Genomic DNA, 136,560 nt, shown 5'->3' with positions numbered 1-136,560 from the left:
CTAGATATTGAGCATTTAAATTGTGATATAAGAGGACGTAAGTTATCTGTTCCCTGAAAATATATGGCTGGGGTCCTGTGGGGGATGCAGGCTGGTGGGCTTCCCTCCCAGTGCAGAGATAAGCGTGCCATCTAGAGGAAATCCCTTTTATTGCCAGCGCTGGCAGCTGAAAATTATCCAATAAAGCATAATTAACCTCTGGCTTCAGAGAAAATCCTCCACCCGTGCCCTGCTGCTTTGAGCTGCTGCACAGGCACGTTGTGGCAGGCTGGCAATGCACTGAGGCATCGGGGTGGTTTGGGAAGGTCCTGAGCGCTTGAGGGACATCCCAGCCCACACTGGCACCAGCTGGCCTGACCCTTCCCCAGAGGCGATGTCAGCTCCCCACCCCGTATGGGCGGAAAGGAGGAAAAGGCAATGTGGGTGTTTCCATAGCATGTGTCCATGCCTGGGAAAGGCAGGGAGGCTGCACACACGGCCCGATAGGAAGGCTGTATGGATCACATAATGCCCTCCAGTGGCTGCCAGCAGCAGTCCTGGACCCATGGGCGCCGATGCCCAAGCCACAGCTGAGGTCCCAGGTGCACTAACGGAGGCAGTGGTGGGGCCACCTCCTCCACCAGCAGCTCCCACCCTGTGGAGCACATCCTTGTAGGGCCCCTGGGGGGCTGATAGGGGTGTGCAGAGTACAGCCAAGAGTGGGGAGGGGGGCCTGACCTCCTGTGGGGCAGATCCACATATCCACTCATTTTTCCTAAGGCAAAACCTCCTCCACAGCTAACTCCCCAGGCTGGACTGCTCACACGCCGCTGCTGGCATGGGCACCCTCATCCAAACCTTCAGGCACAGTTGTAGGTCTGGGACATGGGACATCCATGGGATGGCAGGTACCACAGCTCCTGTGGTCAGCCAGCCCACTGAAGCTCACAGCATCCCTATCCCACACCTTCCACTTTTTCTACCACCACCACCACCACTTTAGCACATCTGCAGTCACCAGAACAAGGCTGCTGTCCCACTAACAAAACCAAATCCTTCTAGCCCCAAAGACAATTGAAAAACAGTGACCTAAGCTCAAGCAGAGGGACAAGTGCTACTGCCCAGCAGGTAGCCGTCGTGTAAAAATGGGAAGATTTGCAAAAAGCAAAACCTTCAGAGATGGAGAAAGAGCAGGGAAGATCTCACACGAGAGAAACCCTATTCTGCAGAAAAAGCAGGTGCATGCCTAAGCAGGGATTATTTGGAGAGGAGCTGCTATTGCACTCATCTGCTCATATTCTCTGGGAATTTTTTAATATTTTCACCACTTTTTTTGAAAAACTATTCTCATTTTCCACACCACCTCAGAAGCTCTCCAAGGCATTGCTTTCTGGTGCTCTCAAGCAAGGCTGAACTCCAGCTACACCCACAGCACTTTTTAGGTTTTAATGGTGATCTTTTTTCCATTTTGCAATCTCCTCACCTTCTCACCCACACCTGTGGACTCTGAGGCTCCACTCATGACTTGGAGATGCTGCTCTCACCACTGCACAGTTGTTGTTCTCCGCCCCAGCTCCATGGCAGGGAGGGAAGGTGTGGATGTTGCCGTGGCTCACAGCAGGTTCTTGTCACTCACATGGAGCAAAGGGCTTCATGGCACTGCCCGGGGAGCTTGTGCACTTTATACATCGCTTATTTCCTGTCATTACTGAGAAGAGCCTAGTTGCAATAAAAATCTGGGCTCCAATCCTACAAACACTTATGCCTGAGCTTAACTCTAAGCACGTGAGCCGTCAAAGGGGACTATTCATGTGCTTAAAATTTAAGCATGTTCTTAAGCGCCTGTAGGCCTGGAGTCTGTCAGTGGAGGGATTTGTGCCTTAAGCCCATATTCTGGGTCATTATCCTTTTCATGTCTTCTCTGCCATCTCAGAAGATGCTTCAACGGGGAATTTTCGAGTTCTTCAATAAACTTTGTCTTCCAGAGCAGGCTGGATTCTTGCCTATTCTATGGGGCAATTCTCCTCTGTTGCCTCCCCTCCCCCTGTGAGCGATAATCCTGTGCTATTTCATGCTTGGCCAGACAATTAAGCCCTCTTGCTGCTTGGCTCTGTCTTTGTTATGTATAATTGTTCCAAATAATTAGCCACTATTGCACGCTATTCTGAAACTACTTTGTATTGCAATTATACTTAGAGGGTGAGCATCAGCTCAGGGAGAATCCAAGCAGCAGACAGCCTGGAAAGAAAGGGCTTCAAGCCGGGGGAGGATGGATACGTGCTTAAACCAACACTGTGGAAAACCTAACAATAAGTAACCAGGGAGAGGAAAATGCTGCTTGGAGAGGGTCTGCGGCTGGTGGGGTCCGGGAAGGAGAGATGAGGATGGGTCACAGGGCCTGGCCAGGGTGTCACCTGGCTGCCACCTCGTGGGTGCTGCCTACAGTGCAGGAGGCAAAACCATACCCCACTTCCATTGCTTCCATGGTCACCCGAAGCGAGCATCTTGACCAAGTGGCCACTTTTGCCATCTCTAGGGAACACAAAGTTCTGCTGGGATGCATTTGAGGTCTGGCAAGAAAATGTTCCCTAACTGTGTCTTTGGGATAGCAAAACTTGTGATTTCTTGAGGGTGAAGGCTCCAAAAGATGAGATTGGTTTGGCAGCCTCCTGTTTTCCCATGGGTAAACACATCTCTGTTACAGAGGAGTGCTTGATGGGATGTTCTCGGGAGGGAGTTACAGCTCCATATAAGCATCTTTCTGAAACTGAAAATACTGAGGCACAGCAGAGTCCCCTCAGCTTTACTCAGTCTCCTGTCTTTCAAGCAGAGAACATCTGAAAAAGGTAGAACCAAGACCTGGGTTGGCCTGACCTGCACAGGTGGACTAATTCCTCTGCTGGAACCCATGGCCAGCTCTGAGCGCAGAGCCAGGGTGGCCGGTGAGCTTGGACAATTTTGTGCTTTTTGAGGTCCATTTGCTCCAGCCAGATTAGGTCACTCGAAACGCCCTGAAAATGGGTCTACAGATTTGATTTGGTCTCCAACACCTGATTAGCAGGGGAGTTTTAAAACCAAGCTGAGATGACTCTGGTGCAGATAGAAAGCACCCAAAACATCTGAGACCATCGGGCCCATTCTCTGCAGAGGTCATACCCTGCTGCCTTTGGCTCAGCAGCGCTGATGCAAATGGAAAATGGAAAATGAACTCTTCCCAGGCACACGTGTAAGTGGCTCAGGTGCACCTTTTCTCCATGCAGCACCCTGAGCTGCCACAAGCCAGAGCTGCCTGCTGGTGTTGGGATGGCACAGTTCATTCGTTACATTCATAAACCCAGCGGCTGCAGAGTAACCCCTTCAGCAAGCATGGTACAAAGGCTGTGAAACAACTGCAGCCCGGATCTCTCCCAAGAGCTCGTAGGTGTTGTGCTGCCAATGCTCAGGCTCTGCTGCTTTGCCTGGCACTTTGGGTGCTGTTAAGAGCCAGACCAGCCCCCAGCTCTGTAGCACATTTCAAACACAAAGTCAGGCTGCCAATGAGACTGGCTGCTGCAGAGGAGTGATCTGTCAACACCGGCCCCTCCCCTTCCATCAAGGGCGCAGATTCTCACTGTGCTTCCACTCGTTTCCCCACTTTCACTCTAGCGAGAAGAGCTGCAGGGGACACCCAACACAGCCCAATCCTGTATCCTGTGCCCAGCAATGGCTTAGGAAAAGGGTAAAAGAAGGTAAAGCCTAAAGGTCCCCTCGGAAACCTCCCCAGAGTGAGTAACTGGTGTTTTAAGCCCGGAGGTTGTATCCAGCCCGCTGTGTTTCATAAAGACCCTCCCTGAACAAACCTCACTGTGTCTCATCCTGACCGTACCCCAGAACTCCCCGATGTCCTGATCCCCCGCAGCTGCCAACAGGACCCCAAAGACCGGGATGCTGCCGGTACACGCTGAGCACCCCCCCGGGAGCCGGGAGCGGCTTCCCAGGGCTTTCCACTGGAGGTCAGTGTTGGCCCGAGCACGCCGCCTGTCACTCCGGGCCACCTCGCCCCTCGCCGCGGCGTTACACCCCTGAGTAAAGCGGCAGAAGGCATCGCAGCGTTGCTCTGGCCCTGTACAAACACAGCAGCTGCACCACCATACCCGTCCTTATAGGAACTTTCGAACATAAAGGATCTAAACATAACATAGCAGAAGTGGGGATGGATCTCCCATAATCCGAGATGTAGCTCAGAGCTGGGGCAGTGCTGACTGCCAGGTGCTAATTTGTTAAAAACTCATTATTACCTGGCAAAGCTGATCTCAGCCAGCCCCACTGCACCCACTGCCCATCTCCCCATCACTGTCTGACTTTACTGACTCAATCTTGGCCTCCAAGAAACACCACTGAATGTCTGTGTATTTGCAAAGGGCAAAGCACTGCATAGAATAACCGTGAGTTATGGTGTAACATTGCCAGCATTGAGACTGTCAGTGAACAGCTGGCAGCATCCAGACAAAACCTAACACTACCAGAGGAACTGGTAAGTTCTTCAGGAAATGTGTTTCAATCAAAATTTCAGCTAGCGCCGTGTTTGTTTGTAACAGGATGGAAAACACTATTTATAGTCTGGGAATATAATCTGGAAAAGTTATTTCTTACTGCTTGTTTGAACCTGTTGGAAGCAGCAGGAAGGTGGTACAAGCACAAAACGTGCAGAATGCTGTTGTACGCAGGCAGACACTGCAACTCAGTCGGTCCTCTGTGGGTAGCCAGTGTTTCCCAGTGGAAAACAAACACCTTTTCAAAGTGACGGCTCATTTTGGCTGTGTGTTTCTGAACGTGCAGCCTGCGTTACCTGAAATCAGCCTTTTGTGCAAAGAGTTGCTCCCTGAGGAGTCAGAGAAGATAGCCCAGACCACCACTAAATCTCTTTGGTGCTCGGAATCAATTCCACCTCCCCCGGTGGCACCTCACGGGCTCGGGACAGGGCTCTCCCCACCACGGGAAGTCCAGAGTACCTCTCGCCATCACCCTGAGGTATGACATTCCTTCCGCAATCTCAGCACAGAAAGTTTGGCCTCTGTCTTTTGTATGAGCTCAAGATTGTTACAACTGTCATTACATAATATCCCTAAACTCCCTAAATAAAGAGGGGAGGATTTCAAAGGAGACTTGGTTTCACAGCTGCAATCCGAGTGATAATTACTCCTGTTTCGTTCAAATCCCTCTTATTCACCAAAGAGGGACATCGAAAAGACACTAAAACAGATGAAGGGCTCAGGTATAAACCTTACAAAGCTTAAAACTACTCTGTCCCAGCAAGGCTCATGCTTTACATGACACCTTAATCCTACTCATTTGCTAGATTCACCCCAACTGTAAACAAAGCTTTGAAATGGAAGCTTAAAAGCCTCGTTGGGATACATTAACTTAACCAAGAAGACACTCTTAAGGCATTACTTTAATGACAATCACAATACAAGTTGCCAGAGTTTCTTGCATGTGAGGATTAATATCTACAGGAAAAAGAAGAAAAGGGGTTTGTTCCCCCTGTTTTCCAGCTGTTTGGCAGTGTAAGGCCCGCGGTGAGGGTGGTTTATTGATGCTTGCAGGGGGCTCTGGGCTGCAGCTGTCTGGCAGACAGGGATATATAGGGTCCTGGGAAGATGTGCAGCCCAGTGCTGCACACTAGTGACTGTCCCAACACACCAGGATAGGGTTATCTGCTCTCCCCAAGCGAGGTTTTCAGGGATTCAGTCCACTGTGGTGACTCCTGCTTCACACCAGAGCGACCTTAGCTGAAGAGATCTCCTCTTGCACAGGCACAGGGGTGGGATGGGTCTCTTGCAGACACATTCCTAAATCTGGAGCTGGATGCCACTCTCCAGAGAGCCCCATAGCAGGAGGACGCAGGCGGCTGGGGAACAGCAGCAAGACACAGCCCAGACCCCCTTCAGCCCAGCCCCCATGGCTCCACCAGCACCTGAGTTAACACACAGAGACACCAGGAACTTGGCAAACCCTTTGCAACACCAACTCCCTGCTGCTGCAGGTCTCCAGGGTGACTGGGGACGAGCCAGCTCAGCTTGGAGTTGTCATGGTTTGGCCAACCCTTCCCGGTGCATCCCACCCAGGCAGAACCACAGCATCTCCTGCCCACCCCCTCCACCCAATATTGTTTTTATTTCAAGTCAGTACCTGGCTCTTCCCGCCTCAGCAGCCCTCCTGCTCAGGGTGCAAACCCAGAGGGGTCACAGCCCCATCAGCTGGCAGACCCAGTGCTTCCGGCACATGTCTGGCTCTGACACCCTGGGTACTTAAGCAAGATTTCAAAAGTTCTTTTGTTAGCAAAACATTGCAGGATCGGGCCCTGGGAATGAATGTGAGCTATGACAAATGTCCTTTCTGCTGACTGTTCCTGCAAGTGATTATTTCAGCACCCCCCCAAGCAATCTCTGCAGGCCGTATGTCACAGGCAGGCGTGGCACGTTGCAAATTTCCATTAGACAGAAAATGTCTGCCTATAGATATTGGAGAGAGCCAAAGTATTTCGAGGGATAATTTTTTTCACAATGCCCATTCTGAGCAGGGTTATTGCCAGGGGAAAAGCACAGAAGCTGCTGCTGAGGCCAGTGTGATAGCTGAAAGGGTGAAGCTGGGAGGACCAGAGAGGAGACTTGGCACCCAGTAACTCAGCTGAAGGCAGCAGACCACAGCTAGGCCAGTTTTTAGAGACAGATGGAGGACAAATTTTAAGGAAGCCAAGAAGAAAAAAGCATTTTCTTCCCTCCACTCTCATATTAACGCCACTCTCCATTTCTGTGGAGCACATAGAATGAAAGAATGTAAAGACACAAGGTCCCAATATGTGGACAAAAGCGGACTCTGTGGGTACCTGCCTGCATATCAACTTTTGCTCATGTCCAGCAGCTGAGGAATGAGATGCTGTTTTACACCAAAGCTCAGATGACTTCTAACTCCTTAGAGAGAAAAATTAAACAGGGACTAGAGAAAACTGCTCTGCTTCAGAAGAGAAATCCTAGCTTGGCACTTTTACCCAAAGGATGTTTAAATTTTAAAAAATCTAAATCTGGGGAAGGGGAATTCTCCCTTCAAACCTTGTCAGGTGGTCTGGCTGGGAGTCCTGTAAATAAATAGCAGCAGTCCAGCCAGTGAACAGGTTAGAACTTTAATTGATTTTGTTGCTAGGAAGAAAAACTATGATCTCTTAATTTGATGTGCTAAATCAGAATTTCACCTGTGAGGGATTCCTTGGAGGGAAGACGCATTCTCTCTATGCAAATGGAAACTATTAATTCCAGTAAGGGCTGCATGGGCAAGCCTTGCAGGAGTTACCATTTGGTTTTAAGAAAATCAAAATAAAATAGAGAGCTTTAGGAAGCGTCACTAAAAATCTAAGATGTGGCAGTGTCACAACAGCAGCCCGAATCCATCTCCCACCAGTTACAAGACTATAATTTCCTCTTGCCAAGATCCATCTGGAGCCAGAGGAACAGCAGCATTGGTCTTGGTGGAAGAAAAAGCTTTATTTTAAAAATGTCCTTTCTAACAATAAAAGTAAACTTTAAAAATAGTAAAAAGAAGAAGTCAAGTTGGGGTTTCTTTTCCTACAGGGAGAGGAAATGATAAATCTTAAATATTCATTTAAAATCCAGTGAACTTGTTTAGTGGTTCAGGGGTTTTTTTGATAACTTTCATTCCAGTTACATGGGAGGGAAAAGAGGAGAAAGCCCGTTTGAGAGAGAGTTCCTGCATGTTACACCATGCACCCACCTCCCGTGTGTGTTACTCCTCGCCCTGGGAGTACCCCGGGGTGCCCTGCTGCAGGTGGCATCCCCGGGGCCAGGCTGGGCACAAGGGCGAGCGTAGGAAGCCCTGCCTGGCAGATGCAGCCAGGGCTTTTCCAGGAAGGAATGGAGCAGATAAACAGATCACCTTGCTTCCACTTCAAAATAAGCTGAGAAAGAGAGGAATTGAGTCCTCCCACACGCACGTGTCCGCACAGAGACAGGGGCCGGGGACCCCTGACTCCACCCCCGCTGACCCCCACAGGAGGGAGAAGTCCGCTTGTCCAGAGCCGCTCGGGGGAGCCTGGGGATGTCCAGCCAAGCCCCCTCAGCCCCATCACATGTACCGCTCCAGGCCGGCGGGGAAGTTGGGCTGCCTCATGTAGGTGTTGCTGGAGCCGAACTGGCCGAGGGGTGAGGCGGAGAGCCCCAGGAGCTGCTCGCCGTGCTCGGCACAGGCCGGAGGCCGCATGGCCGGCAGGGCCAGTCTGTTGGGAGCCCCGTAGAGCTGCGGGCTGCTGGGCGAGTAGCTGCCCTGAGCCACGGGCAGGTGCGGGGGCGAGGCGGCATAGGGGTACGCCAGGGAGTTGGGGCCGGCCCGGCTCAACAAGCCAGGGCTGACGGGCTGTGCCTGGAAGCAGGGAGGCTCGGAGCTGCCGGCAGAGCAGGCAGGAGCCAGCTCGGCTCCGGGCAAGCCCAGCGATGGGTGGCCCAGCTCGGAGGGCGGTGAGGGTTGCAGGGCCTGCTGCCCGCTGATGAGGCTGTCGATGCTGAACATCCTGGGATGCTGTGCCGGCGGTGCTGCCCCGGCTGCATAGGGGTGGAAGACGGTGCTGGAGAGCTGGGGGCCGTAGCCAGGCGAGCAGAGGGCATTGGGGTAAGGCGCTGTGGGCGCCGCGGGGCGGCCGGCGGGCGGGGGCGCGAAGGCGCTGGAGTTCTGCATGTAGCCGGGGTAGGTGGTGATGTCGGTGCGCTTGAAGCGCTTCCTCCGGCGCAGGAAGCTCCCGTTGTCAAACATGTCCTCTGCAGCCGGATCCAGTGTCCAGTAGTTGCCCTTGCCGGGATGCCCAGGCTCCCGGGGGATCTTGACGAAGCAGTCGTTGAGGGTGAGGTTGTGGCGGATACTGTTCTGCCACTTCTTTGGGTTCTCCCGGTAGAAGGGGAAGCGCTCGGTGATGAACTTGTAGATGCCCCCCAAGGTGAGTTTCCTCTCGGCGGCGTTGGCGATGGCCATGGCGATGAGGGCGATGTAGGAGTACGGGGGCTTGCCCCGCTGCACCGGCCGCTTCCTCCGGCGGCCCCCGGCGGGGGGCAGCGGCTCCTCGGGGGGCGGCGGCGGCGGGGCCGGGCTGCTCCCAGCGCCCCGCGGCTCCGGCTTCACCGGCGGTGCTTGCGGAGACCCCCGCGGCGGCCCGGGGGAGCCGGGGCTGGCCGCGGCCGCGGGGCTGGGCGCCGGCAGCGTGCACATGCCTCGCAGGCAGGGGAAGCCGGCCGCGTTCATATACGGCCCTCGCCTGCCTCCTCCTCGGAGGATGGGGGGGAGCGGCGGGAGAAAAAGCCCCCCCGAGGGGAGGGGAAGGGGAGAGGGAGGGGAAGGGGAAGGGGCAGGCTCGGCGGCAGCTCCCTGCGATGGGGAGGTCGGTCCCGAGCCGCTTGGCAATATATAGGGCGGTCGCCCCCCCGGAGGGGCGTGCGGTGCCGGCCCGCCCGGCCCCTCTCCCCCGGCGGGAGGAGGAGGCCCCCGGGGAGGGGTCCTGACTCTCACGACTAAATCCCCTGGCCTCTCCTGGGGTTCCTTCCACAGCCATGCCCCCGAGCGGTCCCTCCCCCGGGGGTCCCGGGGCCAGCGCTGCGGCCGGCTCTCCTCCCGGCCGTTCTCCGCGGCGCTTCGCTTTGCTCGGAACTGGCGCTTCCTCCCAGGAGAAAAAACAAACAAAACGAGTCCCGACGGCCAGCCCGGGGCGAGTTTGGTGCCGCCGCCAGCCCGCAGCAGTAGAGCAGGTAACCTCTCGCCGGGACGACTTCTGCGCTTGGATTTCGTTGTCTTTTTCCCTGTGAAAAGCGCTCAGAGATGGTCCCAACTCAGCACCGGCGAGAGCCGGGGGGTGTCCCCGAAATCAAGCCCGTCGGTTTAGTTACGTTGCAGCTTGGTAAGACCTCCTAGGTAAGGAAGGTAAGGAAACCCTGGGAAAAGGCTTTTTTCTTTTTCCCAGGAGAAAGGGAAATGGTCCGAAGAGCTCAGGGCTGCCCGGAGGTAGCTCCCGCAGTGTGGGCCAGGGATGTGGGACAGGGCTGGCACTTTGGAGACGGATAGAGAAAATGAAGGTCTCTTTATCACTGCAGAGAGCATGAAGCTGAAGGAAGACACCAGTCTCAGAATTCCCTACTGGGTTTCAGGAAAACCTCTTCAGTTCTCCAGAGCAAGGTGGCTGGGCAGAACTGCAGCCTCCCAGCCCCAGCACACACCAAGACTGGAGCTGATGGGGGCTTGCTGGCTGCTTTAGCAGCACCAAAAAATCTTGGAGCTTTCACACTGCCCTTACCCGCTGCTCCTGAAAATCTCCTCTAAGCCAAATGCCTACCCAAGGAGACCCCAGCCTGGAGCAAGGAAGGGAGCCTCTGCTTAAGGGTGGGCTGGACAAGCCAGGAGGAACTTTTATAACCAGACCACAGCTTTAGGCATAGCTACACATCTCTGTCCTGGGGAGACAGATGGAAAAGTCTACCATGAATGCAGTGGCAGATCCTTTCATATGTCCCGCTGGAGTAAAACTTGAAGCCTTCAAGTTTGTAACTTGCTGGAAAGTATTTCCAATAGCAAAGCACAATGAAAGGCTTTTTCCACTGAGGCAAGCAGATGAGCTTGACCGGGTCCTATCATCCCCCTCCCTTCTTTTTTAAACTAAAAAGCCACCCACCTTTTGGAGAAGAGGCTTCAGCCCTTTCCTTTAAGCATTTGCTAGTGGTTTTAAATTCACCATCCAGGTTATCTCCCACCAACGCTCATTCCTCTTCTTGTGCCTGCATGTGGTTTTGTTCGTGCTTTATTTTTCCTGCAGATATTTGTGGCTCTTCTTCCACTCTCCAGGGCTCAGGCAATCATGGGTCTAGTCCTGGTCTGACACAGACCAGTGCTGTTGCAGTTAACTGCTTCAGTTTCCATTCTGCCAAATGAGGATAACAGGAATATAGGTGCTGGCTGGAGGACAGAGAACAGGTGAAAAAGGGTGAAACACAGCCTTGGAGAAAGGTGCCTTTCTCCAGACACAGATCTTCAGGGAAGAAAGCAAATGAAAGGCACGGCTGGGATCATTCATTCACCTTGTAAAAGCCAAGGGAAAAAAGAACAGAAAATTCATATTTCTCGTGAAGCATGCATTTAAATCAAGCAAGTATCTGAATGGAGGTGGTTAATTTCAGCCAGAGGATCTGACTTTTCCACTCACTGGAGAGGGCGGCAGGACAGATAGCCAAGAAGGGAGTCACTAAAGATCACTCCAGACTGCACAAAGAAAGTTACCCACCTGGGGGAGATGGAAACCTTTAGCTTTGCAAACATTAGCTGGTGAGATTTTCATGTCGATGCAAGGATTTTAATGTATTCTGATCTAGCAAGAATGGGTTTGGAAGGGAAAAGGGTTATGGAGTGCAAAAGAGGAGCAGCTTTTCTCAATCATAGCAAACGGCCCTTACTTATCACTCACTTTCTCCTTTTTTTTTTTTTTTTTTTTTTTAATTAGCCTTAACAACTGAAAATGAGTTGAAAAAGAAAACCCAGCAGTATGGCTGAATCTGGAGCTGCCTGCACCTGAGGTCAGATCTAGCAAAGGAAGAGACATCGCATCTGGACAATGGGCTGTGAAGACCCAACTGCTTTACGTGTTTATAGTCCCAGGCCCTGATCTCATGCCATTTTACACACAGAGGGAGAAGCCCTGGCCCTGTCTGGGGCTGTGGGCTGGCTCCAACTCCAGCTGGTGAGTAGTCACTTTAAAGCTGATGGGACCATTCAAACTGCTCTCAACTTCAGTGGGTTAAGACCCAGATGTCAAAATAGCTCTGACAGACGGATAAAACAGCAAGACAGAGGTGGGCAGGAGCACAGACAGGAAACTGTGCTTTACCGTGGAATAAGGAAGGCCAGAACACACAGACTCTGATTCCCACATATGCTTTCTCACTCAGGGTGCTCTTTGGCCCTGATCTATTATTAAAAAGTGGAAGACAGTAATAAAGGTGGCTACCAAACAAATGCGATCCGGAACTCTCTTTAAAATGAGGCGACGATAAGGGAATAAATCACATTTACTGAGCATGTGTAAGGTTTGCCAGCATCTGTTGCCTTCTGCCTCAGTTCATCCTGAGTACACAGAGTGATTGCAGCCTCCAGCTCCTGAACCGTTTTGCACTGAAGCTGCAGCCTCCTCTAGAAAGGTTGTACACACAAATCATTTTACAGCACAGGTGAACTTGCTTCACTGCCGAGGAATGGGGCTGTGCACCCTCAGCCAGCTTGTGGTTTAGGCCTGGAACCAAACAAACAATCTTCTGTTAAACCACATGCAGTATGAGGGTAACCAGGCAGGAGGTTCATTATCTTTAATGCAGCCATGCTGAGAGACCAGTCTTTGTCCTGAGTAAAACAGTAGCCTGGATGTCTGCACTGGGCACAGTTGCTTTTGGATCATCCCTGTTTCCAGAGCCCTCTGATTACCTATGAAGCAGTCATCTGTTCCTTGGTCCCCCTGAGACGTGCAAGGAAAAAAGAAAGGGTGGGAGCCCTGAGAGCAAGGGCTTCTCCTATTTCTCTCCCTAGAAATTCCACAGTGAGCAGTGCAAGGCACCCTCCAGCCTCAGAGCCAGCAGTGGCCCCTGGGGGATGCTTCAATGACACAAAACCTGCTGAGGGTGCTCTTAGGAAGGCCCTGAATTACCCCATCACTTACCAACAACCAAATGTTCAGGTACTTCCTTGGCTGAAAGCTGCAAGTGCACCACTGCCCTGACATAACACTTGAGCCCATTCCCACCCTCTGTGTATCCATGTCTGAATCCATCCATGCTCCAAACTCCCAGATGGAGACCCTCAGAAGAGTCTTGGGAGAGCCTCCCACCACAGCTGCCCTGTGCAGTGGCGAAGGCTTTGCCACCAGAAAGTGAATCACATTGCCCACAGAACCACGGAATGGGTCAGGCCAGAAGGGACCACAGTGGTCATCTGGTCCCACCTCCCTGCCCAAGTAGAATCATTCCAAAGCACAGGATTGCATCCAGACAGTGCTTCAACATCTGCAGTGAGGGAGACTCCACCTCTGGGCAACCTGTTCCAGTGCCCAGTTGCTCACACAGTAAAGAAGTTCTTCCTCATGGTCAGGTGGAACTCCCTGTGCATCATTTTCTGCTCATTGCCTCTTCTCCTGTTGCTTGGCAGCACCAAGGAGAGCCACGTAAGAGCTCAGCACATTTGAATGAGGTGACTACAGCTTGAGGGGGTGTGAGAAATCCTTTCCTCCTGGGACATTTCCCTCACGGGGTGCCACTCTCAGGGGAGGAGCTTCTGATGGACAACAGCAATGAGAGCAAGCAGCAGACCTGGAGGGTTCACTCTGTGGCTTGTGACCACAGCCAGCACACGTGCAGGAGTGGGGCCACCACACTTCTCAGGACCAGCAGCCATGCAAAAACCAGCCCAGGACACCAGGCAATGGCTGGGGTCAAAGGAGCCATGATTAAACAGCCTTCCTGAGCTATTCCATTTCTTCAAGATGCAGAAAACTGATAACCAAAGCAAATAAATTGTTCCTGAGAACTAACTCTTTGAGTCACTTACGTATTTGTAGGCAACTGTGCAGTAAGGTCCAGACAAAATCACTTCTTCACAAAAAGTATAGGCAAAGTCATGTAGAAAAACTGTGGAGCAGCAGGGAAAAAATTCTAGAGAAAGGAACTTTTGAACTATTCTTCACCTTTGTGGGCAAGTTTTGGGTTTTTCCCCACTACAACCAGTCCAGATTTTCTTCCCCATATTAATTTTGATATAATATTTTTAAAGTTTACTTTTATTCCTGTAGAAAAAAACAGGATGGGAGGAAAAAAAATTATTTTTGTCTGCTTATCAAAAATAATATTCCTAACAGAAGCATGTTTTTGTTTAAATTTGAAAGAAAACAAAAGATTCCAAGGGACTTGAGCTGTTGAAAGCCATGGGGGACAAAGTTTGGTATGGAGTTTGGAAGACTTAGCTTCTACAAACTTCATTGGTTTTTTCTTTGCTCAAGACAAACCTCAATATTTGGGGTGAATAAATATTTCATTTTCCCTCTTTCTGGAACAAAATACTCCTCAAATGTCTGCCCCAGATCCATACCTCGTGGCCAGAACCCAAGCCTAAGAAAAGGCCAAGCACAAGGGCCAGGCTGAGCTGGTCCCTCTCACTGGTTTCTCAGCCATCCTGCCTGGTGGCTTCAACACACTGAGAGAAGAGCAAACTGTGGGTCATGCATGAGATTAGTAAATAATATTTAATTATTTGGCTTCATAAAGCAATATAAACCCATGGTCTCCTGCTTTCCAGCTACCTCCAATTCTCCTAAAAATATGTCCTTTCCCAACAAAATGCTGATGCCCACTGACCAAGTTTCCCAGGTTTTGTTTAGAGGATGCCAGGTAGGTGGTTAAAGCTCTATGCCGTGCAGAGGTCATTCTAAAGGGCTGGTTCTGACCCTTCCCCAGAAATTTTCACTATAGAAATAGGCAGCCAGGTCCACGGGAGAAGCTGGCACACTAGGTGTGCCTGAAGCCACTACAAATCCACCTGAGGATCACAAGAACGGACAGAAATTGGCAGGAAAACCTAGCCTGGACAGGGCCACTGCAACAGGGGTGTTTTGTGCATTGCCATACTATTTCCCTCCCCTTGATCCCATACATTATTCCAAGCCTTTCCCACACTGGGAAGTTCTGCCTCTTCCCAGTGCTTCCTAGCTGCCATGTGAAAGGCTTTCCTGCCGCCCAAACCCTGTCTCCAGCCAGCTCCCAAAGCCTGCTGGGGCTCAGGTTTGCCAATGAAATCAAGGAACTGATGCCCAGATGCCCCAGATGCTGCACTACAGGGTTCCCAGGCAAGGACTTCGGTGCAAAACTTTCCCTTTTCCTTGTGGATTTGGTACTCCCTTAAAACCACCAGAACAATTACCTGCAAGCCTGGGCAGGTGGTTAAAATCCCCACCTTGCTGCCTCACTACCTGCTCTCTTTTTCCTCTGTTTAATGCTTCTGCCAGCAGTCTTTTCATTGACTCAACCATAACAGCCTTTTCCCTCCCTTCTGGCCAGGAGCACACCTCTGTCATGAAGATTTCCCTCCTCTCTTGTACCTTCAGCCTGATCTGCCCTGCAGCCCGAGCTGCATGTTGCTTTTCTTCTCACCACTTAAAATGCTTTTGAAACAAAGGCTCCCTAGAATCCCCCCAGCCCAGCCACGCACCTCTGAGAAGGAACACTAACCTCAGCAGGAGGTACAGGGCACCCCATAAGCGGGTGGGACCAGGTGAATGGATGCTGCATAGGATTTAGGGTCTCATGAGGTGGTGGGGATGGAGTGGGACACAGAGGTGAAGCCATGAGATGCTGATCTGGGAGGAAGAAGAACCATTTAGTCCCAAATGGAAAGAGCTCACCACATGTGTGTGTTGCTGGAGAAGCTAGCTGAGGTTGTGACAACCTCATCTGCCTTTGAGACTACTCCACAGATGACCAAAATCTAAGATTCTGTGCAATGACTTCAAAGTGCATGTGGTGCAGGAAAAGGGTCTCCAGCCATGACAAGCTGGTGTTCATCACATCATTTCCTAGTGAGAAGGGGAGAGAGATGATTCAGACTCAAATCAGACTGAGCAGGTATGAATCCCACCATTTGCCACACATTCCTTCCAGCCAAAACCATCCCTGCCTGGTGCTACTTGGGGCTGGGAGAATCAATACAGAATCAATAAATTCCTTTAATTTGGGGGTCCACAGAGATTCAGTGAATTCATTTCCATCTGCCACTGCTGAAAAGCTGTGGGCACTGGAGTTCTCCAGATGAGACGGGAATCTCCATCTCACAGGCAGTATTTGATGCAGGGAGGCAGCAGCATCCAGGTGATGGTCTCAGGGTCCATTTGGAAGGTTAGCAACAAGGCCAACTCTATCTGCTAGTGCCACCTTGAGTATAAACGATGAGGGAGATGGATTTGGGTTTGAGACCTGGCTTGGATCCTGGTTACCCAAGAGGATAGGTGCAAAACCAGATACTGACCTCCCTTATCAGCAGAGTAGCTCTGCCTTCACATCATCTCAGCCTCAAGGAGGGCCCATGAGCAAGGACTGGATACCTCACAGTATCAGAAAAAAGAATGCTTCTTTAAAAATGTCCCATACAGTACACCCTTGGGGAAAGCTCAGAAATCATTTTGCCCATTTCTAAATGCAAGTAGAGCATGAAGGACTGACTCATCTGGAGCAAAGCAGCAAGGCAGTGACACCATCACAACCACCATCCAAATACTCTCTGATGGAACCAAAAATCTTACATTTACTTTGCAGATGCATCTAATTGGCGTCTCTGGAAGCTTTTTCCCCATGCATAGTGTTATATATTGCATACATTTTTGTTTGTATGAAAAAGATTTTTGTGATTCTGTAGGATAGAGCTGGCGGCTTAACCTTCATAATTTAGCTTTTGAATAGGAATGGGTGAACGACAGCCTGTTGTTAAGTGTTCTGAATGAAAAACCTGTGGTAAATGAGCAGAAGGTCTCTATTTTTCCACTACAGCCAGAACTTCAGCATTTGTCTCACCTTTTTCTCTGCCTGCTCCATTTCATGGGCTTAAGCAGAAGGGTCAGAATTGAGGAGGCCATCTGTGATGTATGACTGAGACCTGAGATGCTGGCATGTCAGGGGAAGGGAGGGATTTCTCTCCCAAAGATAAGCAAGAGAACGCTTTGTCCTTGCAGAATAAGTGCTGAATTAAATCCTTGAGCAGAGCTTCGTGGTGAGGGCCAGGCTGGGAGGGAGGTGCCATCCCTTAGTGCTATGGGAAGAAATCCTCTTCAAAATAACATGAAATAGTCAACTAGAAAACAACACCTGGAGGTCTCCACAACATAACAGAGCAGATAAAGATGCTGATACAGATTTATGCAGGCCCAGGACAAGCCAGGAGACAAAATTTAGCACCAACTGCTTCCTTTCCCTCTCTCAGTCAGTTTGCTGCACTACACACTCTTCTTTGGAAGATTATCAGAGGATTGAATATTATCTATTTTCTTTACACCAAACTTGGCGTGTACAAGCTTTGCACAAATTTTCTTGCCTTGTGTTTTTCTCAGCAGGTATGGCAAAACTTTGTTGACCTAAAAGATGAATAAGGGGCAGCTTGCCCCCCCCACCACACAGGGAAGGAAACTGAGGCAGAGGGAGACACAAGAAACCTGGGCCAAATCTGGGACTGGGTCAAAAGAAGAAAAAAAAATAGAATCTGGTCATCATTTTCCCAGCCTAAAGGGTTTGGGAGAGGTTTGTGAAAGCAGGTTTGGAATCCAGCTTCCATCCAAACCAGAGGTACAACAGAGGCACATCAACACAGAGGTACTTGAGATATGGACTTATCCACAGGGATGGAGGAGTTATGGGGTGCCAGGGTGGGCAGCCAGCACCATGGCAGATCCCACCAGAGGATTCAGCAGCTTCCACCACAGAAATAACTGGTGTCAAACAGGTCCTAATGGCTTTGCCTTGTAGATCCGCAAAATCCAGAGGCTGCTGCCTGCCATGGGCTTGTTCTTTCCACTATGGAAAAGGGACTCAGATGCAGCCTTCAGCCATCAACACAATCCCAGAGGATAAAAGATGAGTAGAGAACTGAAGGCTGCTCCAACAGTGGGGTGTCGGTGCTGTAAACGTCCTGTGGGACCAAGGTTGGCCTCCTTCCCAGGGCTGCCAACCCTTGTATTTTCATCACAGATTTCTCAGAGTGGGAAGGATTTGCTCCCATTTAATTGTTTTGGTTTCTATACGCCTTACACAACTGAGGAATCCAGATTGCAAAGTACAACATGAGAACTGTGGTCTTTTGTGCACCCCCCAGAGAGCAAAGGAAGATCCTCCCTTGCTGATGATAGCAAGAGCTGGCAGATGGGTTAAAATGGTCTTTTACCTTTTAACCCAGTCTCCAGAATTTGGCTGGCCTAAGAGCTAAGCCTGAAGTGCCCTGGGTCCCCCATCATCAGCTGTGCCATCAACACATCCCAGAGCTGAGCAGACCCCACAGAAGGGATGTCAGCACTGGCTGGATCACGGTCCTTGGCCTCTGGAGACAGGAAGTCACTTTTCCCTCACAGACCATCAAGAAGCTCCCCAGGGAGCAAATCAGAGCACGCGCCCTCTGTCAGCAGGAGCCACTGCCAGCTGCTGTCATGGGGCCACCAGCCAAGAGCTGGGCTTGGGCTTACTGCACCAAAATCCATTAACCTAATTACTGCTTGTGTTCCTGGGTGGGTGGACAGGGACAGCAGCAAGAACAAACATGCCACAACAGCAGGAGGTACCTCTGCACAGCCGGTGCCAGAACCCGCAAGGAGGCTCTGCCTCTTCTCTTTTTCCCCAGCACACACTCAAGTTACAAACCTGCCAACCCCCTGCTCGGCAAATGCCTCGTTCTGCAAACAGAAACTCGATGCCCCAGAGGGTCTCGCAGGCCTCATTCAGGTTGATGTTTGTGAAGAAACTCCCCCATCCCTACACATTCCAGGGAAAAACAGTGGCAACAACGTTTGCAGGTTAAGCCTGCTGTGGGATGCTCTGTTCAGGATCCAGACCTCAGCCCCGCACAGCACATATTCCAAGGGGGCAGGAACAGAGCAGCCTGGTGTCCTTGACCACCTTCAGAGCATCACTGCACAGGAGGATATGACAGGAATTTCTCCCTGATGGCCTTCACTGGATGTCCCCACAGCAGATACTGGGGTCGTCACAGCCAGGGCGATTCCCATGGGCTCAATGAGAGAGAGCAGGCTACATCTCACCTCTCTTCTGATTCAGACCAAATGTCTTCCAGATACTCCAGAGAGCAACCAAAATCCCAAACAAAGGCAGGACATGCTAGAAGGACCAGAACACTCAGTTTACACATATGTGGCAATGGTATAACAGGCTAGTTTCAACTTTCTGGCTGAGGTAAGGGAGATTTGAGGTGGACTGAACATATCTCAGCAGCACTTTGGTCTGTTGGCTTGAACAGGAGAAGAATCATACCAGTGCTGAGCATCTCCCACACCCTTCTTCCCAGGGTACGACCCAACATGGACACAAAGTCATCATTCCCCTTATGGATCTGGGGAGCTCCCCCCATCAGACCATTTAAGCAACAGGGCAGAAAAGACTCTTGGGATGTAGGAAATCAACGGAAAGTCATTACTCCTATGGGACATCTTTACATAATTGCACCTAAAAAACCACACTACCAGCAGATAGCTGCAGGCCATGGCTCAGCAGTTACCTTGAGATGAGGAGTCAGTAACACCAAAGGATGGATTTAGCCCTGTGGAACAATGTGTCTGCTCCCACCATCCCACTGCAGTTTCCCCATACTGAAAACAGAGATAATGTCCATCACCTCAGAGGTGTGTACAAGGGTTCTCTCATTAACCTGTCCATCTAAAACAGCACGTGAAGATGCCTGATGTCAGCACTTTTAACTGAATCACACCCAAACTCCCAGGCCAGGACTCTGGGAAGCAACAGGAAAACACAGCAAGGTAGCACTGCCAGCCTATACCAACAGCAGCAGAGCAGGGAGCAGTGGTCACATCCCCACTGGCCCTGGGCTTCACGTGTCACTGATTGACTCAAGTTTTAATTATGCCCCAATATCTCCATGTCTCCCAAAACACAAAGCTTTCAGCCAGGCAGTTCCTGCCAGCCGAAATTTCATAAAGAGCAGAGAGTGACTAAGACAGCCCAACCTTCAAGTCAGATGCTAACAGCTTTGGACAAGTGTGGGATTTTTACACCCCTATCTGCAGGAAAATCTGATGTTTAGTGCCCTGACTGTGAGTAGGTCACTCTTAAACCCCTGAACATCCCAGGCAAAAAAAAAAAAAAAAAAAAAAAAAAAGGCAGAAAAAGAAAAAAAAAGCGCCGGAGGGGAATTGTACTGGCTCTAATCCCTTCTGCCATTCTGCATATTCATGGAACATTGTCATAACACATCAGCAGGACAAAAGGTCTGTCGGCACCTCCTCCTCATTCCTTTGATAAACCACGAGACAAATGCTGAGTAAACACTTGGAATCCATTCACTGCACTATTCTCATCGGGATGAGAAAGGGCTCCTCTTTCTTGCAGGCCCAGAGCTGCTCAGCCTAATAAAGTACGGCCCACGGCCCGTGAAAAGAGAGGCCTATGGATGATGAAAACATGGATTATCTCATTTCACCCTCCTTGTATCAGACCCTGCTCACATTGAGTGCACTTGGTCTGACACGCAATTACACACATAAAAAAATAATAATAAAATAAAAAATAAAATGCTGAGTGAAGGGGTGTTTAACAAGTGGGGGGGACTGTTCATGAAATTTCACAGACGACCTTTTCCTAGTGGGAAAGTAATTTGTTTCTGTCCCAGCCATCACCAAGAGTTTTCTCATTGATATCATCATCACTCCCCTGAATATTGCAGTTGGTGGGAGAAGAGATAGTACTTAGGACAAGACTTTGCAGGTCACTATGGCCTGATAAACGCTGCCACTGGCCACCCCAGAAATGGCTCCCTGGCTATGCTGCTGCCTCAGCTCTCTGCCTGGCAGTGGGAGCAGGCAAAGTCTCATTCTCCCCACACAACTGGAAATCAAGAGTCCTGAGGTCAGACAAGCACCTGGAGAAGGAGGATTGACTTCTGTGCCCGAGGAAGGATAAAAGCACCTGGGTGGTTCGGGATCTCCAAGGTGAAAACCACAATGCCAGCCAAGCAGGTTGGAGCATGAGATCTCCTGTGATGGAGGTCAATACTCCAGTCTGGAGTCCCTTCAGTCGGGCTTGGACCCCACCAGAGTCAAGAGCAGGCTGGGAGAAGCACAGCAACTGCAGCCTTTCTTCTCACCCCTCAGGTAGGCAGAGAGACCAGAGACACATTGCCAGATACCTGATAATGCCCTCCAAATCAGCAATAAAAGCCTCCTTACCTTTAGGCATTCAATGACTTGATGCACTTACACAGGACATCGATGACCAAAGTTGACCTCAAATGCTTTCCAACACCTACAGCTGCCTCCTCTGTTGCCCAAGTTTCTGGAGGCTGAGCTAAAAAAGCCTGCAATAAAACAAACAAAATCATGTAATAACTCAAAACAGGGCGAGGAACTGGTTCTTTTGAAAGCAATCATCTGAAATAAATATTTTCCATTTAAATATGGTCCTTTATTTAAGAATACAAGCAATTTTCAAAGGGAAAATAGATTTCAGAGATGGTACATGGGGAGCAAGCACACTTAGTGCAATTGTGCCCATAATGAAAAACAAGACATAGTTATGAATTACTGCCAAGTGATGAAGAAACAATAAATAGACTGCTGATTAACTAGGGTCTCTTTGTTAAATAAATGGCTCATAATCCTGTCCACTAACTGCAGGATGAGTATGTAAGTAGCGTATTCAACGCTTTTGTCTCTGGAAAATCCTTAAGTTCACCCTTTAAGTTTCAAACAGCTAACAAGAAGAATAAGCAGTTGTTCCTTGACTTGGCATATGAGCCGTGAACGTCGCTATTCAAATATTTGCGTTTTACAAGGTGTTTGTTACAAAACCTCCCGCAGGACTCGGCTCAGTCTCACGACAGCTCCAGGCGCTCGCTCCAGCCCCGGCCAGGCAAGCGATGCCGGCTGTTTGCTTTCCCTGAGAGGGTGACTCCTCTCCCCAAGCAACCAAGAAGCAAAAGCAAGTGTGAAAATTGCAGGGCTTCCAAGAGGCTGCTGGCTCTGCTGCCCGAAAGCAATTTCTGGGCTAAACTGCATTCGCACGTGTGACGGCCACATTTCTGTGCCCCGGGATGGGTGACGAGCAGGCTGCTCCCTGCCACCTACAAACACCTACACCTGACCTGCAGAGCAATACAGCACAGTGCTTCATTAAAACATTGGACTAATGCAGTGATTTCCTTCCTTAGATCATGATTTTATTTCCCCTGCTGCTACATTATATATATATATATAAAAAAAAATGTAAAAAAAGAAATTCAGCAACGCTGTTAAACCCAGATCCCCTGAGATTACTTAGGCACATAACTCCCATTCACATCCAAATGATCGCAGGCATCTTTGGGATATGAGCCTCAGAGAACTCATCACTTGGAATTTCTCAGACACGAGTCTCCATGCAGTTTCTCTGCCTGCCCAGCGGCGGCTCCAGCCTGCGGGGCTTTGGGGCTCTGGACTCAATCCCGTGGGATAAACATTGGTTCTGAGCACACAAAGATGCTGAGCAGTCTCCCTCTGCTCATGCAGCCACAGGTACCAGACACCCTCAGCTCTCTTCTCCACAAGTTGAGACCGAGCTGGGGGACAGGTCAGTTCTGAAGGGGAACAGAAACAACCCTCAGCCTGTTCTGGGCAGCTTTCCAAGGACTCTCCTATGCTTTGCACCACGTCCCATGGCTCCTGCACCATTTCCTAGGACTGGGATGCAGGCAGCTGTGCTGCAAACAAGGCTTATTTAAGCCCAGCCCAGTGATGCTCTGTACTTTGCAGAGTAGGAGGCTTCATACATCTTATTCCAACCCATTGTTTTTTGGGGCTGACTCTGATACCCCTGAGAACTGCTGGGCCCTGGGGAAGGGCCAGAATTGGGCCCCAAAGATTGACGGGGAGTTTTTCCACCTATTCCTGCAGAAACAGCTTTGATACCACCTATGGCATCCTGTCAGCAGCACTCAGGTTAGAGCATCCAGCCTTAAATCGACAACGTTCCTCTCCAAACCCAATAAGTAATTGTGGGATTCGCTAATAGGGCTTGTCAAAATCAATTGGGGTTAAACACCTTTAGCTACAATAACAGTCATCTGACCCCGGGCTCCAGAAACCGCCGGGCTCAGAGGAACCCCGAGGGGTTATTCTGGCTTCCCATTGCTTTGAGACAGATAAAAGAGCAGACGATGCAGAGCTGGGTAATCCGTTCAGCCCATCCCAGCCATGCACTGAAGTGACAGCTCCCAGAGTTTCTGCAGAGCTGGCTCCTCCTGGGAATTGTGTGTGCAGGGACCAATTTGTTCAACAAAACCTGGGCAACCAGAGTTTTCTTAAATTCAATTGCCTGAAGGAGAAGGCAAATAGCATTTAAGCGGAGGAAAGTGCATTAAAACCACATCTTTGATACAATGGCTGATACACCCCATGCTGCCAACGCCTGAAATGATAATATTTTTTTTCTTAAATAAATAGCTCAGCAGCAGGATCCCAGCCTCCCCCAGCACAGGGAGGCTTCACGCTGCAGCAGCCACATTTCCAGCCCTCCAGGCCAAACTGCTGCAATGCTTCCCCTCTTTGCTGGACTCATTACTGAGGGTGGACTGGTTCAGGAAGGACCCACAGTAGTTCTCATGCTGTGCTGAGGATCAACACATCCAGAGGGCACTTTCAGCTTATGTTTCCCCACCAGCTCCCAGGAGCACCGTGTAGGAACACCAGTTAGTATGGACATCCTTCCCAGGCTGGTACGAAGGGCTTTTCCTGCCCAGGTGAACTCTCTGCCTTTAGAGACCTGCCAGACCTTGATGCAGAGGAAGGCAAAGCAGGGCGGGTCAGGCAGAGAAACAAATATTCAGGATTTGGGGCATTTGCATTACCCAGTTACCTTCTTGCTCTTTCTCCAGTGTAGGATGCACCACCACATCCTACTCCTCCTTGGCATCCTTTCAACCGTGCCTTCCTCCCTTCTCCACCTGGGGACATTGGGGACCTCAGGAGAGGTTCCTTGGGGACCTGAGACCCTGGGCTGGACAGAAACAATGCAGAAGAATGGGACACAGCTCTGGTGTGGTGCACAGACAGCAGGCACCGTGGCTGGCTGCTGGCTGTCCCCTAGCAGAGCAGCAGCTAACTTTATACTTCAGCACATCATGTGATATTTGAATGAAGTCAAACCTATAATGAGGGGTTTCAAATTCTCCTATCTGGTCTCAAAATTTTTGTGGAACTATGACAGTCAAAGAAAATCATCTCTTGCCTTCACAAACTGCAAAGAAATTGGCTTTAAAGCCTTCCTCGCTGAAGATTTCAGTTTCTGCTGCTTATGAGCAATCCTGACAAGGTTGTCTTCTCTCACACTAGACAGACATTTTAACTTCTCACCTTGGCTGGGGGCCAAAAATCCAGTGCCAAGGCGGAAATATGCAATCCAGCGAGCAAACAATTATCCCAACATTCCCAAACAGGCATATGGGAGGGGAGAGGGAGGGCTGAGGTAAAACCTGAGGAGAAGAAATGCAGGAGGTGATACCAGCAGGGAAAATGGGAGAGAAATAACTAAATAAAATCTTCCTTACAACACCAGGGAATAGTTCCATCTGCAAGGGATGTCACACCATGGACATCTGTGTTGTTGCTAGATTTCCCCCAAGCCACTCTCTGCCATGAGCCCAACCCCATCCAGCAGAGACCAGACACCCACATGAGGGATGCCAGCGCATGAAACCTTCACTCTTAAAAAGTTACTATGGTAGGAGGAAAACAAACTTGTCAGAGGAATCTAAAAAGGAAGGATTGGTTGTGATTCATCATAAAAACCAGGAGAGGAAAACCTGGAGAATCTCAGCAGTGAAGGTACCTGCCTGACCCCAGGGAACAGCAACGCTCTGTGCCCCTGAGGGGCAGGACACAGCCAGGACCACCCACACACTCATTCACACATTGAGGGCTGTTAGTTGCCTAACCCAAAGAAATAACTTTAAAAAATTTAAATCCTAAGATCTCCCTGCATCAAGAGATGCTGCAGGAGGGCTGTGTCACCTGCCCAGAGCACATGTGTGCTGCTGGAAATCAAAGGCTGCAACCAATCACACAGCAGATGGAATCACTCTGCTGGGATGGCTGAGTTGCCCAGGTGACATCAGCATGGGTCAGGCTTCAGGCAGCACCCCTTGGATGCTCTCAAATGTGTAGACAGGGGCAGACAGGGCAGAGCATCATCTACAGGGTGCCTCTCTTCTGCCCAGCCTCGGGTGCAGGAGGAGGGCAGCCCCAGGGCTTGGTCCTAAGTTCTGAGTCCACACAAGCAAGGATGAAGAACTGCTGGTCCTTAGCTTTTTCCTGAGTCACTGCAGCAGGGAAAGTACATCCCCCTGCATGGGAAGGAAGGAGCTGGTAGGTACCAGATAAAGGAGATACCAACCACAGTTGGGACAGATATCAGCTCCCATGTGTCAGATTTTATAAAACAAAAGAGAGTCCCCCTGGTCCAACACACTTCTGGTAGCAGCAGCAAGACTCCTTTGCAGGAAGATCAATCTGCCCCTTCACCTGAGCTCTATTTAAGCAAAACCCCGAAAATATTAAATGTGAAGGGAAATTCAGAGCAAGTTGAAGGGCTCTGCATTGCTCCACTCAAAGGAGACTCCACTTTCTAAAGAAAGTCTAAACCAACTGTCGTCGGCCAGGGGGCACAGCATCCCTCAGAGCAGTGGCTGGTGCCACATAGGAGGCATTCAGTCTAAATTAACTCTCCCCCTAATACCCGAGCAAACATTTTCAGCTTGAGACTTAATATCCCTGGACATGTCTGCTGTCTCCCAGGTGAATCCCCAGATAAACAAGGTCAGCTCAGCCCTAATGCGACTGTAAAAAGCTGTCAGTCAGCCCAGGAGATCTGGTTGCAAGGTCAAACCAGTTCTGAAGGTTGCTAGGGCCAAACCTGGCCTGTCACTCATTTTAAGTGCAGAAAGGTTTGTTTTCAGGTATCCCAAATTTAGGATTAGCTGTCGGCCGCCTCAACATTGTTCTTTCAAAAAGAAAAATAAAATAAACACATGCACGCACACATCCCTGGCCCCAAATAAATCTGTGTGCTGAGCCTGCCTGCAGCTGGGAGGTGAAAAGAAACCTGTCCTTCAGGAAAAGAGAAAGGGGACTTTCCCACACACTGTGTGACAGTTTCTGGCACAACAGAACACCCAAAGCACAGAGCAACATCCTTCAGTTAAAATACTCAGTTGAATTAAGGCATCTTCACTGCTGAAAAGCCTCTTTGTCCAGCAGATGAGGAGAAGGACAGGGCACCCTCCATTTTAAAGGGGAACATATGGAAGCTGTCCCAGGCAGCTGCAAGCACAACAGTTTTGCATGGGATGAGTCCTCGGTGCCATGTATGAAATGAACACATCATTTCCCCAAATACTTCCAGCTATTTAAGAGTGGGGAACAGTTTGCATCTCTGCATCCTTTCTCCCAGCTATGCACCACTTGTGACCAGATGAAGCTCTGGGAACAAGATGCAAATCAAACAAGCTGCCAGAGTCCAATCCAACCCGGGCTTGTTCCTCCTACTGCCCTTGGGGTACCAGCAGCACAGCACAGGGAGAACACTCACAGTCTGGGGGATGAAAGGGAATGTACAGACCTGGTAATGAGGAAAAAAAGCCTCCCTGGTGCTCCTCTACCCACAACACTGTTTAAGAGGGCAAGTAATCTGTGTAGGGTGGATACTATGGAAATATTTCCACAGGGAAAGATACGTTAAAGAGGTTCTTAAGGCAACTTGTCCCTTTCAGAAAAACTCACTTGAGTTTTTGCCTCCTACCAAATCCTACATTAATTGGCTTCAGCCCTTCACCTTCTGATGCTTAAAGAATAAGTTGATCCATGGCCAGTTTATCCCTTGCTGGGGGAGCCAACAGGATTCCTGAACAGCCCTCCTTCTTCCCCTTGGTGTTCAGCCACGGCGTTGCTCCTGCTGGTGCTTAAACAAGTTTTTCTGCTGGTGCAGGGACTGTCCAGAACAGCCCAAGGCATGCACCAGGGACCCTGTCTGCAGCTGAAGAGGAGGGTAATTTTTCAGGCTGTGTCCTAGGAGAGGAGAGTGGGGAGCAGGGAGTTACTCCAGCCTCGCAGAAAGAAAAAGCAAAGACAAATAAACTCCGCAGAGGAGGAATTACCAGACTGTGCACAAAGAGGCAAACCTGAAGAGACTTGTGCCAGGAATGCCTGGAGTGAGACAGGCTGATGACTGACAGCAGCAGCCCCCCTCTTGAGGCAGGCTGTGGCAAAGAGCAGGAGAGGTGGGTTCATCTCAGCCCCTGGTGCCTCCACACATCAGTGGAGGTTTGATGTCTCAGTTCTCAGCTTGTGTTTTCATGCTCCAGCCATGCATGAAGACTAAGGAACCAGGTGGACTTGGATGTGACACCACAAAGAGAGATATCAACCCTCACTCCCACACCAGTCAGATGCAGCAGAGGTGCCCCAAACCCCACTGAGAACCCAACCAGCGTCCCCAGGGCAAGAGAGAGGGCAGGTAACCACTGCCTCTTTGGGGCACACATCTTTGCTCCCCAAGGCTGTCAAAAGACCCTCTTCACCTCTAGTTTTGCTAGGAAGTACCTATGTCAGCACATCCACAACTGAGGAAGCAATTGGCCATTGGGATGACTTATGGAGAGAGATCATCTGGATGATGGAATATTCACATACAACTCTGCAAAGCCTTGGCTCCCAAAGCAGAGCCAGACTGAGTAGTTACCATCCCAAATGCCTGCAGCTTCAGGCTACAGTTCACTGCCACCTCCAAAGAGAGATCAGTTTTTAACCCAGACCATTTGGATATCCAGCTAAACACTCGGCCTCATAAAACACTTAGAGCCACTCAGAATAAGGGATGGGGAGCTGGGGCATAGCTGGAAGAGCAACTGGGCCAGGAAAAGCTCATTTTCAGCCAAAGTGAGTGAATCATCTGTGACTTCAGCAAAATTGAGTTGACACCGTCTGCTGCCCATCCTGGAGCAAACTTCTAAAATGATATCTCATGGTGAAGGAAACCTCCAGAAAGCAAAGACAACAAAAGCCTGTGGAATGCCAAGGGTGATCATCCATCACCTGCAGGGCCATGGCATTTCCCCAAGAATATTCTCTTCCACGCTGCCCCTCACAGGGACATCCCAGAGCCAGTTAACAATATCCTAAATTGAAATTTTTATGTTCTTTCCATTTTCAAGGCACGTTAATTTCAAAACAAAGACACAAGACACTGTCCTTAAACATCCCCAATATTTCAAGTTCAACTTTGTTTCAACATCCCTAAAATTGCCTTTTTTCAACAATTAAACAATTCATCTTTTTCAGATCCACTCGGGACCTCATCTAGATACACATTAATCTTCCTGATCTCAAAGCCAAGGAGAAAAGAGGCATTTCTTTCCTCTGGTCCTACAAAACAGTACTGCCACAGTATTTACCGCCACTTCCAGCCCAGGTTATCAATGCATTCAGACATGAGTCACTCCTCATGTTGCAACTCAACCTAAAATACCTGATTCTCAGTCTCATCCCATTACATCATGCTCTCAACATCCTAGGGGAAAAAAAAAAGTCAAAAAACCCCAAACAAACCCAGACTCAGCCACCTAATCAAAAATCTACTTGTTGCTGAAGGCCCCAGAGAGGTTTCAGGAGCTGCTGTCTCTGTTGGAGATCAATGCATCCTCTGAAGAAGGGGAATGATCCATTCATTCACCCATTCCTCAACCTAACTCCTCACCATTTGACCTCACTCATTCCTCCAGCATCTTGCATGTAGGTGCTGTTCCTTCCTCTTCTCTCCTCACCTCTCCACTCTTCAGGGGTTGCATCTGAATCAAGATCCACTCTCCAGCAATTGCTGGAGCTGGTGCTGATATGCTGCAGTGGTAGAGAAGCTTTGGTCAAATATCAGTTCTCTTCCCTTTCCCAAAAGATGTCATTCCCACCCTGGAGCAGAGCATGACGGATGTTTTCACCGCTATCAGCGCACACAACACAACGCAAAGACTCTCACGGTTTACAAAGCATGCTCCTTCCCTCTCCTCCTGCCTTGCCTGCTTGAATTCAGAGATGGCCAACAACTATTAAACACATCAATGTAAATGTTAGTAGATTGCTTCTAATAGGAAACAAAAATGTTTTGAGCAAAGCTAATTGCCGGGAAATAAGGTCGTTCCAATATTTCAGCAGGGGGTTATAAATCTCTTGGTTCCTGCCTCCTTCCAACATTAAGGTTTTACAGATGTTGTTGTCAGAAGGAGAAGAATAGATTTCAGATGCTTGTTTCCACTGTACATTAAAAAAAAAAAAAAGGCATAAATGTGTGCAGCAAATTGCTGGGCGAGTTTTCTTTCTACAATAGAAAAACCACACAAATCTCAGACAACAAAACATAGAAAATCTGCATTGGAACTCCTAAAATCTTATAATGATACAAAATTCTCAACACACTGACAACTGGCAAAACTTTAACACGTAATTCAAGCCAGCCAGTTGCACTGACTGCCAAATTGCTTATTCCAGTCCTCTGCTGCTTTTTTACTCTTCTGCACCACCAAATATTCACTGTACATGGAGGGACCCTCTAGACCCACAAGAAGAACATCAACCACTCCAGTTTTTCCTGAGCTGGAAGAGGAGGATGAGAAGGGCCTAAGCAGCCAATAGAGAGGAGAGTTGTTCTCTTGAAAAGCTAGACCTAGATCCAAATTCAAATGCTAAGAGGGCATGGAGAAATAAGAAAGCTTATATTAAGATGATGATTGGAGAATGGAGTAAGACTTGGTGGCTGTCTCCAAGTTGTCTTGCCAGGGTAGTTCATCATTTGCATGGGAAATATCCATGAAAAGGGCTGGCTCAGCTCCTTTCCCCTGGCACAGAGTGGCTGATGAGCTCTTGGGAGCACCCAGACAACTCCAGGACTGGGGTGAAGTTCTCCACCCCAGCCCCATGCTACACCCCCGTGGTACATGCTGTACATGGACACACAGTGTGCTCTCTTAGGAAACCATTCCCCAAGCAGCAAGACCTTGATAATTAAAAAGAAAGTGAAACCTACAAAAATAAAGCTCTCAGCTGCACAACCAATTTGCTTCCTGGAAAAACAGGGGAAACAAGAAGAGGACCAAAGGCAGACCACCACAGACCAGAGGTTAGTCCCTGCAGGAAGGTGCCCATCGAGTTCCTCATCATTGTTTTAATTGGGATAATGTAGGCATTACAGAGGACAATGCTCTGGCTCCTGCTTAGTACCACCACACGATCTGGGTCACCTCCCCAGTCAAGCGGGTGTCCTCACTGCCAGCAGTGCCTGCACCCAGCATCCACACCAGGCACCAGCCGAAGGAGGACTTGACCAGGCTCTGGATGCCCACGTCCAAAAGTGCCACCACAAAAGCCAAGGTAGCTAAAATCCTGATGGGGACAAGTAGACAAAAGCACACAGCTTTGCTCAGCTTTAACTCAATGAGCCAATTTAACTTTCACAGGTGTCATTGTCACACATTGCAGTGTGCTAAAGTGACCTTTTTTTCCAGCAAAGCACAATCCACTCATTCTCCTTCAGCTTCACTTCCTTTTACTCCTCAGCACCATCCAAAGGAGGGGAGGGCTCTGCATCCCTCATGCCCAGCATCCCCAGTGATTTCCTTGGGGCTCAGTGGCTTCCCCTTCAAGGCATCAGGTTTGCTCCAAACACGCCTGACTTGAGCCAAGGGGCCAGGACCTCTCACGAGAGGCATTTGGGCTGCTTTATTTTTCCAATTCAGCAGAAACTGTGACTCTCCTGCTAAGAAGTCTGGAGCCCACTCTGAAGACTGTGAGCCTGTTCCAGATTTACACTGTTTTTCCTTAAGCTCAGAGATCACCACTGAGCTGCCTCTCATTCTGCTTTTGGCACTTCCTTTCATTTTAAACTGCAATCATACTCCCTCCCCAAAAATAAACCAACAAAACCAACATATCCAGACAAGGGACCATCCAGTTCAGCTCCTTTAACATTCCCAGGACAGCAGTACAACGTCTCCAGCCGGGGTTACACTTTGGATATTATTTCCATCAGACACAAGTGGCACCACTTAAAAAAAATAATCCAAGCCAGAAATAACCCACAGGGACAGAAGAACAGAAGTCCAACATCTCTCTTACTCAAGTAGAGGGATTCATTCTTCTCTCAGCAACCAGACAACCACCACATATGAAGAAGCAGCTACGTGTCCATGTCAAATCTCTCGAAGCTCGCACACAGCTGGATCCCAGGGACCATATTCACATTCTCATTTCCCATCTCATGGCTTCTCTGCAGGACCCATGAGTGGGGTTATATTTAGGCCAGCTGGACCTGGGACTGATACCTACAGCTGGAAAAAATAAGGATGCTGGGATGGCCCATTTCATTGTCAGCCTGTTAACTCAGAGGTCAGTGTGGCATCCCCAGGCATCCCTGCATGGCAGGTCAGTACCTCCCGAGCTGTGGGCTCAGGAAACCCAGTGAGAAGGAGACACCCCAGCACCTCCCCACAGGACACAGCCCCAGCCCCGTGCAGGGGGGTGGCACAGCTGCCAGGTGTGCACTCCAGGGTGCCCATTTCAGGAAGGCTCCTCCGCCCTGGCTGTAAATACCAGCCCTGACCGCAGGATCCCAGCGGCTCCCCGCGTTCTTGCAGCAGATGTGCCAAGACAAGCCGATGTGAGGCTCTGTAATCGAAGGTTTGTTGGTCTCCTGGGACCAGTGAAAGCCCAGACTGGGGACTGAACCGCTGACTCAAGCGCACAAGCGACCGTGGAATGATTTAGGAGATGAGACCTTGAATTTGCCAATTATTTATCTAGTTGATGACTCAGACAAGCAGTTTTACTGTCCAATCCTTAGGGGAAAACATGTGGAACTAATCAGGCTACACCAAAATAAAAAAGAAAAAGATCAAATTAACATAAAATAAATTGAACGACGCACACAATACCAAACCTGATTTTTCCTTCCAAATAGGCACTGCATCTGAGATGCTTGTTCTTGCTCATTTATTATTCTTTAGCTTTTAAAGGGCAATACATGGCAGCAGAAGTCATTTTTGCAAGCACAACAAAACATAATCTCTTCACAAAGAAAGGCAATAGCTGTTTATTCAGCAGGTCCCTCCTATTCATGATGCTACCATCTGAAAATAAGAATGTCATCGAAAATAATAATAAACCAAGACATTTTTGTGATTAACTTAGAAAGACACCAATTTCAGTACTAAACCAGCCAATATGAACAAGGTTTTGTGCTAATAGGTACCATGAGTTTGTTGCCTGTCAATACAGACTAAGGAGGAGAGAGGATGCTTTTGTGCTTTAATGTTGGCTTGGACAGTTGGAAACTTTTACCTTTTGTGCCCCAGAACTTTGGGAAAGTCACTTCAGCTCCATTTATCAGGAGCTAGATGCTTAGTTCCCACAGAGATCCACATTTTGGGATCTTGTGGGATTTGGGATCACCCTACTGCACACTGAAGTCCAGGGCCTCACTCTTGCCCAGCCAGGATCTGTGGTATGTTAATCTCTAGCTTCAAAGGTGTGCATGCAGATAAAAATTAAAACTTTTCTTTAAAATTACAGATTTTGATGAAATTTCATTTTGAGAGAGAGATTCAAGTTACCAACCACATTAAAAGAACATGCTTAGAAACAGAACTGAAAACTATTGCACCCAGCATCAGAAAGGACAGAGATAAAGTTGAGCCGGGTTAAAGCAGACTCATCCCAGCCAGCTCTGCCAAGGACTTGCATCCCTCCCCAGCACAGGTGACTCAAATCCTCTCTCCCACCAGCATCACTCCTCCCTGGGACCTCAAGGCTTGACTTTGAGCCAAAAGCTCTTGCTTGCCCACCCATTTCGCTGCCTCCTCCTCAATGCAGCCTCCCAGATAACATCAGCCCAAGGTGATTATGTCCTTCCCAGGCCAGCAAACCAGATTTTCTGAATGACCTGCCCAGATCACTTCTCATCAGCCTCATGCATTGGTCGGTGCCAGAACTCTTCCTCTACACAAGTCACCAGGTATTGTCCTGGAGCCAGACAGTTTTTCCTCCTCATGTTCACTGAAAGACTGAGCATTTCATTGCTGGAGCCATTCATTTCACCCACGCTCCAATGATTTGTGTCCCCACCCCATCATCAGGGCACTCAAAATTGCCCTTCCACTGAGCTCTTCCTGTTTGCCTTCTCTTCTCCACTGCACTTTGATTGACACCACTAAAGATGCCCCTGTCAAGCAGGCTGTGGTCTGGGGCCAAAAAGGGAAAAGACCACAGTCAGCAGGGAAAGGTACCTGCTGTGAGAGCTTATTTCATCCCTGGCAGAGGGATTGTGTTTCACCTGAGCGTCATGGTTTAACTCCAGGCAACAACTGGTTTTGATTGGTATTCAGTTATTTTTCTTCCTAGCAGCTGGTACAGTTCTGGGGTTTGTATTTAGTAATTTAGAGAATAATGTTGATAACACACGGATGTTTAATTGTTGCTAAGTGGGGCTTACTCTGAGTCAAGAACTTTTCCATCTCGCATACTCTGCCAGTGAGGGGAGGCAAGGGAAACTGGGCAGGAGCATGGCCAGAACAGCTGACCCAGACTGGCCAAAGAGATATTTTGTATCACAGAACATCATGTTCATCTCTTCCCCACCATCCTTCAACTGACTTGCTTAAAGATGTCCCTGTCAAGCAGGCTGTGGTCTGGGGCCAAAAAAGGAAAAGACCACAGTCAGCAGGGAAAGTACCTGCTGAGAGAGTTTATTTCATCCCTGTCAGAGGGATTATGTTTCACCTGGGATATATCATCTCCCCACTGAATCAGCCCAATGCTCTCAAGCCAGGGCTCAGCAGAGAACATCCCAATGCTGGTCCATCCCCAAAAGCTTCCTGGCAGCTGCTGGTGGGCTTGTTACTTATGAGGGGTATTTTGAGCAGTTTCATGGTTGTGTCTTCTATCAGGGAGCAGCAAGAGCCCAATTTCTGCCTGCCTCACCCTCATCTACCACACAGCCATGCTCTCACCCATGAGGAAAGGGGTGACCCCTAGAGTTCCTCTCACCAACAGAGCATGGGGGACCTGCAGCCACCCTGGGTGCTTGTCCTCCCTCCCCTCACTACCAACAGCTGCCCACTCCAAGAAACTACAGTGGCCTCAACAACAGGACCTGCAGGCCCTGCCATCTGCCTCACTTTCACTAAAACAAACCTTTCATCAGGAATGCACCTTCACTGGAGTCACACAGCAGAGGAGACCAGGCAAATACCAAAGAGCAAGAGAGAGCACACCTTAAAGCAGAGCCATAGCCTCATGCAGCATCCCAGACTCTTGCTTTTTAGTAAAGAGAGACAATCAGCATTCAGGCTGACTTAAAAGATTGAGCAGGATGATGACAGCTCCCATTTTGGGGAGAAAGGCAGAGGGAGAGGGGATTTGGTTACAGACTAAACCCTTGCGGCAGGCTCCTATCAACACACACCCCAAGGTCACACGTGGGAGGCAGCTCCTTTAAAATCATAGGAGAGCTTGGGCCTTTATTTACCTCCAGAAAGGCTTTTTAACTCTGCTGCTGTGATTTCACCCCCAGGGACCTCATGGGAAGCTGGTAATATCAACCCTAAAGAAGCAGGGGACCAGTGTCCGTGTGTGTAGGGATGGGATGAGCAGAGCCCAGGCGAGGGCCCTATGTCCCCATGGATGGCCACCTGGTGAACCCATTCCACAGCCATGTTTTAATGGACACCCGGTTTTAGGCACACAAAGAGCCCACTTCTTCTGCTCACACCATCACAGACTTAACAGTACCAAGGATGAAGGCTGGGAGTTTGCTGGGGAGAAGAGGGTCTGTCACTGTAGCCAGGAACAGCAGCAGCCAGCAGGTCCGCAGCAGGATCTCAGCACTGGGCAAACAGTTCTCATTTTGCTTATGCCTCTCAGGTGTTTGAAACATCCCTTTGTAGCAGAAAAGGGAGAATATAATCAGCTGTACATGAAACAGAGAACAGGGCTGGTGAGCCATGGTCATTCTGTCTCACCTCTGTCAGCTGCAGAGGAGGGGTCAGGGTTTACTCATGCAGCTCACTTGCCCATTACTTAGAGCTAGCTCTGAATTAAAACCAAGCCAAGAATAGCCCAACTCCTCAGCATCACACAAACTCATGAGCTGTGGGCAGGGCAGAGCCCTGGCAGGTGGCTCTTGCCACCAGTCTGATAAAGCAGGGCAGCTCCTCCAGCAAGCAAGCAAGGTTCACTGACTTGCTACAGCTGTGTGATAACTCATTTAACCTTCAGCATTTCTTTCACCTGTTGTCCTTTACTCATTTTCTTCATTTAAATTTAAAGCCTGCAGCACAGAGCAGGGGAAGCCTTCCCACTGAATAGAGCTAGCAATGCCTCCTTAAAGCTTTCAATACTGGAGTCAGAGGGAGTCGAGTAGGATTTTTTTTTTTCCCTTTAAATAAAGCTCCAATAGATGATACAGAAATCTGAGTCCACTTAAAAAGAGAAAAAAAACCCAAACCATCTTTCCTACTCCTTGTGGTTATTGGACAGAAACAAACCAAAAACAAGGAAACAAAGGAAGAAGAAAAGAAAGACAAAAAACAACCAAAACCAAGCTTCAGATGATTTCTAACTGGATTTCATGCTCTCTGAGTGCCTGGCAGGCTTTCCAGTCACGAAGGTTTTGGGGCACCAAAGTCCCTCCCCTTAAGTAACTCCTCAGTTATCAAACTCCTCAGCAACTTGGGAGTTTGGGGGCATTTACTGGCAGGGAAAAGGGACAGGAGTACAGAAAAGACCCGAGCTTGATGGAGACCTCTACCTAAGGGATCCCAAGGTTTTGGGCTCCAGTCCCCATTCTGCCTCCAAGAATGCCCTATGAAATACAACGGAGCTCCTCAGCCAAATGTCCTTGGGACTGGTCAAAAAAAAACCCTGGCACCTTCCCCTCATCCAGCTCAGCCCCTCTCAGACAGCCCAAAGGCTCCAGCAACTTCTCCCCTAAACAAACCAATACAGCAACAACCAAACCCAGAGCTCTCACCTCTGCTCCTTCCCTGGATCCCAAACAGAGGCTGCAGGACCAGCACTTTCTTTGCTGGGTGTGATATCCTTTCAGCAATTCCACGTTGACTTCTGGGGACCAGTAGGAGCCCAGTTAGTAAATGCCTGTCCTCACCCATCTGGGCTGGGTTCCCTGCTGGAACCAATTAGAACAATTAGCAGCACATCAGTGTTTGTGCTAAGAACTCTCACATGAGGTATTTGCCAAAGACCTGACCAATTTCCTCGCCCTTCAGAATCTCCTCTGCTGTTTGTGGGGGTTCTCATCCCCCCACTTTTACCCTTTCCCCCCAGAGCTCATATTGTTAAGGGACTATGCAGCTCAGGGAGGGAACGGCAGTGTAGATAAGGCAGGAGTTAATGAATTGTTCATGATGAAAGAATAACAACCAAGCTAATTAAGGGTCTTCATGTGCCTCCTCCAACCTTCATTAGCTGCTGTGGTGACCCTGTGCCTACTCAGGCAGCAGAAACCTACCTGCTCTCCCAAAGAGACTCAAACTCTCCCTTCTCCAGAGCAATCTCCATCACAGTGTCAGTTAAAGGAGGCATCATTTCCCCCCTAATTTTCAAAATTAAGGCTATGACTTTTAATTATTATTATTATTAATGATGTCACTTATGCCTTATCATTTTCATTAACTGACATTCTTCTTAACTTTTAAAAACACATGTTAACCAAAACATAATTATCTACTATTTTATTCTGCAGTGCAGATGAACTTTAGCAGGTTGGACATGACTGCTGAGAGATGTCACATCCTTCATGGAGGACTGGACTTCCAATCCTGTTTTGGTTCTCAGACTGTCCACATTTAACTTGTTCTTGAGGCACTTCTCTACCAGCATCAACAGGTGCCCTAAAAAATTGTATTGATGAATTTCCCTGAAAAAAAAAAAACCTCTTCTCTCAGTCCTTTAGAAAATCATCAGAATTAACATCCTAACTTAAACACCTGGACTAACTCTGGGGACAAATGACTCCTGGTTCTTTGAAGAGATGCAGTGAATTCTTGTAAACCCCAGTAAGCCTGCCCTTCCTAAGGAACCTTGTCCTACTAACTGCAGAGAGTTAGGAGCCAGTTTGGTCAAATTTGAGCAGCTGCTCTTTGCCAAAGGGTATTTCTCCTTTTGCCAGACATGTAGGATGTATTTCTGCCAAATTTGAGAGTCCCTTTGTACATTGATCTCCCCATCTGTAATACAGGCTGATTAGTAAAGGGGAACATCTCTAAGCAGAGAGGAATAGATCTGCTGCAAAGGGGCTGCAAATTCATTAGTGCTGAGCCCCCAACAGTGCTGCTCTGCTGTCTCTCTGGGAAGTGTCACAAGACCCAGATGTCAGTGGAATAGCAGAGATGCTGAGCCTACCCAGGGGATGGCTGCCAGTACCAGTCTTGCTCATGCCCCATGGTCAGAATTACTGGCCATGCCCCAGCACAAAGTGTTGTCAAAACAAAGTCTAATCCTGCTGGCACCTCCACACTTCTCATCTCTGCCCTGCACCAGCCAAGATGCCAACCCTGTTCTGTCTCTTCCCATTCCCCCACCATGAGGTCCTTTTGGGAAAGCATGGGCTTGTTCTTGCTGAAGGATACTCAGGGAGCATCTGCACTGCCATGCCTGAAGGAGTAAACTGGTCCATGCTTTTCCATCAAAGTCATTTGGAAGGAATAATAGGATGGAAGGGCAACTAGAAGATTTTGACAAAAAACATCAATCAACAGAAAAAAGCAATTAAGGTTTTGACTGTGTTGCTACAAAATTTTCTCTCTAAAATTTTCCTGTGGAAGGGAATCAGATGCAATGCACCCATGAAAGGGAATTGCGTGCTTACCACTCAGGTCTTCCCAGCAGCTTCACTTTTAGTGCTCCCTCTGCCAGTCCAGCCTAGACCTCACTTCTGAGGCACTCTGGGATGGAGAGACACCAGGAATACTTCTCTGCCATGGTACCACGTATCAAAGCCCTTCACTCATGGAGAGGTCTCACTCAAGATTATCTCAGAAAGTTACCTTTTGGTCCCTGCGGTCCATGCTGTCACGAATGTAGTTGCACAGATCAGCCACAACAATTAAGTGGGCCCCATCTAGCTGTTCTCATTAGATACAATTAAATAAACTGACAAAAAAAAAAAAAAAAAAAAGGAAGAGGCATGACAATGACTGTTGCCAACTAATTAACTTAGCAGATCGATCTCAGTGCAACAAAAAACTCATTAAAAATATTTCTTTATGTGGATTTTTTTTTTTCTGTTAAGTTACACCGTTAAAAATAGTCAGGCTTTTTAACTAAAAATCGGGTCTTTCAATATACGGGCAGTACTGTACATCCCACGAATGCCACTTCCAAGCTGCATCCTGCTCTCCGCGAGCCTTGCACCCCTCCTTGTGGTGCATCGAAGCAACTGTCGTGTGAGCAAAATCCTCTCTGCTGGGCGTTGGCTCCCAAAAAAGAGCACAGAGACATCCATCATCTCTGGCACCAAGCACCACCTTCTCCATGTTGTGAACGTCTCCGAGCTAGAGACATAAACAACTTCTGCTTCTAGAAGTCAACTCTAAGCACACGTTTCAAACATCATTAAACTGGAGGCAGTAGACATGTGTGACACATTGAAACAGTTACACTCCTCAATCTTAATGTTTGTTTAAAGGTTACTTTTGGATGAAAGCTGGTTAGAGAATAAATAACAGATGCTGAAAGCATCCATTATGTATTTTTGCAATTAGCAGAAAATCTTGGTACTTTTCTTAAAGAACATACATAATTTTGTGGGATGTTTATTGCTGGAAGCAATCTGGGCTCTCACTGGCAAGAGCAGCGTCCAAGAGCCCAGGGAAGCTTCACAAGGAGTCACACATAGTAAGCCAAAAGCAATGCTTGCTTCAGGAACAGCACTTAAAACCCTGTGCTTGCTGTCACAAGGAAGTGGTCAAATGCACTTTCTTTCCACAGAAAATTTTAAATTAGAAAGAACATGGAGAAACCATCCCTATTTCTTTTCCACGGGCATTTTGATTACCCAGCAAAAGAGTGGCTCCTGATTATACTTTCGTTTGAAAAATGCACCCAGGATGTTTCAGGCTATTGTTGTCTTCTCTGCCCAAGGGCTTCTTCCATGGTCCAGCTACCACCTCCCCTCTTGGGGTATGGAGATACTGCTCTACCTTGGGAACTCTTGTGCATCCAGCATGCATGTCCTGGAAGGGAAAATGGAAGTAAGGAAGCCACTACAGCTCCCAGAAAGTATCTCCTCTCATAAAAGTCTGTGTGCAGAATACAAGGTGGAGCAGCAGTTTAACTGTGCCAGTCCTCTCCCTGATGATTTTCATCACATCCAAACAAAGGTGGAGGGGGTGTTCAGGCAGAACAGAGGTATTTGAGTTAGAACATAATACAGACCTCAGCATACTCGGTGCTGGGAACTTCAGCTGGTTCTGGTTGAAGAAGACAACAGTAGTAATGCCCTGAATAGAAGCCTAAATAGTTGTCCTATGCTCAGTCAGGAGAGATGACCACCAGATATTATATCCTCCATATACCCTGATAGATCCTGAGAGTTCCTGAAGGCCTCCATGATAGATTAAGCTTTACTCCTAAGACTTGATCTAATTCTACCCCCAATCTCTTTTTATACCTCATGGCACTAAATGGAAATGCATGCTGAGAACAGAAGCTGTCCAAGATGCCATTTTCACGTACCATACCCAGCCCATCACACTTTGGTAGTCACACAGCAATCTTTGCCATTTCTTACCACACAGAAACAGCATTGTGCTAAAAAGCCCTCCAGAGTAAAGCAGATAATATCTTTTGGGATGGTGCCTGGTATTTTCCAAGAGTTGTCTCGCTGCAGCACTTATTACAAAAAACTAAACCAAAGCCTCCTATTTGTAAATTGGATAGAAAAAGCACAACTCAAACTGGTATTTGGTTTAGTACTGAATGGTTCACACAGTGCTTAAGAAGCATTTTAGACAAAAGCAAGCTTTCTGCCAAACATTTGAGGGGTAAGAAAATTTCTGCTTTGCTGTCTGAATGCAGTTATAAGGCAGGATGACAAAAGAGCCTGGCACTGCTGCCCACACTGAAATACACTGTGCATCTCATGCTTCACATGCAAGGCTCACATTGCCTTCACTCTGCCTAGTTTAGTTTCTATAGTGTTATCCTGAAGAAAAATTCCTCTCTCCACAACCCCTGGCATTAGAGGTGATAGATTCAACGAGGGGAGACGAGGAACTTGTAGGCAGGGATTGCTTTTGCATTAATTTCTGTACAGCACAATCATGAAATAGCTGCACCCCACAAGCATCGCTGCCCTGTGGAACAGGTATTTATCTAAAGCTGAAGTCTGAGGAGTGAAGCAGAATTGACTGAGCTTCTCCAAGGGTCTTCCCTCCTCAACCATCTCACTTGCCTCCATTCATAACTTGTCACTGCTGGTTTAACATCTAGTGACTGAGGAGGTTTTCTCATACAACTGCAGCTAAGCACTGTGTTGAAGCAAGGCAGACACAGCTGATCTGACTCCCACAGGAGAAAAGAGCAGAGGTACTACACTGAGATTTCCTGTAGCTGGGGAAAAAAAAAGCCATGTGCTTTATGTCGGTTTTGTAACAGCTTATGTACCAAGTTCATGTCAGAAACAGGTTCAGATCGCTCCAGAGGAAGGTTTAAAGGTTTTCTTTATTTAGCAAGGCACATAGAGATTGGCAAGAACACCCCCCTTCCCTATCCGAAAGAGCATCTGCAATTCAGAAAGGTAAGGAAAAGGCGTTAAAAGGCAGAAAGCAAAGACGATAGAGCATACCTCAGCTGAGCAGATTAGAAGACTCAATAAAGATGCCTATTGTTACCAACAGAAATACTCTACAAATACACAGGCTGAAACCCACCATCTTAAACTAAGCAATCCATGAAAAATAGCACAGATGCAAGATTAAATTCTTCCATGCTCCCCTATCTCTATGGAAGGCTTATAAAGGTCTGCAGATCAAGAGTGTGCACACTGCTGCTATATGAAGCCACATTTTAATATTTTTATATTATTTAACATTTACTGTCTCCTTTGTTACCTGATCAGGCAAATCCTCTTCACATTGTCTCGCAGTTTTCATTATCAGCTGTTAACCCTGGGATGTTTGGACTGTGGCAAGGGCACAGCCCCAGGTCTCCAAGTCCTGCTGCACCACGGCTTGAAGAAATAACCTGATTGTGCCAAGGAGCCAACTGTTGCCCCCCAGAGCAAAGGCCAACAGAGCTGTCACAGATTATAGCCTTCGGAGACATCTGTGCCACAACAGGGACCGAACTGGTACTGAACCTCACACCAGAGGAAGAAAGTAATCCCCTAAGCTGCAACTTTCCTAAATGCTGGCAGCCAGAAACTGCCAACCGGTAACGACAGCTGGCAGCTCCGCTCTGAACTGAGCATTTTTTCCATTTAACTCTCCCCTTCTCCCCAGTCCAGCCTGGGCAGCAGCACACAGATGTCCCCACTGTTGTAAGACACAGAATTTTCCACAAGACCTTGAAACTCCCTCATGAGCCAGCTCTTCTTATTAAGGACAAATTGTTGCTAGTGGGGGATATCTTACAATGAGGCAATCCTCAAGAGCATGCTTATGGTCATCTCTGCCTGCCCCTACTCCCACAGTGGGAGACTTAACTCAAAATCTCTGTTCAAAAGGTGCAAATTTGACGGGTAGCTTTGCCCCTGTCAGTATGTCCCTGAGGAGACACTACAACTTCAGTGTGAGGTTTCAGCAAAAGTTTGGTCTCTGCAGTTTTAGCAGCAGAAAGGTACTACCACTGCTGAAAAATCCCCTGCTTTCCCCACCCCTTTCAGACCAGCTCTGCAAATCTTTCCAGAGTAAAGTTTCAAGTTGGAAGGGTTGGATTCGCTGATCTTAGAGGTCCTTTCCAACCCAAATGATTCTATGATTCTAAGTTCAACACATTGTTTAATAGGAAGCTACATGTGACAAAACAACCTCTTTTGTAACAAACCTTTACATAAAATGGGTTATTTCAAAATGAGCCTGGCAGCCTCTCAGTTTCTTTTATAGAGAATATTATGTTGTGCCAATTTCCTTTAAGAACAGCCTGGAGTACAGCACGCAGGCATGTGCTGCAGAGCCAGCAGAACGGCAGTCAGGGATCAGCTGCTGATTGAGCAGGGAATCATGAGAAATCCCGACAAAAAGTGTCTCCAACAGCAGGTGAACAATAGGTTTGTGTTTCCTAGACCATTCCAAGTCCTTTCCTTTCACACATGTCAAATGAATTATCACTTTACTATATGAATAGAGTCATTTCACAAACTGTATAACCAAAAAAAGTAACAATTCCACAGGCAATGGCCTGATCTTATCCTGTGCCTAAAAGGATCTTCAGGACTTTACTTTTGATGGTGAAAACTGCACTTTCATACACATACCTGTGCATGTGGCCACATGAAGCATCTAACTCTAATAAATACTCACTTTATATAGATGGATATATATGAAAAATATCCCTTGTGACAGAAAACTGTAATCCAGGCACTCATTAAGCCACAGAACAAAGTTTATTGGATCTCCTCAAATTCTTTATACAGTTTTGCTGCTAAATGGACACAACACATTGGCATATTGCCTTAAATCTTTATTTCAATCATAAGTCCATCTTGAAAGAAGTGGTAACACATTTAATGGCATCTTCAATAAATAAAATGACAAAAAATCTAGTCCTTGCACATTACAATCCACTCCAAATTCAATATTGCCAAAACATTGTTGGGTGTTTTTCTAAAACTTGCTCCAGAGGTTTTTTTTTGCTCCAGCACTTAAATACACAGAAAAGTATATGATGAGAGAAAATGGATACTCTATTCTGAACAGAACTTGTAAAAAACAATAACTTAGAAACAAGAGTGAATTAAATCTCTCTGAATTAAAGAATCCAGTTTGAAGTATTTTTTGAAAAGCCCTGATTCTAACCTTCATATTAAAAGATGCAGTTTTGCTGGATCCTATCCATGTCAGCATACTTATACAGTAAGAATTAAATTCCAAGTTTTCTTTTTTTTTCTTTTTTTTTTTTTTTAAGGAGAAATTCATAAAGTGAGAGCATTGGCCTCCCACACTCACAGAAGCAGTCATGGTCCATATATGCTGCAGTAGTAAACAGCTATTTGTGGCCAGTCCATTGCCTGAACTCCTACCAGACTGGAAAAGCTACTGCAGTTTACCCTTGTTTCTGTACTCATCTCTTCCCCAGTCCAGCAGCCTCAATAACCTCAGCGAGATGAGAACTCCTGAAAATACAAATCTGACTGTAGGATGAGGACCAACACATCTGATTCTAATTAAAAGCTAAGCTTAATTTAAACTTTTTCCTAAGCAGAGAAAGTCATGACTAAAGAAAAGCTGAGCATCAAGATTTCCAAACTGCAATTCTGTGTAATTAGCATGTCACAAACCAATTATAGCGTCAGTTAATGTGGCAACAACCACTCTATCACTAAAATCAGTTAAAACTCTCATCTTCAGGCCTTCAGTAGAAGCTTAGGGCATGCAAGGAATGCATGGTTGGGCCCCCCCCAGACCTATGCATACTATACAGGGGACAGAAAAGCTTAAACAAAAGACAAAATTGTACATCTGTGCAAACCAGGTTGTTTCAACCAGCTCCCTGCTCACTCCAGCTCTTGCTGCTGACTGCACTTGTCTAATTCAAGAGAACATGGAGAAGCAGGACTCTGTTTCAGGGAATGAAACTTTTTCCTGCAGTTATCTTCCCCTCAGCTGACCATATCATAACAAAAGTGCAATAACTTACAAGCTTCTCAAACAAACAGCTATTAAAATTACACTTTTTTAGGGAAACAAATCCACTAGTTTAACCATAAAAATATTTTCCCAGGTAACAAACCTTAAAGCATTTGGTAACACAGTATTTCAATAATAATAAGGAAAAACCCTTCCACTTGTTACAAAAGACAGAACTGTTAGAAGATTTTGCTTACTGTACACTATTTAAGAGCTTTGCCATCTTGTGAAGACTATGCTGTAGTTAAGAACGTAACTATCATTCAAGATAAATGAGTATTGAAATACTAAACTGACTTTCTTAATCTTTTGCAGATGAAAACAAGGAAAAATCCAGGGCCATGTCATCCAAGAACTTGCAAGACAGTTTACATCCAGAGTCATAAGGAAGCACCACTTTTCATGAAGTACTTTGTATGTCTATTCCTGAAAAGCATATTTAATAGTTTTTTGAGAACTGCTAAAACAGATTCTCATACTAACTGTAGCTTAACCTAGAGAATTCAGGTTTGGGGATATAAGGGAATTTTGGATGAAATTATACTTTGGAAAAAAACCAAAAAACAACTTGCTAAACTTGGTCCAAGCATCTAAAAAACAAACAAGGGTACATGGGTCCTTCATTGCTTAATGCTGCTGTTCAGTTGATCCTTAAAAAAAAAGTAGGTGTATGGCAATAAGGGAGAAGAAGGACTGCCCATGACAGGCACAGAACTGTGACAGAATAAACAGTTTCTTCAGAAAGATGTATTAACTGTGATTCTGCCATGTGAGTAACTGAACTTGCACTAATGGAGAACCCTGAAACTTGTATACTATAGCCACAAGAAATTATTTCCTATTTAAAAAACAGATCCATTTCTAATCAACTGCTTTTCCAATCATCTTTAGATATGTGAAAAAAAATAAAAAAAATCTTTTAAAATAATTACAAAGAGTGGACTGCAGTAGCAGCTATTCAAGCAAGATTCAAGCACAAGTTTAAGTGACATTTCAAGCTGGGAATTAGCCTTCTTTGTCGAAAATTTGTACAACTTTTTCAAAAACCTAAAAAGATAAAGAAGAATTTTATGAAGCGTTCATCAAACAGTTACTTCAAGTTAAACCAACATAAACAGTACTTGAAAGTATTTTTAAAAATATATAGGGTTTTTTTAGAACATTCACAGTAATTCTTTAACAGTGAAATTGGCATCAATTTTGGAAAGCAGACAGAAGAGCAACACTACTTCAGAAGAGCAAAAACTCATGAAAATATAAAAGGCAAGACCCTGTTAAACACAGAAACACTGGAAATGTGTTTAGTCCAGCTCACACTCAAGCAGAATTAATCAATTTCCTCAAGATATTCATGTGGATACAATATTGCTGCTAGCAAGAATTTTCTTGCTTCTTTCTAAGCCTGTGGGATACTTTTGTCTCTCACAAAGAGATCAGCAGAAGTTCTGTAAACTATGAACACCTGCGACCTTGTAGAACTAAGCGTATGGTACAGTAGGAAAATATTTTGACAGTGGATGTTTAGGATTTCTAGCCAATCCACCCAGGGGGTGGCTGATCCTTTGTCCAATTAGACTATGAAGAAAAAAGTCTATAAAAGAGTTTGTAAAACTATTAAATAAATCAATCTTGCTGCACAATTCCTGCCTGTTGGACCTCTCCTCTCCTCCCTACAGCTGCGGGATACAGTAATATATTCACATCTTACTCGGTCCTTCAAGAGTCAAATCAAGAGTTCCACAACCTCCCTCAGTACTAACATCAGTGCTTAAGTAGCAGACTAACCACACACACACACATCTCAGGAGAATGCCAAAAGTTTGTACCCTTCCACTGTCATCCCCATGTTTTTTTGGCTTATATACTTACTTCATCAACAGATTTGGAGGCATCCACTTTTCTGACTTTTCCCATTCTCTCATACAAATCTATGATAGGCCTAGTAGACTGCAGATATGTATGAATTCTAAGAGAAAGCAGAGGGAGAAAAAATCCACATTACATAGTGAAATATAAAGAGAAGGGGACTGAAAAGTTTTGAAGACAGTACCTCTTTTCCAGGCTCTCCCGATTATCATCACTCCTACCACTGCTCTTGCCTCTTTCAAGACAGCGGCCAATACATATCTACAAAAAAACATCAAAAGGATGACTACAACCAGGAACACAAGCTGCCATCATCCTAAGAGCAGAAACAACCAAAAATCCTGAAAATCTGAATTGGCCTGGTACACAAAATACAGTCCAGATGTGGTGGATGTAAGGAGAACTCACAAGAGAAGTTAGGTTCTTCCAGAGAAGAAGGATGATGGTTTACACTTCAGTTTATTCAAATGGGATTGGGGTCAGAGGAAGTAAAAGCAACATCAAGCTCTGTGGTTTGACTGGATCTCTGACCTGAGACATTTAAAAAAGAAAATTACCTGATTTTCAAGGATGTGCTCAGGCTTTCTGAAAAGCAGCATGTGAAATGGGACTATTAATATATGTCTGCACTAAAGGAAAGTCACTGAATGTTCTCTCAAGAATTTTGTCAGGCACACTGACAATACTAAGCTATTGTCAGTTAAAATGTTCTTACTTGATATTGCTATAATGAAGACTTCAAAAATCTAAGTAAAAAATGAAGAACTAACCATAGCTAGAAGTGTCCCAATAGACTTTTTTAAACCTTTAGTTAAATAAGCAAAGCTGACCCATGTACACTCCATGAATACATTTATCCTACTCACACAAGAGGTACAATGGTTAAAAATATTTTTTTCCTACATAGTGCAATCATGGTAAGGATTATTTAGGCATTGTCTATTTTTAGATCTAGTAAAAAAATCAGAATTCCAAAATAAAAGCCCCACCAAGTGAAAAAATTAATTCAAGGTTTTAACAGAATAATCCCTCACATGCTCTTTAGGATTACAAAATAATTGCAAATAAGTAAAAAAGAAAAGTAACAAAATCTCAGGAAGTTGGGGAAAGGGGTAAAAGGAAAAATGTCAGCTTAAGGTGCTGGGATATTCATATCAGTTTTCATGCACAAGGGCACTGACATATTAAAAAGACAGCACATCATGGCACTTGTTAAAGGAATGTAATGCATCACTGTCAAAATGCCCTTGTAATCTAATGACTTGCTGAATAAAATGTTGATTACTGACTATCCTATAGCACAGCTCATAACTATGAAACTAAAGATTGCTCCTGCACTTCAGAATTAAAGCAGACACTGTACCAAGTTCATTTTGGACTAAACAACCAATTATTAAGAGAGTAATATTTTCTGAAAAGTAACCACATAATTTTGTAAAATGTATTTAAAGTTTTGATAAATCTCCTTTAGGAATGCAATTGCCTGGAGTACTTCCTCAATATAATTTATTCACATACGATTATACCAAGTGTCATTAGCTGTCTATTTCAATAAACATGCAGCTTTTCATCTGCTAAAACAAGTTGCCAAAAAATCCTTCAAACTCACAGGCCAAGTTTTCCTTCAATTCTTACATTAGCCCATTCTCCCTGACAGAGTTTAATTGTTCTTCTTGAATGATTCTCACAATAATGCAAGAAAGGAAGTTACAGAATTACACACTTCATTACCTCATTGTCACAATCAAAAAAGAGAACAAAGGAAACATCCGCCTTTCCATCCATAGTCTTATTCCAGCCTTGAAGATTATCTTCATTCCTGGGAAACCCATCAATCAAAAACTTGTTCTTCTGGGAATTGGCAGCCATTGTTTGATCCATAGCCTGATAAAAGATAATTCAGTTCACAATCTCCTGCCCATACACTGATTTATCTACTTATTAATTTACCCCCAAAATGCTGACATGGTAAATTGAGAAGCATTTATTTTAGGATTATTGCAGATTTACAAAATGTGCTTTTGTTTCACTATCAATGCATGCTGGTTAATTCACTGTTGCACCAACACAGCTATTATTCAAACTGAATTCATTATTTCACAAAGCTCAAAATCTCATAACACAATCACAGCTTTAAATCTGATTCTCTACAAGATACTGGGACGTGTCTTCACACAATAAGACATCAAAACATTCCTGATCTAGAGTTAATTCTAAGGGAAAAGCTCCAGATACATTTAGTGCCACGAACAGCAGCCTTTTTTTGACTGAAAAGAGATACTCCCATTGTTTTCATGGACATCCAATAAGGATAAAGGCTGGAGCTTTTCCTTCCACAAGAACATCAGTAGGTGCTCTTCTCCTTCAACTGACTATCTATTTTGTGATTAAACTTACAAATCTTAGTGCCTTTAAGGCCTCTAACCTCCAATCAAATATGACTGAGTGGACCAAGAGGTTCAAAAGCTAGTGCAGGGAAATAAGAAATACAGTTTCATTGATTTTCCTAGAGCTACTGAAAAATAAAGAAAAAGAAAAATAATCCATTTTCACAGATCCCCAGGTAGGAGAGGCCCTCAGCACTCCAGCAGTCAGAAGGAAACACAAGTGATTGCTGAGAGAAGCCTCTCCGTGTCTGCCCATTCACACCGCTCACACTGGAGGAAAGGCAGTTCTGCCAGAACACAGCCACTGCTTTGCTGCTTAGTCTGCAAGAGTGACCCTGCAAGGAAATGGCCCTTTCCTTACCCTCTTCAGCAAGCTGATTGTTATTTCAACCGGCACGATTTCCCCCTCCTTAATGTAGTTCTCAATGAGTTCTCCATACTGGGAGCCCGGCCTTTTCCGCTCATCCCGGAGGAGGTCACCGGCAGAAAGGTGCGTGTAGCCGTATTTCTGCAATGGCAAAACAAACACAGGCTCCCTTCAGTCAGAGCACTTGTGCAAACCTGACATCAGCCAACAGTGTCAGCCCTATTCATCCTTGCATTGCAACAGAAAAACCCAGGGAATTGCATCTTGCTAGTGACAGATCTGTTCCATCTTCAGTGCGCAATCTCAAGCACACTCTGCACAGAGCATACACAGGAAGAATCAGAGAGTCATGAAAGATGGAAAAGTCCTCCAAGATCACTGAGTCCAGCCTTTGGCCAAGCATCATTGTGACAATGAAACCAAAGCTTTAAGTGCCACGTGCAGTTGTTTCTTGAATCCTTCCATGAATGGTGACTCCCCCACCTCCCTGGGCAGCCTGTTCCAGTGTCTGACAACCATTTCAGTGATGAAATTCTTCCAGATGTCCAACCTAAACCTCCCCTGGTGCAGCTTCACGCCATTTCCTCTTGTCCTGCTCCTGGCTGCCAGGGAGAAGAGGCTGACTCTTATCTTAGTAAAACTCCTTTCAGGGAGTTGTGGATGAGGTTTCCCCCGAGCCTCCTTTTCTTCAGGCTAAACACCCTCAGTTCCCTCAGCTGCTGCTCATAGGACTCACTCTCCAGACCCTTCCCCAGCTCCATTACCGTTCTCCGGACACACCCCAGCACCTCAATGTCTTTTTGAAGTGAGGGGACCAGAACTGGACATCCTTGGGTAAAATGCTCAACAGGGCTTTGGTCAGGTATTTGTGTACAGTTTTCAAAGGCAATTTTGTTATGTTTGGAAACAAGACAAGACTTTTGTTTGACTACCCGCTTAAAGAAAACATATAAAGTGATTGCAGATCTTTTGGAGCTGGAGGAATGTCCCAAGCACAGGGTAAGTCAGAAATCCCTATGTTCATGTGGTTCTGGCATGAACTTCCTCTCCTACCTTGGTGAAATCACCAATAACACGGCAGCTGCACAGTCCTCCTGCCCCTGCTACCTTCTTCCCTGGGATGACCATGACAAACTCGGAGAGCAGCCCTTGGGGAAAACCAGTGACTTCTAAGGATGACGTGGCACATGAAGGTAAATAACTACACTGGTTCCACCCTCTGTCACACCACCAAGAGTAAATAGAGAGAGCAGAGAGATCAGGTTCAGATCTATCAATCTTGATAGCAGTGTGCAGGAAAACGGCACACACCATTGCTCTTTCACCTCAAACTGCAGCTAAAATAGTCACTAATAAAAAATACTGAGGGAAAGTATTTATTACACTTGAATTTCTCAGGCATTTATCATTGTAAATAGATCCTAGTGCAAGCATACATTCCTACCTAAGAGAAATGCATTGTTACAGAGGAAATTTCACAGCACAAAATAATAATTTTCTCAGCTCATTTAACACTGCAAGAAAAGTAACAAAGTGCACTATTCTCCTCGACCAAATATAGTCCATAAAAACAGGCAATAAAGACATCTCCTTGGTGAGTGCCTAAGCTAGCTATACATCCAAAACAGAGCACACATATAAATTCTCACCTGAAAGTTTTTACACAAAACAAAAGCAACAGCAAAAAACTTCAGGGTTATCAGTTTGGCTGCAGCCACATCCAAAGCAAATTTTAAACAAGGTGTCTGAGAGGCATAATAATGTGACTACACACTTGGTGAGGCTGTGAACTTAGGATTTAAAAACTTGGCTACCAAACTAAGTACAACAGAAATATTACACAATCCACTAAGTGACTTTAAAACATTTCAGTTGCTTTCCAATTTCACCCACAAAAGCATGGAAAGTTAGTTCTGCCATAGTCATAATTTAAGAAGGGATATAATTACCTAAATCTCCAAAACTGTACACAGTTGGCAAAAAACAGAAGTAAGATTTTGCTGTAAGTAACTGTGAAGGAAAAGCTCCACAGACATCCTCTGTAAGCTCACTGTACTCTTGCTTAATGTACATTGCATTTGGATATGCCTAACTAATTGCTAATCTATATATTCATAACCTACAGAAGCCATAAACCAGAATAAATCATTCCTTATAAGCAAGAAACATTCCTCTGCTGAATGCTAAATTAACACGTAGTTCTTCTTGCTAAAGTTATAGAATGATGATTTTTTTAACATCAGGTTTCTACAAAGGAGAAAACAGGAGGAAAATATAATCCCTTAGGTTTTAGAGGATTACCAAACCATTTAATTTTCCTTGGCATTTTCCTTTTCATGCATGAAAATGAAATTGAGTCAGACAATTGTTGGAATTCTCCATCTTTTGCAACAGCAAACTAAAGTAGTTTTTAACGGCTGAACTGGAAAGTAAAAGACAGAAGTGTTTTAAAGTGCTGTTGTACAAACAGACTTGTTTGAGATAATAATAAATTATATTCAAGACTAACCCTCAGAATGGCTTAACCAGGCAATAAGAAAAACAAACCTCTCCTTCAGGGGCAAAACATCTATTTGTTAACTGTACTGAGGCAAGAGCCAAAGAAAACACATCGGTTTAAACAATGCAAACAAGGGGGGAGAACGGCTTGGCTGCTGCTCCACACACAGAAGGCTTCAGAGATGTGGTGCTCACGCTACCCTTGCCAGTTTTAATCCAGGCATTCAGGACAAAAAGTTTTCTTTCGTTTTAGGTGAGAGAAACCCTCAGCAAGCGTCCTGAACAGGAGCAAATCATCGCAGTGCCAAGGGCTCACATCAGAAACTGTGATGTAACTGCACAAAACAGGGTCAAAACGCTCTCGCGTCTTGACAAGGTCTGCCTTGTGCCAGCAGGACTTTCCAGCAGTGCCAAGCACATCTTGATGCAGTCCTCAGAACGGGACTCGTTGCCCCTCCTGCCTAATCCTTCTCCTCTGCAGTCAAAAAGGGAGCAGGATTGTGGCTGCCAAACAACGAAAAAGAAGTTTCCCCAGCTCTTACTAGACACATGTCAGATTGAAAGGATGACTTGAAAAAAAATTAGGTCAAAAAAAATATTTCCAAATACTTGGATGCCAAGCACCTAAAATCTGGAGGGATTCTGATATTACAGAGAAGGAAAAAGAAAATACAGAATTAACTATTCTAACATGTATTTCAGGGATAATGTTTTCTGCTATGCTGTCAGGCTGGTGGGATCTAGGAAAAGATCTAAGTTACTACTACACAAGTTCTCATTATTACACAAGTAGTGCAAGCCCTTCATGCTGCAATGATTTGTTCCAATTCAGGACACTTGCTGAGGGTTTCTCTCACCTAAAATGAAAGAAATTTTTGTGCCCTGAACACCTTGATTAAAACTGGCAAGAGTAGTGCCAGCTCTACTTATTACACCAGTTCTCATTATCTTTAAAACTATATTTCTGAATTACGCATCTCCAAATATAATTTACAAAAACCAATTGTGAATGAAAAAGTGCTGTCTTCAGCACCACTCTAGACACCCTCCTCTTCTGCTTTAAAAAAATAAAAACATAAAAATCATTAAAAAAAAAAAAGAAATCCCAGTGAAATGGAAAAGCAAGATCAAGTTTCCATCAATCCCATCACAGCAGCAGTGGATAGAGCAGATCAGAACGCCCACTTGCTGTTTGTCTCTCTCTGCCTGGTCAGTCAGCCCCCACGCAGCAGGACAAACTGGGACACACAAGCTGTGTGCTCCACATCTCCAAATTCCAACCCGAGACTGCAGCCTCCCCGGGATGCCCTTCCCTCCCCTGCCCTCCAGCCCTTCCAGCTTCCTTCTGTCAGCCGGGATTTGCAACTTTCCCTCTGCAGACAGAACACGCTTTGTTTTCCGTAAATACAGTAAACAGATGAACAGAACTGGAAATCCATGAGTCACATCTGTGCCACGCTGGAACCAGGCGGAGTCTGCTCCAGCAATCTCGGGCAGTCAGGAAGGATCGGTGGTGTCAGGAAGGATCGGTGGTGTCAGGAAGGATCGGTGGTGTGCGGCAGCTGCCGCTGGGACTCCTGCCACAGCCCCTTCCGAAGGGCACAGGGTTTATTTCTGATTCAGCCCTGTGTGGTCTTGCAACACATCTCCCCACTAAACACACAGCTTGAGACCTCCTTAAGGGAGCAGAAGCCAAGAAGCAAGAGAAACACAAATTACTGCTTTGACCTTGACTCCTATCTTGGCTTATCATTGTTAGTTTGAAAATGAAAGTCACAGGGCTTAAGATTTAAACAAATAAAATACAAACTTTTATTGCCCCAGTTCTGACCTGTCATCTCTTGGGCAACCTTAATAAACAACCAAAACTTGCTACATACACCATTCAAGAACTAGTTAAAATAAAAAATAGAACTGTGTAAAGCCTGAAGCATTTGGGGTTTTTTTAACTTAGAAAGCTTTTGTCTGACCTCTTAGCACATGGAATTAAATCTTTGGGGTACAGACTATAATGCAGTAATAGACTTTGTCTGCTTATTCCAATTTAAAAAAATGGAAGAAATTTTCTTACTTTGAAACGTGTTCTTGTCTCTGGGAAAGAAAAACAAACAAAACCCCCACATTAACAAAACAAAACACACAACACTGACAGTGCCTCCAAGGGAGAAAGGGGCAAACAGAGCACCCCAGTGCTTCAGGGGCACTGACTCAATACAAGGCACCCCCAGTATGTTCAGGAAAGTCCAAAATTTAATGCCCAGTGTTCTGCAAAACGGAGATGTTCAGGGCTAAATCTTCAGGGGGTAGATTTAAACACTACCATGCTTTAAAAAAAAAAAGCTGCAAAGTTCAGAAATAAAAATTCATATTCTAAAAATCAACTATGAGAACTTAAGGCTAAGTAGAATACTAATACTTGACACTCATTAAAGTGATTTCGGAAGGTGAGTTTAAAGCAAACAATTTAAACCCCGTTTTTATTTCAGTGAAGTTAACACCGTCTCTCAGCAGACTTCTAGAAGACAATTAACTCATGACAGCAAAACCTAAATCCTCTGCTACTTTCAGAGAGGCATTTCTGATACAAAGAATTATTCTTTGCATTGTTTCCTTCACCCTAGGAAATCTCCTTATCATATATCCCAAAGCAACTTAACAGCTTTTTCCATTTGGATATTAACTTATGCTCTTACAAAACCGAAAAGGCTCAGCATCCCACCTTGTGGAATTAATTTTAGATTTAACCACAAACATACAGGATAGGGCTGTGGCAGAGGTGAATTATATTTTAGGTACACTGAGAGCGATGTGTTGCATACCCCAAATCTCTACAGATCACCTTGCCAAAACAAACAGACAAAAAAGTACATCTCAAATCTTGCTTGGAATAAAGACAAGTGATTTAGTTATTATTATTCCCACCAACCAAAGAGCTTTGCATCTCAGGCAGAGGTTATAAGGATTTAAAATTTAAGCATAAGAAAGCATATTTTGTGCAGATTTGCTGAATGCATTTTTTTTCCTTGACTTTACTGTAATGATTTTATAAGCAAAGTTCAGAAGTCAGCAATAAAGCACATTTCATTATCTCACAGTCACAGAAGATACACTGTGGAAAGCATGAAGGTTATTGCAAGAACCTGCATTCAAATGACATCATTCAACTCTAGCTCAAATATTCTGCCTCACATGACAGCTACGCAACAGCCCCAGATGATGGCAAGCTCCACCTAACAAAGCTGTGGAAGGTTTCAGGAGTTAATCTGCAAAGCTGGAAGGGAGAGGATAAGAACTTAAGAGGGAATTCTACTTCATCCCTCTCTAAATAGGAGGAACTGCTCCAGAACAGCAGCAGTTCTGCTGCATTTGCATTTCTCTGACAATTCTGTGTGTCTGTGGAACATACAGGAGTTGAGTCTTCCCTCTGTATCGGAGAAAACCAGCCTGGTTCAGCTGTTTCATCCAACCTTATCTGTGGAGATAAAGAATCCTAATCACTTACCCACTGCACCCTTTCTTACATTGTGTCAATATCCATTTCCACTTGTTATTAGGTCTTCTTCCTTCAAATAATTTCTCAGTTTGTGTCCAAATTTGGCACGAATACATGCCTTCTCCACATTCAGGGACTCCAGCACACACATATTGAGCAGTTATGACAGGCTAGTACTTAACAAACACCTGTTTCACCTACAACATGGGATACCCATCTCCCTTTTCTGGGAACGTAAAGCACAGTCAGCAAAAGAAATTACAACACTTCTCTGAGAAATCGTTCCCAGGTAGTAAGTACATAATATCCCCTTTACTCTACAAAACACAGACACCCTTGGTTTTTAATAAAAATGGTTTGATGCTAAAATCATACAAGATCTCACCTCAGCCAAATGAGACTTCTTCCACATGTGATGTGCTCTGTCCCAAATCTCCAGTATGAACAGCAAACAAGATGTATTTATAGCTCATACTGACTTTTTGTTCAGCACAACCTTCAGCTCTACAGCAAGATACTGGGTCAGATTCATTCCAAATGAAAACTAATATTATGCAGTCCATTTACAACAAGGATGAATGAGGTTTATTATTACTCAGCTACAGCCCCCTTTTCTCTGTGGCAAACTGCCAACAGGGTTTAAAGTACAAATAAAAATACATTTCCAACCTAAAGGCAGCGTTGACTGCACACAGGCTGCTCACTCGCCTGCAGCAGGGCTCTCTGGGGGCTGCCAGGGGCCAGGTTGAGGATTTGTGCTTAGAAAAGCTGCTGCTCTCCAGTACCTCCGCTGTGTTTCACCCACACTTCTCTGTTCATGTGCCCTTTTTCTAAAGTTTTCCAGCACACTTGCATCAGTCCAACTGTTTCTTAAACTACCTCAGACCCTTTGCGCCTCCCAGTTTAGCCAGTGACTCTCATGGAGGTGTCTGAGCCAGCAGGAAGGTTGTCCTTTGCATTCAACAGGTCTGAGTGCTTTCTACTGTCTGCCCACTGACTTCAATAAACTTCTTTCCATGTGGTGAACAGGATTAGCAGAATTAAAGCAAATTTGCATTTATTTGAATTTGGATTTCCCTTTCCAGGCTTAGAGAAGAAAATAAATACAGCACAAGCAAGGTTTTTCTTTTTTCCTTTCTAGCTGGAAATACAATTCGAGTAGCAATGGCTCATTTGAACTCCTGCTAATAAAGTGGTCTTTATCCAATTATATCAGCCTATCCAGCCACAGGCATTTATCCTCCTAAACACAGGCCAGCAGCCACACAAGGTACTTCAGCCCTGAGGCTACCCTAATGGTTTAGTGAAAGCCATTAATGACAGCCTACAAGGTCCCCCTATAGTTTAAACTCATTTGTTTGCTACATGTCAAGGGCTGAATTTGACCTTACCAAAAAGGCTTTATGAGCACGATGAACCTTCCATCCCACAATTTAATTTAATGAATATGCTGGTTTGAATGCAAGTCTGTACTTTGTGGTTTAAATCCTTCAGAACTAAAGTCATAACGGCATTTTTAAGTCTGGACCAAATTCACTTAACTTAGTTATACAACACTGAGGTCTGGGATGTAACAGCAGCGTGGATAAACTGTAACAGTACTCCCGGGGCACCACCAGAACAGAGGACACACACAATGTGCCTGTTCCAGGAGTTTTGAGGTTCTTTCCCACCAATAGTTTCAGGAACATGGGCATCACCACAGTTCTTAAACATTTCTTTTGGTGAGGGTATGGATAAGCTTTGATCCTATATAGCTTTTAATAAGAAAAGTACATACAACTGCTCAGTAAAAAAAAAATGGAAAAAAAAAAAGATAAAAGAGCTGTTTCAAATCCAGCATACACACATGTTTGGAAGCATTCAGCTCTAACTATTTCCGTAATTATCCACCTGGATACAGTGTAATTACCCCTGCGGTTTTTGGTGTTTAAAAGGACAGTACTACACCATGTATCATCCACCGTTCTTTCTTAGATATTTGTTGTCTCAAAAGGCCGGAAAAAACGTATTCGGAAAACTGAAAATTTGATAATATAACTGAAAGTTTAGTGAACTTATACTGTCAGTCTTAAGCTTTTTAAAAAGAAAGAATAAGATGAACCATCTATGGGATCAGGATATCCTTTGACCTCTACCATATTGTGTCACAGAGAAAAAAATAAATTGTCCTATTTTTAACGTGTTACTTCCACAACTTATTGAAACGGCACTGGGTCAAAAAGCCAGCACCCTGCAATGTCTGCTGTACCAGCTGTAACATTTATGGGACAGGCCTCAGAAGACATGGACCTTGATCCATTTGAAGTGCACGTATTCCCAATCGCTATAAGACACCTCACGTCCTCTCCCAGGCCACAGCCCCGGCTGCCTCAGCATCCGGGTGGCAGCCCCTAGCCACCTACGTGGCCATGCAGACGTGTACGGAGCCACCCACTCGGGATGGGCTGCAGGACTGGCCTGACAAGGCAGCACCGCCCGGGCGGCCGGGAACTTCTCCAGGGCCGCTGTCCTGCCCCTCCGCCAAGGCACAGAGGGCAATCGGTGCTCCCGGCCGAAACTGGGGCAGCCTCCAGACCCCAAGTGGCTGTCCCCCAAGTGGATGCAAAAACCCCAGTGGTGTCCCCAGCGTGGATGCCAGCGCAGGCAGACCCACCGGTGGGGTGTGATGCCGCGGGACTGAGGGAAAAGGCAGGAGGGAAAAGGCCAGGCGGCCTGACAGGGCCTGGAAGGGAACGGAGGGGCTGCCCCACCACTTCACCCACTAAGGGGGAGATGTGGGTCAGTTATTATTATTTATCGCCTCGAAGGGAAGAGGAATGGATGGAGGCTCGACAAGAGACCAGACCGAAAGGCAGATGAGGGTCCCGCCACCGAGCAGAGAGGGACACGACCCCCAAGCAACCACCCCAAAGAGGGCCAGGGGCTCCACAGAGGGATCCTACAACTCCCAGGGCCCCCCGCGGCCGGGGGGTCGCCAGGCCGCGCAGTCCCGCATCCCCTCCACCTCACCTCCACGATGCGAGCGCACTGCGTCCCCTTGCCCGCCCCGGGCCCGCCGAGGACGAAGACGACGACGGGCTTCATGAGGAGAAGGAGGCGGCGGCGTTGCAGCAGCAGGACAGCGGCGACGGGGCGGCGGCCGTGGGGCGGCCGAGGGGCGGAAGGGGAGCAGCGGGGCCGAAGCCGGAGCTGTGACCGGGGCTGTGACTGTGGCACCACCGCCGCCGCGCTGTCCCCGCGGAGGGAAAGTGCTTCCGGGTCCCGGGCGGGGCGGGGCGGGCACGTGGGCGCGGGGCTGGCGGCGGCGGCTCTGCCGAGATTCACGGCCCCGGACCCCGGCTGGAAGGCCAAGGCCGGCGCGGCGCTCCAGTGGGACCGGGCGTGTCCGTTCACAGTTCATCCCGCCACAGCCCTTCCCGGCATGGCCGGGCCCGGGCCAGCGGCGGCGCCCCCGCTGCCATGGCAACGCCGCCGCATCGCCGCACTGCGCCTGCGCGCTCCCCGCCCGCTGGCATTTTTAAACCCCCTGCGCGCGCGCTGGCGGTTGGTTTCCCCGAGGCGCGCTCTGATTGGCCGAGCGGGCCGTTCCCCGCCGCGCGTCGATTGGGCCGCGGCGGGCGGAGGGGGCGGGTTCTGCGCTCTGATTGGCCGGCGCGGAGCGAGGGCCGGCCGGGGCCGCAGAAGGCGCCGGGGCGGGCGGGACGCGGCGGGAGCGGCGGAGTGGGGCTTTGAGCCTGAGGGGCCGCCGGGGCCGCGCCGCTCTCCTCTCACGGCCGCTGCCCGGCTGAGCCGGGGGCTGCAGCGGGCAGGCCCCGCGCCCGGGAGAGGGAGAAGAGGAGAGTGCAGAGCTGCGGCCCTGCCCGGACCCAGTTTGGCCCGGCCCAGATCTGAGGTACCCACTTGGCGCCGGGAGGGCCCGCATCGCCCCCAGCCCCGCCGGGCACGCCGCGCCCGGTGCCCCTCTGCGAGTGCGGCTCTGGGTGTAAAGAGCTAGAGAGGCGGGGGGTAGTGGGTTTCAGCTTCGTGTTTGTCAAATGGAAACAGTGGGGCTTTAAAAAAAATTCCTCTTTTACAGGCTTAAGTTTGAGGATTATTTGGGCATTTGGCTATTCATGGGAATTAATTAACTGCCGCTGGAAACACGAGAGGGGCCTGAGTTCCTTAGGGGGCTGCCTTAAAAATAAAGGTCTTTCCTGGCAAGTGGAAATGCAGAGGAAGCACCTTTGCTTGGCAAAGTTTCATGCTTGAGATAACTACAAAGAGACTTCTTGCTTATTTGTTAAAAGGTATTGAGGTGTTTGCCAAATTATATGGGCTGTCAATTGTTTTGTATGTTACTTTGTTTAGGCACCTCAAAAAAATCTAATCCCGCTCGTGTAAATAAGTTAATGTGATTACATGCTGATATCTTCAGGGCTCTTTGAAGTCTGACTGCAAGTTTTGCACTGTATTATTTGAGTTAAGCCAGAGCTTTATTTCAGAAGTCTTCAAATTTTAAGTGGTTTGAATGCTCACTTGAAATCCCAAGACTGAAACAGGGCTTTAGGAAGCTGATCTAGTGTTACATTTGCTAAATCAGTTTTTGTGTGCCATGGGAGTTTCTAATTAGTGATAACTCTCTTTTTCCCTAAACTATATTCAGAGCAGCTTTTCCTTAAGCTTTGTCTGCAAACTTGTATTTTGGCCTACACATCTTCCAAGGTTCCACAAAGAAACCGTCAGGTGGACAATAAAAGTTTTGTGTTGACTTCGTAACTCTGACAACTTTGTAGGACAAAGTTTCTGCTTTGTTGGCCTGGACTTGAAACAAAAAAATTACCAACAGTTTATGTATCCTGAGCTTGGTTTTCTTACTGTGTCGTGCTTTTGGTCCTTCTTTTAAACATTGTAAGATAACTATGTACCCTAATCCATTTTTTTTTTTTTATCTCTATGATCTTCCCAGATTTTTCCCAAAAGGATGGTCCCTTTCAGTTTCCCTCTGTCCAAGTGTGCACTTTGGGACCCAGTCCCCATGGGTGATGTCATTGGCGCACACATCACCTATTACAGGTATCAGTAACCTTTTCGGGGAAGCTAAAGGTTCAAATAAATTATGGACTATGTGATGCAAAGCTTCATTTTATCCTTTGATTCTGCTGCATGACAAGGCTCAAAGAGGAAGCAGTGTGTTTGCTATAAGTATATAGGGATTTTCATTGGAAAGATTTGAGTTTCCTTTGCTTTGTGTAACACAGTCCAGTGGCTTGACGATGCATCAGTCTAAAGTAACGTAAAATTTCTTTCCATTTTCTTCCCATATGGATAAGTGATACTTTTTAAAAACAAGCATTAAAAAGATTTTATGACTTAAACTTGCTTATTGTCTCTTTTTAGAAACCCCAAACTATCTGTGGTGGAGAAAACCTTGCGGCTTGCCTATCGCCATGCTAAGCAGAATGAAAAGAAATCATTTTCCTGTTTTTTGCTTGGGACCTTGGCAGTAGATGAAGGTAATTCTAAACATGAGGTAGACAGGCAATATTGTTTGGTTGGTTAAGCTGTCATTAAGGAGCCTGAGTTGTTGCCCTTGGACTCTAACTTTATTTATTTATTTTGAAGATGGGGAAGGCATAACGCTAACAATAGACCGCTTTGATCCTGGCCGAGAGGTTGCTGGTGGATCGGGCAAAATTCCAACTGCATCCCTTCCTGGAGACTTTTTGATTCCATGTACAGTTAATGCCTGGGGACCTTGTTCAGATAATATTACAGTGCACAGTGCTGAAGATATCAGCTTGGCTTTCAAGGTAAGCAGCTCTTAGGAACTTTTTGGTCTCTTAAACAGGGAACTGTCTGCTAGGCAGGATGCTGGACTATGCACAGGGCTTGATTTCCAGCACAGCAAGGGTATGGCTGAAGCAAGACTATGTAATTGTGTGAAATGAGCTGCTTGAGTGTCATTGCAAAGTGTATTGGAAACTGTTGAAATCAGTTAGACCTCACACAGGTGTTTAAGGATCACACAGTCTTTAATCTTGGATTAAAATCTTGCTGATTGGCCAAAGTTTTTCAGCTGGTCTAACCAGCAAAACAAAAGTAATAGCAGCAGAGTTACTTTAAGAAGAGAAAGCAGCTTTTTTTCTTTTTTTCCTCAAAACTGTCGTTCATGAGTTGCAGTATTTGGGCAGTTGTTGCTGAAGTGTTGCTAGGCAAGTGACTCACCCAAAATGTGTAAAGCTCTGTGTAGCTTAGCAGCCATAGCTGAAATGTGTGCCTGTTGCTTCTGTGCTGTAGACAAGTAATCTAGTAAATACACTTTCTGTTCATGTAAACTTTTCCCTGTAGCTGCTGTAGTGTGTAGTGTTTTATAATACAAATTAAGCTTGCTTCACATATGAGCTTTCTCATGATGATACATCCAGATGTTAAATTACAAATTTCTTGAATGCAAGAAAGAAAACATTGACAAATCAGTTTGAGCCTTTTAGTTGTCTGTTATTGTATTAATTTTTATATAATTTGAGTAACCCCAGGTTTTCTAATATATCATAAAACAGTGCTAAGCTGTACATAGCTAATTTTCAAGTGTATTCTGCATCATTCATTATATTCAGTAGAGCAGTGAGCTTTGGAGACCTGGGTTAATGGCTTTTTGTATAGTACCTATTGCAATAGTAGCTGTGGTGAATAATTTGAGTTCCTAGTGTAATACATCTTGAATCATGGTAATCATGTGAAAATAATTTAGTGTATTTAACTCTTTTTTTTTTTTTTTTTTTTTTTTGTCTTACTTCTAGGGTCTGCAGCAGAGTCTGTGCAGTAAAGAATCTCTGGATCTTTCTAAACTGCTCACTCTTAGAGCTCACATTGTTTTCACAGAAAACCTGGATAACCTGCATTTTAATTTTCGCTGGGCTTCTCTTACTGTGGCGAATATTTTGGAATACACTCCTGTGAAGTCTGTCCCAATTATTCCAACAGCTCTAGCAAGAAATTTGAACAGTCCTATGAATATTGCACAAGTTCAAGGAACTTACAAATGTGGGTGAGTAACGGGTGGTGCTAAAACTGTCAAAGTTGCCTGTCAGTTTGTTGCCTTTCCTAAAGGAGGTAGGTAGGAGAGATCTTAACTTTACTTTGCTTTTTAGTAAAATAACTGGCATAAAAATAACATGTTTTCTGGCCTTGGAACTATATTAGAAGTTATGAACAAGAAACAGGAAATGGGGTGGAGCAAAAGCATTAACTGGTTCAGTTGGAGTTCTTGCTTTTGGCTTCAGTGAAAGGATCTTCCTGCTGGGGCAGGGGAGCGCACCTCTAATCAACATAATAAATATGAACAGCTTCCAGCTTTTTAAGCAACGTCAGTGCTTGCCCTACAATGAAAATCAGATGAATGCAAACCAAAGCTTTTTTTCGTTAATTGTGCTTCTGAGATGATATTGGGGAGTCATCATTCTGACTGGTAACTAATTTAGTAGGATGAACTAAGGATAGATCCGGGAAATAATTTGAAGCAACTGAATGTCATTTTATTTGGAGAGGGACTTTACGAATGCCTCTCTAAAGGTTACTTTTCAAATTTAACATGACTTGTACTTCTGGATTTGTTATGAATACTACTTCTAGTATTCACTAAAATACTACAAATAGTACTAAATAAATTTTGTCCTTGATGACCCTTTGATACACAGGGAATTGATGAAAAGCTGGGGAGTTGCTGTAAGTGTGTGGAGTAAGAGTAGTTTTGATTTTTATTTTTTTTTTCTCAAACTTCTCTTCTTACTGTATTTTCTAAACTTGTACTTATCTCTTCAGGATTTTTTTTCCCTGAAAAACTGCCTTCCAAAATACTAAAAAAACCCAACTTTTGCTTTCTTTCAGCTACCTTACTATGGACCAAACACGGAAATTGCTTTTGCTTCTTGAGTCTGATCCCAAGGCTTATGCTCTGCCATTAGTTGGAGTGTAAGTGTTTGTCCAGATTAATACACACATTGATTTGAGATGTATCTGAGGGATTACGTAGCAAAAACTTGGCAACAGAACTGTCTCTAATTAGATTTTTTTTCTTATTTCTAGGTGGCTGAGTGGAGTTACTCATATCTGTAGTCCTCAGGTCTGGGCCTGTTGCTTGCGATATTTGTTCAGTTCTTCAATTCAAGAAAGGCAAGTCACTTTTATGGGTAAAACATAGAAGCTATTGGCTGCCTAAAAAAGTATTCCACAGAATTGCATGACAACATGGGCTCTGCTCAAAGATATTTGAGGAAATTCTGTGATGTATAGGTTGTATAGAGGTAAGGCTGTCTGGCTTAAATGTTCTTTTTGGTTTTGGCTTCTGCACAAAAATTTTCTGTGACCAAAGTGTTGTAAAGCTGAGCTGATATCTCAAAGTCAGAAGAGGGTAAACATTAATATCATTAAGGTCACTGCATTTTAGTTTAAATAAGAAGCCACAAGCAGGAAACAGTAGTTTAAACAGTGGTGGGGTTTTGGTTTTGAACTTTTTTAGGGGTATTTTCTTTGAGATAAGTTTTCTTCCTGGTTGTGGCTGACCAACATATTGAAGCATATTGATTTGCAGCCTCTGCTGTCCTGTTATGACTTTCTGTTAAATGTTCAGTTTTTGTAAGCGTGTTTGCATTCTGGGGTATTTTTTCATTGTGACGTTAGTGAATAATCATTCCTCATTTTCTACATCTTTTCACTTGTAATATTTGCCAAGTTTTATCTGTATGGAAGCTGAGAGAGAGTTCAGGTATTCCTAGTTTGAAACTGCACCTCAGGTAAATGAGACTTTGAAATAAGCTGTATGCATAAGCACTTCTGATTGACCACACTTGTTTTTAAATTATGAAATACAGCCACGTTTGGTGAACAGATGTGTCTGCAATTACAAAATAGACTTCTTTTCCTTAACAACTGAAATATGTCCAAACACAGATAAGAGACCAATTAGATTATTAGATAGGCAAGTTAGATGCTTGACTCTCATTAACTTTCACTGATTCCATCATGGATTAGGGAGATTTGATGAACCATGCAAACAGCATTAACCTCTGCAGGCTAACTGCCTAATCTGTGCATCATACGTTTTTAACTCTTTAAGCTGTAAGTATAATTTTGAAGTTGTATGAATGTGTTTTTCAAGCATCCTGTTTCTACTGCTTTTTCTATCACATATATTACTTAATGAAAAAGCAAACAAATAAAAAAATCCCCCAAACAAGCATGTTACAAGGGCTATAAAAAGAAAAACTGTTCTGAAAGTAGTTCTACTTTTTCCTGGAAACACACGTTATTGTCATTATCCTTGGACTTGTTTTAAGTGCTGACTGTTGTTACTCACTATTCTCAACTTGTAGAAAAAGAGCTTCAATATAATTTTCCTTAAAAAGAAAATCTGTTTGCTAGTGAATGTTTTTTGAATGTTTAGGGATAACCAAGTCACTAAGTGTCTTTATAATGCATCTTCAATTAAAAACTAAAATGAAAATAAAACACAGTATCATTCTTACAGATGTTTTCTTCTGTGTTGTGCTTAAAGTCTTCCAGGAATTCATTTAAAGTGCTAAGTGATTGTAAAGGTTTGAAATACAAAGGAGATAAATTATTCCCATTTCTCTACTTTTCTTGCATGTGGCTACGGTCATAAATCCATCTGCACTATCTATAGCTCAGCACCACTCAAAATGTGATCCACCAGTTTGCTAAACTGTGTGAAAATTTGCTCACTGTATTGAGAATTTAAGGGCCTCCTTCCTGTTTAAGTTATTTAAAGATGTGGTTTTCTTCTGTTTCAGGGTTTTTTCAGAATCTGGAAGTTTTCTTATTGTGCTTTATTCATTGACACACAAGGAACCAGAGTTTTATGAGTGTGTTCTATGCAGTGGGCAGACTGAGCTGGGGTTTCAGATCCTAACTTGCCATGAAACAGTTCACCTCTTCAAAGTAAGTGTCTTGCTTTCCTGCTGCATTGTGGTAAAATTTGCCTTAGTCATTATGATGTGACCCAAATGGATCTGCAGTGTTTGAAAATGATGTAGCTCTATAAAGCTGCTTTTTCCTGGTGATTATTGTAAATTCAGTTTGTCCCTCAAATTGAGAAGTTGCTTTCAAAGTCAGCACTGCTCACTTTTCTAATAGCATTAAGGATCTGTCTTTCAAATGTACTGTGCTGTGTTGTACTTGGTTAGTGTTCCTTCCTGCTAGTGACCTTCTGGCCTTCTGAGCAGAGACTCAGACTTCCTATAGCATTTGTTACTCTGGTGTGCTCTGTGCCCCTTGGCCACATCTGACAGCTGCTCTGGGTGATGCTTGCTGGAGAGCAAAGCTGAGTGTCGTGCTTTGCCTGAAGTTGAATGCGAAAAGGAATTCAGTGGTTGCTAATTTCATCAAATTTTATCTTTGTGCAAAGTAACTCTTTGAAAGAATTTGACACCATGTCTGGGAGATGGCTAGTAAGGTTTGAGGAAGTTCTAGGAAATCTCAGTTCCTAATGTGTCTTCCTAGGCTTGTGCAGAACCTGAAGCTGAGTTGTTAATTTGCTCAATAAATGCTGCTGTGCTCTGTCAGAGAAGCAGTGAGTGTAACATGTCCTACACAGTTCTCTTCCCAATTGAATTTCCTTGTTTTCAGGGCTGCCTTCTACCTTCAGCCTAGGGACAGCTTAGCTTTCTGAAGATGACAGATCTCTCCACAGAAGCTCACTTCTGTTGTCTCCAGGAGTTGCCCAGCTGTGGTGTGTGAAACAGTACAGGAACGTTTGCTGTTTCCTGTAGTGGTGACAGCCCTGGAGGAGTATCTGAGCAGTTACAGTGAGGAAGCATCTGCTCATGGCTATAATTAGCCCAACTACTTTACAGAGTAGCAGGGAAACAGTGTTGAACAGAAAGGGAAGTTGCCTGCCTCCTTGCAGTGGTGAAAAATTTGAAAGTAGGGGACAGGCAGCAAATAATCACATAAATGTCCTTAAAGCTGTTTCTTTGGAAGTAGTGCCTCAGTGATTGAAAGTTTGAAGGTTTCTTGCTTCACAAATATGGAACACTTCATTCCAGAATGTTGAACCATCAGACAAGAATCCTATCCAGTTTGAGTTGAGTGCAGAAAACCAAAATGCAGAAACTGAGTTCTTCAGCAGAATTTGCAAGAAACTACCAATCAAAAGGTAAATCTTTCAGATGCCATTTATATGCAAAAATGAAGTATTTATTGGATGAAGTTTTTGATCTGTTCTGTGCTATGTGTCAGTTTAGCTGTACATACATTTTCTTGCATTAAAATCTGTGTATGTGCTTTTTATTATCCCTAGAGTTAATAGTTTTCAAGTAAGATGGCTGTATTCCAAGAAAAACTACTTGGTACTGGTGGTTGTAATTTATACAATGGATGTTTCTAAAAAGGCTTCCTCACTGATGAGGCTTAGTTCACTGTATTAAGCTTTAAGTGAGATCTGTCCTTTGAAGCAAATCTCTAATTGAAATCTACTTGAGTTGGTAATTCCTTTTTTCTTCCCACTTTTTGGAGCTTCAAGACCTGGATAGGTTGAACCTCTAGTGATTTTTAAGAACCTCAGTCAAATCCATCAAATTTTTATCTAGAAGATGGCCTTTATTTTCCTTCAAACAATGTTACAATCTTCACTGTAGCACCTCCTATCTTTTAAATATAAATCAGTGCTTTGCTGTTAGATTGTCACTTTAAAGGTGTGTTTGTGTGAGGCTGTGGGGAGAGAGGGTTTTTATATCCTTGCCCAAAAGCAGTATTTGTATTTTCATCATTTGATCTTAGAACTGTTTGCTGGGTGATCTCCTCAGCTAACCAGGGAGAAGATGGTTAGCAACTGCGTCTTGAAAAAATGATGCATTGTAGATGGCACATTGAAAAACATGAAGTTTCATGTTACTGCTGCCAAATCTGACAAGCAAACATTTTTACTTTGATTTATTTTGGTTTTAGTCCTCCCCAAGGCTTTTCACCCAGCAAGCTGTCAGCAAGTGATCACGACTCTGGTGTGGAAGATGAGGATTTATCCCCCAGACCAATTCCAAGTCCTCACCCAGTGAGTCAACAGGTAACTAAACAAGTAGTTGTTCTGGGTATCTCAGATGTGATAGAGCAGCAAAACTCATTGTAAGGGAACTGGACAGTGTAAAACTTCTCTCTCAAAGTGCTAGCAGGGTAAAACAGTGAAGAAATGAACCAAAAGTCCCAACTCCTGCTCTAGTTAACCTGCCATTTTTCCAGGATTCTAGATACTTTAATTCCTGTACCATGCTATGGTTTGGGAACAGAGAGAGTAGTTTCTACTTTAGGAATCTCACTGTTACTGAATGGAAGAGCTACGGTGTCTTGAGACAGAGACAGCAAGCTCTTCTGGTTTTTTATTGCATTTACCCAAAAGATCTGCTGCTCTGTCCTTTTTCTGCTGAAGTGTGTACAAATACAATAAATACCAGCGCTTGTACAGCATAGGTGTAGAAGGATGTGATAGTTGTTTATAAAATATGTTCTGTTGCCACTATCTCCTGGGTCTAAGAATAGTGAGAGGGAACTTATAGTCTATTTCTAGAAAGGGAATAGCCATGTTCTGAAATGTGCTCCTGAATTACATGGAGCATTCATTTGGCAGACGTGGCTGTTGCGCTATATGAAAGGAGTTTTGTCCTTTAAGAATGATCCTAGAGATCTTGCTGCTTTTTCTGTACCTGGATTCTCCAATCATTTAGGAATGTGTTTAACATGTAGTTGGTTTGGGGCTGATAATCATCATATATTGATTTGAAATGAAAATGTTTTCTTTGAGGAAATCCTGCATTCAAAGAGCAGACAATGTTTTAAATTATCATACATGTGTGTAATTGTTCCTTCAGGTTACCAGAGTTTTTCCTTCAGTGCCAGAGCTGTCACTTATTTTGGATGGGAGTTTCATAGAATCAGGACAACCATCTAAGCCTGTGGGGACTTCAAATGCTAAAAGTCTACCCACAGGGCCAAATCAACCTGTTAGAGAGAAGTGGTGCATGAGATCTACATGTCACCCCAGCCAGCACTCTGAAGACAAGCAGAACTTTCCTGCTAATATGGGAGATCCCTCTCTGAGACGATTACCAAATCCTATAAGCCAGAAAATTCCAGCTTCAATGCCTTGTAGAGGAAATCAAGCTCCACTACAGCAGCAGGTGCAGTGTAAGAAAGCTTGCCCTCAATCAAGAAAAAGTTCGGGATCATCTTCTTCAACCCCTTGTAGTGGGCCTTCCCCAGATACATCTGTGCACCACCCCAGAAAGCCATTGGAAAAACTTGTGTTAAATCCTGAAAGTGTCACACCACAGGGAGAGCCTCCAGTTAGGAGAACATCAATATCTGGTTCCAAGCAGCTTCCTGCTGTCACACAGCCAGTCCTCCACAACTCTGCTTTGTCACCACAGAGCTGCAGACAACCACCAGACCTGCAGGTGCCAGTTCAAGTGCCACCTTGTTGTCCAGCATGCAGCTGTCAGTGTCCTGCTTCTCTCCAGTATAATCCCATAAACTCATGGCAAGGAATTGGTAAAATGAGCCCCAAATATGGAGTGGAAATCCAATCGGAGATGGCTCAGCAAAATCCTTGTACAGTTTTCCATCAAAATATCATTTGCCCAAATGTTTGCTGCAACCCAGGATATGCCACAAGCAGCCCTATAAACATGAAATATCCTGGGAAAACAGGGAGCTGTTCTCTTGACAATGGCTTATCACCTGGAATAAGGATGCCGTCAAGTGCAAGCTCCTCGAGTCCACAGTGCTGTGCAGCCCACTCCCCGTGCCTGCACACGCCTGCTCCTGCAGCAGGATCAGATAATGGAATGATGGGATTATCTCCAGATGCATACAGGCTTCTTACCGAGCAAGACAGACAACTCAAATTACTTCAAGCTCAGGTTTGTGGAAATGTCAGCTTTCTCCTCTCCCCTCTTAGTGATTATGTTTTGATAGTTCCTCTGCCAAAGTGATTAAATTAACTGTTGTCTATCCATGTTGGAACAAGGGAGCCTGTCGTACCAGCTGCAGTCTGGGCATGGAGAGGGGACTCAATTAGCTCTACCAACTGGTGTCCCTTAAATAAAAATTACTTGACTCACATCTAATTAGATTTTGCATGTATTTTTATGGTATTTCCATAACATGAAGGTTTATTTTTAGTTGACTGTTTGTAGTGCAAACTAATACATGTTCTATATAAATGCTTTTCTATATACATTCTTGTCTGTGTAAAAAAAAAAAAAAAATTACTGCATAGGCTATAGGCTTTGGAATTATTGTAAACATACAGATGTAGCACAGAATGTTCTCATATGTTGCTTTTTCCACCTTCAAGCCTGCAGCTCCCTGAGCTGTTGCTTTGAAAACTTAAGTTGTCTGCATCAATTCCTGATTGATCAGGTCTTTGTTGCTGTGCTAGAAAACTGGACTTTGGGAGTCTTGCTGAGTTCTGTTGTCTTACCAGGTTAAGTTTCTTCAAAATACCAACCCTTTGATTCACCTGGTGGCCCTGTATTTTGCAGAGTATGATTGGGGGCCGAAGAGCCCGAGTCTAAATTTTGCTGCTGGTGATGAACAAGACAAACAGGGAAGTTTGCAGTACTTAAACTAGAAAATTACAGCTGGAATATGTTTTTGGTATAGTTCCTGTGTGTAAAATCAAGCTCCCAAAGCATGGCTTGTGCGTGAGGGAAACCCCTCCTTAATGCAGCTTTCACTGTTATTGTATTTCTCCCTGGAGCTGCAAACTAACTGGTGAACAGGGTGGATGAAAATCCTAGAGAGAAGATTGCCTGGCAACCTTAATTTTATCATTTAATTGCTTAGCTTTGTAATTAATACAAAGTTGGTGCAGGGACAGTTGGCAAGTAAGTCAGTTAATAGGCTTTGTATGTGAATGAAAGGGGAGGAACACTTCCAGCAAGTGTGGTGCAAATAGGCTTTACCCAAGTTGTCTTGGTGCTGCCTCTGCCAATGTGCTTAAAGTTCTTCTGTGCTAGCTCTGCCAATATCAAAATTGGTGTTTTGATTTATGCTGTGTGCACTGCTGAGAACTGGAAGGTGTTCAGACTGCTGTGGCAGTGCAGCTTGGATTTGAATCCAGATCTTAGCAGAAGCAAATGAATTCACTTTTGCCTGTTACAGCTTATATTTTATTGTCTATATCCTAACTTTGTGATGACTGTTACAGATCCAGCGCTTACTGGAAGCACAGGCTCGCCAGGCGGGTTCCTCGGAGCTGGGAGCCACCATCCAGGCTGTGCAGCCAGAGAAGCCAGGGGACCTCGTTTCCATGGAAACACAGACCTCACCACAGTCACACAAGAGGAAAAGTGTGAGCGTTGCTGTGAGCACAGGTAAAGCTTCATTCTTTTAAAACAGACTGGCTGGCACCACTTTTTCTGGACGTTTCTGTGGTTTGTTTGGACATGGAGGAAATGTTTTGCAGAAATGCTGAAGCTGGGCAAACATGCACCTAGATCCAAAAGACATCTAAGTTGTTGAGGTGTTATTTGCAAGTTTAGGCTGAAGTTACTTTTGTCTTTGATTGCCATCACTGAAAGAATTATTTTTCTGATAGCTTTAGAAAGGTGTTCTATTTAAAATCGTGTCTTATTGAAGCATAACTACACATCTTTTTTTGATTTAATATACTGCTCTGAAAAGTAATAGCTTCTATGCCAAATAGTGTTCCAATAAATATATTATTGATGATGTTCGTAAATCATGCATGAAGAGGAGATTGTATTTGCTTTAAGTTAGGCAAGTTATGCAGCTGTATCTGTACAGCTGCATATTAACATATTGGTTCCTGTTAAATCCATGGAAGTGTTGTGGTTAGTCTGGAGGAAACTTTGAAACAGGCTCAAGGTCAATGCATTAAAATGATTTAATACAACCATTTCTTTTCATCAAGTATGCTTTGGAAAAACTGGGACCTGAATGATGTTTTGGCAACTTCTAGCTGATTTAAACAGTAAATCACTTTCCTAATGGTGAAAGAAACATGAATGGGAGAGAATTATTCCTCTAGCTATACAAAGCCAAAGGGTCTCAGAAGAAAGTAATGACTTTTCCTATAGTTAAATCTCTAATTTTGTCCTAGGTGCTAGTTTATTTTGGAATACAGCCTCAGAAAAACAAGGCAACTCCATACCACAAGGGAAAAAAGAAGATGGAGAGATTTCCAAGGAGGACATAAGCATTTCAATTAATGCTGAACAAGATGCAAGTAATACAAGTATTGCTTCTTCCTTAAGGGTGGTTGACATGCCCAGCTTTGTGGAGAGTATTCATCTTGTGGAAGAAGGAACTAATCAGAACACTCCCCAGTAAGTAACCAGAAACACACTGTGCTCACATAATGGGCTGAACTGTCTTACATAAGTTACTACTTCTGTAATATTTTTTTCTTCAGGAGTTATAAATAGTCTGACTTCAGTTGTTGTGTTCTCTCCCTTCTTGATTTTTTTATTTATGCTTTGAATTGTACAGCTCACCAAAACACAGTTGCCCTTAGAGTCTGCATTTATCAGTGATGCAGATGTAGCTCCCCTGCCTATCAGCAGCAGCTGATGGCAAAAGCCTTTGACTTGCAAAAGCATGCACTGTGCTGGCAGCATTCCTTTTCTTACCTTGAATCCTGACTGGAAAAGGAGATGCTGCTATAGTCAGTTGTTTTCCTACAGTGGCTTTTCCTTGTCAGCATTCAGAACCCTTCCAGTTCTGAGGGGTTGGGATGAGGAGTTTGATGATGTGGCTGTTCCCTGAGTTTCTGTTTATTTTATGCCTAATTGTTTTGTGTGTGGTGCATGCACGTACTGACTTCACTGCTGTTAATTTAATTATTTTTAAGCTCAGATTCTTTGTAGTGCAGTGACTAATTTCAGACTAATTTGGGAAGTGATTTAAAAAATATTTTTAATTATCTGTATGGATGCTATTTCTACATAGGAATAGCTCAACAATTTAGCACTTTAGTGATCTAATACTGTCTAAGTATAAAAAGCCAAAGGAGAGGGAATACCCTTCCAGTTAAATTAGGTTTCTAAAATATTCAAATTGAGAAAGATGATGGTAATTAAGCTATAACTTAACTATTCATAGTCCTTGATTAAAGTACTATCTGCAAACATATACTGCTACCACAAATATTATGGATTCAGATCAATCTTATGAACATTGTATTAGGACAATGCCATCTTAAGATTCTCTTCAACTTGGATTCATGAACCTGTAAAATAGCTGTAAAGTATCTTATAGTAAGAATGTAGAGCATCACACAGATTTCTTTGAGAAGGAGGAGGGGAACATTTTTGGGAATGATGAATAATTGCTAGTGTAACAGTAGCTGATAACCTACACTGACTATCTGGTATGTCACGTGGTTTAAATCTTATCGCTTTCAACACAGGCAATTGATCGGTTGAGTTCTGAAATTCCCTTATCTTACACTTGTCTCCTCAGGAGGAACAGGAAGGGGGAGGAGGGTCGTTTAAGGATCTTCTTGGGATGATAGTAGTATTGATATGTCTGGTCTCCAGAGGCTTATGCCATGCACAGACCAACTGAGGGGGGTGCAGAGCATTGTGTTGTAACTCATTCAGAGTATTTACCCTTTTTACCCTTTATAGCTCTTCTTTCACATCTCTCACTGAAAAGTATTTCAACTAGGTGTTTGTTCTCAGTTTGTGATATTCAGTGTACTTGTAACTTGTAACTGTCTTTGAGAGGTTTTTAAACTGCCACAAGAATCCCATGATAAGTTATGTAGCTCGGTAAAAGCTGCTTTTTGAATGTCATGTGTCAGAGCATACGGAAGGTATGCGTTCCTAAAGGCTTGTAACTTTCCCTTCATCTGGTTTAAGGGTAAGTCATAGTGTGTCACTGGGTTTTGACTACTCCAGAGATGCTGTTGCCACTTTGAAATCATCTTTTGAAAACCTGGTCAGGCTGTTGTAGTTGCACACTTGGAGGTGTATTTTCTCAGTCCTCATATGACTTTTGAAAGAAAGTGACTGCAGAAAGGAGCAAAGCCTCAAGCAGCAAGCAAACTAAAACCTGTTAGGGTCTGTTTGCAGTACTTGATTGTTCTCTTGCTCTGATGTTTATGAAAAAATAAAGTACGTGTAGTGGTAATGATGCTTTTGCTGTTTCAAGGAAGTATGTAGCTATCTTGGTGTTCTCTTCCAGAACTGGAAACTTTTCCCAAGCACTTGTTCGTGGTTCATCGTTGGAAGAAAATGTCAGTGTGTCTTTACAGAAAGAGCCATCGGAGGGAGCCAGGAGCCAGGTGGTGGTAACAAGTGAGCAGAGCTCTGAGCCACCCACCTCGCTGCTGCCTCGGCAGCCCTCAGAGGAGCAGAAGCTTTACCAGGACTTACTGGTAATTCATGCACATTTTTATATTCTGCACTGAGTGCAACAGTCAGAACAGCACCCTGCTGAAGTTATGATGTGGTATTGGCATGAATGAAAACTGTGTGTGGTTTTCAGATTCACATTGTGCTCTACAGAAGGCTCCAAGTTTGTGGTTCTTCAATTTTTTTTTAATGTTTAAGTGGTTATTTTGTAGTTCTCTTTCATGCATACCTGGAGTACTGTCTGTTACCTAATAAATAATAATTCTTTAATTCAAAGATATCCGCTGATAACTTTCCAAATTAGTGGCCTTTAAAATAACACAGCATTTTACATTCAAGTCCCTTAAAGGGCAGATATTTTAATCTTGAAGAGTATCAGTACGTGATGTGTTTAAATTCAGAAGAGACTCTTATAGAAAGCTTGAAGTGTAAGATGTTCTAGTGTTTGACTACACTTCTGTGAGTTTAAGTGATTGCATCTGAACTGAATCTGAATTTTCATTCTTTAGCAGAATATGCTATTAATCCATCAAGTTGTATTTGAAGTTGTGTAAGAATAAGTCAGGATTTTGGTATTTGACAGCTCCTGTATGTCATGATGTTTTTGCCATGTGGTCTTTTCCCTGCTCCCTTTTTCTGTAGGGCCAAGTAAACCACCTCTTGAAGTCCTCAGAAGAGCAAGATCACTTGCCTTTAAAATCAGGATTTGTTAATGGTGATGGTCCTAAGTGTCAGGATATTGATGGTGCAGCAGAATTGGCTTCAGAAACTGACACAGGAGGGGTGGACAAAGAGAGTGTCATTAGTGCCACACTCAAACAGCTGAGGAGTCTTGGAGTGGCAGTGGACTCACCTGGCAATATGAAGGAAAATACACACAAAGTGGAGAATGCCAGGTAAAATACTGGTGGTTTCAAACAGTAATGTGTAGATACAACTGAAAATGAAGATTTGGCTCAATGAGTCAAGAGAAGACTCTTTTCACTGCCGCTGGGATTTGGGTGCAACTTGATCTCCATTTTCTGCAAAATTGAAACGCTGCCTCGTGCTATGGGCATTTCAGATAGGTTTAAGGGCTCTGCTAGCAAAACTCAGATTATTTAAATATAATACAAGTAGCTCTAGCTGTTAGAGCATCTGGTGGTTCTTAAAGCATTGTGCATGCCGGTCCCTAGAATAACAAGGAAGCTTTTGGCAGTTCTTTGGTCTGTGTCAAAGTATTCTAGAGAAACTCTGGACTTGGGAGACTGAATGTTAAGCAGCTGTGTGTTTTGTCATTGCTTCTTAACCTTTGTCTTGCACTTCACCAGAATATGTGAAATTGTTATTGTGGCTTTGGTGTCTAATCAAAACTGGTTCTCTCTTAATTGCTTGTTACTGTGGGGACTGTGCCTTGCACAGAGAAAGTGCTGGGGAGGGAAACTCTCTTGTTGAAACAGGGGAAGGAACAGAGCAGTAACTTCTGAAGGAGGGTTTTTAGGCACAGGAATTTACTTGTGTAGCTGCGTAGGCATAGGCTGACTGCCTGGTACAGCTTCACTTTCATCCTTATTGTCTTCTTGGTCCTAGGATGTAGCTATTATGTAAACAAAAAATCTAACCACCTCCTAATTAATCTTCTCTTCAGCCATGTGTCAAAAGCTGTTTCCAGTCATACAGTTTCTAACCTCTTTTCTCTCCTTTTTACTTGTATTTTATTGGGTGTTTTTCTGGAGTTTCTGGACTACTTTCCTGGCTGGACAGTCTGTCAGTGTTCTTTTAATGTCAATAACATGCTAATATGTGAGCCCATAAGGCAAAACTGGAACTCTTGGGGTTTTTTTCTTCAAACTTGGGGAGTGGGGTGGAGTTCTTCCTTCTGCCACTTTCAAGACTGATAAACAATTCTGAGAAAAGGTCCACAGCTTAGCAGAGAAGGAAACAACAGTGCAGCTCCATAGCATAAGTAGTTGTTGTTCTGAGCCAGTTTATTCTCCCTGGGCAAACTTCAGAATTTGTGCTCAGTGAAATAGGAAGCCTCTTAATATGAGGAGCTTGGGTTTGTGAACTAGTATATGATGTATGAACTAAATGCAGTGGTTTACAACTGTTACTGGTGTACCAGAGCTTGTTCATTCAGTCTTTAAACATTTGAGATATAGATAGATAGATATATAGATATATATATATGTACAAGAAATTGCTGTATCAGGCAGCAGAACAAATGAACATTTCCCATTTGAAGATACTTCAAAAACTAGAACCTTGTAGGCTTCTGGAAACAGATACTATGTCAGAGTTTCTGTAAAAATCCTGGAATTACCATGCATTGGGAAAGATGTTCTTGGTCTCAGTCACTGGGCTTGTATTTCTAGCTGTAAAGTTTGGGTTGGATGGTAGAATTCAGAGTTGTAGGATCAGACACATAATGTCACATTCACTGGTGAGAAAAGACCAAGAGCTCAAATCTGCTTTAAAAGCAAAACCAGCTCTCTAATCTGCTAGAGATGGGTGGCTCTTCATATGAGGGTGCTGTGTATTGAAGGGAATATCATCCATCCTCTGACAGTGTTTGGATACTGTGGGGGTGGGTAGCTGCTTTTCAGTGTGTGCAGATAATAAGATCTCAGTCCTGATGGAGCTGTGGTGTTCAGAAGAAAGGAGAAATCAGTACACTGAGCAAAATGGTGAACTTCATGCTTTTCCTGTAATGCTAAGCTAACTTTTTGATGTTTTATTTCAGCATTTTGGCATGCATCAGTCCAGAAGCAGTGGTGCCTGGATTAAATTCCATGTCACTTGCCAGTGTCAGCATGTGTCCCAATGTTGTTGATCTGAGCATGGAAGCAAATGCTATAGCACTCAAATATCTCAGTGAAAATCAGTTATCCCGACTGTCTCTCAGTCGCTCAGGCCAAAACCCTCCTGCAGATTTCTCCTTCCAAGACATCTTGCAAACAAATATGGACAAGAGCATGGTGGGTCTGAGTTTAATTTCACCCAACAATATGTCCTTTGCAACCAAGAAGTACATGAAGCGATATGGGCTGATACAGGGCAATGACAGCAGTGAAGATGAAGAGGAACTGCAGGCTCAAGATGGCAATTTTGGCACTGGTAAAAGCATGCCAGACAAGAACTGGACTCCTGTGTTGGACAGCTTCACCCACCAGGCTGAATTATCCAAAAGAATGGATGGAAGACCTCTCGTTCACCTAAAAAGTCACAGCAGAGAGTTGACTACTAATACTTCTCCACCAGAATTAAACAGCCCAGGTTTAAGAAATACTACAAATGAAATTTTTCCTCCCAGAACAGATCAAGCAGATGAAAACTCATTTCAGTTCCTAAAGGATTTAAAATCAAAAACCAGATTGTTACCTGGGAGGGTTGAATTCACTGAACAACCTGTCAGGAAAGATGGAGGAGATACTCAGGCCTTCTGTGGAAATCTACATACTCCAACTCTTGAAATGTTAAACCAGTCAAACAGCATAAATTCTGTTGGCACCATTCTTGATGTGAAACAACTCAGGCAATTACCAAAGCTGTTCTGAACATCCCCTGAGATGATTGCAACCACTGCTTCAAATCAGAGGGACCTCTCTGTAAAAGACTACAGGAAACCACAGATTGAGCTGTCTTTGAAGAGGTCACTCTGTTGTAGCAATGTAAAACTTGCAGAACTGAGTTTTCAGCCCAGCTCAGGGACAGCCACCTCAAAGTGCCTGGCTGAGGCAGTACTGATCAGCATTGACATATGTGTGCACTTTTGTTTACAGTTAGGTGTGATTTTAAAGCATATTGAAGATGAATCAACCTGAGCCCAAGATGTACTTTTAATATAATTTTAACAGGGTGATTACTTAAGTGTTCTTCTGTTGACTTTTTAAAAACAGACTTTTCCGTGTTTGTGCCAACTGAGAGCCCCTGATAATGTGTGTGGCAGAGCAGGGGTAAAGGAGCTAAAGCACTAATTTCTAGAAGTTTGTTGAAATGGTTGGATTACTGTGTGGGCATTGTGTCTGTGGGGAAGGGAGGTATAACTTTGGCTTTACTTTGCATAAAATTATTTTGAATTCAGCCAAAATGGCCCATGTAACTCTCTGTATCATGAAATCTTTGAAGGAAAGGGGGGAAAGCTGGCACTTTTAAAACTTTTGTGATTGTTTTTTTCACCTCTGTGTTTTCTATTTATTTAAAATTACATACTGCTCATAAAGGTCAAAGGTTCCATTAAAAAAAAATTAATCTTTAGTTGTCTAATGCTGCCTTTATTTAAGACACATGTGGCTTCCCAGTCCTTGTTAGAATGGTTAACCTGAATTTCACTGGTTCACCTGCTACTGAACTCCTCAAGGATCTGATACTGGGTGATGGGGTATGCAGAAATAATAGATTTACTTTGTTCTGAATTAATACAGAAATATTCTGTCACCAAGCACTACAGTCTATTAATGAAGCAGCTCTTTTCCCATAACCTTGTGATGATAATATTGCACAAGGTGAAGAATTAGGCTGGAAGTGGTGATTCATTCCCACTCCTGGTGGGAGGACAGTGGAATGATGGTGGAGCCTTGTGTTTTCTCACTGGCCTTTTAGTACATCAGCATTCTCTAACAGGCATTGGAACAAACTCTGTTTTAGTGATGGCATTGTCTCAACAGCAGTTCAGCCGGTGGTGCTGACCTTGCCTTTCCTGTTCTGAGTGTTAAACTAGAGATTAAAACACCTCCCCCACTGAAATCCTGGGCCTTTCCCAGTCAAATCCTAAGGACTGCAGTGTTAGTTTGTGGTATGTTTGGGCACTAATTGCTAATTAATTTTTTACAGAATTAGTCTGTGATAAGCCGTGTGCCATTTTGAAGCCAGTAAAGAGAGAGGAAGGCAGCAGCTGCCTTTAAGCCATGTCAGAATTTCTCTTCTCACGCAGCCTCTTCCATCAACAAGGGTATTTGCTTCCTTTCAGGAAAGGTGCTACTTTGCTGTGCTGAAAAATAAAACCTTTCTCAGTCCCTGCATCTCCCCTGGATCAGGCATAAGCTTATTATCTGTCGGCACATTTTCTGCTGAATCAGTCAAAAAATAGTTAATGTTTTTGAACATTCCAGTGAGATGAATGAGGCAATTCATACCTCTGAGCTATTGTTGCAGGGTTTTGTTCTTTGTTTCCTATTGTAAAATGTCTGGAAACACAGGAAGATGACAGTTGTATTGGTTAATATTTTAAAGACTTTCTTCAAATGCTCAAGGGCTAGAAACAATTTGAAAACAAAAGCCAAACTACTTGCACACAGCTCAGGACAAGGGTGTGGTGTTATAGTAAGTTACACAAATCATATAATCCTGGACAGCAACCTCTGAGCAAGCAAAACATTAATTTACTGGACCGAAACAACAAAAAACACCCTTCCCTTTAAGCAGAATTTTCCTTTCATATTGTGGTGCTGAGTAATTTCAAAATGTCGGGATTTCTTTTTTTCCCTGAAACAGCTACTGCAATTTCAGGCAAAAAACACATGGAAAGTCAGGTCTGGCTTTGTTAACTGAGCACTGGGGCCCAATCTCTAGAGCTAGCTCATCAGGCAATGACATGGCTAATGGGGCAACATTAAAGCTTTATTGATTTGGTTTTTGTTTTCTTCTATTGTTTCTAGCCATTTCTTATTGTAATTAAGGGAAGGTATTTATAGTGCTAGTTGAAAAGGTGCATCACTGACCGCTTTACTCTGGATCATTTTAGTGCTCCCCCTCCCAACGGAAGGGTTTGATCCCTCTTCACTTGAAGAGGTAAAAATGCGGGCCGGAGCTAGGTTGAGCACGGCCCCGGCTCCCACCGCAGCGGGCGCAGGCACGGCTGGGAATGGCCCCGCAGCGGCCCTCGGTGCTCAGAAGATGCTCGGCTTCCTAATCTCCCCCGCCCAGCCCCGGCTGTTCTATCTTTAACGCTTCCTGTTGGTGAGAGGAGCCGGCTCGAAAATGGTCGTGTTTCCTGGCGGGAGGCACGGCGGGCTCTTCGGCGCGTCGTGACCGTCCCTGCCCCGCCGCCCCACGCACGCTGCCGGCATCGTGCGGGCTCCTGCCGGCCGGGACACGGCCCCGGCCCCGGCGGTGCCGCGGGGGGGAGCGGCCGGGGCTTGTGGAAACCTCTCCCACGGCCGCGTCCAGAGCGGGAGGCTGAGGGGAAGGAGTGAAAGGAAGAGTAACAGCTCCGGCATTTCCCCCTGCGGGAGGGCGCGCAGGTGGCGGGGAGACAATAGCGACTCCCGCACCCCGGCCCCGCCGCCGCCCCCCTCACGTACGGCAGGTGCGGCCGGGCCTCTCCGCCGCTTGTCCTCCGAGCCCCGCGTAGGGCCGGGGTCGCCGCCTGGCCCAAGCCCCGTAGAGGGGACCGGGGGTGTCCCGGGAAGGGCTCAGCCCGGGTCCCTTCCTCCCCGTCCCGCGCCGGGAGTGATTTCGTTGATTTTCGGGTTCCCGCGCAGGCCGGCCCCCGAGCTGTCCAAAACCGCTGCCCGCCGCTGCCTTCAGGGCCGCGCTCCCCGTGGGTGCCCAGAGGAGCGGATCTGAGAGCCTCCAGCCGCTCCTGCCTTCCCGCTTTCCATGCCGGGAGCCTCTGGCTTTTCGGGGACGTTTCCACCCGTCCCGCTGCTTTGCAGGGCACCGCGCCCGCCGCATCGCCCGCCTCCCGTCCCCACGAGGCGCTCCGGGGGCACGGCGGCTTTGGCCCGGCCCAGGGGTCCCTGTCCGCCCGGGCCGGAGCTCGCCTCGGCCTGGCTCAGCCCCTTCCCCGACGGGGCGCGCAGCCGGCCCCGTGCTCCGGCCCCCACAGGGTTCTCAGCCCCGCTGGCCGTCCCTCACTGCTACGGCACGACCCAGGTCCTTTTTCTCCCTTCCCCAAGCCACTGTCCTCCAAGCTCCGTCGCTCACATCCCAGATTTCTGGAGGGCGAGAGGTGCCGGCTCGGTACCTGCTCCGCTCACAGTCCCCAGCATCCCCCAGCTCGGCAAGGATGCTCGGCCTCCTCCCACCCCAGAACGGGAGACGAGACAGGGAGCTCGCCACAATTCGGCCCTTCAGCAAAATTACCCAGTGTGGGGGGAGGAAGGTTGGGGACGGGGCTGCTTTTCACCAAAACATCTCCTCTCGATGTGCTTTATTTACCTCCTCTTGTCCCAAAGCAGCCCACACCCCTTCCCCCTCTCTCAACATCTCCAACAATTTATTTTGGCTCATTAAATTTAATTAAGAACGGAGTAGGTTTTCCATATTTAATAATTAAAAAAAAAAAAAAAGGAAAAAAAAAACAACAGGGCCATAATAACCTCCAAGAGGACTAAAATAAAGAATCGCTATTCAGATGCGGGCAGCCACAGAGCAATTTTTTATTACTCCTTTTTTTTTTTTTTTTTTTTTTTTTTTGCAGTGTCTTTTTAAGAGCATCTAAGCACACACACATAAAAAGCTAGAAGGCATGCATTCCGGAGTTATTCCTATGCATATCCCTGCAATAATTTTCCGCTTTCCTTCGATAAAATTGCCAAATAATAATGAATCATTTCATAAATAATGGGTTTAGAAGCTTATCAGGGCAGGCGGGCCACTGCTGGGGTTTTATCTCTCTCGGCCACATTGCAGTAGTGTTCCGCTCTCCATACTAAATAGGAAACTGGACGTGATGTGGAATTAGAGCCTACCCAGCTGAAGCCACCCAACACTTACTACAAATATAGCCGCGATGCGTAGGCCACAAAATGGCTCCACTCACTTTTCCCAATGAAAAGCAAATGGTGAGTAAAGAAGAATCGGCTCTGCAGAGAGCTGGGCGCTGGGGGCGGCGGGATGCGGTTTTGGGGGGCTCCGGAGGGCAGCGAGTGGTCTTTGGGGGGCTTCTGCCCCACGTGAGAGACAGGCGAGCAGGGAAAAAAACACAAAATCTTTTCCGCGGTTGGGTTTAATCTTTTTTATTCTTTGATGCGGGGTGGGTGAGGAGGAGAATACGCTTTCCCCTATGAAACTGTGGGGTGCGGCACCCCCACCAAGCCGGGACCCTCGGGCTGCGGCTGCGAGGCGGTGGCTGGGACGGGCTGGGGGGCGCTGGGGGCGAAGCGCCCACGGGGCCCGGATCCCCCAGCCTCTCCCCAGGGACAAACTCCAGGACACGGCCCGGCCGACAGCCAGAACCTGAGCGCTTGTCCCCGAGAGAGGGTCCCCGATATCCTGCTCCCTCCCGCCCCTTCTCTTTGGGGCTATATCCCTACAAAGAGCCGGCGGGAGAGGTGCGCTTTTGGGTTGGAAATTTCCTGCTGACCGGCTGCTGGAAAACAAAAGGATTTTGCGGAGCAGAAAACAGCGGGCGGGGATTTAATGCCCCCCCTCCATTTTTTTCTAAACGAAACCACCCTAATTTAAGGCAAAATACTGCTGCTATCTTTGCGGTTTTGTATATTTCGTTTTTTAACGAATGCGGGAACAGACGCCATCGGGATTATTTCTTTTTTTACGAAGGAGAAAACCTAATTTTTTGTAATTTCGTTGGCGGGGTGAACCGGCCTCGCCTTCCTGTCGCTGGGCGGCGGGGAGCAGGCTCACTCTGCCGCCGGCCCGGTGCCGGCTGTCGCGGTTCCTCGGCCCGGGAGCGCGGCCGGTAACCGGCCCCTCGAGGAATTTAATTTGCCCCTTTAGGAATTAAATTTTCCAGCCGGACGTGGGAGAAACGCCGCCGCCGTCGCCGCTTCGTGCGAGCCCATCGGGAGAAAAACAACCCCGTGTCCGGCCCCGTCTGTGATTTCCTCCCGGGAAGACCGGGCTTGCAATGTGTCCAAAAAACCGCCCAATTCGCCCCAAATATAGGGCGCTTATTTTCACGCCTTTTTATCTCTGTTTATTTTTTTTTCCACGCCAGGCCATGGCCGTCGCTCGTTGTGGCCCCGTGTGCGAGGCGGCGGCTCCCGGCGGCGGCGGGGGGGGGACCCGGGGGTGGCCGCTGTCCCCTATCACAGGGGCCTCCCCGGGGTGCTGTCCCCTCCTTCCCTCTCCCCTGCACCTTTTTCCCTCCACTGATCTCTGGCAATCCGGACCCACGAGATCCACCCTCTCCTTTTTTTTTTTTTCTCCCCCCCTTCTCTTCCTCCCAGGATTTAGCAGTTTTATCCCGATGCGGGTGTCCTTCCTCTCTGTAAAGTCGTAAGTACCTTGAGGTGGGAGGAGTAAATTCAGCCTGACACTGAGAGCGCTTTTGTTGAAGCAGGAGAGACTTGCGGTGTCCCTACTTAAATATGACACATGTGAGTAATCTCTTCCTATACAATATCGGAATAGGCAATTAGATTTTTCTTTCTAGAGGGCTGGCGGGAAGGGGGCTGGAGGGAAGGCCGAGAACTTGTGCTTTAGGTGGTCGTATTTTTTTTATTTTGTTTTCCAGCGAGATAGTGAGATATGGCAAAAAAAAAAAAAAGGGGGGGGGGGGGTTCTCGCGACTCAGCCTATCAGAAACGAAATAAAAAATTTCTCGAGGCAAAGGAGTGAGAAGGATGGGTGGCAGCTCTCTGCTCCGTGAAGCTCCTTATTTATATGGAAAAGAATAACCAATCAATCAAACAAAAGTAATCTAAAAACGAACGAGGTGATATGTGGGAGATAAAGCATAGAAATAATCGCGATATCGCTGTTTGGCCTCGGCGCGAGGTGCCCTGTCGCGACAGCATTTGTTCTGTGGGAGAAGGGGGACAATGCTGCGTGCGGCCGCGGCCGGGCCCCTTCCTCCTTCCTGCGGTAGAGAATGCGCGGGGGCACTGGCTCCGTTAGGGGCTGGTTTAACCCGCTCTCCTCCAAAAAGTGGTTTTAGGTATATTTCGATCGTTTATAAATAATAAAAAATAATCATGGGAGGAGAAGGGGCCTCCCGTGAGGCTAAGGCCGCTGCAGGCAGGCCGGGCCGCGACTGGGCTGTCTCCGCAGGGCAGCGGACACCGCCGGGGACCCCAAAATGGGGAGAAATACCCCCAAAAAAGCGGAGGCCCCTGAGCCTTCTCCGTAATTTGGCCGCATAATTAACCCGCACTCTTGGCGGCGCTCCGGGCGCTGCCCGAGCCCCCCTCGCTGCTCCAGCCGCCCTGATGGTGCCGATGTGAATCCCCGAGGGGCGCCGGGAGGGTGGCGGGGAGTCCGGCCCGTCCCCGGCGTGCGGGACCGGGGAGCTGCGAGACGTCAAAGCGCCGCTCCGCGAGGCCCCGTGACGTCACAGCAGGGTCGGGGCGGGCGGGGTGGACCCATAGACCGCCCCCCCCCCCCCCCCCCCCCGGCCCGCCAGCAAACTCTGAATGATTTGGGGTGATCAGGAACTCCCCCGTTTCTCACCGACGAGGTCTAAGCCCCGAAGCGGCCCCCCCACGTCGGGGCGGTGCCCGTGGAGGGGTGAAGCCCCCCTTGGTCCCCATCCGGGGCCTCCCCTGACCGCTGCCTCTCTCCGCAGGACGATGGACAGGCCGCCCGCCCCGCCGCCCCCCAGTGACCCCCGCGATGCCCGCCCCGCCCGGCGGCACGACTCGGAAGCGGAGACCACGAGCGAGCCGGAGAGCAGCCGCGGGGGCATGGAGGCGCCGGCGGACCCCCAGCTGCTGCTCAACGGGGCGGCCAAGGAGGCGGGCCGGCCCTCCCCCGGGCCCCCCGCCGCCCCTGTGCCCGTCATCGAGCTGGTGCGCCGGGGGGGCTCCCTGGACATAAAAAGCCGTGAGGCGGCGGGGGAGGCGATGCAGAGAGCGCCGGGAGCCGAGCCGTGCCGCGCCGCCGAGGCCGCCTGCGAGGCCCGCATGGTGCAGCTGAGCCCCCCCGCGCTCCCGCTGCAGCCCCACGGCAGGGCCATGCTCTACAACCTGGGCCAGCCGCTGGCCACCATCAACAGGTCCGTGTCTCCCCTATCCCATGCCGGAGCGGCTTCCCCGGGGGGGGGAAAGCGGCTCGGTTCGGGGCGGCGGGAGGCGCGGGGCGGAGATGCGGGGGCAGAAGCAGCAGCATCCCTTCCTCCGCGCGGGGCTCGTCGCTTAGGCAGCGCGGGTTTGCGCACAACTTTGCAAAGAGAGAAAGGGAAAAGGGGGGAAAAAAAGGTAAAAAAAAAAAGAAACTAAAAACTCGTTCCTCGAAGGTAAAATATTTACGGTGGTGAAGTCCCGGGCAGAGCGAAAGGGTCCGTCAGTAAACGGATGAGAACCGCTTTAGCTCTTCGGAGCTCCCAGGGCTCTCTCTGTTCTCCGACGAGTCCCGCAAATTAGAGAAAGGCACAGCAGAGGCTCTGACAGGGGCTGAGCCAGCCCGGGGGTGTGCAGGGACGGACCCGCTGCGGTGCGGACCCGGCCCGGGTGGACGTGCGTGCCCGCCTGCGGGAGAGCTCAAAGCCGCGGGAATGGGGTGGATTTTGCCCTAAGCCGCAAGTCTGGACGCCCCACGCCGCTCACATCCCCCTGCCCACGCCGGGCTGCCGTCCCTCGCTGCGTGTCCCTGGTTGGCCGCGTGTGGTGTCACCGCACGACCCCGGGCTCGGCTTCGTGAGCCGTGAGCTCGCTCCGAGGTCACGGAGCAGCTCCGCTTCCCGCCGGCCCCGGACGCTCCCCCTACCGCGGGGCCGGGCCGGGGGATGTCGGTGTGTCCTCACGGCCTCGCTGCCTTTCTTTGCAGCGGGTTTTTCGGCGAACCGGATTCTTTCTCCATGTACGGCAGCAACCGGGTGAAGCGGAGACCCTCTCCATACGAGATGGAGATCACCGACGGTGAGAGAATTTCGCCCCTGCGCCACCTCTTGGGGGGGGGTGGGGGTGTCCCCATCTGCTGAGGGGGACAAGTTCCTGCACTTTGCCACACTCTGGCACTAAATCCCGAAATAATAAAAGGACTAAACCCCCAAAGCCCCCAAGACGCGAGTAGGATGCCCAGGGAGTCAGGGTGGCTCTCCGGTAAGAGGAGCCCACAGCGGTCCCCAGCAGCGTGCCCGATGAGTTTGCCTTCACCCAGCACCCAGCGGAGCAGTTCAGTTTGTGGCTAATTATATCCCTATTCTGCAAATTGCTTGGAGATTACACCCTAAAGAAGGCAATAAATATAAGTCTGTTGAAGTGCAGATCAGGGCCATTGCAGTGAGATGTTGCGTCCGTAAACCCTTCCAGCCAGGAGACGCTCGCACTGCAGACCACAGCCTTGGGCAGAAAGGACAACCTGCCTTTAAAGCGCCCGGGAGCAAAGAGCTAACACCGTGCTGAGGTCTGCATCGGCGCGGTGGGATCGTGGCCTTAATTCGGTATACATCCACAAACTGTTCCCGTCTGCCGTGGAGAAATATCCCGTGGCAGAGTCTGGGAGGAGATGTGGAAGGTGACATTCTGGTGTTTCATTCTGGTGGTCCCAGATGCGGGCATCCCTGTTGGAGCTGCAGGATAATTTCGGAGAATGGAAGGCAGGGAGAGGGCAGGGCAGGATCTGCTGCCTGCTCCTGGCAGCAGGTGTGGGATGCTGTGTGCAAGGGCGCGTTTGCCCACGGGATGCTGCCCATGCAAAGGGACATTTGCAAGAATAATTTACACGTGGAAGGCCACCCTGTTTATCTCTGGAGTTATTAGCCCGTACACATGAGATTCGCTGAAATGTGTTTTCTCTTTAGCAATTGTAAACACTGTATTTAAACTGCTGGACAATTAATTTTCCTCCTTTCCAGCTAGCTATCCTTTTCTTCTACCCAGCTAATCTAAGATCAAATCATAACCTGCATCAGTCTAAAATAATACAACCCGAAATGACAGGCTCAGGGTATTATCTGCATTCATCAGTCCTTCTGTCCCCACTCTCCGCCCTCTTGGTCCTTTCAGACTGCAGCCCCGTGGGACAGGGGATGTCACAGCCCCAGCACAAGAAGGGCTTTTTGTCTGGGTTTTGATTCCGAGGCTTAGCGGTTACGGGGAAAAGCCCATCAAATCTCGGTGTCTGACTAAAGCTTTGGACTTGCTACTAAATTAGGTATTAAGGATTACAGAAGTACTTGGTTGTAACCAAGTTTTTGAACGTGTGGTTTAATGCAGGTGTACAGATTTGGCCCAATCCTGCAGGTCCTGGTTCATGTGAATTTCCAAGACTGGACTCAACATTTTTTGGGGGAAAAAATAGGTGTCAGGTTATGTTGTCTAAACAGGAGCAATTCGGAGGGATGTACATCCCATGCTGAGGCATCTGTGTGGTGTGAGAGGCTTTGCTTATTGCTCTGATTGTCACCTGCTGGGTGACATCCACAGCACACAGGAGCACCACTCTTGAGGGTCCTCAGCCCTTGGGATCTGCAGAAGGGCAGGGCAGTCTTGCCAGACTTTGTGCTTATGGGGTTTATCCGTAAGAAAATGAGTGGTGGGGGTTTTGCAAGTGTTTCTTTATCTATTTTATGGAAATTTTGTTCCACTTAATATGTTCTTTAAAAATAGCCAGAAGTGAAGATAAAAATGCAAAAAAGTATCTCTAAAAAAGTATATCCTGGAACTCTGGAAGATCATCTTTTTATTAATTTTCCTCAGACTTCTTATTACAATTAAAAAAGCATCAGTCAATCCATTAGAACAAAATCCAGGCAAAAATTCTCATCTGATTGCTTGGATTAATTATGAGGCAAGTTTCTTTATGAGAAATAGATTTTCTATTATAACACAGCTATGGGGCATTTTAATTTTCTCCATTGCTTGACACATTTTGGCCAAAACCTGATCTCTTTCTAAAATATATATTTAATTCAGTTGGTACAGGAATCAAGAATTTGAGTGGTGTCAGAATTTGTTTTATATACTGAAGCTTGATTTGGGTGCCCCTGGATGAAAATGAACAGGTCTTTTTTTTTTTTTTTTTTTTTTTTTTTTTTTTTTTTTTTTTTCTGATTTCTGACCTATTTATGAACAGATGTCTTTTTGTCATCAGCTTTCAGTGAACAGAGACACATGTTTGAAGCCTGTGAAGAATGAAAGTCTCTTTAGCTTTTTTTTAATGAGCAGTATCCAAGATGGGGTTATTTCTCATACTCTTATGGGAGTAAATAGTTTTTAAGCTGCATCTCTTTCTGGATTCAAGACGGCTTACTTTGTCTTGTCTGGAAAGAGCAGTAAAGTGTTAAAAATGTCATATTATTGTAGTAGGATGTAGCACATTCTTCGCTGCTTAATTAGTAGTGCTGCTGAGGTCCCTTTGGTCCCTGCCACCTTCCCCACAATCCTGTGGCATAGCAGGCTGTGCACATCAGGGACAAGAAACCTTCCCTTTGCATGAGCTCTTGCACATTGATTCATACAAAGGCATTAGGTGCTGTTTGGGGGTGAAGACTGCCTTTATTAAAGCATCACACTGGAATCTTAGAGGTCATAGGTGTGTCTGTCCTTTCTGCAACCCCAGTTTATCCCAGGGACTCTCTGTGATTTTGGGGGACTCCCAGCTCTGAGCACACCGTGAGGAGGAGTGAGTTGTGTGGCTGCTCACACACTCCATAAGCTGGCAGCTTTAACCTGGCTGCTTGGGAGTGTGTCCCCATGGAAACCCTGCAGTGCAGGGTATTCTGTGTGACGTGCTGGATGTGATGAAGGAACTCAGTTTCCCCTGAATGGAGGAAAGTGTGATGGTATCTGATCATCTGCAACAAGGGATACCACTTCTCCTGTTGTGCCAGGTGGGACCTGGAGGTACAGCCTGACTAGGATACTTATAAAAAGTCACACTTGTTTGGCTCCTGTGCCACAGTCAAGGCAGCCAAGAGTTTTGTTAGAAAAGAATAAAGGTGTTTAAATGTGCCCCGGGGTGCTGGTTTCACTGGGTGATGTCAGAGCTGTGGCTTAAACGGCTCACCAAGGCCAGGGGCTTGTTCCCACCAGGAGGGAGAAGTTAGGCAGGTGTCTCAGAGTGGGAAAACAGGGGAGAGATGGTGGGAATGGGAATTCCACAGTCCTTTGGGGTAAGACTCACTGAAGTGTTACCTGCAAGTCTTTGCTTCCCACTCTGTGATGATTTCATTGTATGTGATGCCTCCTATCCCATGGGAGTTTCTGCTGTGGTCATCCTTCCAGATTTTCATGAGATTGAGGTGACCTTCCATCGTTGATGTCTCCTGGAGGAGATGATGGAAAGGATGTAATAATAAAAACATCTCATGATAGTGTTCTCTTACATGAGGTGGTTTCCATGGACCCAAGAACCTGCAATCCTGATTTACAGCACTGCTGCTCCTGCAGCACTGTACTTTTCTGTAGATGTGCTTTGGGTCACTTCTAGCACAGAGACAAAGCTTTTCTCATGCCACCAGGAGTTACCCTGATGTGCTGAAAGGAGAATTAGTGTGTTTTGTGCCTTCGTCCTGTGTAGCATCCCCTGTCAGAAACATGGCTGTAAAATTCCAAGGATTTAATTGGAGGCTACATGTAATTAGGCCAAATGGACACCTCCAGCAATTTGGGATCCCATCTCCAACTAGTGTCAGAGGGAGTTTTTGCCCTGTGGCAGAGATGTGTAGAGAGAGCAGGCAGTCCTCAGGTCAGCTGTGAAACTGTTCCATCCTCACCTGTGATCACCTTTCTGGCAGGACACTGCCTTCCCTCTGTGGGTCACATTGCTACCTGTCCTCATTCCTATGGGGCAAACCCCATTGCCCTGTTTCACTCAGAGGGCTGGTGGCAGCCCTGTGGTCGCTCTCAGCAGGGAAGACCTCTGGATCTCAGAGTTGTCAAAGCCTCTACTCAAGCTAATTCCCTCCCATCCCAATGGTGTGTCCTTTAGACAATTTTTGGGATAGAAAATAAAGCCATCTAGTGATACAAAATTTTAATAGGACCAGTGTTGCTGGGTTACCCTTGTTGATCAGTTGAGATACCCTAAAATTATAGCAGCCTTCTGCACACTTATCATGACAAATGAGAGGTAAATTTAGCTATCTGAGGATCCAAAGAGATGCACCTCAATTTTTTCCCTTCCAGTGGATCAAACAGAAGTTATGGCTTTCTCCAGTTAGATGGAAACTCTTATTTCACTGCCCTGATGATTAAACCTCACTAAAATTAGTCAGGTAGTTAATCTGCAAAACAGTGACCTTTTCAGCAAAGTAATACCTGGCCTGTTGAGCCCTGCTCCTAATTCTGTGTGCTTGGGATTGCAGGTCCTCACACGAAAGTGGTTCGTCGCATTTTCACCAACAGCCGGGAGAGATGGAGGCAGCAGAACGTCAACGGGGCCTTCGCAGAGCTGCGCAAGCTCATCCCCACCCACCCGCCTGACAAAAAACTGAGCAAGAACGAGATTTTGCGCCTGGCTATGAAATACATCAACTTCCTGGCCAAGCTGCTCAACGACCAGGAGGAAGAAGGAAACCAAAGGGGCAAAGTGAACAAAGACTCGGGGATAGTCCAGGAAGACCTCCTGCAGGACATGTTGTCTCCCAACTCTAGCTGTGGCAGTTCTTTGGACGGAGCGGCGAGCCCGGACAGCTTCACGGAAGAGCACGAGGCGCTGGATTCGAAGCACACGCGGAGCCTGCACCACGCCATCCTCCCCGTAGAAGGCAACGCGCAGCGGTGATTACCCTCACACTGCTCCCGAGGCGCGCGGGGGAGAGGCCAGGCCTGGCTGTGCCATTGCTGGAACTTGTGCTTGTGGGATTTGTGACTCTGCCTTTCCCTGGGAGCTCGGGCTGCCCATTCTCCCCAGCCTGGGACAGAGAGGCCGGCACGTTGGCTGAGGACAAGACCAACCCAGATGGACGTTCTGGGTTTAGGTACGTGACCGTACAAAGAAGAAAAGCATTGAATTCATCTTCGTTGTACAGAACTGCTCGGGATGGGACTCCGCAGAGGGGAAGGAGACGTGGCTGGTGCCTCTCCAGAGTTTAGAGGGTTTGCAGGCCACTTGGTGACCGTCTCTTTTAAAGCAATCATCTGGGGGAGACATGGAACTCCTCTTTCACTGCTGACAGAGGCCATCGGCGCTTTCCAGCTCCACGTGGTGCTGGAAACTGCTGCATCACTCCAGCGCTGCAGCACTTCTCCAGCCTGTGGCACATCCAGCTGGTCTGAGCAGGAGCTTGGCCACGTGTTCCTGTTGTCCGAGAATTTTTGACTGTATCTTTTTAAAGAGGTGAAAAAATACCCTCAGCAAAAGAACTATTAAAAGGATTTAGAGTATTTCTTTTTCTCTCCTTTTTTCTTTTCTTTTCTTTTCTTTCCTTTCCTTTTTTTTTTTTTCCTTCCCTTACTTCCTTTCCCTTCTATCTGATTTTGGATTGTTTGGGCTTGTTGTATTTATGACGTGGGATTACTTCTGTCTAACACTGTCATGCAGTATCCACTGAATGAAAAGGTACATAGGTGTTTTCTGCCACCCTCCCAGTCCCTGATCCTTCTGCTGGTAACACTCAGCAGGTGAGTTTCAAGCCTGCTGTAGTCTCCTAGAGTTTTTCCAGTGGTTTCTATAGGGCCAGAACTTCTCTCAAGAAAGATGAATTTCAGAGTTGGGAAGGAAAGAAAATATTTGCTAGTGAAGTATCTCCTTGGACTGGGGGATTTTTAAATTCAAAAAAGCAAAAAAAAAAAGGGCAAAAGGAGTCAATGATGTATCAACAGTGTGCGTGTACATAGGGTTATAAAAAGGTTTTTTAATGGTATGCTTTGAATTTTTTGGTTTTATTGTGTGAAAATGGTGGTTCAGCTGTGCCAATGCCCACAGTGTGGACAACAATGCTGGATTTATTTTGGCGTTAGGAGGGTCCTCACCTGTCAAGGTTGGTAGGAGTCCACAGATCCTCTCTGAATCTTGTGGGGAAGCAGTAAAAGCAGTGTGGGATTAGCCCCCATTCCTGAGTGCTCAAATTAGTGCAAAACTGAGCTCTGTGACTGAGCTGATCCTCTGATTGTGCTGGCCCCCAGGAGGATATTTGGGAAACAGGGGAGCAGGAGGCTGCTGCTGTGGTGGCTGGGAGCTGAGAACCACCCTGTCCCATCACCACTGCATCAGGACCATCTCTCACCAACCCATCTCCTGATGGAGCGTTTGCCCCAAACCCATCCTCTCCCTCTGCAGATCTGTCAAGGCACAGAAATCTCTACCATGATACAGTAGAAAAAAAACCCAAACCCACACACAAACATCCTTTGGAAGGGAATAAATCTTTTTGAGTGGGGACATCTTCCACCGCACTCGTGCCTTCCCAAGGGTGCTGAGGTACAAGGGAACACAGAGAATTTGAGTGGGTGTCTGCAAGCCCGTCCACGCTTAATTCAGAGCCGTGTCATTTCCATCCCTGCTTGGTTTTGATGCCTCTTTGTAAATAATAGGTAAAAGTCTGGCGTGTGGCTTGGCTTGTTAGGCGGAATTAGTTGCCTGGGAAGGGATCCTGGCCCATGCAAGCATTTCCAGCATAGTCCCCAAATTCTTGGAAAGCACCAATCTCCCCCATCTTAAATTGGGGAAAAGGAGGAAAACTCTTGGGTCTGGATTGTGCATGGGGGTTTTTCCTAGAGGAGGTTACCTGCAGGGCTGGGCCAGGGCAGGTGCTGGTGGGTGAGGAAGTGACGCTGAGGAAGAGGTTTGGACTGGTACTGGTGCCAGGGGTAGGACAGGCAAGCAGCGGTGGGCTGCCAGGGGGCCCTCGGGGAAGGGAGGGGGGTGCTGTCACACAGATAAAACTGTTCCTGGTTCCCAAAGAACCCTGGGTGGGCTATGTGGGGGTTTTGCACCCTTGTTATTAAACTGTCGCAAGAAAAAAAAATTCACCAATACTCAGAAATCCCTCATTCCACACAAATCCATCACTTCTTGTTTATATCTTCTCGGTAGCTGAGCAGTCGGGAAAATGGTACAACCTTGGCAGCACCCCCAAACGCCCCCAGGCACTCGCACTCCTGCAGGGAGTGCCGTAGGTCTCCCGGCGTATGTACAGTTGTACTTTAATTGTGATTTGAATGGTACATTTCCTCTGCCCACCTCTCCTCCTGCCTGCTTCACCTCTCGCTGTGTGGGCCATCACCCCCCATTCCTGTTGGAAACAGCGCTCTGGGGCAGTGTCGTACCGTGTGAGTGAATTCCTGCCTTACGAATTTTGGTTTTTTCAGCCCCGCCCCTTTCTCTGCCACCCTCCCCTTGGATTTCTGCATTTTTTCTGCAGAAATGAAGTAACCAGACCTGGTACCCTGAGTCTCAACCCACTGTGGATGTGCTATTTAGAAAACACATTTGTCGTAATGTGTGTGTATATATAAATATATATATATAATGAATATATCAAGAATATTTCTAAATAAAGTTTTACAAAGCAGCCTCCACTCGCTGTCTGCCTCTGTCCCACCTCGCCACTTGAATCCATCATTACTTTGGTGTTTCATCCCTGAGTGTTGCGGGGTGACGATGCCAGGGTGGCCCATTCCCAGACAGCCAAAGGCATAAACAGGCAGCAGAAAACGTTGCAAAAGGATCTGCTATTTTTTTTTTTCTTGCTTGACTCACACCGTCCAGCCTGGGCTGGGCTTCTGCAGAGAGAGCAGGCGGGAGGAAGAGCGCGCGGGGCCGGCAGGAAGGAAGGCGGGCGATGAAGCAATGCCCCGCCGCAGGCGAGCGTTACCAGCCACCCCCACCTTACCCCCAGCGTGTTATTTGCAGGTCCCCCAAAGCTTCCAGTGGCCTTTTCCCGTCTTTTGGCGAGGCTGACTGTGCGAGGAAGGGGCTGCTGGGGGCCATGCTACTTCCCTTCGCACCATGGCAGGCGTTCGGCCATGATTTAACGGGCAGTGAGAGTCATTCCTCTTTTTTTTTTTGGAGAGAAATTATCACAGCCACGTGCACAAGTGCTTTTAAAAATATACAGCATTAATTAGGGAGTGTTTACAGGCTAAGTGGTCCATTGAACATGTGTGTGTTTATGTATATATCTCTCTCACATACATATATTTTTTTAATATCCATACCTACAGCACCATGCTGCTGATGGTGGCTAACACCATACTGAGCACGGAGCAGATGAGCAGGAATGGTACCACAAATGTTTTCTTGTCTTTAATTTCCATGAATTACAGAGTTGCCTATTTAAACAAACCCTTTAGAGTATCCCTTGCATTTTTAAAGCCTGCCCCCAAAAGCTTAGCTGCTAACCCTTCCTCCCCAGCTGCCTGGTAGCTAACATTTGCTTTTAAGGTTTCTGAGTGAAATTTCCCCCCAGATGGAAGAGAGGACCCTTCCTCAGGCTCCAGCCTGGGGGTGTAGGGAGCCCTGTCCAGGCACAGCCCCAGATGAGGGACATGGGGATCCCCTCCACAGCCAGGCTCAGCAAAGCCCCCACAGCCAGGAGTGGGCTGGTTCCACCCCAGGCACTGGGACAAGGCGTGGGGCACGTGTGGGGCAGTGTGTGGCTCCTGGAGTTTATCTGGAGTTGGGAGATCATGGCTGTACATCTGTTTTAAGCCCTGTCGCCCATCCTCTGCCAGCCTAGCAAGAGCTGATAGCTCACCCACCGGTTATCTCTGCCTCCCACCTCCTGACTTTCTCCCTCCCTCCTTCCATTGCCAGGACAATTCTCCTTTCACCTCCCCCTTCCGCTTTTTTGCTTTCTACAAACAAAACGTCCTTAATGGCCACAAGTCTTTTGCAGCCAGCAAAGGAAGAAACATCCTTAAGGGAGAAGCACCTGCAGGGTGAAGGCTTCAAACCACTCCGTGTATATTTAGAGGTTCTATAACCTATGGAAAGGGCTGAGAGGTTTCCAATGCCACCTGCTCCATGGTGGGAGGGTCAATGTGCTTCACTCCTGACTGATCTTGCTGGTGGGGAGATCCTGGGTGCTGATGTGACAGGACAGGCTCCAGGGTTGTGTCCCCAGGTAGTGGCTTCATGTTGGCCATGCTGTAAAGAGCATCCTTCTTCCAGCATCTTCTTCTTCAGGGCATCTGGACCTTGATGCTCCTTGGCCACCAAGATGAAATGCCACAGAAGGTATCAGACATTCACCTGCCTTTGTGTTTCTTTTTAAAAAGTAATTTTCTAAAGCCCTTCCCATTCTTGCCTTCCAATGGAAAGTTTAAGTAATTTCTCATCAAATGGTAATTTCTTTTTACAGTCATGTTGTGTTGCAAATGGTGATGTGCACTGCTCTGTGGATTCGAATAGATGGGGAAAAACGCCAACCCAAGCTGGTTTTTCTCTGTTTATGCAAAACAGAAAAGCAAGTTGGGAAAAACACCCAAAGGTTTCCACAGCACAGAAGGCCAGGAGGGCAATGGCGTGGGTTTCATGGGTGGCATTGCCTCCTCAGCTGGGCTTCATTTCTCACTGGTGGCACCACAATGTGATGGGTGCTCTGGTCTGTAGGGCAGGAAATTTTCTGGGAAGTAGCGGGTTCTTCACAAACTTGAAACAGGTGCATGTCAAGGTGTTTTGTATATCCAGTTTTCTAATGTGTCCCAGGAACTCGGTGACATTCAGGCTTCCAGTGGCAGAAAATTTCGCTTACCAGTGCGTGGATGACACTGGGGAGTGAGAACAGAGGGGACTTGACATTGAGATAAAATTGAGTTAAAAACCAGAGAGAAGGTGGGAGGAATGCATATGTCCAAGACAGCAAAACAAGAAACACAAAACCCCAAAATCACCCCAAAACTGGGCAGCTTCTATTTTCAAGCCTCATTATATATTTTTAATTACAGCCTTTTTGGCCAAGCGACGTTGAGGGCAGCCTGCACTGGCAGCCCTGCCTGGGAACACCGCTGAAGCCAGGAGCAAGGACCTGCTTCATTAAGGGCATTCCCACGTAATTGAATGAAACATGATCACGGAAACGACAGGACCCAAACATTCCCACCCCGGCAGCCGATGAGAAAGCTTCTCCTCTTCGCTGTGACAGGCCAGTGACAGCAGCAGGAGTAATTTATGGCTCCTGGGACTGCTCGATCTGCTCTGCATCCCGGGGCTTATCCCTGACATTCCCACCGCCACACAAAGGCTGCAGCCGGCCAGTGGTGCCCAGGGGACACCGCGCTGTCACACGCAGCAAGGAGATGAGCACCGAGCAGGATACTCTCTCCCCTCCCAGCTTTATTCTTTCTCTCTGGTCTTCCTGCCTCTCCTTTCACCTTATTTCTCACTCCCGCTTTTTTTTTTTCAGTTTCCATCCCAAAATTGGGATGGGAGATCAGAGCTAGGGGTGGATGGGAGAGGATGGGGATGCTTTGAGACCGCAGGGGCTCATGAGGGGGGACCTGCACCACTGATGGGGATGCAGGAAACCTCCGGGGGGTGCGTCCAACAGACACTTCCAAACTTCTCCCCCCTGTAGACATTCCTTTTACCCTGCTCTTGGAGCTATTCTCAGCCACCCCAGTGACCTTTCCGGGGAACAATTTACTATTGTGTTTTGGTGAAGCCCAGCCTCTATTTTTACACTCTATTTTGCTGATGCAGGCGCAGGGAGCGAGACGGGAATCCAGCAGGAAATGGGAGGGAGCGTCTGGAGCATGGTTAGAACTGCCCCGGCGCTTTGATGTGCCGTGGCCGAACCCGTCCGGCAGCGCGTGGTGGGGCCGGGGGCTTCTCTCCCTGACCATGCCTCTGGCAAACCCCGCATGGCACCAGCTTAATCTGGCCGTGCCAAGGTGGGAATGGGTCCGGCAGCAAAGGGCTGGCAAAGCCACGGTGGTACCTTGCTCCTCAGTGCAGGCGCCGCAAAATGAAAGGCAGCTTTCTGCTGGCATTGTGTAGCACAAGGAATGCTGGAAAGAAGGGAAGGGGGTGACTTGCTGACTGGGCTAGGAGAAGTTTGGGAACATGCCCAAGGGTGTCCAGGAAAGGTATGGCAGAACATCCTGGCTTGCATCATGTGAAATGAGCAGGCTGGAAGTGGCAGGTCTTTTATGCGAGGTGCTGTCAAGTTGTGGTCCTTCCTGATGTGGGACCTGCAGCCAGGCCAGCCAGGAGTGAATGGCTCCAAAAATGCCAAGCATCACAGCCTAGATTGACTAGGGAAGTGTGGCTGCCTGCACGCCCTGTTCACCCCGTGTTTGTGGCAGGGGACAAGAGTCCCACTCCAGATGTATATCTGGGCAGATGGCCAAAGGACAGGGAAAGGAAGGGAATGTGTCCAGTCCTGCAGCTGTTCTGCTTCCACCACTGTCACCACCTGCAGCACAGCCCCTGAGGTAGGAATAGGTCCCTGCTGCCCAGAGCTTGCCCAGAGCCCACAGAAACCAGAGGTAAGGTCACCCTGCATGTCTGAAGGGTCCAGCCATAGTCTCACCCACTGCCCATCCAAGGCTGCCTGGGGGGGATTGGGAGCAAGGGGATGCTTTACAGCAGCTGTCCCATCTCCAGAGCACTTTGCTTGCTGTGATATATCCCTTCACACGCTGCTGTAGCTGAAACAAAACACATCAACACCGTCCCAGCTGTGTGTCTTGCAACCATCCAGCATCACAGAACCACAGCTCTGAGCACCCAGCCTGCTCCATCCCTAGGAATAGCATTGAAACAGGAGCTGGAGGCCGGTGGGGGTGTCCTGGGGGGTAAGTCAGCAGTGTCCCATTGTGGATGCTGTGGGTGGGAAGTGCCTGCTCGGCGTGGGGAAGGCTCCGTGCTTGCCGGGTGTGCAGCTGGTGAACTGGTGCCCTGTGCATGCTGGGCCAGGGAGCAGGCGAGGAACAAGCCTGGGTGGGACATCATTGGGGTGTGTTAGCAGTGACACATCGGCACAGCCGCCTGTGTGACAAGGAGTCACAAATACACTCCACAAATAGCTGTCCATGCACACGGCAGGTGAGTGTGCACTGACTTGCTCCCACATGCACAGTCTGTGGGCTCTTGCACTGCAATGGTGCACAAGCACAAACACTCCGTTTGCCCGTCCCACTCCTGTGGGCATGTCCATGGATGCCCATTTGCAGACAGTCCTAAACACACGTTTGGATGGGTGTGGACATGCAGTCCTGCATGTGTCTTCAAGCCACACAAGCCCATGACACGCTCACACATGTGTCCCCTGCTCCTTGCATGCTGCCCTGCTGGCTGTCCCCACCAGACAAAACACCAGGGTGGTTTTGCTTTTGGCTGTCATCAACAGAAATCACTCACAAGCTGCTCCCTGCCTCATCCTAGCAAACCCTGAGCTGCTTTTTCCCTTCTGGATCAGGTGGCACCAAACCATCCCGAGCAGGTACTAGATGTTTTTCCCGGGGTATTTCCAGGGCGGCAGGAAGGCTGAGCTGAGCCGTTGCTCCTATCTCGGCTCTCTGCCCGTCCCTGGGACCACCCTCCGGCTGGTTCCATCCTGCTCCGAGCCGCTCCCCTCTATCGCTGCGTGCAGGTGCCGCGGGGTGGGGATAAGGCCCTGCATCCATCCACACACCGCAAGGGACGGGTGGTGTGAGCGGGAGCGTGTCTGTCCCCTCCAGCGGGGACACTGTCCCCTCGCTGGCAATGCCAACGCCACCGCCCGCTGCTCCGCTCTCCAGCAGGAGCTCGCAGTCGACGCCATCCCAGTGCCGTGTCCCGGGGGGTCGCAGCGGGGCTGTCCCACGCGGGGTCCCACCCGATCGCCTCCCCGAGCCCGGGCGGGCGCTGCTCTCCCCGGGCCGCCGCCTCCGGGCGGGCGCCTCCTTTGAACAGGTCTGGGGGAAGCCCCGCTCGTAGATAAACAGCACATCAAACCCACCGCAGCACCAGCGCTTCCTGCCCGCGGGCCGAGGCCGAGCCGGGGCGGAACCGGAGCCGGAGCGGAGCAGAGCCAAAGCGGAGCAGAGCCGGAGCGGAGCAGGGCCGGAGCAGTTCGGAAGCGGAGCCGGAGCGGAGCAGAGCCAAAGCGGAGCAGAGCCGGAGCAGTTCGGAAGCGGAGCCGGAGCGGAACCGGAGCCGGAGCGGACCCACCCCGGCCGCGGCCGCCAGAGGGCGCCGCCCCCCGCCCCGAGCGGCCCCGCGGGAGCGCAGCGCCCGCCCCGGTTTGACAGCGACGGCGTTTCGTGTTCCCTCGGTGTTTTCCAAATAAAGCGTGCTAAAGTCTGTCCTTTCCCCTCTTCCTTTTCCCTTCTCCTTCTCCTTTCTTCTCTACTCTCTCCCATTCCCATTCTCCCTTTCTCTCCTTCTCCCCTTCTCCATTCCCCCCTCTCCTTTTCCCCTCTTCCACCCTCTACAGGTTTTCCTGGGGTTACCGCAGACAGATAATCGCTATGTTAAACCCACTCTTTGAACACTGCAGCTGTTTTCCTGCAGAATTTTGTATTCTGGAGTAGAAAGGTAGAGAGGCAGTTTGGGGCAGCTGGTGTTCCCCCCAGCTCAGCCAGGCTCTGGAGGTCTCAGTGCTGCCTGCAGGTCCCCACTCCCCGGAACGTGAGCGCAGTGGGTTCTGTGCCTGTGGTCACCAGCTCCCTGCTGGCTCTGCCAGAGAAGCGCAGGCAGCCGAGTCTCCTGGGATTTCAGCAGAGGTGGGGTGACCCTGTGAAGACTCACACTTCCCAGTGCAGCGCTGGTGGCTGTGCCAATGCTCTGCTATTTACTGAGTTCTAATTAATGTCCCGCCCAGTCCTGGAAACAGCCTCTTCTCCTCGGTCCCAGGCAAAGGCATCTCTCAGGGGTCTTCACCTTTTGTCCTCAAAACCTGTTCAGGGCTGGATCCAGGAGCAGCCTGTTCTGAGCTGCTGTGGCACAACGGCACACTTTGGCATTGTTCAGCCCTTTCCTATCAATCCTGTCCCTCCTGCAGGTGCCCTGGATCCCTGTCCCCATCTCACGGTGTTTAGCTTGTCTGCAGCAGCATGCTGGGGGGCCCGGCAGCCTCCAAAGCTTCAGGAATGGGTTAAGCTTCCCAAAAAGCTCTCCTAACTTCAATATACCCTGAGAAACGCCTTTTTCAGGTCTTGGACTCACATGAAATCCCTCTGGCTTTTCCATGTCCCTCCCACTCCCTTCCCCAGCAACAGAAGCCACTGTTCTGAGGAGATGACGACGTGGTTTTGCCCATCTCCCCCGTTACCTGCATCTGTTTGCTTGGGTGGCAGCCAGAACAGTGACTTCATGCATTCAATCTTTTTTTCCCTGCCCTTTATTTTTCATTTTATTTTTCTACCAGCCCGAGGCTCCTGCCTGTTGTAGAGTCGAGGGGGAAGCATCCTGGCCAAATCCTGCCCCTGTGTTATGGTAATCGCGGCTGCCACCCAGCAGATGCAGCTCGCTGAAATAAAAAAGCTGTTTAACAGGCACGGAGAAGGAGAGGGGAGCTTTTGTTTGGCACTCGCCAGGGCTGGAGTACACTTGTAAAGCAACAACTGGAGCTCGTTGAAAAGAAGTGGAGGTTATTAGATTCATTTCGCTTGCTGCCGATGGCCCTGTTATTTTTTTCCCTTCATATTCCAGAAAAACCCCTGGTGCTGAGAAGCAGGAGGAGAGAGATGCCACCTGAAAACCTGCTGCCTCTGCTGCTGACCATGGACGTAGACAGGGCTGGTGCCTGCTGGCAGAGTTCTGGTTGATTGGAGCCCAGAGTTCAAGGATGCTCAGGCTGGTCTCCTGTACTGGGGATGCGCCTCACTCTGCCCAGGGCCCTTCCTTTGCCCCAGTAAGGCTGCAGGGCTGGAGGAAGGAAATCACCTTCCTCAGATGGTGCTGAGCAGGGGTGCCCTACTGAATACAGGCTCTTCTCTACCCATTGGGGACCTAGGCAGTCATGCAGGGGTATCCTCCTGGCAGGACATGGCCTTTCATGATGCCCCTCTACCTTCCAGGGTGCTCGGTCCTGCCTGTTGTGAGACAGCAAAGTTAAGAAGACTCAAGGGCACACTTAATTGTGCTTGGAGCTATCAAAACACAGGGCTTGTCACCAGCAAGGGAAGTGCAGAATCTGTCAGAGCTTGGACAGCAATGGGTTGCTGATGGTGATGCCTTAAGGCATTAATGGGGAGGAAAGAAATTCAAGTGACTACAGAAGCTGGGATGACATAAACCTGCATGGTTTTGGGTTATAGTCTCGTTTTGAGGTGTTGCAGTTTTGGATGGGAGAATGACAGAAAATAGAGCCATGGGGTCTTTATCTTCCCCCAGGTAAGTGGGGACAAGGAAATGATTAGATGGCTTGGAATTCTGTCCCTGGTTCCCTCTACCTACCTTTCTATCCCTCTGTCTCGATGCATCCCTCACCAGCCCTCTTTGCTCTGAGAAACAGCAGCGATCCCCTTCAGCAGCCAGGAATAAAATCAATACATTCCCTCTCCAATTCAGGTAGCTGTCCATAAATCTTCCCAGCTTCAGACTGGTCTCCTGGGACTTCCAGATCAGTTGGGAACATATTTAATCAGCTGAGATGATCAGTGCTGTTTGTTGCCCAAAGGCCCTTTGAACTCTTTGTCTCCTTGCTGAATGATGCTCAAATCCCGCGAGGGTTTAGCCAGACTGGCCCATTCTGTGTGACAAGTCTCAGGTGAATAATGCCAGGAGCTGGCAGTGCCCAGCGAAGTCCGGCTGCGAGCCCAGGGTGCTGAGAAGAGTCACAGCCCCTCTGCCAAAGCTTTATCACCACATCTTCCCATGGCCTCTCGCTTGGCTCTCTGCAAAGCTCCATAAACCCACACCGGCATGAAGAGCACCCAGCCTGGTGCCAGGGGAAGAGAATTATAGCTATTTTTGGGAAGGCTTGGCAAGGGCTGGAGGGGGTGTACGAAATCACAGCCTGCCCCTCCTGGGGCTGAAGGCTTGATTTTCTGCATATTCTAGTGCATTTTGGGTTTTAGCTGGTTGGGAATCAGTCCCATGCAGTGGCTTTGCTGAGAGACTTCTGGGAGAGGTTTTCCATACTGTTCCAGCCCTTGGAAACACAGAACTCAGCATCTCTTAGGATCTCGCCTCCATGAAACAAATCTGCCCCAACGCAGCAGGACTCTTGGATCCGTTTTCCACCAGGGAAACACTGAAGTGGTGCTTTCCAAAGCTGAGATTCTCTTCTAGGCTGTGTTGAAGCTGCGCTGGAGGTGGATTCCCCTACCTCCCCAACAGCCTCCAAGCAACCCAGCCTGGTGAGATCCAGCCTGGTCCTCACCCCAACTCCATCCAGCCCTGGCCCAAGGGGTCAGTGTTTCCAAAGGCTTCTGCACTCCATAAATCACAATTTAGCCTGGACCACCATCAAGACAGGCAAAGTAACCTAATCTGCCCACACATTAAGGTGTTGGAAAACAATAATCCAAGAAGGAAACACATTATCCAGCCTTGTTACTTTACAAAGTAATTTAAATTAATTTTTCCCTAGAGTGGTTAGGGAGCACTGCAACTTGCCCTTGTCTATTCTCTCCGGCTAATGAAGCTTTACCAGAGACTGCTTGTGAATTCCTATTAAGACCTCATCTTAGAGGTTACAGGGCAAGGCAATTCCTGCTCCTGGGAAAAAATGCCTATGAATTTGTAATCATAAGTCCATGTTTGATAGGGATTAGCATCTGAAAGGGGTAGAGTGGCGGGTAGCAGAGAAAACATTATTTCAATTAGCTGAAGAAAAGCAACTTAACATCTGATTATAGTTTACACTTCTAATTTTCTCCTGTTCTGGCATCCGAGATAATTATTTCCTGAAACTTTCCACCCTGACCAAGCCAGCCACCTTTCCCTTCTCCTCCCTGTTTTGTCCATTGTGGTTGAGATTCACATGTAAATGGTTGGTGACTTGGGTTTTTTCCTTTCCCTTCTCTCCAGATTCACTGAATTTGGGGCTGGTGTAGAGGACGCTGTATCAAAATCACACTGAAATGGGACATGATATTTCTCTTCCCGCCAAGGAGGTGAAAGATGAGGAGGAGGAGGAGGCTTTGCTCCACATCCAGGCTCATGGTCAGGCTTGTGCCCAGCAGCTTGACACAGTGCTAGTGCCTGACTCTCCCAGGCAGAGCCCCTATGCCTAAAGACTCTCTCTGTGCTCAGAAATTACTTCCAATTCTCTCTTTTCCTCCCACCCCTTGGCCTTAGCCTTGAGCTCAGCTGTGCTCCATTTATTTTTTCCCGGCTTCTTGGTCTCCTATTTCCTAATGACGATGCAATCAGTTTTCGGGTGGGAGATTCCTCGTGAGAAGGCTTGTTGTTATTTAAGGAAGATCATGAAATCCATCCTTAATGAAAGGGCAGGAGAAAACCCTTCCACCAAGTTACACTGAAGCCTGAGATTATCATTTTTATGGGCTTCCAATCTTTCCTGCCTCATGCCTTATCAGCAAATGCAGCTGGAGGCTTCAAAAACCCTCCCAGCTTGCTGCTGATTTTATGGGATGAAGATTAGAGATGATCGGATAGCAAATTATTCATTCCATTCGATATCCCTGGGCAGGAGGGAATATCCAGAGCAAAGTCAGCTCCTTTCTCCCTTTCTGAGCATCGCACATTGGGATCCTTCCTATCTGCCACTCCAGCAATGCAGCAGTGCTTTCCCTCACACTCAGAGGTGATTAGGGGTGCAATATTCCCTCTGAACAGGTGGAATAGCCAGGGGGAATCCCAGATACAGGCTCATCCCCCAACAATAAGGCAGAGCAGAGGCAGGTGGGGTTTCTTCTTGTTCCAGGGATTTTTAGTTTGATTCCTCCCAGCCCAGGGCAAGGCAGGGCAGAGCAGGTAGCCTTACAGGCTTTTCTCAGCCTTAATTTTCCAAGGCTGTGGGCCCTGAGGCTGGTGTGAACGTGCTGTCAGAGCCCTGGCAGCTCTTGATGTTAGGGACAGAGGAGCAGGGAGCTCAGAGGGGACAATGGATAGAGGAGAGAGCCCAGTGCTGCCCTTAGATGTAGGGAGCAGCAGCATCAGGCCCCAGCACAGACAGTGGAGGGCGTGAATGCTGCCTAGAGATCGGTCTCAAAATCAACTGGTGTAAAAAATATCATCCAGAACGTCCCATGAAATACTCATGGGCCACAGTGGTGCTGCTGAGCAGATCTTGAGGGCAAATGAAGGCCATACCAGGCTGAGGCCGGTCTGGGATGATGCCCTTTTGCCACACCATTGACACTGGGGTTTTCAACAGCACATAAATAAGAAAATACATTGCAGTTTAAAGGCATTTTTAAAGAGGAGAAGTGGGGCACAGCACTGTGATAGATGGAAACCCCTAGCAGGAGCTGCCTTTTTCTGCTGCCTTTTGCCCACACTGGCACACTGAGCCAAGAAAATGCCCTTTTCACTGTGGTTGTAGCTCCTGGTTCTCTCCTGGCAGCATCCATAGCAGGCAGGATTTGAAAGACAAGTGTCAATGGGAAATGAGAGAACTCATGCAGAAGCAAGAAATATTTGGTTTTGATGGTAAATGTCAAAAGAAACAAGAAATTATAAATTGGGTTTGTGGGGGAGGGTGTTTTGGTGGGTTTTTTTGGGTATGGTGGGGGTTTTTTGTGTGGGTTTTTTATGTTTTTATGTAGCAGCTAATAAAATGTACTAAGTTTATAACTACTTTTCTAGGAAAAATACAATCTCTTCTTTAGGAAATGTTCAGGTTTGCTCTCATAGAGTATTTTTTTATTTTTATGGCTCTCTCTGGGAGACAGGGAGGAAATGGAGAGGATGAAAGAGGGAAGGAAGGAGGGAGGAAGGAAGGAAGTGAAGGAGAAAGAAAAACAATTTCCATTAAAACGCAGAGTCCCACAATGTTTTTCAAAGAGGAACTGGCATCTGTGCTTTGAGATGTATCATCCAGGAATGTTGCTTTGAGCAAATACTAATTTTTCCTAAAAGTTATGTATTTTTTAGAGGAAATAATCACCACGAATTGGAAGATATCAGTGTAAAGCCTGAAATTCCAATCCCTGCTTTGTGCAAGTTCTATTGTACAGGCAACTGCTCACATGGGTCCTTGAAAGAGCATTGAGCTGGCTCTGGCTCCACTTGGCATTGACCAAATGCTGCCAGGGTGATCTGTCCTGCTGTGCCTCGATTTCCCTCAGCTCTAAAATGGGCCTGTAGGGCTTTGACTCACTATAGCTGGGTGATGCTGAAGGCTTAAATCAGAGAAACAACAAGATTTCCAGCACACTGCAGCACAAACACCGAGTTATTTGTCATTCCAGGTCCCAAGCCATGGCCAGGATGACCAAAGCAAAACCTTGCTGGCAAATAATTTGTTGAAATTTCAGACTTTTCCCCTGCAGTGAGGCCGCTACAGTGACTTGCAGCTTCTCTTTCCCCTAGGCCAGACCCAGGGACATGCAACCAGGGAGGTGCCACGGGAGCTTTGTCACAAAGGCACGTACCTTCCGAATAGCTGTGGGGGGCTAAACATGCTTTGGAGCACAGGGGAGCTTTGAGATAAGCACTGAGTGATTCCCCGGCCTCATCAGGGAGCCCAAAATGATTAAACCATTGAAATGTCTTAAATTTCATATAAATGTGAGAATAAGCACTTGGTAAAGTGTTATTTGCTCCTCAGGATGGAGCTGACAGCAAGACCACTGTCCGGAAGGCGCAGAGCCCTGCCCTCATCCCAGGGTCTGGTGTGTCATGTCCTATCACCCCAACACACCATGGCATGTGAGTGGATCCTTGAGACATCCCTGTCTTCAGAAAATCAGCCCAGAGTCCCTGGAGCTGTGCTGGGCAGAGCCCTGGGGTGATAACACAATCCAGAGTACAGTGGAGGACAAGGAACCTCAGGACCCAGCCCCAGGCGTGACAGGGGAGTGGACAGCAGTAGCAGAATGTCTCAGACCTTGAATTTCCCAGGGGTAGCAGCAGGACCGGCTTCTCCAGGACTTCTGATCTGCTGATAAAGCCTTCTGCTCCGAACACCAGGCTGCTTTTGCCTGGCTTTTGCAAAGAGACAAGCAACAGGCAGGCAGCGACAATGGCCAGCTCTGCACTCTTTCCCAGATAATGTGGAAGCAAGTCATGGGGAACCCAAAGTTCACTCTCACTTTTACTTATTTACTAGCCATTCTTTTTCCTCTGTAATATGATCAGATTATTTTACAGGGCCTAATTATGGGCCAGCCCCTGTTGTGACACCCTTGCTGGGTGCAGCAGGAAAGTCCCTGCCCCACAGAGTTCGCAAGCAAAAATTAGTGGGGTTGGAAATGGAGTTATCCCACACTGCAGCTGGGGACCTGGCCATGGAAAGGAATTTGGGAAAGAGCTGGGAACTGGCCTTCAATCTTGCACAGCTCAAGTCAGATCTGGCTTGTCTTCAGGATAAATGATATTATTGTAAATGCAGGGTAAAGAGTTGAGATGAAAGAGGGCAGTCCTCCAGTGTGTGTGTATTCCTGAGGGTGCTGCACATTCCTGAACATGGGTCCCATGTGGATAAAGTGTTATTTGCTCCTCAGGACGGAGAACCACACAGGGTCCCTGGAGGGGGAATCACCAGACCCAAAGGCCAGGGGCTCAGATGCTGCTGAGGGCTTACAGAGATTCTGTGACACACCACAAGAAGAGTGACAATGAAAACTGTGCCTCACAATTTTATAATTTCCTTCAGGAGCAGCTGAGGTTTCTCAGCTGTGAAGCCAAGTAACTTTTATTCTTCCTGTGCGGGGTGGTTTGCCAGTCATCCAAACCTGACATGGGCTGGAAAACTACTTAACTCGGGGCCTGCAACATTCTCTGTCCTGCAGCATCTGTGCAGCTTTTGTGAAGGGCAAGCCTTGCTGCCTGCTGCAGCTCTTTGGCTGTTTCTACCTCTTCTGGTATTGAAGAAATTTTGGAGATAGTCCTGAAGACTCAGTAAAATGAGGGCTGGATTTGCTCTGTTTAATAGTGTCACCATTAAACAAGGTGTGGGAGGTGAGAGGCAGCACCCAGCACCGAGTCTGGTTCATTAATTGGATGTTTTCAAGTCACAGATGTGTTTTGCTGGGTTGTTAGTGACACTTGCTGAAAAGAAAAGGGCAAGGAAGTGGGTGGGGGTCCCAGAGGGTGGGAAGGGATGTCAGAGCTGGGGCATTGCTGGACTCCCCCTGTGGGGAGGGGACTTGGGGGACACCACGCTCCCTAAGCACCACAGATTCACTGGGGAAGAGTTTTACCCATCTGGGTGTCATTTTTCCCTCCTGGGCCGATGCAAATATTTTGTGCCTGAGCTCCCTTCCACGCCCTGCCTAAGGGGACTGTCAGGTTCAAGTCACCGTGCCCCGAATTCCCCAAAAGCTTCCACGGAAGAAGGCAGAAAGGCACCTCCCGCCCCTTCCCAGCAGAATTTGAATAACCAGGTGAGAGCCTCCCTCGTTAAGGTGTTTGATAATTGACCAGGCGCTCATTCCTGCAGGAGGGCGCCGTGCCCAAGTGCAGCGTGCGGCTCTTCCTCCGCGCCCCGGGAGTCCCAGCCCTGCTGCCACCATGCCTGCCCGCTGCCTGCTCCTCCTGGGACTGCTCCTCCAGCTGGAACCTGCCTTCTGCCAGGAAGGTAAGTGCTGGCAGCTGCCTGACATCCCAGGGAGATCGAGGCAGGAAGGTGCGCCGAGCCCCGGGCAGGTGGGAGCTGCTGGTGGGGGACAAGGGACAACTGTGGAAAAGCCTCTTGGGAAAGGAAAATACATCCCAGCTCCTGCCTAAGCTTTAGCTCTGGTTTCACATGGGGATGAGTGGGTGTCCTGTGGGTTGAGAGGTTTTGCCAGAGCCAGGACATAGAAACTTTCTACCTGTTTTGCTGAAGGCTGAAACTGCCACCTGAGGTTTATCTGAGCTGCTTGCACAGAGATAAACTGCTCTGATTTACCCCTGGCAGGACTGTGCACTCAGATGAGTAATCTGTTTTCTTAAGGCTTTTTTTTTTCTTTCTTTTTTGTCATTCTTATCCTTGAGCAAGTGTTGTTCTGGGTTGCTCTCTGAGCTCTCAGATCCTCCTGTTAATCTATAATTTTGACCATTGCTGAGGAGAGGAAGCAAATATTTTCCTCAGCAAATTGCCCTCCTCTTCCCAAAGACTTAACAGAGAAACTTCCTATGGCTAGGGTATTATTTTTAGGAAATTCACTGAAGGGCTTCTCTAATGCTAGAAATAACGAGGAGTAATTAAAACTCATCTGGTGCTGCCAAAGTCCCGGAAAATTCCCTCCCCCTTTCTCCTCCTGATGCCCCAGCCCTGACCGCTCTTCCTGTGTTTGTTTACCAACTTGCTGAGGATTTAACAGTCTGGGGTGTCCATTGTCAGCAAGGTTAAAAGTTTTGCTGTTGCTTGGAAAGAGTAAAAAAAAAAAAAAAGAAATCCTTTAATGAAGATTCAAAGCCTGGCACAACTTCCTTAGAGAGTGGAAAAGACAGGCCAGTCAAAGCTGTCCAAACACTCAGGGAAGAGGTGTTAAAAAGCAGGTCTGTGTCTTCAAATCAGCTGTTGAGTATGGCAGTGGAATTGCAACAAGTGCACAGGCTTATTTTGGCACCGGCGCTTCCCTCGGTCTGGTTGGTAGCTGCAGATGTGTGGAGACACATCTACCGGGGCTGCAGATTCCACATGGCAAGGAGATCTTGTTTGTGAGGGAAAGCCCCATCATTACCATGGGGCGAAACAGAGAGGAGGTGGCAGAGCCTGAGGCGCAGGCTGACCCAGGAGGGGCATCCCCAGTGAAGCATTTTTCCAGGAACACAGTCCTGTTTCCACAGGTGAGGCTCATCCTGTCAGCCATCCCTCCTGGCAGGGCAGCAAGGTGTGCTCGGTGGGACTCCAGCCAGGCAGTGCCCCTGAGGGCTGGGACCCAAATATTTACTCCCTGGATAGATCCTATCGAGCTCTTGCTTCTGCCTGATCCCCACTCCTCCTTTCTTTGCCCATGCAAGTTTCCCAGTGGGTGTTTCAGCCCAATGCAGAGGCATTTGCCATTCCCCTAGCGCTCTTATCTGCCCTTGCAGCCAGGCTCTACATGATCTCTCAAAACCAGAACCTCTTGATTTTGGTTTGGTGTTTTCCCTTTTGGCTTTGGATGCTCTGGAATCTGGTGGAAACAGCCACAAGAGTGAGAATTCACTTGCAAAAACATCCAGTGCCTCCTGAGCATGGTTGCTCCAAGGAGGTTTCCTACCACTTTTCTCCCCCCCCCCCCCCCCCTTTCCTGGAAGATCACGAGATGCAAATCTGGCAGTTTAAGTCTTTGCTGACTTCATTCCCCACTCGGCCTTGAACTCCCTTAACCCCAGCAGAAACCTCAAGAAGGTCTGGACTTGACCACCCCCCTCTAGGCTTAGGCTGGAAACCCTGGGTCTGGCAGGAAAAAGAAACTACAACTAATAAATAAATAAATGTGGCCAGCAGCCAAGGGAGGATGCAAAGTGAGCCAAAATTCAGCCAGGAGGCAATAGGTGTGTTTGGGGCTGCACTCACAGGGGGGGTGGGCAGCAGGGCATGAGCACCCTTGCCCACCAGTAGGGCAGGAGGGGACCAACACCTGCTCTTGCCCACTGTCACCACCCCCGGGTCCATCACTGCCTGCTACCACGGCCAGCAGCCTGCTGATACGGTGGTATTTCAGTCGAAACACGCTGATACAAGAGGGAATTTCCATCTGAATTCCTCCTGCTTGAGTTTCTGCCCCGGGACCTCGCAGTAAACACGGCAAATGCCTCTGTGGGGGAGAGGGGGCTGAGAGATGCTACTCAGGGCTGTTCTCACAGCTCCTTGCCCGGGAATACTACTGCTTTCTAGACTGGCGCTGCTGGTGAGTCAGCTGGCCAAGCTGATTTCCCTTCCAAGAGGAAAAAGGAGCTTGTTTTGGGGGTTGAGCTTTTGTTGTTGTTGTTTTATTATTTTTTGAATAAAAGTCTCTTACAGTAAAGACTCAAGGAACTGGGAGTGTTACCACAGGACAAGTCCCCCTCCCCAAAATCAAAGGGAGGAGGGGAGAGCTGTCAGCAGCAGAGCCAGTGTGAAGCTGGCAGCAGGTTCGGAGTTTGCACGTGTGGAGCGCGCAGCCTACTCTTACTACTGCTAGTAAAGATAATTTCTGTTTACAGCAGAGGTTTGTCTCCTGTGAGACAGAGGAAGTGTTGAGTGTAAAGTTGCTGAGGGAGACTGCTCGTCCTGGGGCAGCTCAGCCCTGCAGGTGTCCCTGGCTGGGTCTGGGTCTGGGTCTGAGTGTCCTGAGGCTGATGCTGGGCTGGCAGGAGTCACCCTCCACCTGCCACACCTGCCCATGCAGAGTGTGCAAGGGCTGGTGTTTTCATCAGCAGATGAGGAAAAGCTGGGTCTGAGTAAACAGTAATTAAATCTCAAAGGGCTGTGGCTGTATGGACAAGGTGTCCTTTGGTGCTCATGTGGCAGCACGTAAGGATGCATTTGACTATGTCTGAATGGTTCATCGTCCAAAATCCAGTGGGAGGCAAGGAGCAGCCATCCCAGCAAGGGCTGGGACAAAGTTTCCTCTTGTCATCGCCTTGCCCTTGCATTCTTTCCACATCCAGGAATGTGTCTCACAGCCTTCCCACCCATGGCCAGATTCCTGCTTAGGTCTGGATAGGGAAAAATGAACTTGTGAGTCCATTCCATCCCTGGGGGAAATGGGGATATCCCAGTCAGCTCCCAGTGCCCCATCACCATCCCAGTGCTGCTTGGGCACCCTGCCAGCCCTGCCTGGCCTTTGTGCTGAGGTTATCTCTCTGACTGCACCAAGGTTATTCCTCTGAATGCATCAGCCTTCAGCTTCTTTTATAAATCATTAGCTGCACTGGAAACTTGTTGAATGGTGCATTTTACCAAAATCCACAATAACAACTTTTTGCTGTCAGAGTGGCAACCAAATTTTACACTCTCCCTGTTATGGAGTCCTTATTTTACCAGTCAGTATTTGGAAAACATCCTGGGAATGCTGTCTGTGGCATCTGGGGATGGAGAATAAGCAGTTTGCTGAAACCCCTCTGCCTTCTTTCCTTTGGCAAACATCTCCTTCCCTCCCTACCTCCATGTCCCCCAGCCCTTTTTTTTTCCCCCATCACAGAGTCACCAACCCCTCAAGGTGCATGTAGGTGTATTTGTATGTATATGTCAGGGTACATGGGGCCACAAAGCTGCAAGGCACAACATTCCACATGCAAACACCAGCAAAACCACTGTTACTTGCACTTGATTTCATTGCTGTGAAAACCTGCCTGAACTGACAGCAACACATTCTGCTCAGCTCTGCAGGACCAAGCTCTCATCTGGACCTTACTGGAGGTGGACGGGAGAAACTTGGCAGACAAACCTGAGGATGAATTTCTAATGTGTGTTCTTCTTTCCCTGCAGCCCGGGGCAGCCTCCAGCCGTGGTCACAGGGTGTCATCGCAGTGGCTGTATTTCTAGTCCTGGTGGCCATTGCTTTTGTGGTCAACAGGTTCTGGTGTAAGGATAAAGTGTAAGTGTGGGAGGTCGCTTTGGGTTGGGCTTAACTGCCTTGGCACGTGTCACTTCCAGCAGCCTCTGTGCTCGTGCCAGGGCTGGGAACACTGTGCTTGCTGTGCCGGGAGGTGGGCGGGGAGAGCAAAGACTCCCTGTCCTCTTCTCCCTGTCCTGGTCTCTGATCCCTGTTACTGATTGCCAGGTGTGAGCTTACACTGTGCAAATGCTGCCATGAGAAAGCGCTGTGCTGGGAATGGGAAAGCCACAGCATTGTGGCTGGATTACATGGGTACTTGTTCAGGGGGCTGGCCCAGCCTGGTTTTCTATGGCTTTGGGGGTGCAGTTCCCATGAGCCATATATCCATGGGATAATAAGCCCAAACCAGCTTTGCTTGCAAAGCAAATGGAGCCAAGTTACGAGAACACACTGAGAGGATCTGGGAGAAGAGGGAGGTAGCCAAGCCGTGGCAGTGCTCTCCACCTGGAGCCCACGGCACAAGCAGATGTGGTGTCTTTATTCATCCAAAAAAGGCTCTGTGAGATGGGTCTCCTCTTGCCTGATGCCAGCCAAGCAGAGTCACAGGCTGCTGCTCCTGCTCAGCCAAGCAAGGCCAACTGGCTAAGTTGCAGTAACCTGATAATGAATCTGAGCCCTAAGGCAGCAGGGGACAAAGACCAAAAGCACCCCATACCTGTTTACCGGTTCCTCTGCACTTGTGTGGTCACTCTGGGCTTTGCACCCTAAGGTGCTGGAGTCTTCTTGTATCTGTACATTCCTGCAGCCTCTCCAGGCAGAGGAACTGGGGAGTTCAGGTATACTCTGATGCTCAGCAGGTCAGCTTTAGCCCCAAATGTGTTTAAAACAGGTCCCTTTGGGATGCATTCCAGGCCAATGCATAATACAATGTGCATATATATATATATTTATATGGTCTCATTTGCCGCTGTAGTCTTTGTTTCCCAAAGAGGAACCTTTGTCTTCAAACTGAAGGAACCCCCAGCCCACGGAGTGGAAGGCAGGGATGGTGTTTCCCACTGCTGCCTGTGCCTGGTTGCCTTTTCCCAGCCTGGAGGCAGAGGATGCTGAGGAGGGCTTGAGGAGGGATGGTGCCTTGTTTTAATTAATCTGGCCTTCCTTCAGAAGAGTGGGAGTGAGGCTCGGCAGCCTGGAGCCCTGCCAGCTCTGCACTGTCACTGTGACAGCAGCTATCAGCTCGAGCCTGTTTATGCCAGGCTGTTCCTTGCAGAAGCCTCTGAAATTGCCCTTGGGCAAGTGCTGGAGGAGGCAGGGACATGCATGCAGGGTGGACCTGCACCCACCCTCTGCAGCTCAATGGCCCTGGTGCTGCTCAGGCCACAGGCTTGCTCCAGAGCTGAGCTTTTGGAGCCTGGCTGATGTTGAACACCCCATCCCTGCCCAGTGGTTCCTTCTGCAAGCAATCCAGACTCGCTTTTGAGAGAGAGCAGCTCGGCTGTGCTCCCATGGACATGCACAAGGACAGCCCTCCTGCGCCAGGGCTGCAGCACCAGCAGAGCCTTGACTGCTCTCTCTGTGTCCATCGGGATCCGCAGGGGACTATTTTGCAACAGATTACATAGAAGTAGACTGGAAAAACCAGTTAGTGGGAGAAAACAATCCCACGTGTTGACAATGAGTCCTGCTGACTGCCAGCACGGTGCTGGGAGTCACAGCTATGGAGACAGGGGCTGGCACTTGGCACAGCCTCTGCAAACCTGCAGTGAGGGTGTTTCTCCTTGTCCTTGTCCTGCCGGGAAGGGGGCTGAGCAAGGTGTCCGAGGACAGAATCACATTCAGGTCCCTTATTGTGTCTCTAGTGTCATCACCACTAAGAGGCCGCTCCCCTGCAGGCTCCTTTGTTGCTCTATCTCAGCTCCTCTCTTCTCTCCCTCCAGGGAAAATGTCGAGAACGTGGTGAGTGTGGAGGACAAGCCAGATGCTGTCACATCCAATGGCTGTGAAGGGAGATATGTCTCAGCTGCAGCTGACTTCAGGTGAAGGACCTGCTCAGACCTCTTCCCCATGGCTCCCAGGCTCTGTTCTGGCCCTCTTGGGGACAGCTCAGACACGCAGAGCTCTTGCCCCCTCAGGGTCTTACACGTCCCATGCACCTGCTTTTGAGGCTTTTAACCTTTCCAGGAGCTAAGCAGAAGGCAGTGAGGGAGTATCCCCTTCTCCCTCATCTCTCCCCATCCCTTGCAGCTGAGCCCCACAATCCATCCACCACCTCACAACCTGCTATGCCACATTTTTCTTATGCTATATCACACCTTTCTCAACAGAGGAAATCACCAAAAGTGACCTTGGGTCACCACGTAGATGGTGACAGTCAAAACAGCCCTCACTAAAATTTAGAGTAATTCCCACCCCACACTTGGCTTCCCTCCTGTCAGGGTGACCCCTGTGGTCCCTACCTCACCCCTCACTCAGTGCACAGCTGGCACCAGCAAGGTCAGGACCTCAGTGGTGGCTTTGGGCACGCTGGTCTTGCTGGGACTGAGCTCAGCACTGCGCTTGTCCCTCTTGATGCAGGTCCAAAGAGAACCAGCATGCCTATGAGAACACGGTGGAGCCCGAGGAGAAGGTGATCACCACGGCCATGTAGCAGCACCCACCAGCCGCCCTCCTCTTCCTCTCGATTCGCTTCCCGCTATTGCGATGGGCAGTTTCACAGAGACCCTCTGCACTGGCACCTCCCGTGAGTGATGGGGCCCCGACCTCTCCACAGCACCACCACCTCCTCATCTTTTCCTTTCCCACCCATGGGACATGCTCTTCTGCCCCGGGGCTGGTGTCCACACGGGCATCGACCCCCAGGAGAGGTCTGGAAGTGCCGCCGTTCCTGCCTGGTGGTCACCCCACCTGGTTGGTGAGGTTGATGTCCCAAGTCCCAGGAGGGTGTTGACCTGTTCAAGACACAGAGGGGATCCCACTGGGTACCAGGGACCTCCCCACACCCCCAGCTGCCCTCCAGGGAGCTGCTGATGGAAAACCTGCTCTTTTCTCCCCAGTTCACCCTCCTTTTTATGACCTACACCGTGCATTTTAATGTCAGAACAAACCTCCCCCTCTGTACATACCTTCCCGGTGAGCAATAAAGAGAATTGTTGCCTATGACAGCAAAGAGGGTCGTTCTGCTAATCAGCCAAAGGACTTTCTGGCATCTCACAGCTCTCCCAGCCTTCAGGCAGTTGGGAGAATGAAGGATATCAGGGAATGCTCAGCATTTGGACCACCCCAGAGCCTCAAAGGGATGTATAGGGACGTGAGAGCATCATTCCCCTCCATGTGCCAGGTGGGGTTACTGAGCCACAGAAACAATCCAGCACTTCCCAGCACTGTTTAATGGGTGAAAGGCAGCACTCCCTGAATCCCACTGACCACAACGTGCAGCCCTGCAGCCAACTGGGGGCCATTTCCAGGGCTGGAGGCTGGGAATGGCAGTCACTTCTCAATGCTGCCCGGAAGTGGCCGGGGGCTGCTCCGGGCAGTGCTGGCTGTCCTGGGATAGCTGGGCCTAGTGCAACCTGCTCCTGCCAGGCTGTTCATTAACCAAGGTCTGTCTTTTGCTGTGGTGGGGACAGCACCAGGGTCACCACGGGATCAATGAGCGTTTCTAAGCTGCGGCATCTGCAGATTGAAGTGAGAGACCTCTGATGCCCTGACCATTCCTGGAACATGAGTTAACTTCTGTGGCACGCAGGGTCTTCTTCCTGACCAGTGAGGAAAGGATTAAGGGACTCTGCAGTCAAGGGCAGCCCACCTGGAGCAGCGCTGGGCTGGGAGGTTTATAAGAGGGGCATTTTTGGCAGGTTTTCCCTGGTTTTAAGGGGAGCAGGGTGTTTTTAGGGTTCTGCTGTGCACTTCCCACAGGTGAAGCTGCTGAAGTCCCTAGCAGGTGGTGACCCAAAAAGTCAGACAGAAGCCTTCCAGTAATAGACCCACCTCGAAAGGCATTTTCCCTAGAGCCTGAGGTAGGATAGTATTTCAAAAATGCCCTCAAAGACTTGTCATTGAGAAATCACAGCTGCCATTGAGAAATTGCACGGGAGTAGAAGAAAACAGGCAGAAGGGTTAGAGGGGTCAAGCCCTCGGCTGTGGAGGCAGGATGGCTGCATCCCCAGCATCACAGCAGAGCTGTTTCCATCTACCACCCTCCCTTGGGCAGCTGGAGGCTGAGCCAGCCCCAGGCTGGGTCCTGGACCACTGCACCCATGCCCCTGATGGAGGCTGCTCCCCGACTTCCCTCTGGCAGGTGCCAAACGTCACATGGGTTTGGAAAAACAAGCTCCCCAAGGTTCAGCAGTGCTGCTGCACTCAGCAAGGTTTAAGTGTTAGTCATTGCCTGTTCCTGCTGTGTCAGCACCTGGGCTGGGGGTGTGGCAAGAAGAAGGGAACCCATTAATTTTTTACCTCTCAGTTGCAAAAGAAGTTAGCAAAGACACCCTTATAATGAGTAACAACAGGAGTTTATTCCCTGCCCTGCGCGCAGGGTGAATGTGTGACAGATGTCCGAGCTGTTCACCCTGCAATGCCTTCATTTGGGTTTGGAGTGGAGCTGTGCTGAGGGCTCAGTGGGTCTCAGTGTCCCTTTCCCCACGGAGCCCTGCCATGGCTGTGAGTCTGAGCAAGGACAAGGATGAGGCTTTACTGCTGGGCTTGCCCAGGAGCTTCCGTGCTTGGTCTTATCACCACCAGTGCCCCTTTGGAGTTCACTTCCCTGGGGAAAACACCTTACGCAGGCGCCAGTGCTATGTCCCAGCAGGATCTCACCTCTGCACTGTCCAGGGTGCTGTCCTGCCTCAGTTTCCCTTGCCTGTGAAGCACAAGCCAAGGCTGACTGAAGCTGCCTTCCCACGAGCTGCGCAGCTGCTCGCAGACTCTTCTCAGTGTGATCCTAAAAAGAACAAAAGGGAGCGAGTATAAATGAAATTTATTGTTGGAAAATCTTAATTAGATTTTAAGCCCCAAAGGGAGAAAAGTGAGGTATTATCTGACACAGCTAATGAGTGTTAAGGGTCCATTGTTATATTTCTTGTTTACCTTTCTGTACTGGCTGATACGGCCCAGATCCTCGCCTGTACTGCCATAATTAGGATATCTCATCTCTTGCTGATAGGGTCGGGATGCTCTTTAAAGCACAATGCTTTAATGTCTCATCCCTCCCTGGCAGGATGAGCGTGATTGGGAAGACAACTTCTGGCATGCCACTGCTCGTGCCTTCCACACCGCCCCTGTGAGCTGGGGAATGTTCTCCAGAGTCAGGGCTCTACCTGAGAGCCTCCAGGTGAGGGGCACCTCCCACAGCCTTGTTGACCTCTCTGAAGGCCCCTAAGCCACCTTGCCTGGGGGCCAAATCGTCCCCAACGCCTCTCTCCACACAGCACAGGGGGATGAAGCTGTCCTTCACAAGCCTCCCCATGCCCACCAGTGAAGGGGAAGGACACCATGGGGGCTCCATCCTACCTCCCCACTCCATAATGCCATTATCTCTGAAGCTTTGGGCTTCAGGAAGATGTCCAGGGTTGGGCTCTGCTGCAGAAAGGATAGTTTTCTTTTGAGCAGAAGATATTCAGGGTGGGGTTTTTTGCATTTCCACCTTGTTACAAGGTGTATCACAGCTTTTCTTTGTGACCTAGGAGGGTGCAACCCATCTTTGGACCCCCATATAATGGGGTATCTTGTTGAAAGCCACCTTTACTCTGATGTTCCCCCAATCTCTCCTGAGGCTCTTTAGCTATGAGGGTTTGAGGTGTTTCTGTTCCAGCTGTAACTACAACCCTGGAGCAGTTTGGGCAGGTGGACACTTACCATATAAATTATCCAAGGTAGTTTAATTAAAGACTTGCTGTATTCAGGTAAACTGCTGCTGGAAGCAGCACCAGCTCTATCCCTGCACCTGAGCAGTGTAGCCTGGGATTTGTATCCTGGCACTGGGCACCTTGACACCCAAGAGGTGTGATTTGGACCTCCAGAGGAAAAAAGGGAGCCTGTCCCACCATTGTGGCCCTTTGGGTGGGGAAGAAGCCCAGCCCCCCAGGTAGAAGCCAGGAGCACCGCTTGGAGGGGTGGCTGTGTGTGGGCAAGGGGGCTGCAAAGTTTTTGGTCTCGATTCAAGCCACTGAAAGCCAGGAGTAAAATACCATCCATTGTTGGTTTATACACCCGTAGTAGCCAAACAAACATCCGCGGAGCCTGTCCTTATCACTTTATTACACCTGCTAGAGTGAATAGATTAAAGAGGATGGGGGAGGAGGGAGAAAGCTGAAGAATCCAGCAGAAAAACTGGGTTTTGGGATTGTTAATTATTCTCTGGGGTCTCTAATCTTTAACTGGCAAACAGCATCACTAACTGTCTTAAAGCCCCTCCTGGAACATCCTGATAATAAGCCATCTGCATGAAGGCACCCCGTTATCTGCCCTCCTCCAGCCGCCTGTGACATGGCTGGAGTGGGAGATAATGAATGTGTGGTGTGTAATAACGACACGTCATTCATGATTATCGGCCTGATACCCAACCTTTTAGCTCCATTGTTTGTGCTTCAAAAAGAAAAAAAAAAATAAATAAAAGAAAAAAAAAAATAAAAAGGAGTGGGGAAAGAAGAAAAAGGGGAATTTTTGGTGCTGTGGATTGTCCCGGGGTCCCCAAAGTGTCTCCCTGCCAAAGGGGCTGGCTCTCGTAGCATCTCCCAGAGGGTTTGTTGGTACTCGGGAAGGACTCGCCCGTGGATTGGCGGCTGCTGTAGCCATGGTGATGGAGGAGCGAGCTGAGACAGCACAGAAATGTCACTGCCTGGCAGGGAGACATTTGGGGCAAATGTGTGGGTGATTAGATCTGTGTCGCTGGCTGCTGCCCGGCTCCTCACGCAGCTCCTTTGCTGCCCTCCCAGCCGTTTGGTGGTGGCTTGGCAGAGGAGGTTATCTTGTACAGGCTGCTGTCCAGAAACTGCCACTGTTTGAAGGTGGGGGGAATGTTTGTGCTGCTCAGTTTGACCTGGCTGAGCTGAAAACTGGAAGAATTTTCTGCTGGTTGCTGCTGCATTGGGGCTCCACGGTGCATCGGTGCCGCGAGATCTTTCCTCGAAAGGTTTGGCCCTTCAAACTGCAAACCTGGTTTAAGCGTGATTCTTAACAGGAAGAGATTTTAGTGTTTGGCTCAGGGTACCTCAATTACTGTCAGAGCTGCCTGGAATAACAATCCATTTTTTGCATCAGAAATGGCAGCAGCTTCTCCTCTCTTTCCCAAGCAGATTTCCAAGAGCAGTTTCCCTGGAGAAAGTCTCCACTGGAAGTGATTGAGGTTTGGCCATTCATAACAATCTAGCAATCAGAAGGACTCTTGGAAACCAAATGTTGGTCATGGCAGTGAATAGGGTGATTGTTGCAGTGGGGATCCTGCAACACGCATATATCAAACCAGGAGTCCCGTGGAAAGGAAACATATATGGACAGACAGATTCTTGCTAGCTGTTTCAGAGATGTTTATTTCTCCAGCCGCATGGCCGGAGCTCTGCCCAGGAACTGTTCCAGTCACGGGACCAAGGGTCCTTCTGCCCGCGCAGGGAACACAAACCAACCAATGGGAACGAGGCTGAGCAGGGGCAGGGAAGCCCCGTGTCTGTGCCCTCAGGGCCCCTCTCCCAGGGCTACACGGCGGGGGAGGGACCCCAACACCTCACCCGTTTTATTTTAATAAAAGGAGAATGAAAACAACTGGATAAACATAACAAGAACAGTTTCAAAACAAAACAAGCCACCCTCCTGAGTCTTTAAATGTCCAAACAGATTCTCTGGAACATCTTAGGGCTGACAGAAGGGAGACAGAACTCTGAGCATGCTTTGTGGGGAAACTGAGGCAGGAGAGGGTTTAACTTCTTCCCTCCCCCTTTTCATCCCCCACTCGGCATTGGAAAGGGATTTTTGGGGAAACAATTGGCAAAAGCATAGTTTTGTGAGGGAAACCATGGATGAAAAAACGGATTGGGAATACACTGGGGGTAATAGGACATAGGGTAAAAGGGAAAGGTGGGATTAGGAAAGGGAAACTGTAGGGCGGGCTTACAATGGAGATACTGTCTAACATGACTACGATTTTTTGCATATATACTGCCTTTTACAGGAACACCATCAGGCCCAGTGACCTGCGATGCTTGTAACCCTTTTCTCCCTAGTACAATATTAAATTCCACCACTTCTCCATCTCCCAAGCTTGGGATCCATTTTTCAGGGTTATTCTTTTTAATAGCAGTTCTATGCACAAATATGTCTTGCTGGTTGTCATACCTTGTTATAAAACCATAATTTTGCTTAACATTATACCATTTTACTATCCCTAAGGTCTTAGTTGCTATGATCTTTTCCTTTTTCCGAGTGGCTGCTGTTTTCTGTCTCGCTGCGTCTTTGCTCTCTCCTTCGGTCGCTCCCGTGTTGGAATTGTCGGAGCTGCTCGTGCCTGCGCGCTCTTCCCGGGGTCGCGTTCGGGGCTGTGCGGGCCGGGCCGGGCCACGCCGCTCAGTCCTCCGTGCGTCGCCTCCTCTGGTCGCAGCTTCGCTGCCGCTGCCGGGCGCTGCACCCACGTCTCGGCCGGGCCCCCGAGCGACGACCCCCCCGTGCTCCGCTCCAGCGCGCGTCTCGGCCGGGCGCGGCTCCGTTCCACCGCCATCGCCGCCAGCCGCTGCCCGCGCACCGCCCCTCTCGGTCAGGCGTTCCCGGGGCTCGCTCCACCACGGGCTGTGCTGCGCCGTGCGGGTCCTGCCGGGTCCCGCCGCGCCTCGCTCCGCCACCGACACTGCGGCTCGCGTGGTTCCGCCCACGCGCGGGAACTGCCTCGCTGCTGCTCTCAGAGCGCTCGGTGCACATGGCCTGGGCCGCATGGTCCCTGCGCCACGCTTCCCTTCACCAGGACACAGCTGACACTGCTCAACAGTCTCGGTAACTAAATAATATTCACGAAAATATTCTTCCATCGGCATATATTTTGACTCTAGTATTAACTGTGTCCAAACGGTTTTCCAAAAGCCCTTGGTAAGAATTAAATCCCAAGAAACATAGAAAAAGTTCTTAAACAACCATGACAGGAAGTGTTTCAGTTCTTTTTGAGCTTGAATCAAGCTAAAATTCACAAATCGTTGTTCAAGAATCATTTTAAGTTTAAGATAAATGTCCATATGCGGCTCTGAGAGCCAAGAGTCTTCCCACGGTTCCTCCATAGTTTAGATACGGAATAGCAAAGCAAAACCAAGAAGAGGAATCCAAAGTTTCCAGGGTTTACTCACACAAATCAGTCGCTTAGGGATCGGGGATCGTTCTGCTCTCAAATCTCCACCATTTGTTGCAGTGGGGATCCTGCAACACGCATATATCAAACCAGGAGTCCCGTGGAAAGGAAACATATATGGACAGACAGATTCTTGCTAGCTGTTTCAGAGAGATGTTTATTTCTCCAGCCGCATGGCCGGAGCTCTGCCGAGGAACTGTTCCAGTCACGGGACCAAGGGTCCTTCTGCCCGCGCAGGGAACACAAACCAACCAATGGGAACGAGGCTGAGCAGGGACAGGGAAACCCCGTGTCTGTGCCCTCAGGGCCCCTCTCCCAGGGCTCCATGGCAGGGGAGGGACCCCAACAGGTGATGGCCCCAAAACACAGGGCACCATACAGGCCATGGGGTGGGCAGCAGCTGGGGGTCCTATCCCTCCCATTCCCAAACCAGAAGATGCTGTGGTCACACCTTTAAGTGGCACCTGGTTTCCTTCGCAGCCCACCACCAAGGAGACTGGGATGGGTCTTTGTGGCCAAGCGCACCCAAAGCTCGTTTCTTGGACCCCCTGCTGGAGAGTAGATGAGCAGAGCTTCAAGGTGGTTTGTCTGTTCCCACATGAGTGGCTGAAGTGTCTGACAAATAGGATTTTTCGGTAATGAAAATGTGTTACCAAACTACTGCCCTCTGAAGGCCTCACTGTGCTGGAGCTGGGGAGGAGGACAGCAGGAGTCTGACCTTTCAGACCCGAGCCCAACAGCAGTGCCAGGGTGGTGGCACTGGCATCTACACAACCTGCATCCAGTCTCCTTCTGTGGGTGGGAAGGGGAGGGCTGGGAGAAGAGGAACTTGGTCTCCAGCTGCCTTGCAAAATAAACACAAGCTGCACCTTGCTGGTTAATCTCAGCATCCCTGTCCCTTTTGGTATCCAGACAGCCTAAACAAAGGTCTGGATCCAGCCTGAGGAGAGTTTTGTTTCTCCAACTGAGGATACAGCAGGCAGCAGAGATGGGGAGCAGGAGGGCTGCAGGGGTTCAGTCAGATGGGGAGATGGTCAGATTGGCTGTCCTGATCTGGCCATCAGCAGAGAGCTGCCCAGAGAGACAGACAGACAGACATGGTTTGGATATGTTGGTGCCTGCAGTGATTCTGGTGATGCCATTGCTGTGGGTGAAAGCTGCACAGTCTGTCACTGTGGCATGGCACATATGCAGGCCTTCATGCCTTAGTTTCCCCTGATGCCCGCTGGGTGCCCAGGCCCTCGCAGTGACAAACTTCCCCCGGGCTGTGGGTAATGCCATCGACACGCCAAGGACTGTGACAGAGCAGTGGCTGCTCAGCTGAGGGTGGGCACAGGGATGTCCCCAGGGATAGGGTACATCAGCTGCCTGCCAAGCCCAGGGGGTTTTACCAGGGACCAAGGAGGGCTTTTTCTGGGTCTCCCACTGCCACCTAGTGATCCATTTCACACTCAGGACTTGCAGCTCATCCAGATGGTCCACCTTGACTGGTGCTGGGGAAAGGCTCCCTGTGCCCCCACAACAAGCCCAGTCCCAGGGCCAGTGCTCACCTGCACCCCTTGGGCAGGCCATTCATGAACTGAGCTGTTGACTCTCAGCCTCTGCAGGACAGGGTTGGAGGCAGACTCATGTTTCCTCCAGTTCTATTTTGCAAGCTGATGTTGTTCTTACCACCAGCACTCTTGTGTGTGCAGTGTGTATTTCTGTTTTGCTTTGTTTGACCACATATCATTTCAGTTGTTTCCTTACCATGGGAACTCCTGGAGTCAAAGGTGAGGTGATGGATGGGTGGGATGTGTGGAAACAGGCTCCTCAGGCTCAACAGGGTGCGTGCAAACAGTGCTTGTGGCTTGACAAAACACTGACAGGGCTGCACCCTCGGGCACAGCCTTGCCTCTGGCCTGCTGCACCCCCAGATGCAAAGGAAGCCAAAGCCATGCTTGGAGATCATCCCCACAAGGCTTTATTCTCATTTCAGAGAGGAGAACAAGGCTGATCACATGCTGTTTCCAGTGTGCCAAGTGCTTCCTCCAGGTTAGCTGGTGACAGGTTTCTGCGCTGGCTCCTGACTACCCTCAGCCCAAGGAAGTTCAGAGCTGGGGCAGAAAACAACCACAGGCATTCATCTCCATAATGGTGGGCACAGTGCCAGCCCCAGAGCAGGAATCTTTTGGAGGGTGGTGCGTGGGGATGCAGTGAGGCTGCCGGGAGGAGCCCTCCTGCCCTGGCACACCCAGGCTGGAGGCAGGGCAGGGACTGTGCTGGGGCAGCGCCCAGGCTTTAGGCATCCGTGCAAACCATGCCGGGCGTTGTTCACTGCCAAGCCCAAGCGGGGAACTGACAATGGGACAAATCCACAGATGGGTGACAGAAGTCCTGTCAGGGAGCGTATGAGGGCAGGTTGGAGGTGAGGAGATGAGCAGGACATGGAGGACGCCCGTGGAGGTGAAGGATGAGCCACAGCCATACTGTGGAACACCCTTAGCAGTGCTGCTCCCCCTGCAAGGAGGGGACCTGCACCTGCTGGGTTTGGTGTTTGCAAAGAGCCCCTCTGGACAGCAGCAGGACAAGGGTTAATATGGGTGAGGTCCAATGTGGCCACTGTGGGTCTGTTTGGCACTCTCCTCTTAAATCTCTGGGTGGAGGGTCTCCCCTGGGAGAGCTCTTGCCCCCCTGCCATGGTACCCCACAGGATCAGAAGATCTTCTTCAAATGCAGGTGTATCCCGTTGCTGGACCTGAGGATGATCTGTGGTACCATTATGGGAAGCTTGGATGGGTCTGGGCGGAGCTCGAAGTGGAGCAGGGTCAAGGCCAGCGCCACCTTCATCTCATTCATGGCAAACTGCTGCCCGATGCAGTTCCTGGGGAGGGGGTGACAAATGCTCCGATTGCTGCCTTTGTCCCTGACCACCCCCAAGCTGGACTCACCCCATGTGTGAGCTGGGGGACTTCCAGCTGCTGCGAGGATGACACCACAGCTTATCTAGTAAGCCCCTGATGAACTCAATTCTGTGGTGGGGTATTGCTATTTTTCTTATTAATAGGCATTGGAAAAAGATACAAGATTGAGAGAACTGGGGCTTACTTCACTAAGAAGTGCAGCCAGGATCCAGACACCTCTAAAAGGTTATTTCTGGCTCTGTGTGGTGATCCTCTTGCAAGTTACTGAGACCTCAGTATCCTGCATCTGTCTATCGATACAGCATTGGAACCACAGAGAGGTGGGCCCAGCTTGGCTTGGAGGTGCACTCGGATTCACCCCTAAACGAGGGAGCTGTGTTCCCACTGCAGGCAAGAGAAAATGTAAACATCTCCACAAAGCCACACAAAAAATGTGTGAAATCCTACCGTGACCACAGAGCTTGGGGTGTGGGAAGTGCTCTGGAGCTGACAGAGCATGGGAATCCCATTACAGGAGATGCTGTAATAGGAAATCCTGTTACAGAAAGCCTGCTTGAGTTGGCCAGGCCAACTTTGCTTGTGGAGACTGAGGGAGGATTAGCTGCAGGGGCTTGACTCTGAGCTAGGTCTCACATGCAAGGCAGCCTGATGGGAAGGAGAGGGCTGAAGGATCTCCCACCTGGATCCAGCAGAGAAAGGCAGGAAAGCATGGGAGTGCCTCTGTGTTGAGTTCTCTGGAGAAAACCTCAGGGGATCATAAACCTGTGGGGGAAACAAAGACCATTTGTTCGGTGTTTGGTCTGATCTGAGTAGCACCAAGGTCTTCCCTGGTCCCCAAGTTAGGGCTGGACATGGCCTCTGCTCTTCCTGGGAGAGCTGCAGATGACAGTCATCTCTCTACAAAGCCACCGAGTGGATCTTCCCCTTGGAGATATCCAGGTCACCCACCACAATGCCCAAGATGCCTGCAGGTGTTTCCTTATCCATGGCAGTAATGACCAAGTCAGGATCCCTGTGTTCCAGAGATGCCTGATCCTTGTTCTCCAGACAGAGAGACAGCTATGCACCCTGCCTCAAACTTTCCAGTTATTTCTTGAAGCCTCTAAAATATCATCTTCAAATCACTCCCCGGCCTGAAGGGCTTGGGGACTTCTCAAACCGTTCTAAGTGGGCAGCTGAAAGCAGTCTGGATATCTCTGTGTCACCATGCACAAAGAGACTATTGAACACCCATTCCCAGCACTTTGTCATATTCAAAGCCTTTGGGGTGTTTGGTAACTCAACTGAAGTTTGCATTTGGATGTGGACTGTTGGAATGACAAGGGAAAAAAAAACATAGCAGGGAGGCACAGGCTGCCTGGTCCAAGGGGAATGGATGTCTGGGCTCAGAGATCATCTTCCCTTTCTGTTGCAGTGGGGATCCTGCAACACGCATATACCAAACCAGGAGTCCCGTGGAAAGGAAATATATATGGACAGACTGATTCTTGCTAGCTGTTTCAGAGATGTTTATTTCTCCAGCCGCATGGCCGGAGCTCTGCCGAGGAACTGTTCCAGTCACGGGACCAAGGGTCCTTCTCCCCGCGCAGGGAACACAAACCAACCAATGGGAACGAGGCTGAGCAGGGACAGGAAACCCCGTGTCTGTGCCCTCAGGGCCCCTCTCCCAGGGCTACACGGCAGGGGAGGGACCCCAACACCTTTCCTGTTTTAAAGGTGAAATACCTCGGGGTCCTCCCAGACATCCCGGTTCCTGTGAATAGCAAATATGTTCAGTCCAATCTGGCAGCCTGTGAAAGAAAAGGGAGAAAAAGCTGATGACACCTCAGAGTGAAGATGCAGGAGAGGTGTTTTTGGGATTCTCTCCCTCCCTGAGCTCTGCAGCGGCTGTTGCAGGAGATCTGGCAGGGATCTCCTGGAAACCTCACATGGAAAAAAGAATGGCCTTAGAGCTAGGCCCCTTTCTCTCATCAGTGTATCACTTTGACTTGGCCAGGAACAACACTCCACAAGTCCCCTCTGAGCTCTGTGAACACCCCACCACCCTGGAGCATGTCATTGGACTCTGTCTGGCCACCCTTTACGGGCTCGCTGTGGTGGCAAAGCCGTGGTAGCTCCATACAGCCCTTGGGAGAAAGAAGGGAGTCTGGAAGACCCTTCAGCCTCTCCACACATAGCAAGGAAGCCTCGCTTGTCACGGACAGCCGCAAGAAGGATGAACAAACTCAACAGACCTGCTGGCAAGCTGCGTCCATCAGGAAATGTGACGGGTTTGGAGAGCTGTCGGGACACACCAGGAACTGGTGGGAACAGGCGCAAGCTCTCCTTGATGCACATCGTGGTGTAGGTCATCTTCCCAAGGTCCTCCCTGAAAGCAGACTTGCTGAGGGTGCACTCAATCCCTTTGTCTATGTCACTGATGAAGATAATAAACAGTACTGGCCCCAGTATGGACCCCTGAGGGATACCACCTGTCACTGATCTGGACATTGAGACATTGACCCCTGCCTGCTGGATGCCACCTTCCAAACAATTCCTCAACCTCTGAACAGTCCACCCATATCTCTCCAATTTAGAGAGAAGGATGTTGTAGGAGACCATGTCAAAAGCCTTAAAGGGTAAGAAAAAGAGTTCAAGATAGCTCACCACTCAATGGTATCTCGATCTCCCAGGATTCCCTGGATCTCCTCCCTGCACCGTTGCTGGTGCTCAGGGTGCAATGACATGCAGTAGAAGAGCCAGGAGATCCCACTGGCCGTGGTATCGTGACCCTCAAACATGAAGGTGTCCACCTCAGCACGCAGGTCCTCATCGGACAATCCAACTCCATTTGCATCCTAATGAAGAGGAGAGCATATAATGCCTAATCACACAGGCCTTTTATTTTTATACCCAAAGGGTTTGAAGGATTTGGTGTCTCTTGTGCTTCCTTTCTTGTGCTGTTGCACCCTCGGCGCCACACGGTTCTGTTCTTTGGCATTTGGTACAATAATTTAAAACATTCACCTTGCTACAAAGCAGAATGTCCAGAAAATCCAGGTGTCTCTTCTTCTGGATCTTTTCAAGTTCCCTCTCGTTGGAGAGCAACATCTTTCTTTCTTGTATTACCTGATCTGCACAGAAGAGAGATAAGTTCGGTGCATCCTGCCCCTTCAGAGTACCCTCATGTACCTGACCGCTTGGTCATCAGCTTGGGCTCTTGTTTAATGTGTAACCCTCTGGCCAACGCATACTGCAACCTTGCTCTGAGCCACTCCAGAGACAAGTGGGGGAGAGGTTCAGCTGGGGGACAGGACTGGGGAGAAAGGGGCAGGAATACCTGTGTGGGTATGGGCCAGCTTGCAGGCATCCTGAAACTCACGGCCTTTGCGAGTCAGGTCGTAGAAGACATCCTTGAAAGAAAAAGTCTGGATTCTTTTGTTCAGGAGGCAGCTCAGGTCATAAACAGCTCTAATGTAAGAGTGGGAGTTGCTGTAAGGAGGCCGAGGTTAAAGCTGGTGTTAGCAAAATGAGTGGTGAAACAGGAGCACTTGCTTTGCCAGGGTTTAGAAATTCAGGCACTGACCTCTGAGTCTGACAGTTGGAATTAAAGCTGAAGGCACATTTCATGATGCTGTCTAGTGTCATCAAGCTGACATCTTGAAAGAGCTCCACTGACTTCCTCTCCTTGATACGCTTGTCCCATTTATCCTAGAGGGAGAGACAGGGGTAAGGAGAGACAGACTACCATCTGTGGTCAGGTCAAGTTTTCCCGTCCCTCTTCCCAGATCCACAGTGCTAATTGCTTTCTTTTCTGGAAGCAGAGGCCATAGTTCATGATATATTCCATTAATCTAATCTAACTCTTCTGTGCATTTCTTTTTCCAGGTGTATCACGTCAAGGTATGAAAGGATATTCTTGCAGTGGTTGATTTTATTGGCAAAAAAAGAAAGAATAAGTGGAGAGTCCAAAGGGACACTGAAGGTGAAGGGAGAAATTTCAGAACTTCCAAACTACTCCAAAAGTTCAGTGAAACTCTAGAAATTATCTAAGTGCAGTCTCTTTCTCTCACTCATTCACAGATCTGATTATTTTCACTGTTTCACAGCTGAAATGTAAAAGTAGCAGGAGTGGGGATTCTTACCAGCATCACTTTGACGGAGTCTGACATCAGGGTCACATAAGATTTCAGAACATCATAATGAAAAGCTGGGGTGAGCATCTTCCGGTGCTGGAACCATTTGCTTCCTTCCAAGATCAGCAGCCCCTTCCCTGAAGGCACAAACAGCAAAGGGACAATCAGCTCCTTCAGGCTCTGATCATAGCTCTGACATCCTTACTCTTCTTCTGACTTACCAATCCAGGGAATTAGGAATCTGTAGGGTAGACTAGCCTTGGGATCTGTAAAACAGAGCAGGTATCAGAAATATATGAATAATGAATTCAACACAACAAAAGAGGAAATTCAGGATAAATTTGCAACGGATTTCACCCTCTAAATCACAAGATGGGATTACTCTCATTTCAAGACATAAAATATTGTACCACCAGAGGTAGCGTTTAAAAGCGGTCATCTACAATTATGATGGCAGTGGACTTGAAAAAACAGAGAAAGAACAAAAAAATGTGTGTGGAAAAGAAACAGCCACGGCAAATTTTAAAACTGAGAACAATGGATGGGAGTTACTGGGGATGGCCCCGTATTTAACACTCACATGCTCCACAGAAGGGAGCAGAGGAGAAAACTTAAGATGCTTTCTGAGAGCCATTGCCATGCCAGCTCACCCTTTTTACTGGGTTTACTGGGAAGCACAAATATTGCAGTGGTAGAATCCATAGAAGACAATAAGACAAATGACCCTCAAACTGGGAACTGACAGGAAACTGGAAGGAACAGTGCCCAGGAACCTGGTCACTGTTTTGCACTAGAATACAAACTGCTCCATAAAACCTGGGGCAGGCTGGCAGTTCATGAAGAGGAGCAAAAGAATTGCAATAGCTGTGAAGGAAGCTGGCAGAGGGGATGATTCCAGGTAAGTTTCCCAGTATTTTCTTGGTAGGAAAGCATCAAAGACTTCTCAAAACCAAATGTAGAGACTTACCTGTTCGGCCAAGTATGCTTTTGGCATATTCAGGATGATGGACAACTAGAGAAGGCAAGACTGGTCCAAACCATCTGGGAAAGGCATAGGGATATTCTTCTCCCCATGACAGTATCTGATGTAAAAAATTTTCAGAATGTATCTGCAATGAGAATTAATCAGGGATTAATAAAGGCAAAAAAAGAGGGACATGGAAGGGAGAGCAGAGGTTAAACTTGCACTCTCATGGAAAGCACATGCAAGACATTCTCTCTTGGGAAATGAAGGAAGAGTGGGCGGACTCGCCACACAGGGGCTTTTGTGCTGCAGGTGGAGGACAGGATGAGCATTGCAAGGGGACTGTGCACAAGAGGAAAAGCTGCCTGAGCCACCAAATCCCTGCAGCACAAGACAGCTCCACGGAGCGTCCCTTGCTGGGCTGGCTGCAGCTGAGCCACCTTAGGACGGCCCAGGCTCGGAGCAGCTCCATGTTGCACTTGGGAGTCTACAGCTGGCATGGGCAATGCCAGGATGCCTGGTGGACAGGCCAGGCAGACCAAGGCTGTCACACCCCTGTTCCTAATTTCAGCAGTGCAAGGTGGGCATGCAGGGTGAAAGCAAAACATCTTCACCATAGAATGATGGAAATGGCTGCATTAAAATTCCCTGCTTTTGTGGCCGTCTTCTTCAGTGGCTATAGGGCAAGACACTCCTACTGGTAGAAGGTTTCATGTAACAAAGACACGTTTTATGGTTGCTCATACTCAAAGAACTTCATGGAAGTCCCATAACTCTATGTTTGAGGGCATGATTGAAAAGAGCATGACTCTTTTTTGCCAAATGATGTACACCTCATATCCAGCACCCTTTCCTCTTGCCCTGCAGAAGTCTTGGCACTCCTTCTGCAGAGGTCCTCTCCTGAAGGAAGACACAGGAGCAGGGGACACACACACCCCATGCAGTCCTTCTCATCCTGACTGATACCTTGCACAGCTGGGATAAACCCACCCTGGCTGAGCCCAGCTCACTCCTTACCAGGTGATTGTGGCCATAGAGCCAGTGTTTTGGGGGGCCAGGGAATGCCTCCAGAGCTTTGGTGAGTTTCTTCCTCTCCCGGTAGAACTGGAGCACCTTCAGCAGCACAAAGATTACACCAAGCAGCACAGACAGCTGCAGGACGACAGCAGAAGGTCTGGCTATGTTGTCCAGCAGAGATGCCATGCTGGTCTGGGACACTGCCTTCTCCTGCCTGTTTCTCACCTGCTGCTCTCACACCTGAGCCAGGTGGGGAGCTCAGTGCAGGTAAAAATCCTCTCTCTCCTCTGCAGGAGCGGAGTCTGGCGAAATGGAGCTGACAGAAATTTATAGCTGCTGGAACATCATGGCAAACACTGCGTCAGCTCAGCCAGCAGCCTGTGCTCCCACTCGCCCTTTGACCTGCTTTCTGCAGCCTGCCCCTGCAACCTGGATAACAGATAGCCTCTGAATCTTTCCTGCTTTCTCTGAAGTCCCAGCAGCGCTGTCACACACTCACAGTCCTCCATGCCCAGGTGGACAAAGACAGAGGAGGAAGGAGGTGAGATGTAGGCAGGCTGGGGCTCTAGTTGAGCTCTGTGCTGTCCTCAGACAGTTCAGGTATAGAAGCCATCCATCTGCCCGCATGAGGTGAGGAACACAAAGGCCACCTCTTCCCAATGAGTGAGCTGCATGGATTCAGCCACCTTCATCTGTAAAAGCAGCGCTCTGGGCGACTGCAGCATCACCCAGCACTGCTGGGCTGTAATCGAGAGAATGGACATAACTCCAGCAGCTCACAAGGGATGTAGCCCTGCTCCCCGAGGGCTCCTGCCACAGAGAAGGCAGGAGACAAAACTGCAGTCCAGAGGAATTACCATGGCCAGTAGATGAGACAAGGAGAGGAAATGCTGCAGAGCAGTGAAGTGAGCGGCATCAAGGTGGAGAGCACATGATGGGGAGGTGTGATGGAAGGTCATGTTCCCTCTACAGTGCTGGTGAGCCCTCCTTCCTCTGTCCACATGGCATCTCACCTTCTCCAAAAAAGGCCCTGTATCACTGCATTTACCTCTCTATTGCAGTGATTGGTTAGGGCCCAGGTAGGACCCTCCTAGGAATCCCTGTGCAGATCCTGCTGGTTACCTGGACTCACATCCCATAAGCCCAGAAACCTGGAATGGCAATGTGGAGCTGGTGGAGAATTGGGACTGGAAGCATATGTGTGTGGGTGACTTCCAGGCATATTGTGAAAAGGAGGATCCCCAGATGGGCTGAAGTAATGTCCCATTTGTGTCTTGGGATATTATGAGGATAAATGGGTTATCATTTGTGGAGGCTGATAGTCTGATAGGATACAACATAGGGGCTGCTGAACTTTGTGAGTGCTTCTCTTCAATGTAACACATCTCTGAGATACAGGACTTCTGATGTTTGGGCACTTTCCTTTAGTTTTTAGTCTAAAATATGCCATGTCCCACTTTTTCTGCCTGTAGAGTCATTTTGTTGATAAAACGTACTGTTTATCTGATGTTCAATGTCACTGCCTTGGAGAACATCCCTGGTAGGCACTACACTGAGCAGCATTACCTTTTCACACACTTGGCCATCTTCATGAAAATTAGTGTTTCTTGTTATACTGAGCCAGCTGGATCTGTGTGAAAGTTCAGGGGAGAGTTAAAGATTGATCTTTAAGAGGCAGAAAGCTGCAATCTGTCGGGTTAGGCATTTCTTAGGGAGAGCTTTGGTGGTAGCCAGAGCATGAGGGACCCAGTTTGCCATGACAAACTCTCACGTGAAGACCTGCAGCAAATTCCTAAATCTAATGATGTTGTGTAGTTGGGTCTCTCGCAAGGTCTGCACAAGGAAAACAGGGAGGTCTGATGTTTGAGCCTTTGTTCACTGCCAATGGAGCTGTCTGGAATTTCCTGTGGCACCTATCCCATTGCCAGACTGACCAATCTGGATTTGGCTGGCACCTTTCAGTAATGATGTAAAAAATAAGTCATAAATACCCCCAAACCCACAAGTGGAGGGGACAGGCCAGTGGATGGAGTTTCTGGTGCAGCCACAGATGAAACTTTTATAACAACCCAGAAATTCTCAGTGGTGACAAAGTCCCTGGACAGTTGGTTTGTCCATGAACAAGGTCAATTTTTACCAAACTGGCTCCCTTATAGTTATAAAATAACCAATAACAACAACTGTTGAGCACGAAGCCAAAGCATATGGGTTGTCGTGAAGGTCAAGTGAGATGTCAAGTGCTGAGCTGATACGGAGGGAACATAAGGGACAGAGTGGCTAAACCCACATTTATGGGGATTTGGAGCAAGAATCTGAGCTTGGGTGATAGCAAAACTGGGTGCTTAACCCAGCCTCCAGCCTCTGCATTCTATATTTCACTGGTGGAGGGGAGAGAAAAGCCTTTCTCCTGTATTTCAGAGGTTTCACAGCAAGAGGGGCCATGAACACTCACAGCCTGGGGAAGATAACTCAGAGGGTTTTGCAGGGAAAGAAATCATGAAAGTTCAAAAGGAAAAGTGAAGTTGCTGCAGAGCTGCAAGCGGAGAAAAGTGAAAAGGGACAGTACTAGTTTGATCATTGTAAGGGCCTGGGACAAGGCCAGAACGATCTGTTAGCACCAGAAGAATCTACAGCTCTGGCGGAATCCAGAAGAAGATCCCAGCATGAAAAAGCAGGTACAAGGGTCTTCTGATAGCCGCAGCAGTCTGGGGGGGCTGGCAGGGGGCGCAGAAGCTTGGCTTGACCTTCTGGACATTTGAGACTGGTGAAACTGCAGTTGGGTGTTAAAGGGCACTTGGAAGGCTGTCAAACGTTTGCAGAGAGCCTCTGGAGGGCTGGCTCGATGCTGCAGATGTTCACATGATGGCAGTGGGGCCACGACAGGTCAGGCCACCAACATAAAACAACCCACTTACACTGAAAAATTTCCATCCCATACCCCAACCATGGACACAGCAGGCTGTGAAATTTGGGAGTTTTTTTTCTTTCTGGGTCTTGTGAATTTCTCCGCTTACTTTAGACACCTAAGCAGAAGAAGGAGAGGCTCTTCCTCACTGATTTAACTCACACTGTTGGAATTCATTGCAGAAGAACTGGTTTACTGAGCAGGTGAAATTTAGGTGGCAATTGGGTACTTTGCCCCAGAGCGTGATCTTGCAGCAGCTGCTTTCCCTGGTTGTGCCTGTGTTTATTCAGATAGGAGGAAGAGTCCAGGCCCATCTGTCCCTGTGTGTTCCTGCAGCACTCAGTGATGACAGATGAAATGTAACAGTAATGCCAAAAAAAATAATAACATTTCAAGCTTCCAAACACATGATAGATGAGAAAATCATGGCAAGAGCCCAGCAAGTGCTGCAGAGTAATGCAAGCTGCCTGGATCCCATCTGACCACACGTCTCAAGGATGAATGTATATCTGGAAGCATTTAATACAGCTGTCTTACAAATATGTTGCAATATTTACTTAATTTACAGGCTGCTTCCAGTGTAAAATCCCAGCGGAGTTTAGATGGAAATTGCTGGTGCCATCTGACAGTGAATTTTCCTGGAGAGCAGCGTGGGTCCTGTGCAGGGACAGCATTCCCGGTGCTGCAAGCCAGCTGCTCTCCCTGCTGGTCCTGCTGCTTCCAACATGCCTGGAAGCATCTGAAAAAGTGCCACCCCTGAACTGAGATGGACAGACACCCTTCATGTGACAGGGATGTGGCTGCACAGTGCTGGTGACAGTCTGTGGGGAAAGGAGTAATTGTGAGGGAGTAGGTGGCATCTTTGCCCTGCTGCTGCTGAAAAACCAAGCTGCAATGAGAGAAATCCAGGCTGGTTTTAACTGAAACAAAGACTTAACCCTTGCTGCACCTCACACAGCCCCTCCCGTGAGTTCTTGTTAAAATAGTGATCTGAAGGTCTGAATCCTTCAGACAGTCCAAGGTCAGCCCATCATCTTTGCAATTACCCTTTCTGCAGAAAGTAGGGAAGGATTAAAGAATGAGGTAAGCTCTCTGCAGCTGGTCCTTGACTGTCCTTAATGCTGTGAGCAGTACATCCCATGTGACCAGGTCTTTTTATTATTACCTTGTCTCTAATACCCAGGAGGGGAAAGGCAACTGGGGGGAATTGCTCTCAGGAATCACGTTCTGGAAAGATCTGGCTCACTCTGGCCCTGGGGCACAGTAGCTCCTGTTGCAGCCTCAGGCCCACTCTCCAGTTCAGAAGCAGAGCAGACATGGAAGATCTGTGATGTGAGACGGTGCAGGATGTGGGATGATGCAGGATGCAGGACATAGGATGTGGGATGAGAGATGCAAGATGTGGGATGATGCAGGATGCAGGATATGGGATGTGAGATGCAGGATGTGGGATGCAGGCTGGCCAGCCTGGCATGGAGAGCTGGCCTGGCATGAGGTGCTGGCCCATGTGGCTCAGGGAAGTTGGGAGCTGGGCTGCCATGTGTGGGGTTATTTGGAAGAGTGTCTCCAGCTCCTAGCCTCAGGGGGTGACAGCACCAAGGAGAGATTTGTGAACAGGTCTTGTGCTGGGTTTGGGTGGCTACAAGGGGAACCAGGCTCTGCTCCCTTCTCATGCAAAGAAGACACAAGCACAACACAGAGAGGATGGTGAGAATGCTGCAGAGCATCTTCCCTTTTCCTCTTCACATTTGAAGAGGCAGATTTTTAGCGAATCCTAGAAGTCACAAGGGGGACAATGGCTGAACAGGATGAAGAGAGGAGCAGTCAGGCTTTTCCATCCCAGGGCCCGGAACATTCGTGTGTTTCCAGCTGGGAAAGCAGCAGTGCAGCTTTTCCTGTACCCCCAATTCAGTCCACTCACAGAAACCAAGCCAGAGGTAACCTGCCCCTTACACCACATCCATTACCTCCTTTGGGCTTCTGGAGTACCCAGTAAAACCAGTCACCAACTTCTCAAACGTCTGCAGATTCCCCAGATAACCTATGTCAGGGCTTTAGAAATCTTAGGGAGTGCTTGATGTTACGTAATCTGTATCTACCCAAATGCAATTTAGCAGCTGGCATTTATTTAGACGAGGACTGTTATGTCAAGCTCCCCTAGTTTTATCCCCTTTAACCTACTCTCCTTCAGTGGGTACACCATGATTTCAGCCTTTGCTCTTGCTCATTAGGTGCTCATGCTTTAATCTTTCACATTGGAATGCCAAGGTCCATCCATTCCTCTTTAGATGGCTTTTTTTTCAAATCTTGTCTTTAAAAGAAAATTGCATCCAATACAGAGATATATGTAATTTATTCTGGTAATTTCAGTTATTTTGATTAAAAATTTTCTCATTTTGCACTTTAGAGTATGCAAGCTTGGAGTAGATGCCGTTGCTTTTATACTTAAATCTCCAAACAGGGTTGAAGGACACTGTCTCATTTCATTTGCTGAAAGAGAAGCAAGTGAAAAATTTTTGAGAAATATTTGTGTTTATGCATCCAAGTATGATGTTTGCTGTGATTGCAACAGCAGGATATTATTGATTATTATTACCTTTTCTGTCTCTCTGAATACCCACTGGAGAGATTGCTGCCTGTCAGTCATTTCCTCTCTTGTCTTTGTGCAATGTCTGTGCCTGCTCTTGTGTTTCAGACTTGCATCCCATTCACTGCCACAGTTTTTCAATTTATCGAGATAATTTTGCATCCTGATATGGCCCTGCAAAGAGCTTGTGGTGTCTCATAGTTTTGTAACTTTTTATATTTTGTTAAGCATACTCTGTCTCTCTTCTTTGCATAGTTGTGATTCCAGCTCAAGAGCTGCACCTCATGTCTCAAGAGGGGACAGGCAGCTGCAGAAAGTGGATTTTCTCCTGGGCTGCCCCAGCATATCCTTGCAAACCAGCCTCTGCAGGGGGGAGCTGTATGAAGTCAGCTGCTGTCTTACTGCACAGCAGCCTTCTCACAATCCTGGAACCACAGCTGACATCACTGTGATGATAATTGCAACAGCAGCCTTTGGGATTCCACATTTGATGTGTGATATTCTATCCCAATAATGATCCCTGCAGGGGAGGAAGACAGCTCACTAGTGTCCTCCAGTGTACCAACTCTCATAACTTTATCAGCTTAAGAAAATAAAATAATACTAAAAAACCAGGGACATCTCCCCCTCCCCCACACACCTTCTAACTATCAGAACTTAGACTGAAGATTGCTTATTGGACCCCTGTTAAGAGTAGCCCATGGAAGGAGATGCTGTGTTGGCTGTGCCTGGAGACTCACAGGCAGTTTCCTGGCCTGTCCAGGGTCATTTCTTGCTGCTCGTGGGCTTCCTCTCCATCTTCCATTTCTAAATGGGTTTTACACTGCATTTGTGATGAAGCAGACAAGCACCGTCAATATAAACAACACAGTTGCTGTTGCAGGAAAAATTATTGGTTTATTAAGACAAAAATTACAGAATATTTTGCAGTTTGGGCAGAATTTCAGAGCCCAAACTGGAATCAGTGCTTTCAACAAAATAGAGACCCACTGAGTGTGAGAAGTGAGATAGAGGCCTGCCACAGGCTGTCCCCACTGCAGGAGAGGAGGGCTGACCTCCAGGCACTGAGGAAGGTGCTGACGACGGAGCAGGGCTGGAAATGGTCACAGATTTGGCCAGGACACGAGTGTGAAGGCAGGATTTGGTAAGAAGGAAGCTGGTGGGACCCGCAGATGTTCCCAGGCCAGGCCAGCCCTTATGGCAGTGCAAGGGGACAGACAGCATGGCCATGCCTGGCAGCTCTGAGATCAGTGCCCTGGAGCAGACGGTTCACAGTGGTCTGTGCAATGTCATCCCAGCTACCTGGGCCTAGCCTGAAAAGGGCTTTCAGCTAGTAGACAAAGCACAGAAATCAGGAATCCTCATCCCCAAATCTTGCCCTGCACTTCTGCCCCAGAGAAAGAAACATTGTCCATCATCTGCTTGGTCCCTTCCTCTGGTAAAGGCAGGAAGGTTTCCAGCATCAGCGGATTTTCTTTAAGTACAGGTGAATCCCATTCTTGGAGCGAAGGATGAGCCGAGTTATTTTGCGGGGAGGCTTGGCAGGGTCAGGCAAGAGCTCGAAGCGCAGCAGGGTCAGAGCCAGTGCCACCTTCATCTCGTTCATGGCAAACTGCTGCCCGATGCAATTCCTGTGGAGAAACAGAGCAGCTCAGCCACCTCCACCACAGTGCTGGGCACAGCAAACACCCACAGCCCATCCCAGCCCTCCCACACCAGCACACATCCTCTCCTCTGCAGCTCAGGGGCTCCAGGCAGTGCTTTGGGCAGCGAAACCAGAGGCATGGGCTGAGCAGGAGGAATTTAGAGGAATATTGGGAGCTCATAAATGTGTGTTCAATGAGCATGGAGAAGGAGGGAGATGGGGAAGCTAAAGGAGAGGCCAGCAGGGATGAGGTGGTGGGTCTCCAAGCAGGGAAGGTCTGCAAGGTGTTTGCCTTGAAGGAGTGAGCACAGGGCAAAGGGAAGGATTGAGGGGAGGGGAGAAGGGGGAATGAAAGGGCAGGAGGGTGGGATGGGATCTTTGCATCAAGGAGAGGATAGCAGGCTCCCTGCAGGAAGCCAACAGAATGTTCCACAGCTTTGGGACCCAGTTCCCTGTCCCCAGAAGGGGCTTGGCAATGCTGCCTTCCCATTTTGCCTGCTGGTATCAGAACCCCTCTGTTACACAAACACTTATATCCTCATTTAACTATTCACTGCTGCAGGGCCAGGACTGCAGGTGGTTGTTTCTGCCCACTACACCTTCAGTGTTCAATTCCCCTTACCTCATTCCAGCAGAAAAAGGCAGAAAGGCGTGAGAGTGCCTGCCAGAGAGATTCTCCGGGGAAAAACGCAAAGGGTCAAACACCTGGAAATTAAGAATATGCAGCAAGGAGAAGCAATTATTTAAAGAACACAGTACTGACTGGTATCTTGAGAAATGTGACACCCCTTAATTTATGAAGAACCCCACAGGAGAGAGAGAATTCTTCTCTCCTGCTAACGGGTGAAGGGCACATGGGAAGAGGCACATCATAAAGGGAAAAAATTATTAGGAGATCAAAAGAAAACTGACCAAAGGATCTTTCCATACTTCAGGGTTTCTGTGAATGAGGTAAATGCTTATTGCAGTGATGCTGCCTGGAAAACAATTGAGGAGGAGAAGAGGGCTCACTGACAAAGAAACAAGCGAACATCTGCACAGCCCAGCCTGAACATCTGTGCCAGCGAGGATGCAGCTGGTGCCTGAGAGCAGAGTTTTGTGCAGCGGGAATGGGATTTACAGACCTTCCGGCAAAGTGCGTCCATCAGGGAAGGTGATGGGCTTGCTGAGCTGCCGGGACACTCCAGGCACTGGGGGG

The 136,560-nt window shown here is 47.9% G+C and overlaps 7 protein-coding genes across 9 annotated transcripts in view; 3 read left to right on the top strand and 4 right to left on the bottom strand.

Moving 5' to 3' along the window:
* Positions 1–7,561: 7,561 nt before the first annotated feature.
* FOXE3 (forkhead box E3) lies at positions 7,562–9,261 on the bottom strand. The gene has a single exon (XM_048312854.1). It carries the CDS (start codon positions 9,259–9,261, stop codon positions 8,098–8,100), a length of 1,164 nt encoding a protein of 387 aa, XP_048168811.1. The 3' UTR covers positions 7,562–8,097.
* Positions 9,262–42,430: 33,169 nt separating this feature from the next.
* On the bottom strand, positions 42,431–57,715 carry CMPK1 (cytidine/uridine monophosphate kinase 1). The gene is made up of 6 exons (XM_048312855.1): positions 57,317–57,715; positions 48,307–48,453; positions 47,290–47,442; positions 45,743–45,819; positions 45,562–45,658; positions 42,431–44,739 (listed from the first exon to the last, which is right to left on the bottom strand). Exons 1-6 carry the CDS (start codon positions 57,389–57,391, stop codon positions 44,698–44,700), a joined length of 591 nt encoding a protein of 196 aa, XP_048168812.1. The 5' UTR covers positions 57,392–57,715; the 3' UTR covers positions 42,431–44,697.
* A 297-nt stretch (positions 57,716–58,012) lies between these two features.
* Positions 58,013–76,914, top strand: STIL (STIL centriolar assembly protein). 2 transcript variants are annotated; one of them, XM_048313338.1, is made up of 16 exons: positions 58,013–58,199; positions 59,253–59,359; positions 59,684–59,799; positions 59,909–60,096; positions 61,087–61,334; positions 62,174–62,257; positions 62,372–62,458; positions 64,096–64,243; positions 65,350–65,459; positions 66,251–66,365; positions 67,165–68,214; positions 69,507–69,672; positions 70,422–70,647; positions 72,509–72,701; positions 73,321–73,574; positions 75,401–76,914. In XM_048313338.1, exons 2-16 carry the CDS (start codon positions 59,268–59,270, stop codon positions 76,212–76,214), a joined length of 3,891 nt encoding a protein of 1,296 aa, XP_048169295.1. In that variant the 5' UTR covers positions 58,013–58,199; positions 59,253–59,267; the 3' UTR covers positions 76,215–76,914. The 2 variants fall into 2 exon arrangements, with proteins under 2 accessions (XP_048169295.1, XP_048169296.1); XM_048313339.1 differs by lacking the exon at positions 58,013–58,199 and adding an exon at positions 58,293–58,593.
* Positions 76,915–80,175: 3,261 nt separating this feature from the next.
* On the top strand, positions 80,176–89,831 carry TAL1 (TAL bHLH transcription factor 1, erythroid differentiation factor). Of its 2 annotated transcripts, XM_048313336.1 has the most exons (5): positions 80,178–80,444; positions 81,792–81,941; positions 83,129–83,557; positions 84,328–84,419; positions 88,811–89,831. In XM_048313336.1, coding segments are annotated over exons 2-5 (942 nt in total). In that variant the 5' UTR covers positions 80,178–80,444; positions 81,792–81,939; the 3' UTR covers positions 89,230–89,831. The 2 variants fall into 2 exon arrangements, with proteins under 2 accessions (XP_048169292.1, XP_048169293.1); XM_048313335.1 differs by lacking the exon at positions 81,792–81,941 and having other exon boundaries at positions 80,176–80,444.
* Positions 89,832–105,666: 15,835 nt separating this feature from the next.
* Positions 105,667–113,073, top strand: PDZK1IP1 (PDZK1 interacting protein 1). Its single transcript, XM_048312154.1, has 4 exons — positions 105,667–106,030; positions 109,838–109,946; positions 111,845–111,943; positions 112,482–113,073. The coding sequence occupies exons 1-4, from the start codon at positions 105,964–105,966 to the stop codon at positions 112,552–112,554; spliced, it is 348 nt and encodes a 115-aa protein (XP_048168111.1). The 5' UTR covers positions 105,667–105,963; the 3' UTR covers positions 112,555–113,073.
* An 8,093-nt stretch (positions 113,074–121,166) lies between these two features.
* On the bottom strand, positions 121,167–128,543 carry LOC125330468 (cytochrome P450 4B1-like). The gene is made up of 12 exons (XM_048313578.1): positions 128,226–128,543; positions 127,212–127,353; positions 126,466–126,510; positions 126,254–126,381; positions 125,695–125,819; positions 125,449–125,600; positions 125,136–125,242; positions 124,776–124,966; positions 124,364–124,497; positions 123,855–123,919; positions 122,809–122,891; positions 121,167–122,089 (listed from the first exon to the last, which is right to left on the bottom strand). Exons 1-12 carry the CDS (start codon positions 128,409–128,411, stop codon positions 121,921–121,923), a joined length of 1,527 nt encoding a protein of 508 aa, XP_048169535.1. The 5' UTR covers positions 128,412–128,543; the 3' UTR covers positions 121,167–121,920.
* A 6,049-nt stretch (positions 128,544–134,592) lies between these two features.
* LOC125330322 (cytochrome P450 4B1-like) overlaps positions 134,593–136,560 on the bottom strand; it is an 11,724-nt gene continuing 9,756 nt past the window's right edge. Inside the window, exons 9-12 of the mRNA XM_048313341.1 lie at positions 136,487–136,560; positions 136,275–136,339; positions 135,985–136,067; positions 134,593–135,348 (exon numbers count right to left, since the gene is read on the bottom strand). The exon at positions 136,487–136,560 is cut by the window's right edge and continues 60 nt beyond it. Of these exons, the coding sequence (XP_048169298.1) occupies positions 135,180–135,348; positions 135,985–136,067; positions 136,275–136,339; positions 136,487–136,560 (391 nt within the window). The 3' untranslated portion in view covers positions 134,593–135,179. The remainder of the gene's footprint in view (positions 135,349–135,984; positions 136,068–136,274; positions 136,340–136,486) is intronic.

Source organism: Corvus hawaiiensis, chromosome 9 (assembly GCF_020740725.1).
Source record: "Corvus hawaiiensis isolate bCorHaw1 chromosome 9, bCorHaw1.pri.cur, whole genome shotgun sequence".
Taxonomy (NCBI): domain Eukaryota; kingdom Metazoa; phylum Chordata; class Aves; order Passeriformes; family Corvidae; genus Corvus; species Corvus hawaiiensis.
This window is presented reverse-complemented; position numbering and strand designations above follow the sequence as displayed.

What these genes read in the sequence shown, in the direction of transcription:
- FOXE3 (XM_048312854.1), bottom strand. Translation starts at nt 9,261, where the DNA reads ATGAACGCGGCCGGCTTCCCCTGCCTGCGAGGCATGTGCACGCTGCCG.
- CMPK1 (XM_048312855.1), bottom strand. Translation starts at nt 57,391, where the DNA reads ATGAAGCCCGTCGTCGTCTTCGTCCTCGGCGGGCCCGGGGCGGGCAAG. An exon ending in AGTGCGCTCGCATCGTGGAG is followed by an intron (nt 48,454 to 57,316) that starts GTGAGGTGGAGG and finishes TTGCCATTGCAG; the next exon opens with AAATACGGCTACACGCACCT. An exon ending in CGGGAGAGCCTGGAAAAGAG is followed by an intron (nt 45,659 to 45,742) that starts GTACTGTCTTCA and finishes GCTTTCTCTTAG; the next exon opens with AATTCATACATATCTGCAGT.
- STIL (XM_048313338.1), top strand. Translation starts at nt 59,268, where the DNA reads ATGGTCCCTTTCAGTTTCCCTCTGTCCAAGTGTGCACTTTGGGACCCA. An exon ending in GCACACATCACCTATTACAG is followed by an intron (nt 59,360 to 59,683) that starts GTATCAGTAACC and finishes GTCTCTTTTTAG; the next exon opens with AAACCCCAAACTATCTGTGG. An exon ending in AAGAAACTACCAATCAAAAG is followed by an intron (nt 65,460 to 66,250) that starts GTAAATCTTTCA and finishes TTTTGGTTTTAG; the next exon opens with TCCTCCCCAAGGCTTTTCAC.
- TAL1 (XM_048313335.1), top strand. An exon ending in CCGCTGGCCACCATCAACAG is followed by an intron (nt 83,558 to 84,327) that starts GTCCGTGTCTCC and finishes CTTTCTTTGCAG; the next exon opens with CGGGTTTTTCGGCGAACCGG. An exon ending in CGAGATGGAGATCACCGACG is followed by an intron (nt 84,420 to 88,810) that starts GTGAGAGAATTT and finishes TTGGGATTGCAG; the next exon opens with GTCCTCACACGAAAGTGGTT.
- PDZK1IP1 (XM_048312154.1), top strand. Translation starts at nt 105,964, where the DNA reads ATGCCTGCCCGCTGCCTGCTCCTCCTGGGACTGCTCCTCCAGCTGGAA. An exon ending in TTCTGGTGTAAGGATAAAGT is followed by an intron (nt 109,947 to 111,844) that starts GTAAGTGTGGGA and finishes CTCTCCCTCCAG; the next exon opens with GGAAAATGTCGAGAACGTGG. An exon ending in TCAGCTGCAGCTGACTTCAG is followed by an intron (nt 111,944 to 112,481) that starts GTGAAGGACCTG and finishes CTCTTGATGCAG; the next exon opens with GTCCAAAGAGAACCAGCATG.
- LOC125330468 (XM_048313578.1), bottom strand. Translation starts at nt 128,411, where the DNA reads ATGGCATCTCTGCTGGACAACATAGCCAGACCTTCTGCTGTCGTCCTG. An exon ending in TCCAACTGTCAGACTCAGAG is followed by an intron (nt 125,601 to 125,694) that starts GTCAGTGCCTGA and finishes GCCTCCTTACAG; the next exon opens with CAACTCCCACTCTTACATTA. An exon ending in CCTTTCTCTGCTGGATCCAG is followed by an intron (nt 122,090 to 122,808) that starts GTGGGAGATCCT and finishes CCCCCTCCCCAG; the next exon opens with GAACTGCATCGGGCAGCAGT.